At 32.9% G+C, this 120,307-nt stretch overlaps 14 protein-coding genes and 1 pseudogene across 14 annotated transcripts; 9 read left to right on the top strand and 6 right to left on the bottom strand.

Moving 5' to 3' along the window:
* The first annotated feature begins 275 nt into the window (after positions 1–275).
* Positions 276–3,394, top strand: LOC115724551 (receptor like protein 22-like). Its single transcript, XM_030653856.2, has one exon. It carries the CDS (start codon positions 276–278, stop codon positions 3,306–3,308), a length of 3,033 nt encoding a protein of 1,010 aa, XP_030509716.2. The 3' UTR covers positions 3,309–3,394.
* A 1,786-nt stretch (positions 3,395–5,180) lies between these two features.
* LOC115725380 (homogentisate phytyltransferase 1, chloroplastic) lies at positions 5,181–9,262 on the top strand. Its single transcript, XM_030654880.2, has 13 exons — positions 5,181–5,498; positions 5,824–5,871; positions 6,303–6,571; positions 6,683–6,766; positions 6,851–6,925; positions 7,082–7,165; positions 7,258–7,347; positions 7,469–7,570; positions 7,756–7,851; positions 7,973–8,044; positions 8,117–8,212; positions 8,806–8,910; positions 9,032–9,262. The coding sequence occupies exons 1-13, from the start codon at positions 5,441–5,443 to the stop codon at positions 9,071–9,073; spliced, it is 1,221 nt and encodes a 406-aa protein (XP_030510740.2). The 5' UTR covers positions 5,181–5,440; the 3' UTR covers positions 9,074–9,262.
* A 247-nt stretch (positions 9,263–9,509) lies between these two features.
* On the bottom strand, positions 9,510–12,781 carry LOC115725234 (receptor-like protein 7). The gene has a single exon (XM_061116856.1). The coding sequence runs from the start codon at positions 12,718–12,720 to the stop codon at positions 9,706–9,708; it is 3,015 nt and encodes a 1,004-aa protein (XP_060972839.1). The 5' UTR covers positions 12,721–12,781; the 3' UTR covers positions 9,510–9,705.
* A 3,027-nt stretch (positions 12,782–15,808) lies between these two features.
* On the top strand, positions 15,809–18,743 carry LOC115725624 (pentatricopeptide repeat-containing protein At2g18940, chloroplastic). Its single transcript, XM_030655206.2, has one exon. It carries the CDS (start codon positions 15,988–15,990, stop codon positions 18,502–18,504), a length of 2,517 nt encoding a protein of 838 aa, XP_030511066.2. The 5' UTR covers positions 15,809–15,987; the 3' UTR covers positions 18,505–18,743.
* Positions 18,744–26,164: 7,421 nt separating this feature from the next.
* LOC115724732 (shikimate O-hydroxycinnamoyltransferase) lies at positions 26,165–29,652 on the bottom strand. The gene is made up of 2 exons (XM_030654067.2): positions 28,996–29,652; positions 26,165–27,109 (listed from the first exon to the last, which is right to left on the bottom strand). The coding sequence occupies exons 1-2, from the start codon at positions 29,425–29,427 to the stop codon at positions 26,237–26,239; spliced, it is 1,305 nt and encodes a 434-aa protein (XP_030509927.2). The 5' UTR covers positions 29,428–29,652; the 3' UTR covers positions 26,165–26,236.
* A 7,308-nt stretch (positions 29,653–36,960) lies between these two features.
* Positions 36,961–37,896, top strand: LOC115725236 (uncharacterized). The gene has a single exon (XM_030654681.2). It carries the CDS (start codon positions 36,961–36,963, stop codon positions 37,894–37,896), a length of 936 nt encoding a protein of 311 aa, XP_030510541.2.
* A 10,740-nt stretch (positions 37,897–48,636) lies between these two features.
* LOC115725719 (shikimate O-hydroxycinnamoyltransferase) lies at positions 48,637–51,149 on the top strand. Its single transcript, XM_030655315.2, has 2 exons — positions 48,637–49,173; positions 50,122–51,149. Exons 1-2 carry the CDS (start codon positions 48,745–48,747, stop codon positions 51,007–51,009), a joined length of 1,317 nt encoding a protein of 438 aa, XP_030511175.2. The 5' UTR covers positions 48,637–48,744; the 3' UTR covers positions 51,010–51,149.
* Positions 51,150–56,969: 5,820 nt separating this feature from the next.
* LOC115725111 (F-box protein SKIP19) lies at positions 56,970–60,087 on the top strand. The gene is made up of 3 exons (XM_030654540.2): positions 56,970–57,729; positions 57,831–58,194; positions 59,242–60,087. The coding sequence occupies exons 1-3, from the start codon at positions 57,150–57,152 to the stop codon at positions 59,930–59,932; spliced, it is 1,635 nt and encodes a 544-aa protein (XP_030510400.2). The 5' UTR covers positions 56,970–57,149; the 3' UTR covers positions 59,933–60,087.
* Positions 60,088–60,907: 820 nt separating this feature from the next.
* Positions 60,908–63,452, top strand: LOC115725112 (F-box protein SKIP19). The gene is made up of 3 exons (XM_030654542.2): positions 60,908–61,656; positions 61,733–62,102; positions 62,660–63,452. The coding sequence occupies exons 1-3, from the start codon at positions 61,161–61,163 to the stop codon at positions 63,180–63,182; spliced, it is 1,389 nt and encodes a 462-aa protein (XP_030510402.2). The 5' UTR covers positions 60,908–61,160; the 3' UTR covers positions 63,183–63,452.
* A 471-nt stretch (positions 63,453–63,923) lies between these two features.
* LOC115717572 (uncharacterized) lies at positions 63,924–65,405 on the bottom strand. The gene has a single exon (XM_061117718.1). It carries the CDS (start codon positions 65,403–65,405, stop codon positions 63,924–63,926), a length of 1,482 nt encoding a protein of 493 aa, XP_060973701.1.
* A 10,950-nt stretch (positions 65,406–76,355) lies between these two features.
* LOC133038696 (extensin-2-like) lies at positions 76,356–81,851 on the top strand (annotated as a pseudogene).
* A 5,795-nt stretch (positions 81,852–87,646) lies between these two features.
* Positions 87,647–90,580, bottom strand: LOC115695726 (shikimate O-hydroxycinnamoyltransferase). Its single transcript, XM_030622797.2, has 2 exons — positions 90,034–90,580; positions 87,647–88,718 (listed from the first exon to the last, which is right to left on the bottom strand). Exons 1-2 carry the CDS (start codon positions 90,475–90,477, stop codon positions 87,789–87,791), a joined length of 1,374 nt encoding a protein of 457 aa, XP_030478657.2. The 5' UTR covers positions 90,478–90,580; the 3' UTR covers positions 87,647–87,788.
* An 857-nt stretch (positions 90,581–91,437) lies between these two features.
* LOC115725243 (extensin-2-like) lies at positions 91,438–92,208 on the top strand. Its single transcript, XM_061117719.1, has one exon. It carries the CDS (start codon positions 91,438–91,440, stop codon positions 92,206–92,208), a length of 771 nt encoding a protein of 256 aa, XP_060973702.1.
* Positions 92,209–107,041: 14,833 nt separating this feature from the next.
* On the bottom strand, positions 107,042–110,007 carry LOC115695727 (shikimate O-hydroxycinnamoyltransferase). Its single transcript, XM_030622798.2, has 2 exons — positions 109,501–110,007; positions 107,042–108,099 (listed from the first exon to the last, which is right to left on the bottom strand). Exons 1-2 carry the CDS (start codon positions 109,942–109,944, stop codon positions 107,182–107,184), a joined length of 1,362 nt encoding a protein of 453 aa, XP_030478658.2. The 5' UTR covers positions 109,945–110,007; the 3' UTR covers positions 107,042–107,181.
* Positions 110,008–111,970: 1,963 nt separating this feature from the next.
* Positions 111,971–115,678, bottom strand: LOC115725244 (uncharacterized). The gene has a single exon (XM_061117720.1). The coding sequence runs from the start codon at positions 115,676–115,678 to the stop codon at positions 111,971–111,973; it is 3,708 nt and encodes a 1,235-aa protein (XP_060973703.1).
* Between the last annotated feature and the right edge of the window lie 4,629 nt (positions 115,679–120,307).

Genomic DNA, 120,307 nt, shown 5'->3' on the forward strand with positions numbered 1-120,307 from the left:
TTAAATATGTGCAGGGACATAATTGGATGAGTAAACTTAGATACCAATCTCAAATAAAGTAGTATGGAAAAGAAAACCATTATAATTTTTTATTGTATATTCATGGGTCATCAGTAAAAGGAATTAATATTTACACTGTTTAGTTAATTTATTATTATTTTATAAACTAATTAATTAACTCTGTATATTCATAGAAAAGCTCAGTGCCTATAAATATAAATATAAACAAGGATAAACCAATAGCACACACACACATATATATATATTGATATATGATGGGTCTGTTTCCATGCCTCTATTCTCTAATCTTCATTCTTACTTCTTCTTCTTCTTCTCTTTCCATGTCTTCTTCTCCATTGTGCCATACCCATGAAACCTCTGCTTTGCTCCACTTTAAAAACTCTTTCACTAACATCAGTGACACTACCTACTGTAGTCGTTATTATGATCTTGAAATTACTAATCCTAATAATACAATTTCATGGGATATAAAGAGCAAGGATTGCTGCAGATGGAGTGGAGTCACGTGCGATGACGTCACAGGCCACGTGATACGTCTTGACCTCAAATGCAGTGGGCTTCAAGGCATTCTTCACTCCAACAACACTCTTTTCTCTCTCTCTCATCTCCAATCTCTTATTCTCTCTGGGAATGATTTTTCTCATTCCAAAATTTCATCTGAATTTGGTAAGTTTTCAAATATGGTTCACCTTGACCTTTCTCTCTCTGGTTTCAGTGGCCAAGTCCCTCACCAATTGTCTTACTTGTCCAACTTGCTTACACTTGACTTGACTGGGAATTCTGGTTTGAAACTAGAGACATCTAGTTGGAAAACCATTGTTGCAAATCTAACAAATCTTAGAGAGTTGTTTCTTAGTGGTGTTGATATGTCTTCTACTTCAACTGATTCCTTTATGAATCTCTCAACTTCTTTGACATCTCTTGATCTTAGTTGGACTAATTTGCAGGGGAAACTTCCAGAAAATGTTCTCAGTTTGCCAAACCTTCAACAACTCTATTTGAGTAATAATTTGAATCTCAATGGTTCTTTTCCACAATATAATTGGAGTAGCCCACTTAAAGTGATGGATCTTTCTGGATCTGGAGTCATAATAGATCCTTACCTTTGTAGAAAGTTCAAGTATTTACAAGTTATATCTCTTTCTCTATCCAAATTCAATTCCGTACAACTATCATCCACATTTTTTGACAATTGCACACAAATCACCTCCTTAGACCTTTTGGGTAATAGTTTAGGTGGTTTCTTCCCATGGTCATCCATTTTTAATCTACATCAGCTAACCCGTTTAGATCTTTCAGAGAATAATTTCATTGGTGAAATTCCAGAAATTTGTAGTAACTCAACAAAAAATCCATTCTCGTGTATCTCTTCAAAACATCACTTAGTGGGTTCTCCTCCATTGCATTTAACATCCCTGGATTTAAGTTTTAATCAGCTTAATGGGACAATACCTTCTTGGATATATTCCCTTCCATCTTTACAATATTTAAATCTACGTTGGAATAAATTCAGTGGTAGCATTCAGGAATTCCAACACAATTGCTTGGTATCTCTATATTTAGCTTATAATAACTTACAAGGCTTCTTTCCAACATCAATTTTTCAGCAAGTCAATCTTTCTGATTTGCATCTTCTCTCAAATAATATGAGTGGTGTCGTGCAATTAGACCAATTTTTAAAACTGAAAAAGCTCAAATATCTTAATCTTTCTAATAATAGTTTTTCATGTATATCTAATAATTATAATAATGATACTTTTCCCAATACTCTTTCTTCATTGTATTTGTCTTCATGTGGTATAAGTGAGTTCCCCTACTTCCTAAGAAGCTTGAAAAATTTAGCAGAATTGGATCTCTCCAACAATCAAATTGAAGGCAGTGTTCCCCAATGGTTATGGAATGTGGGTAAGGATTCATTGTATTACCTAGATATTTCTCACAACTCTTTGACACAAATAGATCAGATTCCATGGAAAAATTTACAATTCATTAATCTTGCCTTCAACCGACTTCAAGGTCATCTTCCAGTCCTACCACCTTCTACAAGGTTTATTTCAATCTCAAACAATTCATTTGTTGGGGAAATATCACCATCCATTTGCAATCTCACTTGGCTCCAAGGCCTTGATTTGTCCATTAACAAATTGAGTGGGAACATTCCTCCATGTCTAGGAAATTCAAGCTCTCTCGAAGTGCTAGATTTGAGGAAGAATAAGTTTCATGGAATCATTCCTCCAGCTTTGGCCAAGGGAAACAGTCTAAGAGTTTTGAATGTTAATGAAAATCAATTGGAAGGGTCATTGCCAAAATCATTGCTCAATTGTAAATATTTGGAGCTTTTAGATATTGGAAACAACAAAATAAATGGATCATTTCCCAGGTGGTTGGAATCTCTTCCATACCTTCAAGTTCTTATCTTAAGATCTAATAGATTTCAAGGTCCAATAGGCAATCCCAAGGTCAGACATCCCTTTCAAAATTTGAGAATCGTGGATTTTAGTGGCAATCAATTCACTGGCCATTTCCCACATAAATATTTTAATAATTTTGTGGGAATGATGGATGCTTATTCTGATGGGTTGAACTACATGGAGGTATTTCAAAGTTATTCTATCTATTATGATATCAGCTCATTGACAATAAAAGGAAATTATATTGAGTTACCGAAAATCCAATCAATGATTATCACAATTGATTTCTCAAGAAACAACTTTATAGGAGAGATTCCAAAGTTGATTGGTAAGCTCAACTCACTCAAAGGGCTTAATTTTTCTCATAACAAGCTTGTTGGTAATATCCCTTCATCATTGGGAAATTTGACCAATCTAGAATGGTTAGATCTCTCCTCAAATGAGCTTAACGGAATGATTCCATGGCAATTGGCTGCAAATTTGAATCAACTTGGATTTTTAAATCTTTCGGTGAACAAATTGGAGGGACCAATTCCTCATGGCCCACAATTCGATACATTCAAAGAAGATTCATATAGTGGGAATTCGGGCTTATGTGGATTTCCACTTAAATCATGCGACGAGGACAAAACATCATCAACAACTTCTGAACAAGAAGAGGAGGAGGAGCATGCGAATGGATTATTTGATTGGAAAATTGTGTTGATGGGATATGCAAGTGGAATGGTTATTGGAATTTCATTGGGATACATGCTCCTTTCCGATAAAATCATTGATGGAGTGGTCGAAACGGTGAACGGAGAACAATGGCATAATTTGGTGAAAAGATCAAAGCGGAATGCTCGTCAAAGTCGTAGAATTGGAAGAAGACATTAGTTTACATATTTTTTGTATTTTGTTGAAATGTCTGTAATAACTTTTGTGTGTATTCTTAATAAATCATGTTGTTGTTTGCAAAAAAATATGTTGTCTATTCTAAGTAGTGATCTATTATTATATAAGTTTTTGTTTTAATAGACTTTAATCAACTTTGTAATTCCATTTATATAGCTAGCATTAACTTTATATTTATACTTTCAACATTGCTTTAACATGAATGAAAAATAAAAGGAAAGAAATTATGTGCTTTAAAATGAGATGGAGAATTAGACTGTTATTTGTTTGGGAAGAAATTAATATATCAAAGCATGAATATCGTACATAAAAGAAAAAATGCAATAATAATTGCTTGATACATATATTTGGTCTATGTTCTTGTTGTTCATCATATTTAGAGAGCATATGGTTGTGTTTATTGAAATTTTATTTTTACTAAACAGAAATGGAAATACAATTGGCAGCCATAAATCTCTTTTTATTGATCTAAAATGTAGCTACTTCTAAAAGCATCCTCAGCTCATTTAAAATAGCAAATAGCTAAAAAAAAATAGCTTAAGTACTTAAATTGACCATTTACCGCATCTCATTAAGCTCTCATATATATTTTTTATATATATTATTTCAAGCTGTCATAAATTTCTATAATCAACACAAAATATGAGCACTTAAAAGTATTTGATTATGTGACTTATGCTCACATCAAGCAAGGAGAGCTTGAACCCCGAGCAAGAAAGTGCATTTTTTTTTTTTTGAGAGGAAAGAAAGTGCATTTTTAATCTCAACTCAGATAATAAATTTGTTTGAAGTGGAGTTGCAAGACAATGGAGTCATGGAGATGTTAGGTTTAGTTTATGCATTTTTAGATTCAGTTTTAGTGTGTATTTTTAGTAATTTTGTGATTTGTTCAAATTTATGCTTGATATTTACTTTTATTTGATTCTCAGGTGAAAGATGAAGAGTTCTTTGTTTTTGGTCAGTTATGTTGTTTTTTAAGTCTTTTCATGATGAAATCAATCAACTATCGAAGGAGAGAATTTTGGGATTCAAAGCTATGATTAGTTGCAGTTCTCGGTGCTTAAAAATTCAGAGTTCAAAATTTTTTGCTTCAAAAGTCGTGGCCCTTAGACTTTTAGGAAGAAAAAAGGAAGAAGATGAAAAAATCAAGAAACTTAATGAATGCCCTAACTTTGAAGGCTATGCCACGACATTCACTATTTAGTGAAAAAAAAGGTCGTTTTTGGAAACAACGGGAAAGTCGCGACATTAGCGAGAGTCGAGAAACTTTCTTACTTGTGGTCTATAAAAGTCCTTGGATCTAGGTTTTCATGAATTCAAACTTATAGATTAATTTAGAGCATAGAAAGACAGCTAGAAGCAAAAGACACCATTGGAGGACTCCAATTCATGATCTTTTTCATTTATCTTTCACCCGAAATTCCTAAACCCAAAACTCAGTCAATCCACCCGAAGTTCAGCCCTAACCATGACCATGCCACCTAGCTCACACACTTCTTCTATGTCATACTCATATCCATGAGAATGAAACATAAATTTTTGAGAAATACTAAAAGATACCCATAGTGCCTAATATCTTTGTGAAATGCAATATCGTTAGTACAATTTAATATCAGGTCTCACTATCACTTATAAGGCACCACTTCATAATTATAATTTTTCTAAATTTTTAAAATAAAAATAAAAACTATTTTTTTTATGTAAATTATGATTAATTATTTAATTAATAAAATTGATATTTTTGAATATTTATTTTTTATCTTTCAATCTCAGCCATTGGATTTATTTTTATTTATTTATTAAAATCTAATATGGAAAAATGAATATTTAATTAATAAAAGGACTAAACAAACAAAAGAATTGGGTGAGTGAATGACTGTGTCTAAACACAGTAGAGATGCTCAGTGAGTCATTCAGGAGAGAAGCCACACACACTCTATAACTCCGCTCTTTTCAAACACATTCCCTCCATTTCTTCCAAAATTCAATCTTTGAGAAAACCCACAACTCAGATTTACCAAACCAGCCTCACAATCACAATCCCCATCACCATCACCATCTTTTTCTCTTTTTGGGTGTAAATGAACTGAGGAAGTTTTTCTGGTTCATGCAAAATGCCAATGGATTCTTTGCTTCTGGGCTCCTTTACCACTCCTTCTATACTAACAAAAGGTTTGTTTTTTCCACTTCACTCCATTTTTTGATGCATTTCTCTATTTGGGTTTAGACTCTTTATATTTATTATTCTTGGATTAATTTTTATTTGTGGGGTTTGGATTGTGACTCTATTACACACACATTGTTAATGTCAGAAACTTGAATTAGTTTGTATGTTTTCATATGCTATTTTTTCTCTATTATTGAGCATTTGACTAAGGGACATTGAAATTTTAGTCTGTTATAATGCACGAATATGGGCTTTTCAGATTAAGATTCAAAGGTCTGCTTCTTTGGTATGGTATGTTTTAGTATAATGTAATATTGTATATATTCACAGGTGGGAATAATTGGAGAAGGTGCAATCTCAGGAACGTTGACTTTTCAGGTAGTATTTTCTTAGCCTTGTATTTTCATTGCTTATAAGTATGTAAAGTCATTTGGCTAAAAGATTATGAATGAAAATTAGGAATTTTCCTATTGAAGATTGGTACTGTCTCGAAGAGTACACCGAATACAATGTTTTTGTGTAGTTAGTTTCTTTTATAAGAGAATGTCATATATGTGTCCTTTTGTTCCTTTTTTCTTTACCCTCTTTCTTGTAAATTTTGATGAGTTCCTCTGTTTACTGCTCATATAGGTTTCTTAGCAGAGGGGTTGAAAAATTTTTGTGCTGAAATGTAACAGATGAATAAACTAACTTGTATACACTTTTTAAAAAGGTTTCTTACCATTGCCCTTGAAAGAAAAGTTTGTTTATGGGAATACCTGTAAAGTCCATAGTGATCATAATCTTCGTATCTGTTTTTGAGAATACAGGTTCATATGGGGCATACCGCGTGTCAAAGTTTAGAGGCTGGAATGTTAAAGAAACACATTGTTGTTCTGGATTCCAACCCTGTTCCTTGAAGCATTGCACGAAAAGTACTGAGACATCTGTCTTTCACTATAGAAAAAATAACAGATTCCTTGTTAATGCTGCTGCTGAACAACCTCTTGAATCGGAGCCAAAAAATGTTTTGAACTCTGCTAAAGATGCCTTAGATGCTTTTTATAGGTTTTCTCGACCGCATACAGTCATAGGCACGGTATGTTTAAATTTAATGCAATCAATCCCACTTAGCCATTTTATTAATCTCATACATTTGGGCATCAATTTAATGATAATATTGTTTTGCATTTCTTTTTCATGGAAGCAGGCATTGAGTATAGTCTCTGTTTCCCTACTTGCAGTCGAGAAGCTTTCAGACTTTTCTCCATTATTTTTTGCTGGGATGTTGGAGGTGACACTTGAAGTATTTTCAACTGCTTTTTTTAATTCTCATCATGACTTTTATTCTTATGCATTTGATATTCTCTCAATTCAGGCTGTCGTGGCTGCTCTCTTAATGAACATTTACATTGTTGGTTTGAATCAGCTGTATGACATTGACATAGACAAGGTAGCTCTTACTATCTTGCTTGTAATATTGTCTTAATTTTGAGTGAAGAAAGCGCAAAGATTTTGATTAACATGTCTCGTTTTTCGTCTTATCAAATTGTTTTCAAAAGAGGGACTGTATAACTAGTCTAGATATCTCTTGCATGTTTTATCTCAGGTTAACAAGCCCTATCTTCCGTTGGCCTCGGGAGAATATTCAGTTCAAACTGGTGTCATGATTGTTGCATCCTTTGCTATCCTGGTATGGGAAGCATCTTTACAAACGAATTTCTCATTTGTGTATTTGGAGCCTATTATATTACATTCTAATCTAGCCATCACTTTGTTTTTCAGAGTTTCGGTCTTGGATGGATCGTTGGGTCATGGCCATTATTTTGGGCCCTCTTCATCAGTTTTATATTAGGAACTGCATATTCAATCGACGTGAGTTTATTTAGTCTCTCATATGAATTTCCATACATAATCAAATAGATTTTTCAAAACGTTAAGATGAAAACTTTACAGACTGTTTCTTATGTCCTAGCTTTGACACCTTTCATGTTAGGTGCCCCTTTTGAGATGGAAGAGATTTGCTTTAGTTGCAGCAATGTGCATCCTTGCTGTTCGAGCAGTCATTGTTCAACTAGCTTTCTTTCTTCATATGCAGGTTATCATTTATCTATTCCTCTTGTCTTACAGTTAAACTTTTGATAAATAAATCAACATATCTAAAAATGTAAATGATTAATGAACATATAGCATAGAAACAGAAAGTGAAAAGAAGAATGCTTTACAGATTTCAATGGTTTTTCTTTTAGTACCGAAATATGTAAATATGCATTGATTTTTCAGACCCATGTCTTCAAAAGACCAGCTTCCTTCTCAAGGCCTCTCATCTTTGCAACTGCATTTATGAGCTTCTTCTCAGTTGTTATAGCATTATTTAAGGTATATCAACTTCTTTCTCTTTATTGAACTTTTTAGTTTTGCTTTTGGTCAAGCACATGCCACATGCAACTTGGTCAGAAATAAATTAGCTTAATTTTATATGTTGGTGAAAAATGTATAGGATATACCTGATATTGATGGAGACAGGATATTTGGTATTCGATCATTTACAGTACGCTTGGGTCAAAAGCGGGTTAGTCTTAAATATTCAATCTATTTTGTTCTTGCTTTTCGAAAACGTTACTAAATTAACGACATTGTGCAGGTGTTTTGGATATGCATTTCGCTACTTGAAATCGCTTATACAGTTGCACTTTTAGTGGGAGCATCATCCGGCTTCCTGTGGAGCAAAGTTGTTACGGTAATGTTTGAGTGTTGCTAATTCTGTAGGAACTATTGCTCTTTATTCTTATTGGATATAATGATACAAATAGTACTATGAATATGAATGCTAACTTAGTATGAGCGGTGAATAGAATATCCACTTAACAATGCTAACGGTGTGGTGTGTTGATGGTTAAATTTTTTACTACAGTTGCGGTGCGATGCAGTTTAGCAAAACAAATGTTAAAAAAACCGCAATATCCGCACTGCACCACATGTATATAATATTAATATTGTACTTATTATTATAGATTAACAAAAATTGTTTAATGTAAAAAAGATACATGTTTCATGTTGACAATGATGACGATGCTTTTCTTTTGATCCTTAAAAACTTTTATGAATATGTTTATTGAGTTTTTTCCTATTTTTCTTTAATATATAAAACTAGTAACTTAATTGTGGCTAACCACATCATTTCGCACTGCACGGTTAAAGAATATGAAATTAACCGTGCAGTTAAGATTTTCACTTAACCACACCTTGCGGGTTGGTTAAGTTTTTCATCAATTTACCGCTCATCCCACACTATGTTTACCCCTGCTTATTATATTTTTTTCCCTTGATTAGGTATTGGGACACACAATTTTGGCTTCAATACTTTGGTCTAATGCCAAGTCAGTTGATTTGAGCAGCAAAGCTGCAATAACATCTTTCTATATGTTCATATGGAAGGTAAGTAACTAAGGTTCTTGAATTTAAATTACAGTTGATGAAGCGAGTTTGTCACGTATTTATTTGATGAATAACGAGTTCGTTTATTCACTTGTATTTGTTTGTTTGTTTTTCTTTACAGTTATTTTATGCCGAGTATTTACTTATACCGCTCGTGAGATGATCATGGAGATGAAAATACAGCACAAGGTATAGCTTTTTTCTTAGAAAGAGATAGAAAAATTGTTTCTTGGTGATACAAATTGGATGATCAATAAAATGATGTATGAAGAAACCTTGTTTTTTGATAAGTCATTTGGGATTCTTACATATCATACATTCAATAAAAAGAGATCTATGGTCTTTCATTGTATTTCTAATTTTGTCAAATAAACATAATCATTTACTTAAACATATCTAAAAGAAGAAAACATGTCTTCAAAAAATATTTGTATCATTGTTGAATGATTTCGAATGAATCAAACAGCTATAATTACATTATTTTTCTTCTTATCTATGAAATTCATGTCTTCATGATATATTACTTTTCTCATTTAATTTAAAGTGTTAATATTGAAGATGAAAAAAGACAATTGTATTGCAGTTGGAAAACATGCATCTCATCAAACCATATATTAATATTGAGATTGTATTAGAGTTGTTTGTTTTCATTTAAGACTTTATTATAGAATAGAAACAAAATAAAAGAAGAAGAAAAAGAAAGAGCAAAAAAAGAAGTGTTGTGGGCTGACATTATACTCATGTTGTCTAGCACCTTTATGAGGTATTATATCGCTGAAAAGCGGAAAATGTAAACTAACTTCTTCCAATTCTACAATTTTGACGAGCATTTCGCTTTGATCTTTTTGCCAATTGAAGCCATTGTTCTCCTTTTACTCTTTCGACAATCCCATCAATGATTTTATGTGTAAGGACCATGTATCCCACAGAAATACCAATAACCATTCCACTTCCATATCCCATCAACACACTTTTCCAATTAAATAATCCATTCCCATGCTCCTCATTCTCTTCTTCTTGAGAGGTTGGTGATGATGGTTTGTCCTCGTTGCATGATTTAGAGAGTGGAAATCCACATAAACCCGAATTCCCATTATATGAATTTTCATTGAATGTATCGAATTGTCGGCTATGAGGTATTGGTCCCTCCAATTTGTTCACAGAAAGATTCAAAAATCCGAGTTGATTCAGATTTGCAGCCAGTTGCCATGGAATCTTCCCGCTGAGCTCGTTTGAGGAGAGATCCAACCATTCTAGATTGCTCAAATTTCCCAATGATGACGGGATATTACCAATTAGCTTGTTATGAGAAAAATTGAGACCTTTGAGTGAATTGAGTTTACTAATTGAGTTTGGGATCATTCCAATGAAGTTGTTTCTTGAGAAGTCAATGGCTATAAGCATGGTTTGGATTTTCAGTAACCCAACATAATTTCCTTTTATAGTCAATGAACTGATTTGATAATAGCCCATTTGGTAGGAATTTGTTGCCATGTAGTTCAAGCCATCAGAAGTAGCATCAATCATTCCCACAAAATTCTCAAAATATTTTAGTGGCAAATGGCCAGTGAATTCATTGCCACTGAGATCTATAATTCTCAAAGTTTGAAAGGGATTTCTTATCTTGGGATTGCCTATTGGACCTTGAAATCTATTATTTCTCAAGGTAAGAACTTGAAGTTTTGGAAGAGATTCCAACCACCATGGAAAGGATCCATTTATCTTGTTGTTTCCAATATCTAAAAGTTCCAACTCTTTACAATTGAGCAAAGAATTTGGCAATGACCCTTCTAATTGATTTTCATTAAGATTCAAAGCCCTTAGGCTGTTTCCCTTTGCGAAAGCTAGAGGAATGATTCCTTGAAACTTATTCTTTTGCAAATCTAACACTCTGAGAGAACTTGAATTTCCTAGGCATGAAGGAATGTTCCCGCTCAAATTGTTATTCGAAAAATCAAGGACATCAAGGCTACTGAGATCACAAATCACGGGTGATATTTCTCCTACGAATAAATTGTTGGAAATTGAAAAGAATGATGTATGAGGTGGGAGGATTGGAAGATAACCTTGAAGTTGGTTGAAGCGAAGATCAATGAATTGTAGAGTCTTCCATGGAATTTGATCTATTTGGGTCAAAGAGTTGTGAGAAAGATCTAAGACAAGCAATGAATCCTTACCCATATTCCATAACCATTGAGGAACACTACCTTCAATTTGATTGTTGGATAGGTCCAAGTGTTCTAAATTTTTCAAGCTTTTTAGGAAGTATGGAAACTCACTCATACCACATGAAGACATATACAATCTAGAAAGAGTATTGGGAAAAGTATTGTTATTATTATTGTTATTATTATTAGATACAAATGAAAAATTATTATTAGAAATTTGAATGACTTTGAGATTTTTCAACCTTAAAAACTGGTCTAATTGCAAGACACCACTCAAGTTATTTGATAAAAGATTCAAAGAAGTGAGATTTACTTGCTGAAAAATTGATTTTGGAAACAGGCCTTGTAAGCTATTAAAATTTAGACCAAGATATACCAATGAATTATGTTGAAACTCCTGAATGTTACCACTGAAATTATTGGAACTTAGACCTATATATTGTAATGAAGGAAGGGAATATATCCAAGAAGGTATTGTCCCATTAAGCTTATTTACAGATAAATCCAGGGTTGTTAAAAACAAGAGAGGAGAGACACACAATGATGAATTTTCGTTTAAATAGTTACTACAAAACTTCGGAATTTGACCTATGAAATTATTCCTTGAAAAATCTAAATATGTTAGCTTTTGTAGATTTAAAATTGATGACCATGGAATATAACCTTCAAAATCATTAGAAGAAAAGTCTAAGGAAGTGATTTGTGTGCAATTGTCAAGCAATGTGGGAGATAGTCTTAAGAATTTGTAATCACTAAGAGACAAAGCATGTAAGTACTTCAACTTTCGACAAAGATAAGGTATATTATCTATCACAATTCCAGAGCTAGAAAGATTCAACACTCTAAGTGGGCTGCTCCAATTGTATTTTGGAAAAGAGCCATTGAGATTGATATTTTGACTCAAATCGAGTCGCTGAAGATTTGGCAAATTGAGAACATTTTTTGGAAATTTACCTTGCAAACGACTTAAACTAAGATCAAGAGATGTTAAAGAAGTTGAAAGATTCATAAAGGAATGAGGTGAAGTAGAAGACATATCAACATAACTAAGAAACAATTCTCTAAGATTTGTTAGATTTGCAACAATGGTTTTCCAACTATATGTCTCTAGTTTCACATCATAATTCTCAGTCAAATCAAGTGTAACTAATTTGGACAAGTAAGACAATTGAATAGGAAGTTGACCAATGAAGCCAGAGTAAGAAAGGTCAAGGTGAACCATACTTGAAAACTTACCAAATTGAGATGAAATTGTGGAGCCATAAAAATCATTCCCGGAGAGAATAAGAGATTGGAGATGAGATAGAGAGAAAAGAGTGTTGTTTGAGTGAAGAATGCCTTGAAGACCACTGCATTTGAGGTCAAGACGTATCACGTGACCTGTGATGTCATCACACGTGACTCCACTCCATTTGCAGCAATCATTGGTTGTTATGTCCCATGAAATTGTTTCATTTGGATTGACATATGTTTTAAGTTTATAATGAGAGGTGCAATAGTTGAAGATGGTGAAAGAGTTTTTGAAGTGGAGCAAAGCAGAGCTTTCATTGGGATGACACAAAGGAGAAGAAGAAGAAGAAGAAGTAATAACAAAGAGAAGAAGAATGGTGAGAGAATGGAGCCATGGAAACAAACCCATCATTATTAGTTTCACCTAATAAGTATTGGATGTTTATTACATGGTATTGGATCATCTATCTTTATAGGTCGGATTTAAACCAACCCTCTTAAATAACATAATAAATTCAATTGACTGATATTAATTTCCTATGGAGAAAAAGTCATAAAATAATAAAAGAATGGAAATTTCTTTCGGTTTGTTCCCATCTTTTTCTTTAGGTGATCATATTTTTCTTTTGTTTGGTTTGAAAATTTATTGCTTTTTGACTTTTGATTTTGACTATGACTTTGCACATAATCTGCATAGTGTATATACTTGTAGAAAAACAGTAACAAAATGGGGCTAAAGCATAAATAATAACCTGAGATGATATATAAATTGTGAATTGAGTTAATCACAATAATTATTATATGAATATATATATAATGACATGCATACATGAAAGATACGTAATATACTTTGAAAACGAAAACGAGGGAAAGTCAGCCACGGCGTCTAAAGATTCATCATTAATCTAACTTTTCTCCAAAATTTAATTCAGTTGCAAACTGCAAAGGTGAAATGAGCTTTGAAATAACAACACCTCTGAGATAAATATATACGAGTTTTTTTGGAGTTGAATCCTACCAATTATCGATTTCAATTGTATTCGCTACCAATTCTCATATTATGATATTGTTTATTTTGGATTAATTCTCATAGTTTTATTTTTGGTACTTTTAATTTCCAAAAAGTATTATACTAATGAAGTAGGTAAAACACTTATAGTCAAAACAATTCATGTCTATTCTTTCAATTGTGGGACTTGGGTTAATACCCCAATAAAAGTGTCATCCGTCTAACTGCTTATGCTACCATAGATTACTTATGTGTATACTCTTATACACATAGCACGTTTATATTACACTTACTATTATTATTTCAAAATTTATTTATTTATTTATTTATTTATTTTTTTGAAAGGATTTCAAAATTTATTTTAAAATTAAATAAAACTATAAAAATAAAAAAAAAAATATTAAAAATTTTAAAATATAAAATGTAAATAAAATAATAGTTGAGAGGGTTTAATCGAAAAAGAACTGAATATATATATAAGAAGAATGCCAACTAAGAAGAGTAACAAACTCTGCCTCACCACTCTGTTGTTTACTAACTAACTAATTAACTGTCGTGTAATGCTTCACTAACACCCCCTCCCCTCAAGCTATATTTAGAATGTTCTAAGTGTAGCTTAGACAAAGAAATTGAAATCGTGGGGAAGACAAGGGTTTAGTAAACATATCAGTTGTGGGAAGACAAGGGTTTAGTAAACTTTAAGTTTGTTAGCAAAAATTTGATCTCGAATGTAGTGAATATCAAGTTCAATGTGCTTGGTTCCTGAGTGGAAAATTAGGTTCTGAGCAAGAACTTGAGCACTCTAATTATCACACCACAACACTGGTGGATGTTTGTGTAATGATATGCAAATTTCTCCAAGTAAAGAGCTTATCCAAACTACTTCCATTGCAACTGAGGCAAGAGCTCGATACTCAAACTCTGTACTTGATCGAGCCACAACTCTCTGCTTCCGAGAACTCCAATTTACTAAGTTACCACCCAAAAGCATACAGAAGCCACTGGTGGATCTTTTGTCATTAGAAGCCTAGTCTGTATCAGAGTATGTTTCAAGATCAAGAACTATTTTTAGTTTTAAGTGAAGTCCAAAATGTGGAGTGCCTTTAATGTATCTTAGAACACGTTTGCAGGTATTCCAGTAATTGATAGTTGGAGCTTTTAAGAATTGACTCAATTTATTTATTGAGTATGCAAGATCAAGTCTTATAAAAGTCAGATATTCATGAAGTGTCCCTATGGTGCTATCATACAACTCTGGTTGGTTAAAAAGAGTATTTTCATCTAAGGCAAGTTTATTTGCCAAAATCATTGGTGTATCACAAGGTTTGGCATCTTCAAAACTAGTTTTGGCAAGAAGATAAGATGCATATTTGGATTGAGTAAGATATAAACCAGAGGCATTGCGATATGCTTCGAATCGAAGAAAATTCAAGAGACTTAAAGGAAAAATATGTATGCAAATTCTTTATAAGATGATGGATATCATCTAAATTTCTCCTTGCAATCAACAAGTCATCTACATAAACCAGAACTAGAAGAACAGCCATACTTGTGAGTGTAAAACAAGGATGTATCTGAACAGATTGTTTGAATCCTCAACTTATGAGAACAAGTTTTGAGCTTGTCAAACCATGCTCAAGGTACTTGCCTTAATCTATATAAGGATTTGTGAAGTTTGCATACATAATGAAGCTTAGTTTCATATACATAGCCAACATCATGTTGACTTGTTCTTGCAAGTCTCCATTAGTTTCATATACATAGCCAATTGATTTCATCATGTGCACATTATTTATTATTAGTGACTATTATACAAAAACACAACTTAAAAAATTATAAAAACAACACTAATATATTGAAAAATACAAATACGTATATAAAATATAAAATATCAATAAAAAAATATTGATAACTTAAATGGATTCCCGTCGGGGTGGGAGTGTCATCTCCATTCCCACCTTGTAAAATATTCAAGAACAAAAACTAATCTCAGTCCTCGTCCCATGCGAATCCGTATAGGGTCATCCCCATAAAAAAGAGTAAATACTATTTGGACCCAGTGTTTTACAAAAGTTATTAATTGGATCCTTTATTTTGTTAAATGACAAAATAGACCATGTATTTTCTAAAATGTAAAAATAAGATCATGAGCTTAATTTTTGACAATTTTTTTTTTTAATATAACCAACTTGAAGATAATTTCTAACATGAATAGATTCAGAAAATATAAACAGTTTTGTCATAACACCTTTGGATCGAATTATTATAAAATTTTATTTTGACAAAAAATCAATTCATGGTACTATTTGTAATAATTTGGAAAATATAATATTAATTTTGTCATTTAATAAAAGAAAAAATCCAATTAATAACTTTCACAATTTATAAGGTCTAAAATGCTATTTACCCGTGCATCCCTAACCCTTACACAAATATCTTCTAATTATTTGTATATTATATTTCTAAAATTTAATAAAAATAAAACTACCATTTGCAATACACTTGTCTCTTACTAGTCTTTACCAAAGAAAATAAAAAACCAATCTTTCTATCCAAAATTCCATCTTTGAATCACCACCACCAATAATCTTTATCTCATTCTCAATAAAAATTCAATCTTTCTTCTACAGCTCACTCTTCCCATAACCAGAGCTTCAAACACTCTCATCAATGGAGGGTTCCATCTTCCCCTCAAGGCCAGTATATCCCACCCCATCAAATAAACCAACTCAACCAAACTTCCCGCCATGGAAGCTCAACCCAACAACAGCCCAACCACCACACACTCCTCCAACCCCATCTCCTTCTTCATTCCCCATTGACTCTCTCCTCCAACACCTTCTACACCTTTCTTCATCTCCAAACACAACTCACACTGTTAAATCAGTAAAGCCACATCATTTCAGCCATGCCCATTTGCGCTCTTCTCTTAAACAGCTTGAAAATGGCGGTAAGGAAAAACCCACTTCGGTTTTAGTATTGGATGAGGAAGAAGAAAGTGGTTTGGAAACTGGGTTCCTTGAGTTTCTCACAACAAAGGGTAAAATGCTTTTTAATTCGATTGTGGAGTTTTCTTTGGATGATTTGAATGGTTATTTTGATTCTGTTAAGGTTGAATTAGTTGAGGTTGATTTGATTAGTCTTTTGAAAGCTTTGGATCTTTCTGGGAATTGGGAAAGATCAGTTCTTTTGTTTGAATGGATTTTATCTAATTTATGGCCTGAAAGAGTGAAACTCAATAGTCAAGTTATTGAATTAATGGTTAGAATTCTTGGTAGAGAATCACAACATACAATTGCATCTAAACTGTTTGATGAAATTTCTCTAGAGGAATTCTCACTTGATATTAGAGCTTACACTACTATTATTCATGCTTATTCTCGTACTGGTAAATACCAAAGAGCAATTACAATGTTTGAGAAAATGAAGGAAACTGGACTCTCACCAACTTTGGTTACTTACAATGTTATGCTTGATGTTTATGGAAAGATGGGAAGGTCTTGGAATAAAATTTTAGATCTTTTGGATGAGATAAAGAGTGAAGGGCTTCAGTTTGATGATTTCACTTGTAGTACTGTGATATCTGCTTGCGGTAGAGAGGGTTTGTTTAAGGAGGCAAAGGAGTTTTTTGCTGAGATAAAGTTGCAGGGGTTTGTTCCTGGAACTGTTACTTATAATTCTTTGATACAAGTTTTTGGGAAAGCTGGGATTTTTTCAGAGGCTTTGAGTATTTTGACAGAAATGGAGGATAGTAATTGTCCACCTGACTCGGTTACTTACAACGAACTTGTTGCAGCGTATGTGAGAGCGGGGTTTTATGATGATGGTGCTGCTGTAATTGAGACAATGGCGAAGAAGGGTGTTATGCCTAATGCTGTTACTTATACTACTGTGATAAATGCTTATGGCAAAGCTGGAAAAGAGGATGAAGCTTTGAAGTTGTTTAATAAGATGAAGGAGTCGGGTTGTGTTCCTAATGTATGTACTTACAATGCTGTGCTCGGGATGTTGGGAAAGAAGTCGCGGTCTGGGGAGATGATTCAAGTACTCAGTGATATGAAATTGAGTGGTTGTGGCCCTAATCGTGTTACTTGGAATATTATGCTTGCTATGTGTGGTGATAAGGGTAAGCACATGTTTGTGAATCGTGTGTTTCGGGAAATGAAGAACTGCGGTTTTGATCCTGATAGAGACACATTCAATACTTTGATCAGTGCATATGGAAGGTGTGGTGCAGAAATTGATGCCACACTAATGTATGATCAGATGATCAATGCAGGGTTCAGTCCTTGTATTACAACTTACAACGCGCTTCTTAATGCTCTGGCTCGACGAGGAGACTGGAAAGCAGCTGAATCTGTTTTTCTAGACATGAAAAACAAAGGGTTTAAGCCTAATGAAACATCCTACTCATTGATGCTCCAATGCCATGGAAAGGCAGGGAATTTAAAAGGGATACAAAAGATCGAAAGGGAAATATACGACGGTCAAATTTTCCCGAGCTGGGTTCTATTGAGAACACTTATTCTTGTGAACTTCAAGTGTAAAGCCCTTAAGGGAATGGAAAAGGCCTTTCAGCAACTGCATAAGAACGGTTTTAAACCCGATTTGGTGTTGTTTAACTCTATGCTTTCAATTTATGCTCGAAACAACATGCAAGATAAAGCTCACGAGATGCTGCAATCAATTCGCGAAGCTGGTCTTGAGCCTGATCTTGTTACCTACAACGGGTTGATGGACATGTACGCTAGACGAGGAGAATGTTGGAGAGCAGAGGAAATCCTCAAGAGACTACACGAGACGGGCGGGAAACCTGATCTCGTTTCCTATAACATTGTTGTCAAAGGATTTTGCAGACGCGGGCTAATGCAGGAGGCCGTAAGGATTCTTTCAGAGATGACAGCTAGAGGGATTAAGCCATGTATCTTCACATACAACACATTTGTGACAGGGTATGCAGCAAAGGCAATGTTTTCGGAGGCAAATGAAGTGATTAGCTATATGATTCAGAACAATTGTAGACCCAATGAGCTAACATACAAGATTGTGGTAGATGGTTATTGTAGAGGAAAAAGGCATGAAGAAGCCATGGAATTTGTGTCAAATATTACAAAGATAGACAGTTGCTTTGATGATCAATCTGTACAGAGACTTGCTTCTCGGATAAGGCAAAATTTTGAGTTCTGAATTTGTTTTGTTTCTTTGTTTTAGGGAATGTGTGTATATGGTGGCAAGGCAAGGCAAGCCAGTCAATGATAGTTTGTATTGCTTTTTTACTTTCTTTGGCGAATGACTGTCACAAACCAGATTTTACTCACTTGAAATAGAAGTATAAGGATATGTATAAATATTTATTTATTTATTTACTTACATATGTGTGTATTTTTAATGGATATAATTAGAAAAAAAAAAAAATTAAGTTTCTATATTTAATTTTGTTATCTAATTAAAAATAAAAATTTGTAGTAAAAGTCTTATAAAAGTTCACTATGATGGAGATTAATCTCTAACTTTTAAAAATAGCAACAATAGTCTTTAAGTTTATTTTTCTTGTAAGTCTGTTTGTTCTTATTTTAACTAGTCTGTTAACTTATTTAAAATTATCACGAGCTGAAGCGTTATATAAAATTATTTTTTATTCTTATTTTCAAAAGAGAAATGCTGAAGGGCACTATTGGTGCTTAGTATTTTTCTACGTGTCAATATTGCTATTGGTCCAAGTAATAAGTATCGAATTTCATATAGTTTGATGTAAAAAATTCTAAAAAATATCGCTAGCCAATTACAAGACGATACATCCATAAAGTGTTAAGCACTACTTATAAATATAATTTTAAAAATTGACAACAATATAAAAGATGCATCTGCTACCCAATCATTAGAAGGCAATTATCACTTGTTAAATCATAGCAAAGCTTTCAATATAGTTTCATGGCTTTGAAATCTATCTAATATATATTTATATAGTTATCTAACAAGACATACAACTACCTTTCAAAAAGAAAAAAAAACATATACAACTTATTTTTACTTATAGGTACCTATCTTATTATTTCAAAAATATATTTCATTCAATAACTGATCAGAATAAGGTATAAAAACAATCAAACTAAAATTCCTTAAAAAAAAAACAGTATTTTTCTTTGACTTTTTCTTTTTCATTATTTTGTGGTTGAGCCAGACGGGAGGTCCCTAAAAAACAATTAATTAATATTTTAATTTAAAATATTTGCAACAGCATAAGTATTTAAAATTTTAAAGAGGCTTAAATTTGTAGAAGCTAAACCAGCAAAACAGAAATGGTAGAAACCAGGAATGGTAGAAACCAGAGAAAAGAAACTCAGGGAGAAAATAAAATAAAAAACAGAGAGAATTGCTGAAAAGCTTGACTCTGAAAAGAGCCTCTAACCATTTATTTATACCAAAATGTTACAAGGCAAAACAAGAGTTAGTTGAATAACTAACTGTAAAAACTAACTATTACAAACAGTAAAAACCAGGACAAGTTAGTTAATATCCCCCCTCAAACGAAAAGGGGTTTCAGCCATGTTGACTTTGCCTCGAAGATATAAGAACCGATCAGTGGACAGAGGTTTGGTTAGAGAATCAGCAACTTGATCAATTGCTGGAACATATCTGACAGATATCTCTTTGGCCATGATTTGATCTCTGATGAAGTGGAGATCTATTTCGATGTGCTTACTCCGAGCATGGAAAACTGGGTTGGCTGCAAGAGCAGCTGCGCCTTGGTTATCAACCCAAATAACTGGTGAGAAGGCTGGTTTAATATGTAATTCAGACAATAAGTTGACCAGCCATTTGATTTCAGCAGAGGTGTTAGCAAGACTTCGAAATTCACTTTCAGTACTAGACCGAGCAACAACATTTTGCTTCTTTGCAGACCAGGAAACTAGATTGCCCCCAAGAAACACCACATAACCCCCTGTTGATCTTCTATCATCAATACAACTAGCCCAATCGGCATCGGAGTAAGCACTAATTTCCATAGAAGCTGCTGGTCTGAGTAGGAGACCGAGAGAAAGAGTGCCCTTGAGATACCGAAGAAGGCGCTTGCATGCTTCCCAATGATTAACAGTTGGGGCATGAATAAACTGACTTAGTTTATTTATGATAAACGCAACATCGGGCCGTGTCAATGTGAGATATTGAAGAGCACCAAGTGTGCTTCTATAAAGAGTTATGTCCTGAAAAGGTTCCCCATCAGCCAAAAATAATTTTTGAGTTGAACTTGTTGGACTGGGGCAGCTTTTGGCACCATCAAGCTGAAGTCGAACAAGCAGGTCAGTCACATATTTAGATTGAGAGAGATACATGCCTGCAGCATCTCTAAAAATCTCAATGCCAAGAAAATAGTGTAAAGGGCCGAGATCTTTCAAGGCAAAGGAGGTATTTAGATCAGCAATTAGTTTGGAGATGAGACAAGAATCAGGTCCAGTAACGAGGATGTCATCAACATACACTAAGAGAATAATCAGACTAGTACCAGATCCATAAACAAAGAGAGATGTGTCTGATTTTGAAGCATGAAAACCCCACTGCAACAAAGTGTTCCTCAATTTCTCATTCCAAGCCCGCGGGGCTTGCTTCAAACCATAGAGAGCTTTATGTAATTTACAGACATGAGTCGGTTTGGTGGGATCCTCAAAGCCTCTTGGTTGTCTCATATACACAGTTTCATGCAAATCTCCATTTAAAAAAGCATTGCTAACATCCAATTGTCGAACATCCCATGCTGAAGTGACAGCTAGAGTGAGAACAGTTCGAACGGTAACCGGTTTAACCACAGGGCTAAAGGTGTCTTCATAATCAATACCAGGTGTTTGTAAATATCCTTTTGCAACAAGTCTGGATTTGTAAGTGTTGAGAGAGCCATCTGCATTAAGTTTAATCCGATACACCCATTTATTATCAATAACATGCATATGAGACTCATAAGGTACAAGAGTCCAAGTATGAGATCGAATCAAGGCAGTATTTTCTTTTTGCATTGATTGAAACCATTTGGGGTCTTTAAGAGCTTGCTGAACAGTCCTTGGTTCAGTAGGAACAAGAGATTCAGGCAAAGGATGTCTAGTAGATAAGTAGGCCTTAGGTTTGTAGATTCCACTTTGAGACCTTGTTTTCATTTGATGAACTCGAGATATCATGCTGGAGTCATGTGTAGGTGGCTGCTGTGTTAATGGTTGCTGGTGGGAAGTTGGGAGCTGCTGGTTATGAGGTTCAGGCTGTTGGTTTGAAGGTTCAGGAGGCTGAGAGGAATAATCGGGCTGCTGGTTTGTTGATAAAGGTTGCTGGTTTGTGGGTTGAGGTGGCTGGATTGGAGATGGAGGTTGAGGGTGAGTGGTATTTAGAGGTGCTTGGTTGGGCAGGTTGTGAGAAGGAACAGCAGCATTACCAAACAATTGATTAGAATTAGAAGTAACAGTAGGAAAATTAAAAACAGCAGCAGGTAAAGGTATGGAAGATTGTACCTGAGAGTGAGAGGAGACTTCAAAAGCAGGAAAATGGCTTTCATGAAACACCACATTTCTTGCAATATAGAGTCGGCCATTAGAATTTTCACACAAGTACCCTTTGTGATGAGAAGAGTAACCAAGAAAAATGCATTGGGCTGATCTGAACTCAAGTTTATGATTGTTGTAAGGTCTCAAATGTGGAAAACAAGCGCAACCAAAAGGTTTGAGAATCTTATAATCAGGTAGACTGCCAAACAAACTCTCATAAGGACTTTTGAAATCAAGAACAGCTGTAGGAAGTCTATTAATTGTGAACACGGCACATTGAAACGCATACCACCAATAAGATAAAGAGAGACCAGACTGAGCAAGTAAAACCAAACCAGTTTCAGTAATATGTCTATGCTTTCTCTCAGCTCTTCCATTTTGCTCATGATCATGAGGACAAGGATGTTGAAAGTGAATTCCTTGATCATGTAGAAACTTTGCAAATGGTCTGTATTCCCCACCCCAATCAGACTGAACACTTTTAATAGGCAAATTAAATTGTTTCTCTACCATGCTTTTAAATTTTAAAAAAATATCAAAGGCTTGGGATTTGAGAGTCAAAGGATAAATCCAAGTGTACCTAGTGTGATCATCTATAAAATGCATATAATATTGATATCCTTCTCGAGATGAGACATGAGAAGGGCCCCATAAATCAGTGTGAATTAATTGAAGGGGTTGAGAAGCATGACTAGAGGACAAAGAGTAGGGTTGCTTGTGACTCTTGCCTTTTTGACATGCAATACAAAATTGTAAATCTTTGACACTGCCAGAATGTTGTATATTTTGTAAAATTCTGCTTAAAATAGCAGGTGAAGGATGCCCCAATTTTTGATGCCAAGTATTGATATCTTGTTTAAAATTTGTGAAAGAAACAGAAGGGGAAAATTGAGAAGAATGCTGAGAATGAGTTTCTTTATTGATATATGAGTCATTACAAGGCTGCACTGTGTCAACAGTGAGTTTATTACAAGAACAATGACAAGATTTACATTCTGGTACAGTGATAGGCTGAGAAAAATTGGTAAGATTACACTGAAGTGTGGGAGAATGTTGACTTGAGTCACCAAGCACATAGAGGCCATCCTTAAGTGGTCCTTTGAGAAGAACAGCTCCAGTGAGTTTGTCCTTGACAAAACAACAATTTTTGTGAAATTCAAGATACACATGATTGTCATGAGTGAGCTTAGACACACTAATTAAATTCTTTTTCATAGCAGGCACATTTAAAACAGAATTTAAGTTTAAAGCATGAGAATGAGGGGCAGACAAGGAAGTGGACCCTATGTGAGTTATGAGAAGAGTCTTACCATCTCCTACAGAAAGTGTCTCAGTACCAGTATAGGGAGTGGGGGATTCAAGAGATTCTGAGCCATTTGTAACATGAACATTTGCCCATGTATCAACAAACCATAGGTTGTCATCTCCAAAATCAGGTAAAATAGTTGGTTGATGTACCTGGGAGTCATTTTCAGCTTCAAGTTCAGTGAGATATGCTCGGGGAGGGGCTGATTTAGGAGGGACAAAGTTCTTGTCAAAACGATAGTGGCACACAGCAGCAGTGTGTCCACTTTTGAGGCATAACTGACATATGAGTCTGGTTTGAAATCCAAAGGAACCACGAGATGAACTCTTCACAGCATTTCTTGAAGAGTTGTCAGAGTAATTTCCACGAGCAGGTGGTGGGATGTATCTCCCTGGGTTGGATCTGTTATTGCCAACCGTGAGATTGGCTTGAAGTTTCATTGAGAGATCTGTCAGGGAACTGTGATGCTCCAATCGGCTTTCATGAGACAATAGTAAGGCTTGAACCTCATCAAGTGTCAAAGAATCACTTCTTGAAGTAATTCCAGAGACAACGGGATCAAATTCAGCACCTAATCCATTCAAGATCTGAAGCACAATGTCTTGTTCACTTATATTAGACCCAGCAATTAACAAAGAATCAGCAAGAGACTGAACTTTATCAACATAATCCGATATGGACAGATTTCCCTTATGAATATTGGAAAACTGACCTTTTAATTGGAGTAATCTTGCCCTAGATTGACTAGCAAATCTTTGTTCAAGCGCACGCCAGACTGCAGAGGAGGTGTGGTGATTAGCAACTGAGGCAAGAACTCCTTCAGTCATAGAGGAGCGAATCCAAGACAGAAGCAGCTGATCGCGTTTCTTCCATTGATGATAGGCAGGGTTGATAGAGCCATTGATCAAGAACTGAGGAGGAGAGATGCCACTGAACAGGATATCATCTAAATCATGACCAATTACCGTAGGAACCACTTGAGACTTCCAAGAAAGGAAGTTGGTACGATCAAGCTTGATCGTCAAAGATGTAGAGAGAGAACTAGAAAAGGGATTCCAAACTGAAGGGGCAGAATCAAAGGATTGAGCAGACTGGTCTGGTGCAGTAGCGGTGACCGTCTGAGGAGGATCGGAAGGAGGAGGAATCGATGACTCCATTGAAGGCGACTGATACCATGTAGAAGCTAAACCAGCAAAACAGAAATGGTAGAAACCAGGAATGGTAGAAACCAGAGAAAAGAAACTCAGGGAGAAAATAAAATAAAAAACAGAGAGAATTGCTGAAAAGCTTGACTCTGAAAAGAGCCTCTAACCATTTATTTATACCAAAATTTTACAAGGCAAAACAAGAGTTAGTTGAATAACTAACTGTAAAAACTAACTATTACAAACAGTAAAAACCAGGACAAGTTAGTTAATAAAATTCAATAATTTTTTTTGGGAATTACTTCATATTTTATTTTTTAACTTTTTTTAAAAATTTTATAGTTTAGATTGTTCCGGTGATTTCTATGTGGGTTGCTATACGGATTTTAGTTACAATTTAAGTTGTTCCGTTAGTTACTATAAGTGATTCTGTGTGAAATTTCGTAAAAATGTATAAAAAAAACCCTAAATTTTTTAAGAGTAAAAATATCTAATATTTATAAAATTAAAATTTTCCTTAAATTCTATTAGTATCTTAAATTTGTAACTAAATTTATTTTTTAAAATTTATTGAAAGCAACTTTGAAAGTAATCAATACTACACACACCTGCATAGATCCAATAATTTAAAATTTAAGTCTTATATGTGTCTTATTTTTTCTAACGTATCCTCCTGTTTAAGATACTAACAGAAATTGTAATGTTCCAGTCATTTAAGCCCTTAAATTTGTAGGAGTTTTTACACCATATACTAAAATTTCAATTTTTTTTTTCTTTTTCACTGTGGGATGAATTTTTTTTCAAAAATACTGTGTAAGTTTCATATTGTGTACTATTTTAAGTTTTTACTATTATTTTATGGTTGTTTTTTAGCTGTTCAACAGTTATTCTTAATTGTCATGTTTTGTTGTTTTACGGTTGTTTTAATTTGTTTTATAAAAAGACATTATTTTTTTTTTGTAAAAAAATTTCGTGTGGCGGTAAAATTGTAAACTTTGATCCAAAATCCAATATTTTTGTAAAAATCTCAAATTTTAAACATTATGATGTGTGGAAAGGTTAGATTAGAATTTTGTTAGTGAATTTTAATAGGCATCTTAAATTTGTTAATACTATCTTTGTTTGGTAAGTTTTGACACCAAAATTTTAGACTGGATGGATACTTTATTTTTAGAAAAAGACTTATAATTTGGAAAATTTGTACAATACACCGAAAAATAATTTTTTTTACATTTTTACGAATTTTTTTTATTTACATTTTTACAGATTTTTTTTTAATTAGTTGTTCACTTGTTTTTTTCAAGAAAAATATTACTTTCACTTTGTTTTTCTATAGCAGTAACGTCAAAACAATATTGTTTTGAAATAATAGAAAAATAATACTCTATATTGTTGTAAAATAAATCATGTTACTATCTCGTAACAGCATAGTCAAAATAATATTTCTTTCGAAATTAATAATCTGTATTTTGTATATATAAAAAGAATCTATAAAAATAAAAAACAATTGTTATTTTTATATATTTGTAAAATAATCCCTCTCAATTTTGCGCAAATTAAGTTACCAAGTGGCTTGATCGACACATATCCTACTAATTACAACATTTGAAGTATTTTTTTTGTTTTGCAACCTAATTATTTATTAGTTAAACATTTTTTTTGACAAAATTAGTTAAACAAATTTAATTAATTAATTATTTAATCATATTGTAAGAAACTATTCTAATATATTTACAGACTAAATCAATATACAAATATTCAACAAGACATAATTCAAACCTTCTTCAACTTATAGAAAAATAGCCAAGCACATGCACACCAAACATTGAAAAACTTATAAAAACAAAAGCCAAAACATTACCATTACAAAATTTTAAAGCTCTCAAAAAACTAAAATCATTATATGCTTCAAAACACTTAATTCACACACAACATGTTAATAATCATATGTCATATAACAACCTCTCAAATTCTTTCATGTGTTCATGTTGGAGACCGATTGCGACCGACAAACTCCCATCATCATCATTCGGATTATTCATAATGTAAACCAAACCATCAAAAAGAATCGCAGCGGGACCCACAAAAATCGGTCTACCCCATCCAAAATCAGCATCATAAAAGGGTAACTTAGTCCAGCTAACAATCCCAAGATTAGGGCTTCCGAAAGTATGTGCCCCTCTAGTTAGGGCAGATATATCAGGCTGAAGTTCCAAATAATCAATTGCTGATTTCAAATAAGAATCATCAGCTCTCTTTATTGTACTCTGAATCTGGTTCACAACGTACCATAATTTCGATTCCATCAATTCACCAACCCTGATTATCGGCGTAGTAGAGAAAATTACATTACCAAAGTAACCAATAGGAAGAGGTGGTTGAAGCCTAGATCTTCCATCAACCACAACATGCAATTTTGTCTCTTGATCATGACCAAGTTTTCTTGCTTTACATGCACATTTCCAAACATGACTTGCCAATATCTCAAAAGTGCTATAACTAAGTTTGTTACCACAACATTTAGCTTTCAATGTCTTCACTTGCTCATTGGTTAACTTGTAAAGAGAAACATCAATAATGTTGTTAGTTAAAGATTGAGGAGTTGTAGTGGGTTTGTATTCAATGTGATCATATGTAGGTTTAGGTGGGTTACGAGGAGATAGTATAGTTCTATCTATATATGGTAATGTTTTGAGATCAATACCACGAGCCATTTCTGACCATGAATTGAAAAAATGAAGGGCTGAGAAACCATCAACTACATGGTGATCCATGGCTACACCAATGGATACTCCTCCACATTTGAAGTAGGTGACCTGCAAATTATAATGACAATAAATATATTGGGCTACATTTATTTTCCTTTATAGCTAAACCAATAAATTTTCCTAAATTTTAATGTAAAATGACATGAATAAATTCATACTAGTTTATTATTGATTGCAACTAAAGATATTCACTTTATAGCTTTTGTCAGAAAAGGAAAATACAACTTTTTGCAGTTATAAAAGTTTGATTTGATATTTTAAGAGAAAATAATTAAGGTGGGGTATATGGACACATGTACTGGTCGATTTTCAAATATTACATTTTATGTAGGGGAAATTATAATTTTGAGGAGTATTAATTACAACTTCTTATTACAATCTCTTAGTCAACCTTCACGTTCATCACATGCCGAAATATTTTTAAAATTTTTTTTTCATAGCGGTATTCGTTATAGTTACAATATCATCCTTGTAAATTTTTGAAAAATTCTGAAGAGTTTACAGTACCGAAAACAGTGTTCTTGATATTCCAGTTTACCACACGCGTTCAAAAAACTTCAAACGTATTTTCGGTATTGTAAACTATTCGAAATTTTTCAAAATTTTACAGGAATGATGTTGCAAGCATAACGAACACTCTTGTGAAAAAAAAATTAAAAAAAAATATTCGGACATATGTTTTCGGGCGTAGAGGTTGACTAAGAAATTGTAACAGGAGGTTGAGGGTAGCACTCCTCTATAATTTGTATAGATTTTTAAAAAAAATATAATTTTTTTTATTATTTTTTTAAAAAAATATTTTATGGAAAAAAATTAAGAAAATTTAAAAAAAAAAATATATGATAAAATGAATTAAGAGTAACTAGAGGAATAATCAGTTATTTTATAATATTTTTTTGGGTGATTCTACAATACACCCCCTTAAAAGGGATGTACTGATAGACCCTTGACTTGTTTCGGCATCCAGAAAAAAAATTTAGTCTAATTTGTTTTCATATTTATGTACGTTATAACTATTTAAGATAATCTACAAAATTTTGAGAAATTTTGAATAATTTACAATATAGAAAACAATGTTCAAACAGTTTATTTTACACGCGTATAAAATAAAATAGTCACGCGTGCAATACACAGTTGGAACGTAGTTTTCGGCGTGTTAAACTTTTCCAAATTTCTTAAAATTTTGTAGGATGTCTTAAATAACTATAACATACATGACCATGAAAAAAAAATTGACTAAAAAATTATTTCGGGTGCTAAAACAGATAAGGGTACATCAATATATTAATTTTAAAGGGGTGCATTGTAGAATTTTTCTTTTTTTTTGTTATATTTTTTAACTTTTTTTTAAATTTTCCTATAAAATAACTAATTTTTTGAGAAAAATTATTTTATATATCAAAAATTTCTCTTTTATATATTTTTGAAAACTTATACTATAAAAACCCTACAAGAGAAATTTCTCTTTTATATATCAAAAATTATTTTGCCATTTGTTTTAAAAATTATGTTTTAGCATAATATATGCTACTATCAAAACACAAAACATTCAAAGCACTAATATATAAATACATAATTAGAATTTACGTAGGGTTGTATATGCCAGAAAAAAAAAAAAGAAAAAAAAAGACAAATTAATATGTATGTTTACAAATTAGCTTTAATTTTTTTAGGCTAATTTCTCATATTTTTTATATTTAATTATATTACACTTAACAACTACCAAAACCTAATAACACAATAAATATTAGTAATTAGGTTTGGATAACACATTGGGTTTTTGATACTGATTAATCTATCAAAAAATGTGTATTCTATCGTACATTAATTGCTCAAAAAAAAATTTCTCATAAATTTTAGATAATATTTAGGACCATAGCTAGTTCATTAAATAAATAAATAACCATATTGAAAAATAAGTTTATTAATATTACCTGCACTAGAAGGAGAGGATAAGAAGACAATCCATTAGAGTAATCAACAGAAGGAACCAACAAAGATCTTAGCTTAGGCGACGGAACAAAATCGCCGAAATCATCGAGCACAAAGCTAGTCTCAGCTTCAATAAATAGGACACCTTCGCCGTTACAATCAATATCGATACGCCCATTTTTAGAGGTAATTAAGCGACCGGCCACGGGGTAAAATGGGACTAAAACCTTACTTAGAGCATCTTTGAGTATGTTGGAATCAAAGAATTGGTCATCAAGAGACAATGTAGACATTATTGGTGGTTTGTAGATATAAATTGTTGCGACATGAATGTGTCTAGGCACCATTTGGTCTAAAATCGAGTTTCTTAAGACGTGATGAGGTGTTTCGGCTGATGGCTTCACCATTGTTGTCTTCCTTAATTTCATCACCATTGTTGTCTTCCTCACAATGAAAAATATTTAGTATTTGACTATAGAGTATAGAGTGTAAAGAATGTTAGTATTTTTATACATGTTACATAAGTATAGGATTATATATAAGGTTTGTAAAAAGTGGTGTGTGGAGAATGAGGATACGTGGTCAATTTTGGAGCACAAAAACCAAGTTGATGACGGGACATTCAAGAAGGTGTCACGTGCTCAATTTTGGTGCACAGCCACAAATGTCTTATATTTTCACTAAAAATATAAGTACATTTATACCTACGAGAAAAGACTCACAAAATTAGGATAAGTTTTTCTATAATTAATGTTTTAAATTTTGTACACTTAAATATTTTATTTTTATTTTTTTAAGGTAAAAATACTTAATGTTACGATTCTCTTACATTTATTACTACTACTTTCATTAACTCATAATATACACACGTGGAGGGTCCAGATGCATTACATTTTTTTTCATTTTTTTTTTTAATTTAAAACTTAATATTCTTAATATTAGAAACTTAATGATACTTGTTTTAAAAAAAAAATCAGTTCTCAAAATAATTTTAACATAGTATTAGCACTTCAATTCGATAATCGTGTTCCATATATTGCATTGGTTCACATAACTATGGTAATTTGGTATTGCATCTCTCTCATTTTTTTAAACAAGTAGAACATTTAGTTTCTACTCTAATATTAAGAATATGAGGTTTTAAAATAAAATAAATAAATATAATGTATTTGGGACCTCCACATGTTCATATTTATAAGTTAATAGAAGTGGTAGTAACAGGTGTAAGAGAATTGTAACATTAGGTATTTTTGCCTCCAAAAATAAAGATAAAGTATTTAAATGTATAAAATATAAAACATTAAGTATTTATGCTACAATTCACATGTAATATTATTTTGAATGATGTGTGTTTTTTGTAAAAGTTATTAGTTAAATTATTTATTTTGTTAAATGAGAAAATAAATTTATATTTTTAAAAAGGGATATTGGCGGCTAAACCACCTGAATTTTACGGTTTGTAACATTTAACCACAAAAATCGAAATTTTGGCAGCTAAACTACCTAAATCCTGATTCCGTTTTACACTGCACACCTCCGCCCAAAAATCACAGTTAAGTGTCACGGTGGACTGTCCACGTGTACACACTTGTACACGTGGCAAGTTTTTAGTAGTCCACGTAATATTAACTTTTAAAAATAATTATAAATATTAAAAAAAATTAAAAAATCAGAAAAAAAATTCTTTTTTTATTTTTTTTAACTTTTTTTTTCTTTTTCTTCTTCTTTCTTCTTCTTCTTCTTCTTTTTCTTCTTTCTTCTTTCTTCTTCTTTTTCTGCAGAAAAAAAAATTGTCGACTAGAAATTGTTCAGAATTCACTCTATCTCTAGAACCAAATCAATTCATTAAGATCCCTAAAATCCCTAAAAATCAAAAATTTTGAAACCCTAGAAAAACCAAATCATATCAGATTCAGATCCCAAACCTTTGATCTGAATTTGAAAGCTCTCAATGTCGTGCTTAGCCCTCTCTCTTCAACCCGCTAATGGCTCCGACATCCTTCTCCAGACCTGAGAGTGGTTTCCTCCGGCACGAGCCCTAGTCGCACTCTCCGCCTTCTGCCAGACTCTTCTCGCTTTCGGCTCCAGCAAGAACAACAACAGCAGCAACAACCAGTCTCAGTTCACCGATTCTGATCCCTCCGTTGATTCCATTGGCGACGATCCACTCGCAGCTTCCAATGGCCAGCTCATCATCAGAGTCGAGAGTCGATACCAAGTCGTGTACAGACTCGTCAAGAGCATTTATGTTCTCGGAATCACTACGGCCGATCACGACAACGCAATCAACGTCTTTGAATGCATCCACCACCACCAGTCGGCTGCCCAGCAAATGATCAACTATGACGCTAGGAGGAGGAGAAGGAGAGCAAGAGGGATGGGAGAGTTTCTGCGCCAAAAATTAAACTTAAATATTTATCTGCAATCAGGAGTCAAACTTAAATATTTATGCTACAAATTATTCTTTTGATTAATTGATAAAAAAAAAAATATATTTCTTAACTTATTCCAAAAAAATATTAAAAAATATAATGTATATTAATTATATTTTTATTAGATTTTTTGTGTTTAATTTGTAACACTTAATTATTTTGTGTATTTATTTTTATGATGTTTTGTTCTATTTTATTAATTACTTCAAAATTTTAGTTGCATTACATGTTGTAATGATTGTATGTTATCAAACTTAAATAAATGGTAATATTTAGTTTATACATATTTTTCTTCATATTTTTAAGTTAATATTAAAATTTAAGTGTGTAATTGGATTTTTAATTAAAAAATCGATCCATTTCAATTAGTAATTAGATTGGATTCGATTTTACGATTTAATTAAATTAGATCGGATGACAAGAGAAAAATTAGATTGAATCAGATTTCAATTAATTAAGCAAATTCATGACTCCCTACTACTACTACAAAAAAAAAAAGAAAAAAAACATTCATGGTTGAAATATCAATTTTTTTTATAGAATCGTCACTATTAAAATAAAGTGTCCATTATGGGCCAACGTTGTACGGCACTTATTAAAGTCGGTTTATAATAGATACTAGACATTAGCGTCACTCTATAACCACATACTAAGTTAAAATTTATTATGAGTTGGACTTACAAATTTTATCGGAATATTTTAGTGTGAAATTCTTTTAATATTTATAATTGTTATATGATTTTAAGAGTAATTTGTGGCATAAAATATTTAAATTTAACTTTCAATTACAAATAAATATCTAAGTTTAATTTTTAGTCGCAATAATACTTAAGTTATAATTTTAGAACTTTTGTAGGTTGTCTGTTAAGTGTTAAGTAAATTGTAATTTTTGATTGGTCCAAGTCATTAAATTTTTAAAAAATTAATTTAAATATACCAATAAAAAAATAACACGTAGATAATGACTTAATATTTAATGGTTATACTTAAAGAGTTTCAAAAATATAACTTAGTTATTATTATTAATGCCAAAAATTAAACTTAAGTATCTGTTTGCAATTGGATATTTATACCACAAATTAGCCATGATTCTAATAAAAAAAATGTGCCAAAAGTACCTTATCTTACGATTTTATTACAATCGTACCATTTTTTGGCCGTTAAATGTCAACTCAAAAATACGTGGCGATATATTATTAGAATACGTATTAAATTAGAAATATATATCGCCATGTGTTTTTGAGCTAGTACTAATCAGATTTAATTAACACTTAACAACCAAAAAAGAATACGACTGTAATAAAATCATACGATAAAATACTTATCGTCACTTTTTTAATTAGAATCATATCTATTATATACAACAATTATAAATATTAAAAGAATTTTGGCAGCAAATTACAATAGTTATTATGGCATGCATGTGAGTTCGATGGCGTAGAGAGTGATTTTACATAGATGATGTTTATTAATTATATGGTAGCTATTAATAACTGATAAGATAAACAAGAATAAATTCCTTCCCAAAAATAGGGGAAAAAAATTAATGGCAGAGGAAGAGTGCACGTATTCTATGTTAGTTTCACTTATCTTTTTCCTTCATTAATTTTTCTTTCGTACCACCAATTAAGAAAAATCAATTTATCTATATATAAATTGTAATAATAACAATCCTTTTCAAAAAAAAAAAATAGTAATAAAAACAATAATATATAAGGTATTTTTATAGTTTTTGATTTTAAATATGATATCAGTAATTTATTTAATTATGATAGGGTATCTTTACTGATAATCTTACACCAGTTACCCACACATCTGTGTACCAGTCCAGCCTGGAAACTCATATCGCACCAGTAATTGGAAACAAGAGTAATATCACTGGCGAAGACTCTCCTAACCATTCTGAACTAGATATGGTTACTGATCTCTAGACATATATATGCCACTTACAGGGCTTGGAATCAACTCTAACACATTTGCCACTTACCCACCTATTGACCAAAACTCTATGAACCATAACAAAGGTACCTTGACTGCATCATTCACCAACTCTACAACATCTTCATCGGTTGTTGTTTCAACTCGGGCAGAGAGAGATGATAAGGAAAATTACTCTCCAAACCGTAGTGTCAAAAGACATCCAGAGAGAGGATCACTTCGAGACACTCTTAAGAGGTGCAGAGGCAATCAACCAAGTGTGTTCACACCAACCTTGTCAGTTGCAGATGAACGAAACCAGCATGTTTCTATTATTGACATGGATTCTACTGGTTATCCCGACAACGCTGCGGAGGCTGTGTTCCAGCCCCGCAAACAGCCATGAAACTCCTTAGTTGGAATGCGCGTGGTTTGGGGAATCCTAGCGCACTTCGTCATCTCCGTCTGCTTGTAAAAGAGCAATCCCTACATGTACTTTTTTTAATGGAAACTAAGTTAGGTCCAAATGTTGTTTCTCGCTTTCGTAATGTATTACATTTTAATAATAGACTTGAAGTCCCTAGAGTAGGTTTGGGGGGTGGGTTAATGTTGCTTTGGAAAGATGATGTAAATGTATCCCTTTTGAATTTTAATACAAATGTATTTGACTGTTACATCAGCTTCACTAATCAACCTCGGTTGCATTTTACTGCATTTTATGGATCTCCTTCAGTCCAGTTACGACCACAAACTTGGACTCTCTTGGAAAGACTAAAAGATGTTGCACCTTTATCACCATGGCTGGTAATTGGTGATTTCAACGAGATCTTATCTAATGAAAACAAACTGGGAGGGGCTTTACGTAATGAAGTGCAAATGGATGATTTCAGACGAACATTGGATAGCTGCCACCTACATGAACAACCTTTTGAGGGTGACCCATACACATGGATTAAAGGAAGACATTCTGTGGACACAATTAAAGAGCGATTGGACTGGTGTTTCGTGAATGACTTTTGGACAAACGCATTTGATCCCATTATGACACACCATTTGGATTATTAAAACTCCGATCACAGAGCTATTGCAGTCCATGTTAACCCGATTCTTAGTGAAGCACACCAGCAACAAAGACATACACGGTTCAGGTTTGAGCAACTTTGGCTTAAACATGAAGAAGCCTCCAACATCATTCAGCAACAATGGCTCTCTTCAAACTCGGGTACTGCCATGGAAAATTTTTTGAACAAAATTGGAGCTTGTGCTAGTTCTTTACAAAAATGGCATGTCTCTAAGTTTGGAAACTTTAAGAAGAATATTGCTAAAGCACAACAGCAAGTTTCAAACTTGAATAATGCTGTCACTAGAACATCTTCTACAATGGATGAATTGAAGAAATCTGAGAGTGTTCTTGATGAATTATTGGCACAAGAAGAAGAGTATTGGCAACAACGATCTAGAGTCGACTGGCTACAAAGTGGAGACCAAAACACAAAGTTTTTTCACGCTCATGCCTCATCGCGTAAAGCAGGAAATAAAATCTCTTCTCTCATGGACTGCAATGGAAATAAAATAACATCAAAGGCTGGAATGACCACTATAATACAAGATTATTTCAATGATCTCTTCTCAGCCTCAGCGATTGATCTTCAAGCCTTGGATCTTGTGACAGCCACCATTCCAACAACAATTAATGCAGAAATTAATGACTCACTCACTCAGCCTTTCACTGTAGCCGATGTTACAAATGCTCTAAAGACAATGAGTCCTGATAAGAGCCCGGGAAGCGATGGTATGTCAGCAATGTTCTATCAAAATTATTGGCACATTGTGGGTAATTCCGTCACTGATGTTGTTTTAGGGATACTCAATGAGGGACAAAGCATGGAATCGATTAATAATGCCATTATCACACTGATTCCAAAGACCAACTCACCTGCTGCTATGACGGATTATCGCCCTATAAGCTTATGTAATGTCATTTACAAGCTTGTATCTAAAATGATAGTGCTGCGTTTGAAGGATGCTTTACCGCTTGTAATCTCAAAAACTCAAAGCGCCTTTCTCTCCAATAGGCTTATAACAGATAACATTTTGGTTGCTTTTGAACTCGTGCACCATATCCAACACAGAACAAGAGGTGGTAAAAGTTACTCAGCACTCAAATTAGACATGAGCAAAGCGTTTGATAGGGTAGAGTGGCCTTTTCTTTGGGCAGTCATGAAGAAAATGGGCTTTGATAGTAACTGGATTGCATTGATACAGAATTGCTTGACCTCATCAAGCTTATCATTCTCCCTTAATGGGGAAGTTGCAGGCTATGTCAAACCGTCAAGAGGTCTACGCCAGGGCGATCCCCTTTCACCATATCTTTTTCTGATCTGCTCAGAAGGACTCTCAAGACTACTGCATCATGAAGAAGCTATTGGTAACCTCCAAGGACTACGCCTTACTAGGAGAGCACCTTCTGTTTCTCATCTCCTTTTTGCGGATGATAGCTTGCTTTTTTGTGAAACAACAAATAGTTCTGCATTGGCAATTGAGAGAACACTAAACTTATATCATCGTGCTTCGGGTCAGATGCTTAACAATCAAAAATCGGTAATGTCCTTCTCTCCAAACACTCCAGTAGCTTCGAAAACTTTTTTCCAACAAACACTGAACATGCCGATTAGCGAGTGTCATGAGCGTTATCTTGGACTCCCTTCGTACTCTGGTCGGGACAAAAAAGAGCTCTTTAGTCATATTAAAGAACGAGTTTGGAAGTTAATGCATGCTTGGAATGATAAATTGTTTTCAGTTGGGGGAAAAGAGGTTTTGCTCAAAGCCGTTGTTCAATCAATTCCAACCTATGCAATGAGTTGCTTTCGCTTAACGAAAACTTTTTGTCAACAATTGGAAAGCATGATGGCTAATTTCTGGTGGGGTTCGAACAAAGATGGATCCAAAATTCATTGGAAAAGATGGAAATTGCTTTGTAAGTCGAAATTTGAAGGAGGGATGGGTTTTCGATCTTTCGTTCATTATAACCAGGCGCTCTTGGCCAAGCAAGCATGGAGAATTTTCGAAATGCCTACATCATTGTTAAGTCGGCTTCTAAAATGCAGATATTTCTCCAACAATTCTTTTTTGGAAGCTAACCTAGGCCATTCTCCTTCGCTTACATGGCAAAGCATCCATTGGGGTCGTGAACTTCTTCTCAAAGGGCTTAGATTCAAAGTTGGAAATGGTTTTAATATTCAGTGTGGACAAGACAAATGGATACCTGGTTTTACTGAGTTTAAACCCATCACTTACACAGGACCTACCTCTATGTTGGTTGCTAATTTCATAACAGAAGAAAGGGAGTGGAATATAGAAATTTCTTTGGAAAATTATTTTGGTCAGTTAGATGTGGAAAAAATTGTCTCAATCCCGCTGAGTTTCTTCCCTACTTCAGACAGATTAATATGGCATCACACAACCTCGGGCATATATACAGTAAAGTCAGGCTTCCACTTAGCTGCTGCCTTAGATGAACAACCAGAAGCCTCGGCTTCAGATTTAAATAGTAAATGGTGGAAATCCTTTTGGCACTTGAAACTCCCATCCAAGATCAAAATTTTTGCTTGAAAGGTCATGCACAATGCCATCCCAACTGCTGCTACTTTACATCACAGAAAAGTACTTGACTCGGCTGCATGTTCCATGTGCTCTAATGCTTGGGAATCCATAGGGCATGCTCTATTCACTTGCTCACATGCCAAATCGACATGGAAACACTTGGGTTTCTCTATGGACTTCAGGAAAGCACAAATCATGCATGATGGTGATTTTATTTTTCACCTCTCCACTATACACTCACAACCAGATTTTGAGCTTATCATTTGCACTATGTGGGCAATATGGTCGCATCGAAATAAAGTGCTACATGGAGGAGTTTTTAAAGAAGGGCAGATTACAGCAAGATTTGCCAAAGACTACCTAGGGAAGTATCATGCTTCTACAACGCAAGCCCATACAACACCAGCTGTAACAAGTGTTTCACCTACTGCTGCACACACCAGTAAAAAACCAGCAAGCAGAGACACTCCATGGCAGCCCCCTCCTGCATCAGGCTTGAAGCTGAATGTTGATGCAGCCGTCAATGCTACCTCGAAAACCTTGGGAGTAGGTGCCATTGTACGGGATCATAAAGGCCTTGTTGTTGCTGCCATCTCAAAGCCTGTCCAAGGGTGCTTCCGTTCCGATGAAATGGAAGCTAAAGCTCTATTTCATAGTCTCAATTGGGCAATCCAGCAGCAGCTACAAGTCACACATATTGAGACCGATGCGCTAAGAGTCTTTAATGCTTTAATTCATACATCTACAGATTTATCTTGTTTTTCAGATTTAATAATAGATGTTCGTTGTCTTTTGTCCTTTTTCCCTGAAGCTACTATTTCTCATGCGATGAGAAATGCTAATCATGCCGCTCATGGTTTAGCAAAGCATGCTTTAGAGTTGGACCAAGACATTTGTTGGGTAGGAGAAATTCCCTATCCCATTTTCACTACTGTTGTAAATGATTGTTAATTTATAATAATAGTGAAACTTTCTCAAAAAAAAAAATAACTTATTTTGACACCTCATTTAAAATAGCAAAAATACATTTAAAATATATAAAAGGTTCGTTTGTTCTTCTTCATATTTTTAATTTTTTTAATTAAAAAATCTCTCTACCTATTTTTTCTTTTTTTTTTTTGTTCAAAACCAAAAATCTCCATCTATTACTCTATTTTCAGTGAATAAAAACATCTATTCTTTATTAAAACAAGAAAATATTCCATTTTTTTTTATAAATTAATGATATGTATTGCACAAACTAACTTTACAATCTAAGAGCACCCCAAAAAAGAGGCCTCAATCTATACAATTTCTTTTTACTGCTGTGTGTTTTTTTTCCTCAATTTGCTTTACATCAGAATTCTATGATGTCTATAGAGCACAAAACCACTCTCTATCGACAGTTGAAAGTTTTTTGCCACCCGAGTCCTTAGACTCCATTTCACCTCTTCAACCAACCGAATAGTGTCAGCTTGCACCCCCTGCCACAACACAGCATTTCTCATTTTCCAGGCAGTATACACCATTGCTGCAACCGCAGCACTGTAGACAGCTTTCTTGAATCTTGATACTTTTGCCCTCCCAATCCACTTAACTAGATGCTGAATGTTGTAAGTGACAGCATTCCAGTTCAGCCATGACTTGATCTCAATCAAGCATTGATTGGTGATCCTGCATTCAAAAAACAGATGGTGTATAGTTTCATTACAGTCAGCACACAGATTGCATGTCTCTTGGAGCTTTATGCCCATTTTGAGTAGTCGGTTAAATCTCTATAAATATCATCAGTTCATTGTTTTTGATTAAATACAAAAAATTATAAAGAAAAAATATAAAATATTAAAGGGAATATTTTATTTTTCGAATAATATAAATGATTAAAAAAATAGTTACAACTACAAATAGAAATTCTCAATCAAAAAATAATAGAATCAAGGAAAAACAACAAAGAAATTACAAAAATACGCTTTCACGGAATTTTAAACATTTTTACGATTTTTTTATTTTATTTACAGAAAATATGGTCTTTTATGTTGTACTCTTGTTAATTTATTGTTGATTTTTTATTATATGTATGTTATTTTTTGTTGTTGTTTTAATGTTATTTAAAGGCTAATTAGTAATTCCCCTCCCCCGAACTTTGACATGTACCAAATCATGCTCTCTAAACGTTTTTAGCCATTAAAAATTCCCCCTGAACTATTGAGATTGTTAAATTTAAAGATTTTTGTCTAATTTTAGTAAAAAAATTCTAACACGGATGAAAGTTCAAGGGCCATGATTTAGTACATATCAAAGTTTGAGGGGCATGATTTGGTGGATATCAAAGTCTGGAGAGCATGGTTTAGTACATAAACAATCATTGAAATAGTAAACTTGAATGAAATTAGACAAAAATCTTTAAATCTAACAATCTCAATAGTTCGGGGGGAATTTTTAATGGCCAAAAAAGTTCAGGGGGCATGATTTGGTACATGTCAAAATTCAAGGGGAAGAATTACTAATTAGTCTTATTTAAATGTTATTTTCATGTTGTTATCATGTTGTTTTTGTGGAAAACCGTAAAGATGTAAAAAAAAAATCTTTAAACGTAAAAATATAATTCTTTTGTAAAAAATCGTACCTTATGTAATTATCTCAAATTTTAATTGGGTCAAGCATGCAACACTAATTACCTCCATTAATGATGCTTTTATAAGCTTGTATATCTCACTGGTTTCACCAATCAATTGTCAAAACAAATATTATCATGAGAGTAAATATTAAGCTTTCACCTAAAAAAAAATCAAATATATATTTATATATATATACTAGTAAAAAGTTACGTGCGAGGCACGTATACTAATTTTATGTTAGGTATTTTTTATTTTATTTAAAAGATATAATTAACAATTAGATTATTATTATGTATATCTAAATAATGTAATTTATAATTTTGACAACTAAAAATAAATACTGGATGTAATATATTATAGTGTTTAAGAAAACTTGATAATTTAAGTGTAATATGTTCTTAAGATAATTCAAAAATAAACTAAAAATTCATGTTCAAATACTAAAGAAAACACAACTTAAATGTGTGTGAAATAAAAAAGAAAATTAAAAATCAATCTCTAAATTATTGATAATTGAAGATAATATCTATCTAAAAGTTGTAGATAAAAAATCTCTTTTTCACAAATTATAATGTGAAATGTTTTAGTTAAATACTTTATATATCTAGAACACTTTTAAATGGTTAATACCGATTGATGGGTACTAAAAAAATTAATAAGATAACAATCTAATAACCTTTTATGGCAAGTTTCTAATAATTATTTTTTTTTTAAAAAAAATATATTTATTTTGTATAAAATTGAAAATAATAATTATAACAATACTTTGAAAAAATTATAAATTATTTTTAAAAATTAAATGAAATTACTACTTTATAATTTTATGAAATTGTGAGTTTATTAATAATTTATTATTGTAAAACTAAGAATCATTTACATGTATATTAATGTGTTTTTTTTTTAATAGGAGAATAAGAGCTTGATTGTGGAATCCAATTGTCTTAATATTATTCATGCTCTAAAAAAAACGTTACAATACTTCTTAGTTCTTACTTAGGGTATCATTGTTAGAGAAATATTATTATCATCTAATGATTTTTTTTTTTTGACATTACCATGCATCATTCTCCTAGAATAACTAATGAGGTGTTGTTCATTATTTATATTCTTAAGATTGGAAGATGATAATCTTGTCTAAGGGTCAAGTATAATTTTTTGTGCTGAAATTCTTGTGTTGGCAATTGCTATTATTCAATAATGTTTATGACACTTTTTTTCTTTGTTCATTTTTTTTTGTTAAAATTTTCTTCATTGGTTTTGTTCTTATAGGTTTTGGTAAGCTCAAGTATTTTTAAAAAAATAAAAACATATAAATGATTGTTAATTATTATGAAATTAAAGATTTTAAGTTTAGAAAAAATCTTATACATTTTATATGTATTACAGCTTAAAGCTTAAAATTATTTTTTTTTGTTCTGAGTAATGCAATTTAGTATTCTAGTTTGAAGAAATTTTAATAAAAAGATAAATAACATCAGTTCAAATATTAATGGCTATATATTCAAAACTTACCTATATATTACTCTCGAATAAAGAAAGAAAGAGGATATAATTAGCATCAAATATCAGTTCAAATATTAATGAGATTTATTTTATTTTTATTTCATTATTTTATTATATATAAATAATATTTTATTATTTTATTAAATATAAATAAAAAGTAACCCATGAATTTTTCATAAACCAAGAATTCAGTTATATAGGCACACTTTATATAGAATAGATATTTATATATATATCAGGATTGGGCTTGAACTAAGGTGAATTAGGACGCACCTACGGCCCATTGGCCAACCCAGGGGCACAAAAAAATATTTTCTTTTTAAATATATACATATTTTAATAATTTTAAAAAAAATATCACATATATTTTAATTTTTAAATAAAAAGCTCAATAATTTTTATTATCCTAAGGCTTACCTAATTTTATGGTCGGCCTTAATATTTAGGGGTAAGTTGAAAAATACCACTTTTATTAATCAATTAATCAAATTTACCTCTAATTTTATATTTAATTGAAACATACCTCTTTTTATATGTATCATACCTAAAATACTTTGACATAAGAGCATCACATGGTCAGTATTTTGAAGTGATAGGGGCAAAATTGGTACAATGTTTAAAAAAAAAGAGATAAAAAATGATAGAGTTTAAAAAAGAGAGTAAAAATAAAAGAAAATAATATAAAAAGAGTATAGAGTGTAATTTCCTCTAATATTTATATATATAATAAAAGTATGGGTTTTTTTTTATAAATATGGCTTTTTTGTAAGTTGTTTAGAAAAATATGGAGGAATAAAGAAATTTTATAAAAACTGGAAAAATGAATAAAAAATTTAAAATATGGAAATAACTGATTAGTATATATAATCTCTCTCAACTAATGATTTGGGAAGTTGAGAACTCCCATTTTTTCCAGTGTTTTGCTCAAGCCAAGATTTTCTCCTTTGTTTTTTTTTTCCTCATGCAACAATCAAAATCTTTTTTATTGAAAAAATTAGTAATAGTTTAATTTTTTGTTTGACACCCAATAACAAATTTCTAAAGTTTTTTTTATAACTTTTAATATTCTACACAAATATTTATGATGTTTTGTCACTGATCTTAACTTGTTTGAATATTGTTATTTTTAAATTTAGATTTTAAGTTTGCTAGTAGTGCCACACATAATGAAATAACATATATATTTAGCTATTTACCCTAATTAATATGAAGTGAAAAATAAAATGTTAATTTTCAATGTATAAAGATAAAAAAAAATAATAAAAAATAACCTAGTAGTCATTAGTGATACTTTAACACCATAGAAGTAATTTGGAACTTTAAAAAAAGCAATAACAAAAAATAACATAGTAAAAAAAAATGATTATCATGATACTTTCTGGACACTATAGAAGTAACTATAAAAATAACCCAGAACAATTAATAAAGATAATGATAAAAGGAACCTACTTATTTTAACATTATTAAAGTAACTTGAATAATTACATGCATAACAAATAGTAACCTAGTACTTTTAAATGCCATAAAAACTAACATATGCTAGAGACAACATCACAAAGTAACTCGATACATTTTTAATACCACTACCATTACACATATAGTCTATTGGCAACATCAAAAAGTAACATAATATTTTTTTTAACACCACTACCATTTCACATGCAACTTATTGGCAACATCAAAAAGTAACTCGATGATTCTAAAGTAACATGGTACCTAGAATATTGAATTTAGTTGTGTGCTACATTTTGACTAATCTTTATGCAAACGTAACATATTTTTTTTTTCATTTTTGTCTTTTATTATATTTTTGAAAGTAACTTGATACTTAAAATATTAATTTTTTTTTTGTTATTCTATAATTTTTTACACATGTAACTTATTAATAACATCAAAAAGTAACTAATATTTTCTAAAGTAACTTGGTACCTGGACTGTTGAATTTTGTTAGTAACATATATAATTTTCCATCTTTTGTCTTTTATTTTGCTTTCTAGAGTAATTTGGTATCTAAAATATGAAATTTTGTTGATGTGCTACATTTTTACACATATGTAACCTATTCACAACATCAAAAAGTAATCTAATATTTTCTAAAATAATTTGATACATGAAATATTAAATTTGGTTGATGTGTTATATTTCTTACACATGTAACCTATTGACAAATCAAAAGTTACCTGATGTTTGCTAAAGTAACCTGGTACCTGAAATATTAAATTTGGTTTAGTGTGTTATATTTTGACTGGTTTTAATGCAAAAGTAACATGTTTTTTTGTTTTTATCTTTTTATCTTTTATCTTGCTTTCTAAAGTAATTTAGTACCTAGAATATAAATTTGGCTAATGTGCTATATTTTTTCTGTGTTTAATGCAAAAGTAACCTGTTCATATTGAAAAGTAACATGTATTTTTATATTTTTGCTTTTTATCCTCTTTTCTAATGTAACGTGGTACATTGCGAATTTTTTGCTATGTTGCAAGATTGAATTTCATTAATGGTTCTTGCAACCTAAATAAAATTCTACCAAATGACAATGCACACAAACTAAGAAAAGTAAAATAATAAAAAAGTCATTCCAATACTTTAAATGCAACCAAACAAAAAAAATAAAATAAAAGAGTTGTTTTATTTTTATTCCATTTCATTAATTTAACCAAACGCCACCTAAAATACAATCAAATAAAAATAAAAATAATTTTTTTTCCATTACATTACCTCTAACCAAATGGTAACTTAAAGTTTCAAATAAATCAAGTATTGATATTAAATTAGAAACATATGCTTGTATAGTTGTATTAATGTACTCTGCATTTGGTTTGCACCATATATTGTAATTTGGATTAGAGTAATTCTTCTTCATAACTAGAGAAAATTACATCACGGAAAATCATAAGGGCAATTTGGTCTTTTAGATGCTAAAAAGACCTTCGAAGATATTATATTACTGAGAAATGCTAAAGGGCACCAGTAGTGCCTAGCACCTTCCTATGTGTCAATATCGCTATTGGTCCAACTAAGTATTGGGTCTCATATAATTTAATATAAAAACTTTAGGGAGTATCGCTAGCCAATCGCGATGCAACATGTCGAAAAAAGTGTTAGACACCACTGGTGCCTAATAGCAATGCTCTATATTACTAATAGTAGAATTAAGTATATTGGATTCCACACAATTTAATTTAATAATATGATAAGATATCGCTAATCATTCAAAGTGCGTTACTTTACGGTATTACTAGGTACCACTAATACTTAATAAAAATACTTTTGGTAATAATATCTCAAAAGTAGCCGAGTTATAATATTTGACTTTAAATGTTTTGACTTGTTTCATTATAAAAAAAATTACTTTTAATCATAATAAAATTTGTGGTTAAAATTAAAAAAATTGTGACTAATTAATTATAAATCAATATTTTTATATTATCATTAAAAATTCTGTGACTAATTAAGGTATTGGTCACAAAAATTATAATTTGTGTTATAACTAAATGTGTTTTACTAGTCACAATACTTGTTGTGACTAAAATTAAATTAGTGACAACTTGTATCTAAATATTATGTTTTAGTCATCGCTTTTAAAAAAATACTACACTTTAGTTATAAGTAATTTTTTGTTGTGACTAAAAGTCACATTTAGTCACAAAAATTTTATATTATGACTAAAAAACTATCACTAAAAGTAGTTATTTTTTTGTAGTGTTAGTCAATTTGTAATTCACACGTCAAGCCTACCATCGAGTTGAAGATCCGACCCTTGACCCTCAGATCTGCGCATTGTCCCCAATTGGAGAAGGACTACCAACCCTAAGAAGAAGGTCCCTATAGCACTATAGCCATCCCGAACCTCCCCTCGGCCAGGAGTGCCACTCGCACGGCTAGGGTTGGCATTGGTAAGTCGAGAGAAGGTGAGAAAGAAAAGATAAAAACCCTAACTTTCTAGAAAGAAAAAGGAGAGAAAGTGTCTAAATTTTACTAGTTGGACAACTCCATTGTATTAATTTCAACACGTGTAAAATTAGTTTCTATAGAGTATTCAGCAAGCATTATTGTTTATTTGTAAAAAAAATGAAAACATCATTGTTTATTGTTTTATCAAATGAGAAAATTAAGCTGTTGAATAGTCAAGTTATGAAGTTTTAACGTGGGAACTATAAACTAGTGGTAGAGAATCAATAGTCCTAAGTATAATGTTGGAACATAGTACATTTTTATTTCTCCATTTGAATAAATACATTAATTAGTTTTGTCTTGCAGTTTACATATTCTAGAAATAATTGAATAATTTGTTTTTCTTCTTAGAAATAAATCTCTTTTAATTTGTTAATTTATTGAATACATTTTGTCGTTTTATTATTATTTGTATACAAATTGGAATTCACTTTTGAATTGTTGTATGTATACAAATTGGAATTTCATCTAGATGCTATACATACACTTTTGATAATTATTCATGATACTATGATATAGTCTTATAAATGTTGGGGTATATTTATTTTAAATTTTATTTACAAAATATTTTAAATAATTATTTTCATATTAAAATAAAAATTTATTTTCATCATTTTTTTAAAAAATTTAATTGTTTGAGTGTGGTCTCTAAATTTATATCCATGACACGTGCACACATAATTTATATACAAATTTAACACATTTATGTGACAAGTCATTTTTGATAAGTGAAATTTATCTTAAATAAAAATAATTGTTACAATTAATTGTCACATAAATGTGCGTTGAATTTGTGTGTTTATTTATGTACATATTATTACTCCTAAATGATTTTAGACATATAACTTCTCTTTTTCTCATTTTCTTTTTTCTAAAAAATGACCTCATTAAATATGAATAGAGTAATTAGTTTTACCAACAATATTATTAACAATCTTATGATAATACATGAAAGAAAAAACAAAAAAAGTGATTATAATAAACAAAAATATCTCTAACAATACACTATATAAAAATAATTAATTGTATAATTAAGAACAGAATGGATAACAGTATTACATAAACTCATTTTGGGTGATTATTAACTAATGAATATTGAACCCTTTATTGGTTTATGTATGTGACATCTAACAAGAGAGGCCTCAAACACATAAAAGCAATATTAAATGCAATTTCATGTCAAATTTTGAGTACTTCTTTTGCATGAAAAATGCAAATGTTATGTACACAACAATAGTTAATAATGTCATTGAACTTAAACCTTTTTTTGTTTGTGGTCCCTTATGGGTGTTAGTGATGAGTTGTTAATTTTATCTTGCGTGTAGTCTTTATAGACTTAGAATATAGGGGATTGTTATCGGACATCAGTGGTATCTAGCATTTTTAAATTTGTCGCCTTGCGATTAGTTGGCGATACTCCTTAAAATTTATTATATTAAATTATATGGAACTTGATACTTAATTGGACCAATAGCGATAATGACACATAGAAGGGTACTAGGCACCATTAGTGCCTTTTAATATTTTTGTATAATATAATATTCTTGAACCAATACGATAAAAGTAAGAGAATTGTTAAAAAGTATTATTGGTACTCTTCTCGATGTTATATTTTTATTGGTATAATTAAATATTAAGTTTCATATAATTTTAAAAAATAATTTTTAGAAAATATAATTAACCAATCGTAAAATTAATGTTAACTATAAAAAGTATTGAATATTACCAATGCCAAATAAGAATGTTGTAAAAGTAATTGTTCTTATTACTCTATTTCACTACCCTTTTACTTGGAAGTTGTGTTTGGGACTTTTCTAAAATAAATGTATCACCTTAATATTTTATATTTTAATTTTTTATATTAGAAAAGAGGAAAAATCTTTCAAATATAGGTTTAGTTTTTTTTTGTTGTTTTTCTTTTTTTCTCTAAAAAAAAAGAACAAAAAGACAATGGTAATAATTTGTAATTAATTTGGTACCCATATAATATATGCTGACACGGCTGCCTTGTACATGTTCCAACAAAGTTCGTAAAGTATCCTTTCTTAATAAGTATTGATATTGGATATTAATAATATCTAGCAACTTTATATATATCGTTAGTCTTGTAATTGGTTAATGATATTTTTTTAAAAATTATTATATTAAACTATACTTGATACTTAATTAGAATAATAATAATATTAATACATAAGAATATATTTAATAGAAATATAAATAAGTGATGCAAATGCAAAATATACTTCACTTTGTTAAAAGTTTACTCCAATAATGTGCTAAATTATGATGCAAAAATTTCACATAATCAAAAGTGATCTAAATTTACATCACAATAAATACTATGCTTTTATATTTATTATTATGTCATTTTTAATATTTTATTATTAAATTTTAGTTAACATACTCATTTGTATTAAATGACTTGCATTATTATTATTTTATAATTAAATTTTACATTTAACTTTGCATTATTATTATTTTATATTTTTAATAAATTATTAAATAGGCATTAAATAACATATTAAATTTTACATCAAGATTTAAAATTATTCATTGGAGCACAATATTAAAAGTTGATATAAAAGTATCACAAATTAAACTACTTTTTGTACAATATATAACTCAACTTTTACATCTCCCATTGAAAAGTACTAGTACAGTACACTATTAGTGCATTATAGCATTTCGCTTTCTTAATTCTCGGTCCAAAACACTTTCAATACACTTTTATTGATGTTATTGATGATTTTTTTTTTAATATTGGCTACCACATATTTTAATATAAAGAATAGCTAAAAGTCACTATTAGTATCTAGCACCTTCTTCGGTATCATATTGTTATTAATGTTATTAAGTATTGGGTCTCATATTACTCAAGAAATTAACTTTCAAGAAATATCATTAACCAGTCGTGAAGCGTCACCTGTAGAAGATGTTGGGTACCACTAGTGCCCAATAAGAATACTCTTTAATATAATAAAGAGAAATATTAAAGGGCACCTATGGTATTTAATACTTAATATCGTTATTGAGTATAATTTAATATCATATCATATTATTTTACTTTAATAATAATTATAGAAAACCGTTAATCAATTATAAAATGTCACTCTATAGTTATGCTAGGGACATCGGTGCCCCGTAATATAATTTTAATGAATGATGTAAAAAATTATTAAGTAATTATAGAGAAATGCTAAAGGGCACTAGTGGTACCTAGCACTCTCCTATATGTCAATATCGCTATTGGTCCAACTAAATATCGGGTCCCATATAATTTAATATAATAGTTTTTAGTAAATATCCTAGCTAATTGTAACTCGACATGTTGAAAAAAATACTAAATACTACTGTTACCTAATAGTAATACTCTTAATTATAAGATATCACATCAATAGTATTAAACAAGTTAAAAGCATCTTCAACGAAATAATTATTTAATATATATTAAATAATAATATAATATTATTTTAATAATTTTTCGAAATACTATTTACCATCGAAATAATTTAAAATAAAAATTGTCCAAAAGTAGGTAGAATTAGACATTTTTGATGACACCTTTCAAAAATGTCACTATTTAAGATGTTTGAGGTATCAAATATTATTATTATTATTATTATGATTATTATTATAGTACTATAAATATACATAATATACATATACATACATGCAATAGAAGAAACACAAACATAAATATATTGATATATCGTACTAGTGGCTATAGTGAGGATATTAATTAAAGATGGAGCTAACGATAGAAGTGAAGAAGACAACAATGGTGAAACCAGCGGCGGCGACACCTCGACATGTGCTGTGGAATTCCAACGTGGACCAATTGGTGCCAAGATTCCTTCATGTCTCAACCGTTTATTTCTACAAACCAAAACAAACTCATCATCATAACTTTTTTGATTCCAACATACTTAAGGAAGCCCTAAGTAAGGTTTTGGTACCCTTCTACCCGGTCGCCGGTCGCTTAGTGGCTTCCTCCACCGAGAGCGGCCGTGTCGATATCGATTGTAACGGTGAGGGTGTTCTCTTTGTGGAGGCTGAAACCAACTCTTTGGTTGATGATTTTGGTGACTTTAAGCCTTCACCAAAGCTTAAGTCTTTGGTTCCTTCTGTTGAATATTCTAAGGGCATATCTTCATATCCCCTTCTCCTCGTTCAGGTAATAATTTTATGAGAGTTTTTTATTTTTACACTTTAAAATAATTTTTTTTTTTTTTTGTATTTTTACGAAATTTTACAAAAAAATCCTAAAAAATAGTATATAAAATAATTCTCTTAATTTTATTAATTAATATACTATAAATAGCTTATGAGTTTTTATAATTATTATTAACGCAATATAAGTAAGATGCTGTAAAATAACTTAACTATTATATACCAAAACTTATATTATAACTTAATAACGGGACTTTCGCCGCTAATAGCCTATTGCGGCCGAATCTAGGATTATTAGTGGCGGAGTGGTCCGCCGCTAGTGAGGAGATATGTTGTAGTGTTAACGATTCATTGATGTGTTCAGTTTGTAGCTCAAATAACTATTATTTTAAGTAAAGTATTGTTATCAGCCACCAGTAATGTCCAATAACTTTTAGGTGGCATCTCACGATTGATTAGCGATATTTTTAAAAAATTATTTTCATAAGAACAAGGGTAACACTAGTTGTCAAAAATGAATATTTTTATTTTTATTTTGATAGTTATAGAAAAATTACATTTTAATTTTTTTAAATTCTGATACTTTACAGAAAAATTATATTTTAATTTTTTTTTTTTATATTATGGAGCTTTTTATGTACCCAAATTAAATAAAAAAATATGAGTTTTTTTATTTTTACATTTTAAAATAATTTTTTTTTTTTGTATTTTTACAAAATTTTACATAAAAATCTTCATAACAACTAACGGAACACCTTAAATCACAACTAAAGTCCACATAACATCTCACATAGATTCTATTAGAGAAACTACTGGAGCAACTCAAATTGTAAATTAAAAAAAAAGGTTAAAAAATAATATATGAAGTAATTTTCTTAAAAAAAATATCCTTTACCAAAAAAAATTCAAACTTCTAAATTATGTTATATTAATTATTTTAACATTTTTGCAGATAACTTATTTTAAATGTGGAGGAGTATCAATTGGTGTTGCGATAGAACACCATGTGATAGATGGTGTATCTGCTATTCATTTTCTAAATTCATGGTCTGACATAGCAAGTGGTATTGAACAACTCAAAACTCCACCATTTCTAGATAGAACTATACTTTGTGCACATAACCCACCTACACCTATATTTGATCATGTTGAATATGAATCTCCACTCACTAAGAAAACTACTACAAATGACAACATTGACATTGCTATTTATAAGTTGAGCAATGAACAATTGAAAACATTGAAAGCCAATTGTGTTAACAATGAAGAAGAAGATAACAAAATCAAGTATAGTTCCTATGAGATATTGGCTGGTCATATTTGGAGATGTGCGTGCAAAGCTCGTAAACTTAGTCATGATCAAGAGACTAAGTTGTATGTTGTGGTCGATGGAAGATCGAGGCTGCAACCACCGCTTCCTCCTGGTTACTTTGGTAACGCAATTTTTACTACTACAACGAAAGTTAAGGCTGGTGATTTAGTACAATCGAAATCGTGGTATGCTGCAAAGCAAATTCGTAGTACATTAAAGCGAATAGATGACAGTTATTTGAGATCAGCGTTGGATTACTTAGAACTTCAGCCTGATTTATCAGCCCTAAGTAGGGGTTCACATACGTTTAGAAGTCCTAATCTTGGAATCAATAGTTGGATTAGGTTACCTTTTTATGAGGCTGATTTTGGATGGGGTAGACCAATTTATGTAAGACCTGCTACGATTCTCTATGATGGTATAACTTATTTGCTATCTAGTCCAGATGATGATGGGAGTGTTTTTGTGGCAATTGGTCTTCAACATGATCACATGAAGGATTTTGTGAAGTTTCTATATGACATATGATGTATGGATGTATGACTTAGTTAATTGATGATTTTCTAATAAGGAGGGGCTTTGTGTGTTTTTCACCCTTATATATTGATGAATGTTCTTTTTTTCTTTTTTCTTTTTTTTTGAAGCTATTAATGAATGTTTTGGTGGTAGGTAGTGTTGTTGATAATAAATGTCATAATAAATTCATGGTTTTTTTTTTTTGTTGAGATTTTATAAAAATATTAGATTTTGGGGGCAATTTTATAAATTTAATTACTGTTACACAAATTTTTTTTACAAAAATACTCTCCACGCCTTAATTTTTTTATACTCTACACACTCCAAAACACATACAAAGTTTTCATTTTCAATACTTACGGACCGAACAACCAGAGCAACACCAGAACAACCAAAAAATAATTATTTTTCCAGTCAAAACTTAAGTATTTAAAATTTCAATCTTGAAAAATAACATAAAAAATCATCACTAAAACATGTAAACAAGAGTAAAACTACAAAATAAAATAATCAATCACAAAAGACAAAGGCTAATTAGTAATTTTTCCCCTCGAACTTTGACATGTACTAAATCATGCCCCCTGAACTTTTTTGGCCGCTAAAATTTCCCCCTAAACTATTAAGATTGTTAAATTTAAGGACTTTTGTCTAATTTTAGTAAAAAAATTATAACATGGATGAAAATTCAGGGGCATGATTTGGTATATGCATACAATCAATCCATTTAAGCTATCTTCAACTATGTAGTCTCATACCTACACAGCCTCAGAATCATCACACTTGACCTTCCCCAGGCGATGTGAAATTACACACCTTACTCAGTATTTCTCCTTACGAATCGTGAGACTACTGACTGTCACAAAAGCTGACCAATTGGATAGACCCAATACTTACATCTTGGGAACATGATACTACAATTGAGTGGGAGCGCTAATCATAGATATAAAATCTATAGCTTTTATAACTATATAGAAGTGAAATGATGATTTCCTTTGAGTTTGGCTTAACAGACATAAATGGAAGAGCTCTTATTGCAGTAATTATATTAGTTTACTGAGATATCATTTATAGAAAGCTAAGTATTTTAAGGATAAATACTTTGAGGGGTAGAACGATTAATTTGTCCCTACTCAATGTAAATTATCTATAGAGGATCTTTGATTATTTGGATTAAAATAATAGATAATTCATAGTGTATCTATTCTTGATGAATAGAGCATTCTATGTAATCAAGAATGCAATTCTGAATCTATAATGAAGTTAGGAGGAATTAATAAGATAGGAAATTTACTTGGTAAATTATAAAACTACTTATTAGGAGCTTGATTATATAGGTACATGGTACCATGGTCCCAACACTAGTTGAGATCATATTGTCTTGTAGACTCAATTAATTAGTTTTAATTAATCAATTAGAATTCTGAATATATAAGGCTTTGTCTTGTTTGTGAATTTTCACTAAGCAAGTGTTTATTTGAGAAGAAAAGTAGAAGATTTAGGGTTTGTTTATTAATTAAGAGACTTTGTAAGGTCTTATTAATAAATAAGTTAAATGACCACGTCAAAAAGAAGTTAAATGACAATTTTATTTGATAATTAATTATAATTATCAAATAGATAAATTTGACATTTATAGAGTTAGAATTAAAATATGGTATTTGTGAAAAAAAATTTAAATAAAATGGCAAAAATTAAAATCTTGTAGGGCCCACAATAGGTTCGACCACTTAATGATTAATAAAGCCACCAATTTTTTATTTTTTTAATTCTATTTTAATTCTAAACCTAACCCTAGAAACTATCCTATAAATAGAATAAGATGCTCTTATTTTCTAAGCTAATACCTTATAACAGTCTCTCTTTATCAGAAAAATTAAAAATAGAAAAGAGCCTCTTGTATTTTGAAATTCTCTTCTCTCCTTTATATTTTTGAACCTTATAGTAAATTGAGGAGTTGTCCATACAATTCAAGACAATACTCAAGATAGTGTAGAAAATTATGTAGAAATCTGCCACTGAAGAAGATCCAAGTTCAGATATTGATCATACTTGTAACACTCCGATTTCCTGAGATGTCACGCACGATAGTCTATATAAAATAATTAATAAAATCAAAACAATAAAATACTTTTTTATTGAAAAATAACTAAGCATGAGATCTCATTGTTTAAAACAAAATATTTTAGAATCCGCAAACTTAAATAAGAACTAGTTAAATCAAAATACTGGGTCCACAATGTTCAACAACTAAAAAAACACATTAAAACTAAAATACTGTAGCATCCTAACATGTAGTTTACGCCTCGAGCTCTTCATACTCACTGCTTAGCCTTACCCTTACCTGCACACAGAGTACCCGTGAGCTAACGCCTAGTAAAAAGAGCTACGTAGGACATAACTCTCCTAACTAGATACTTAACATTAGTTACTCACAATATAAATCAACAATAATGCACATTCCATAAAATATAATCACAATGCATGTTGTTCCCACATGCATAAATCAAAGTCTCATACCGCACATTATACTATCACATACGATAATAAACTATACACTCATATTGATCACACATGAGGTATAACCTGCCCTGCCTTGTGTTATTGTCACACTTGGCATCCAACAGGACAATCACTTACCATAAGTTGTACTTACTCATGATAAAGTTATAACCTGCAAGTGTTATGCTCGCACAAACAGTTTGACCCTAGCACTATTCTCATGCTAATGATACTGATTATGTAAGGAAATCATTACAACACATCATCAAGTTAAATAGCAAACCAAACCAAGTTGTATGCATAGACATATACACCTTGTGCACCGATGTCCACTCTTCTTACCTCAGTTGCTAAGACCACACTTTCTACCTCGAGCACCTCAAAGAATTTCCTAGTTGAGGACAAGATCTTAGACATTCATTAACACAATAATACACTCAAAATACATTCAAGTATGAATCTCTAGACTCATACGAAAACTTACGTAAAAATACATAACACATAAGCCAATTTTACTTGCATGACACACCATACATAATCATTTATTATTTCAATTCACACAAACACATTGCATGTACTCAAATAAAATTTTTTAACGTAAAACATGAATTCATACAAACACTGGAAATGTCGTTTTCTGTCCAAAGTAGGGAAAGAGACTCTCCTCAAAACAGTAGCACAAGCCTTCCCAAGCTATGCTATGTCTGTATTCTTGCTACCATTGGAAACTTGTCGAAGTCTTGAAAGCATTATGAGTAATTTTTGGTGGCAATCTTTTAAAAACAAGCATGGAGTTATCTAGATCAGTTGGAAAAAAAAAACTCTGGAAGCATAAAACAGTTGGTGATTTAGGTTTTAGAGATTTTAGGGAGTATAACTTAGCATTACTAGGGGGCACAAGCCTGGAGGTTATTAACAGAAGATTCTTCCCTAGTTTGCAAAGTTTACAAGGCAAGATATTTTTCTGATGGTTCTTTTCTCTCGGCCTCCCTTAGAAATAACCCATCATTCATCTGGAAGAGCATATTTGAAATAAAGAATTTAATTAGTGCTAGTGTGAGAATTCAAATTGGTAATGACCTGAGTACACAGATTGCCACTGATCCCTAGCTGCCAGACATACATCAACCCTATGTTAGCTCTTCACATCCAACTTTGGCTGGAAGTCGTGTCGCTAGTTTAATGCAAATCGACCAGAACAGATGGGAAGCTGAAATAGTTGTTGATCTATTCAATGACAGGGATTATGCTCTTATCTTGGGATCCCTCTCCCTAATTCAAATACAACTGATCGGTGGAGTTGGATATATGAAACTTCAGGACACTACTCAGTCTAGAGTGCCTATAGATTTATGCAGCAGAATGAAGATGATGTTCGATTACATGGTAATTTTTGGAAGAATTATTGGAAGATAAGGTACCACCGAAAGTGCTGCATTTTGGTTGGAGAGCTACTACAGGCTGCTTACCAACTCGAACCCAACTCCAAACAAAGCATATACATGTCACTAGTTCATGTCCTGTTTGTTCTAATGCAGCAGAATCAATTCTTCATGTTCTAGTCCTCTGCCCATTTGCTCTTTCATGTTGGCATAGATCAGCCGTTAATTTCAATCCAGCAACAACAGGTGTGGTCAAAGACTCGTTTGAGGATGTTACTCGCGGCAATACTGCCAATACTTCTATAGAAATCTTAATGGTAGCTTGGAAAATTTAGAATGCACGGAATGATGTCCTTTGGAAAGGAAGAAACAAAACAACAGCTAGTGTAGTTCTAGAAGCAAGATTGCATCTTAACCAATGGTTGTGTGCTCAAAAAAAATTAAATGGAACCTATTCTTGTTCAAAATGATCAAGGATTGGACATAGAGCACTGGACTAAACCCGTGGCTAACATGGTTAAGGTTAATGTTGATGGGGCTATATTTGCAGCAACTAGCTCTTTTGGTGTTGGTTTCATAGCTAGAGATTGTGATGGCAAAATTTTGGAAGTTGTCTAAAAATGCAGCATTGGCCATGTCTCTCCTGAGGTAGCTGAAGCTTGTGGTATCAAAAAAGCCCTTAGTTGGTTAAAAAGCAAAACTTGGCAAATTGTGTTGATTGAAACCGACTGTTTAGTGGCAGTACAAGGCATATATAGTAATGTGCAAATGTCATCTGCATTTGGGACGATTGTATGGGACTGTAAACAACTTATTGTTGAGTTGAAAAATATTTCTTTAAAATTTGTTAAGTATTCTGCTAACAAGGTTGCGCACTTCCTTGCACATAGTGCTTGTTATTCATGCAAGTTCGTATTTTTTATCATCATAATTCTCCTTTAAAATTATTAGACATTGTAAAGGCTGATTTTCTTTATATTTCCATTAAAAAAAATTACATATAAATATAAATTAATAACTATATAGAAAAAATAACATTAACTATATAGAAAAAATAACATTAATTATCTAAAACTACACCCAATTCTCGGTTGGAAATTGTGATTGTGATCCTTCAATTAACTTCATTTACATGATTAGTGCATAATTATCTAATTAAATAAATATGTCAAATCTTATAATTACTCCAAACTACATTTAATTTTTATCATACAATGACTTTTTATAGGAACCTTCAATATTTTTATTTTTATAATTTTAAAGGTATAAGTTTGTTATAAGATTTTTTTTTTGAAACAAAGTTAAAAAAATATTAGAAAAAACACTATAAGGTAACTGCCTAACTGGTTATCATGGTTATTCTAAAAGTACTTGGTTACTTTAATCTAATTTTTCCATATTTTTCAACTTTTTTTTGTAAAATAATTTTTTGAAAAAAATAACTATATTTTTATTCAAAAATTATAAAAAAAAAACAAACAAAAAAAATATTATAATATCTTCATCTTTTCTCTATGTATAAACTTTTGAGTATTTTCAATAAAATTTCATTGTTCAAAAAAAAAAAAAAATAATAATCCTTCAAAAAAAAAAAAACAATAATAAAATCAGTTTAAAAAAATCTACAACGCTGCCTATTTTTTTTTTTATAATTATATATATTTTAATTATTTAAAATATTCTGTAAAATTTTAAAAATTTTTAATAAACTGAAAATAAAGTTCAAAAAATTGATTACACACATTAGTTTTTTTGTTTGTATATACATGTAAAATAAACGATTTAAACATTAAATTTTATTTTATTTTATGTGTTTTTTTGAGAAAATTAAATTTTATTTTTTTAAAACATAATGTTTACAACATTAAATTCTATGCTATAAATTATTTTAAATTTTTTAAAATTTTAGAGAATATCTTTATTAATTATTTCATATACCACAATAAAAAAGCTAAACTAAATAATTCCTCAAAATACCAAAACCATATTACTATTTTAATGAAGTGCATCCTAAAATCACTCAAGTATGTGAGAGAAAATCTTTCCTAGTTATATGGATATATGTATGACTAGGCATTAGAAAACTGAAATGGAAGTTCTTTTAGAAATCTTAATGTTTAAATGAGCCAGCTGGCTCTTCTTTATTGGAGGGCCACTAATTGGAACGCATAAAACGCGGAACACCTGATTCCACTCCCCCTCTAACCCACACAAATTCTGTTTTGCTCTTTTTTATATGATTTTTCCTTTTTTTTTTTTTTTTGGTTAAAAATGGCGAACAACAACGAAAGATTGTTAGGAACGGTGAAATGGTTCGATTCTCAGAAGGGTTACGGCTTCATAATCCCTTCCAATGGCGGCCAAGACTTGTTCCTTCACCGCTCCGGAATCCGATCCCGCCGCGCCGACGGTCGTGGTGGTGGTTTTCGAACCCTCGTTCACGGTGAGACTGTAGAGTTTCTGATTCGTCCACATAAAAAAAATCGTACCAAGGCCGTAGATGTTACCGGACCTAACCAGGGACCTCTTCAGGGACGACCTTCTCGTGGCGGCGGTGATAGAGGAGGACGACGATCTCGCGGCTGTTATGGTCAAGGCGGTAGAGGAAGAGGAGGAGGAGGATATCGAGGCGGTTATGGCGAAGGCAGTAGTGGCGGTTGTATTCATTGCGGTGATGTTGATTGTATGGCCTTAGATTGGTTCCAGAGATGCTATGGTGGTAGAGGAGGAGGAGGAGGAGGATTTCGCGGCGGTTATGTAAGTGGTCGCATGGCTAGAGATTTGTTCGAGAGAAGTAGCGGTTATGGCGGAGGAAGGTACGGTGGCCGCGGAAACTGCTTCAACAATGGAGGTGATTATCTCGGATTGTTTTTTTTTTGGTATTTTCTTGTCAATTTTTCGTATGGAAACTGGAAAATTATGTTACTCTTTCGTTAATTTCTCTGAACCTAGGTCGTAGCAAACGAAGTAATCGTCGGGAAATGGCGGCTTCTTCGTCATCGACTAAGCCAACTCCGCCTGGAGAAATACGGAACTGGCTGGACTTGCCGCGAGATGTGACGGCGTCGATTCTCTCTCGTCTTGGAGCGATTGAGATAATGACGAGTGCTCAGATGGTTTGCAAGATGTGGCTTGATATCTGTAAGGATCCTCTCATGTGGCGAACCATTGATATGAGGAACCTCGGCGATCCTGGCTATGGGTTGGACTTTATAAAGATGTGCAGTAATGTCATCGACCGAAGCTGCGGCCAACTCGTTGATCTCAACATTGAGTACTTTGGAACTGATGGACTGCTTCTCCATGCCGTTACTAGGTATTTTTCTTACTCTTCTATATCTCATCTCTTGGTATAATTAGGGGCAGAAATGAAATGATTAAACTGGCTCTAATTGTGTTTCAATTTGATAATTTGGAATGTTTGTTCTTCATGATTATTTAATTATTGTAAATATTATCGAATTTCAACTGTTGAATTTGCTATGAGTTTAGTAATTCATATTGGAGAGAGTAAATCCATTCATTACTTTGAATAGAAAGAAATTGAGATCAATTTGATGACCCTTTCACCTGATTAATTCAATGATTAAACTTGTCTCTAATTGAAGTTGTTGGCTACTGTGTTTCAATTCAATTATTTGGGTTTTTGTTGTGGATTTTTTTTCTTTCTTTTCGGCCTTAAAGAGAATGTTTGTTCTGTTAATTTCAACTGTCGAATTTGCTATGACTTTCTTAATTCATAATGGACAGAGAAAAATCATATATTACTTTGAATAGAATGAAATTTTGAGACCAATTTGATGACCCTTACCTTAGCTTGATTAGTTCAATGAAAAAGTTCTGTCATGTTGTGATGGTTGTAGTTAGATTGGTCACAACTTTTCTTTTTCTGTTATGATTCCTTTTATTCTTTTCCATATGTGATAAGAACTTAGTACTCGAAGCTCAGGAAAACCAATAAAACATTATAAATTATAGGCAACGGATATTGAAACAGAGAAATAAGGTTACAAACTATGGGAGCCCTTAGGCCCCTATGATGCAAAGAGTATTATATACCCTTTTCATTTAATCTCTTATTCTATATTCTACTAACTTGCGGCCTAACATTGTGATGGTTGTAGTTAAATTGGTCACTAACTGTTCTTTTTCTGTTATTATCCTTTTATTATTTTTTCATATGTTTGGATATAAATTGTTTAATCATAGTGACCTGCAGATTCTAGAAACATTTGTTGCTCCATTGAAGCTTCCATCTCTAACTTTGAATGTTACACAAGTTTCTGTTAATCCGAAATTTTCTCAGTTTCCTTGTCTACATTGTTGCTGCTAACTTTTATTTTCTTTGCAACCTTTGAAACAGTTCCAAACTGATCAAACGCCTTCGATTTGCTTGTTGCTATGATGTTTCTGATGAGGGATTGATTGAGGCTATTGAAAATCTTCCACTGCTGGAGGAGCTTGATCTGACACTATGCTCATTATCAGAAACTTTTATCGAAGCATTGGGACGCTGTTGCCCTCAATTTAAAACCTTGAAACTGAACCACCAAGCTTATAAATACCCAGACATGGATTCTGATGAGGAGAATGAGTTCAATGCATATGAGATTGAAATTGGTAAAAACTTGCCGGGGTTACGCCACTTGCAACTTATTGGAAGCAGTATGACTAACATGGGCTTACAAGCCATTCTTGATGGTTGCCGCAACCTCGAATCACTTGACTTGCGCCGATGTCTGAATATCGACTTGAAGGGAAATTTGGGGAAAAGGTGTGGTGAGCAAATTAAACTTGTTAAACTACCTCATGATTCACTCAAGGGCTATGGATTTATTGCTGATCCTTATATGGCTGATCCTAATGTGTTCTTTGGAAGGGAAGACTTTGATTTTCCGGGTGGTGCTAATTCTGCTTGGCTTTTCAGGGATTACTTTGGTTATGGATACTCAAGTGAAGAATTGGATTATGATGATTTTACTAGGATTAATTACTATGAAGAATTAGAATTAGATGATATCTTTAATGATGATGATGATGGTTTCTTCTTTTGAAATCATGATCATCATATGGGGGGAGAGATGACTATACGAGGATATACTATCTGTGTTTAGCCTTTCGTTCTGGTCAGTTTATCTCTTTTGTTAGTACATATTTGAAGGTAGTTTGGAATTTGACAAATGAGTTAGTAATTACATAGTTTCACAAATGAGTTAGTAACTACGTTTAGTAGCATTAATTTTTATTGTGAAGTTCTTTTTTAATAGATTTAATCACACTAAAATAGAATTTAAATAATTTTTTATGTGTACCAATAAAATTGTGCCACGTGTACACTGAGTCTAGTCTAACATGACACTTAACACTTAAAATGGAGACACTTAACACTTAAAATGGACAGAAATATTAAATTGCTAATGGGTTCTTAGTTTGGGGTGTTGTAATGCCCAAATTTGGGTTTTGAGTTAAGTGAAATTAAAATAAAAGTTTTGGCAGTTTTGACGCCATTCCTACAATATATAAGGGAATTCCTATTAGAAAAGCTATGTAATGATGATTACATTACAAAAGACTAAATAAAATAAAGCTAAAATGACTTTAATACTTTTTTTTATCAATTTATCATTTATTCTAATATTCTTTCTAATAACGAACCAAATATTTTAATTAATTTTCATTACTATTCTTATTCCATTACTATTACCATTATTATTACTTTCTACCAAACTAAATGTCACCTAAAATCATCCCATCAAGAAAAGATTGTGTTTCTTTTCTTTTGAACAATGAATAAAATTACATTGAAAAAAATCAGCGTTAAGTACATCGAAAAGGAAAGAAGAAAAATCTTCTATTTAAATTAGCTTACTATTCATTCTAAGTGCGTGCACAGCTAATTCGTGAACAATTATATCAACGGATCGACGAACATGAATTAGAATGCCTCAAAAAAATTAGATAGTAAATTAAAAATATCATCTAAAAGAAAACCAAAATCATTACAAAGACAAAATCTTTTAAAAAAAGCAGAGATTACAGCTAAATAATCAGACTCAATAAAATAGAGAAAGAGATCAATTCCAAGCGACCAATCCAACGCCACCATAATAACTACAATCTCAGCTTGAATAACTGTAAAATTCCCTGAAAAACCAACATAATAAGATTGTTATTCGCATCTCATTCCCCATTTAGACGGGTCCCATTGAAAGCGGGTCCCGCAGGGCCCATCCAAATGTGCATCCCTTTGTCCAACACAATTTTTTCTTTTTTTGGTTAAAAATGGCGAACAACAACGAAAGATTGTTAGGAACGGTGAAATGGTTCGATCCCCGGAAGGGTTACGGCTTCATAATCCCTTCCAATGGCGCCCAAGAGTTGTTCCTTCACCGCTCCGGCATCCGATCCCGCTGCCCCGACGGTCGTGGCGGTGGTTTCCGAACCCTCGCTCACGGTGAGACCGTAGAGTTTCTCATTCGTCCAGATAAAAAAAATCGTACCAAGGCCGTAGATGTCACCGGACCTAACCAGAGACCTCTTCAGGGACTACCTCCACCTGGCGGCCGAGGCCGTGCTAGAGGAGGAGGAGGCAGTAGTGGCGGTAATTTCGGAGGCGTTTGTTTTCATTGTGGTGATGTTGATTGTATGGCCTTAGATTGGTTCCAGAGATGCTACGGTGGTTATGGAAGCAGTTACATGACTAGAGATTGGTTAGAGAGAGGTAGCGGTTATGGCGGAGGAAGGTATGGTGGCCGTGGAAACTGCTTCAACAATGGAGGTGATTTTCACCGATTTTTTTGGTATTTTCTTGTCAATTTTTCGTATGGAAACTGAAAAACTATGTTCTGATTCAGGTCGCAGGAAACGAGGTAATCATCTGGCGTCTTCTTCTTCTTCTTCTTCGTCATCGAGTAAGCTAACTCCGTCAGGAGAAGTACGGAACTGGCTGGACTTGCCGCGCGATGTAATGGCGTCGATTCTTTCTCGTCTTGGAGTGATCGAAATAATGATGAGTGCTCAGATGGTTTGCAAGGTGTGGTTTGATATCTGTAAGGATCCTCACATGTGGCGAACCATTGATATGCAGAACATCGGCGATCCTGACTTAGGCTTGGACTTGAGAAGTATCTGCCGCAAAGTCATCAACCGGAGCTCTGGCCAACTCGTTGATCTCAACATTGGGTACTTTGGAACCGATGAACTGCTTCGCCATGCCGTTGCTAGGTATTCTTTTAATTCTTCTATTATCTCATCTTTTGGTTAAATTTGGGGCTTTTTAGATCTGAAATGATTAAAGAGAATGTTTGTTCTTCATGATTATTTAATAATTATATTTTGTAAATTAAAAAATTATCGAATTTTAACTGTGGAATGTGCTATGAGTTTAGTAACTCATAATGGAGACAGAAAATTCATTCTTTACTTTGGATAGAAAGAAATTTTGAGACAATTTGTTGGCTTGGCTACTATTAAATTGAATGTTTGTTCTTCAAATTTCGACTGTCGAATTTGTTTTGATTTTATTAATTTATAGTGTACAGAGAAAATTCACTCATTACTTTGAATTGAAAGAAAATTTGATGACCCTTCGCTTGATTAATTCAATGAAATAAGTTCTGGCATAGTGACATGAAGATTCTTACAATATTCTATAAGCATTTCTTGCTCCATTGAAGCTTCCATCTCTAATTTTGAATGTTGCTCAAGTTTCCATTTATCCGATTTTTTCTCAGGTTCCTTGTCTACAATATTGCTGCTTACTTTTATTTTCTTTGAAACAGTTCCAAACAGATCAAACGCCTTCGATTGGCTTGTTGCTATGATGTTTCTGATGAGGGATTGATTGAAACTATTGAAATGCTTCCACTGTTGGAGGAGCTTGATCTGACACTATGCTCGTTTTCAGAAACTTTTATCGAACCATTGGGACACTGTTGCCCTCATTTTAAAACATTGAAACTGAACCACCATGCTCATAAATACCCGGGCATGGATCCTGATGAGGAGAATGTTTTCAATGCATTTGAGATTGAAATTGGTAAAAACTTGCCGGGATTACGCCACTTGCAACTTATGGGAAGCGTGATGACTAACATGGGGTTACAAGCCATTCTTGATGGTTGTCGTAATCTCGAATCACTTGACCTACGCCAATGTCTGAATATCGATTTGAAGGGTAATTTGGGGAAAAGGTGTGCTGAACAAATCAAACTTGTTAAACTACCTCATGATTCTCTCAAGGATATTCAAGTAAGGAATTGGACTATGATGATTTTACAAGGATTAGTTACTATGAAGACTTAGAATTAGATGATTTCTTTAATGATGATGATGATGATGGTTTCTTAATTTGAAATTGTGATCATCATATGGGAGAGGGGTGACAATACCAGGATGAACTATCTGTGTTTAGCCTTTCGTTTCTGGTCAGTTTCTATTTGTTAAATACAATTTAAAAGTAGTTTGAAATTTGAGATTGACCAAATCTCTCTCTTTTTGTCAGACCAAATGAAAATTTGTTGATACATATTTCCTTCAACAAATATCCTAATGATTACATTTTTACATGTTAAACATAATTAATGAGATTTAATGGAGATTAATTGAGGAAAATTTACTGTGGGGGTTATAAAATACAGAAAAAAAGAAAAAAAAAAAGAGAAGGATTTTCGACAAAAGATAATTTAGTGAGATTTTTATGTTTTTTTTTTTTTACAAAAATGTTTTCTAGTTGGGTCAGGGTCTAGGGTTTGAGGTTTGAGTTAGGGCTTCAGGTCTCAGGATCCAAAGTCTAGGTCAGGGTCTAGGGCTTGAGGTTTAGGTTAGGGTCTAGGGTTTTATGTCCAAATTGGTGTCGGGGTCCGGAACGGTGGTTTGTGTCCAGGTCCAGGGTTCAGGTCAGGATTCTAGTTCAGGTTGAGGTTTGGGTTTGTGGTCAAGGTTTGGGTCGTGGTCTGGGTTCTAGGTTTAGGTTGGGGTAGGAGTCAAAAATATGAATAAAAAATTTGAAAGTGATTTTTTTTTTTTTGAATAAGTGTTCTTTTATTAAAATGAGTAATCGCTCTCCATAATAGACATAAAGTTCAAAGGAACACTGTTAATGGGAAACATACGTTCAGCTAAAGTAACAGAGTGCCGGGCAACATAGTGCGCAGCACGGTTCGCAGAACGCTTAACAAATGAAATCGAAACATTGAACAAATTTTTAAGAATATTTTTGCAATCATCAACCACCAATCCAAACGTAGAGGCTAGAGTTTCTTCACTCCGAATAGCTTCAACACAAACAAGACTATTCGTCTTGATGATAGCCCGTGTGTAAGCATTGTCTTTGAGCCAACTTAAAGCCTCCCTGATACCTATACTTTCGGCCAGTTTAGGGGCCACCGAGCCATCTTTAATCCCTGCAAAAGCAGAGATCAATCCACCATCTGAGTTTCTCACCACAAATCCGAAGCCATGCTTGAAAGAGGAGGCAAAAATGGCCGCATCTACATTGAGTTTGATACCTGAAGACGGTTTTATCCACTGCTCCGCACCATCTCCCTCTTTAAGAGGAGACAACAAGGGTAGATTACCCTTTCCTTGAGCTTTTATCCATTGGTCAAGACTCAAATTTGCAAAATCCACCACATCACTCACCCTTCTCACCCGCTGCTTCCACACCAGATCGTTTCTCGCTGCCCATAAAGCCCAACACAACATTATTACTCGCCCCAACATCTCACTGGTAACACAACTAGCAGTAGCCTCAAGCCACGACAACAAAGAAGAGAAAGAATCTCTTGCTACAGTAGCCAAACCAGCAACATTGAAGCAAGACCAAGCAAAATCGCAGGCCACCAGTAAGTGCCATTCAGTTTCAGCAAAGACATCGCACATAGGACAATTACTTTCCACCAAAACCTTTTTGATACACAGGTTTCTTTTTGTTGCAAGGCAATTTGAGGCCGCTCTCCAAACGAGATCTTTGGCTTTAGGAGGCACTTTGAAAGTCCACAAAATCTTCCAAAACTTATTGCTCACTGTGTTGGCCGAATGATGTTTTTGATCCTGGAGTAAATTATATGCACTGCGAACAGAGTAGAACTCGTTCTTCTCAGCAACCCAATACCAGGAGTCGACTTCACCAGATTGATCAATGGGAATTCCAAGAATGATAGCCGCATCTGTGGGGGAGAAGAAATCCTTCACAACATCACTATCCCAGCAGCGATTGTGGACTTGGAACAGGCTGTTAACAGTAAAATTCTCAAGGTCTTGAACCATGGGAACAGGGACAGAGTGATCCAAGCTAGGAAGCCAAGGATCGTTAGTAATTTGTACTGAAGTACCAGGGCCGATTCTCTTCCTTAGGCCTAGCTTCACTGTATCTTTTGCAGCAAAAATACTGCTCCAAATGAAGCTTGGATTCGATCCTAACTCAGCCGAGAGATAGTCACCATGGGGAAAGTATCTAGCTTTGAACACTTTGCTAGCAAGGGAGTCTATGTTAAATAGGAGCCGCCAGCCTTGTTTGCCAAGCATGGCTAGATTAAAGTCCCTCAAACTTCAAAACTCCATGCCACCATCATGTTTATGTTTTGTCATTCTATCCCAACTCATCCAAGTGATACCACTGCCATTACCATTAGAGTTGTTTGATTTCTACCAAAAGCTCGCCATCATCCGCTCTATTTCGTTACATGTGCCAATCAGAAAAAGAAAGACGTTCATAGCATACGAAGGAAGAGATTGGACCACGGTCTTGATAAGAATCTCTTTTCCAGCCCGAGACAAGAAGCGACCCTCCCAACTATTGATCCGCTTCCTCATTCTTTCTTTAAGGAACCCCAGAACAGCGTTCTTGTTTCGGCCCACTATACTTGGAAGCCCCAGGTACATACTGTCCTCCCCCGCTTCCTGGATATGCATCAAATTACAAATGCTATTTCTGGTATTGGCCGTGGTATTGGAGCTAAAAAAAGCACATGATTTGTGGAGGTTAACTTTTTGACCAGATGCGCCTTCAAAAGTTTGGAGGAGTTGTAAAACATGGCTGGCTTCTTCTTCCGAAGCTTGACAATACACATAGCTGTCATCCGCAAACAGTAAGTGGGAAATGGTAGGGGCACTTCTAGCAACTTTGCAACCCGTTATAAGTCTTGTGGCCTCATAGTGTCTAACTAAGGATGAGAATCCCTCCGCACAAACAATGAACAGGTAAGGTGATAGCGGACAACCTTGGCGGATGCCTCGAGTAGGAACAATCGGTCCCATCTTTTGACCGCTATTAATACCATGGTAACGAACAGAATTCACACAACTAAGAGTCAAGTCTATCCACCGATCGCTGAACCCCATTACTCGAAGAATAGAATCTAGGAACCTCCATTCAACACGATCATAAGCTTTACTCATGTCGAGCTTGAGTGCCATATAACCTTTTTTGCCATTAGTCTTCCTTTTCAGGTAATGCATTGCTTCAAACGCCACCATAACATTATCTGATATTAATCTTCCAGCAACAAACGCACTCTGGGTTTCAGAGATAGTTTGGTTCAACACACCTTTCATTCTATTAGCCACCACCTTTGAGGCAATTTTGTAAAGGACGTTGCAAAGTGAAATCGGCCTCATGTCACTCATATGTGATGGGTTCTTTTTCTTGGGAATTAGAACAATATGAGTATCGTTAATAGAGTCTGGGAACTTGCCTGTGTCAAAAAAGTCACGAACAAATTGGACTACATCCGCCCCAACAATGCTCCAATGATTCTGGTAAAAAGCCGGGGTCATACCGTCAGGCCCCGGAGACTTATCCGGATGCATTTGGAAGAGAGCCTTCCTAACTTCATCCTCCGAAATAGGCTCCAGCAGTTCATTGTTCTGATCACAAGTAATAGTTGGACGAACACCATTCAAAACCGAACCCAAGTTAATATTAAAAGACTGAAACAAGTCCTGAAAGTACCCAGTGATAACATGTTGAAGACCCGTTTCCCAATCCACCCAAACACCATTATTATCCATTAGTTGACTAAGACTATTACTCCTCTTTCTTGAACTAGCAACTGAATGGAAATACTTACTGTTTCTATCGCCCGAGTTAAGCCAAAACTGTTTTGATCTTTGCTTCCAAAAAGTTTCTCGTTGGGCAAGCACTTCGTCTAGTTTCTCCTTTCCTTCCTTGTGTTGTTGAACTGATACCGGATCACGACCCCATTTTGAGTTACGAATTTGGCTTTTACACTGGTTGATTCGTTGGCAAAAATTTCCGGTAATATCTCTGCCCCACTTCCCAAGCATCTCCCCACATTTAAAATTTTTTCTTGAATATTGGTGCAACCCGACCCTGTCCAGCAGCTTTCTATAATCTGCTTGCATAAAGGTTCACGGATCCATGCGTTTTCAAAGCGGAAAGAATGATGAGTAGTTGTTAGAAAATTACCTTTAAGGATTAAAAGTAATGGGCAGTGGTCAGAAGAAGAGAACTCCAAGCTGTACAAGATAGATTGGGGAAATAAAGACAGCCATTCGTTGGTGACCAATGCTTTGTCCAAACGTTCTTCAATCCAATCAGTGGTGTTTCTTCCTTTTTCCCAAGTGAACGGGTAACCCTCTAGAGCCATATCGATCAAATTACAGTCCCCCAAAGCATTGTTGAAGCCGGTTATCAGCTGGTCTAGGTAGTTCCTTCCACCTTTCTTTTCCATTTGGGAACCCAGATTATTCATGTCTCCCATAAGGCACCAAGGAAGATCACTATCTTCTTTTAAAGATCGAAAGAGATTCCAAGTCTGGAATCGCATCTCTCTTCTCGGCTCTCCATAGATGCCAAGTGTACGTATCGTTATAAGTAGTAAACTCACCAGGAGTGAGGTCGATCCCACAGGGAGTGTAGTTAAGTACGTTAAAATTAAACTTTTACTTCTATTTGGTTAAATAAAAAAAATAAAGAAAGAATTAAGAATAAAAAAACTAGTAAGAAACAATTATTCAAGAAAATTGAAAGTTAATAAAAACTAGGGCTTCGATTTCAATTGTATCTATTGAATATGGCATAATATGATTATTTTCCTAATATTAATTTCTATGCAATAGCAGGTTTACTAAGGTAATTTATAGTCTTCTCAGATATATAAATCTCAATTACATGCAAACTTTCTACTCTCGTGATAAATTTAACATGCAACAGGCATTAAACACATAAACCTTATAAGCTATCTAAACCATATAGGTACTCTCGTCCTATATCGAAATTCAGTTCTATTTTACTATAGCATAATTGACACTCACTTCTCAGATCTCGCATCAAAATCATAGACAGATAATTGGTGATCATGCAATTAAAAGTAATTAAGCACAAATAAAATAGAATACATAGAAATTAGGGGGAAAATTAATCATATTAAAACCATAAACAATGTCAAACAATATCCATCTAACCCTAATTAAAGTGTTTAGTTACTCATGTTCAATGTAGCACAATTACACATATTAACTTTAAGAAAAGAGATAAAAATAGAGAAGAGAAGAAGAGAAGAATGCTGAAAACCCTGAGAAGTATGCCTCCAATTTTGTAGTTGATCTCTCCACTCTGTATCTGAATTCTCTCCTTTTTTTTTCTCTCTAAAATTGCTTGCTGAAATCAACTCTCTTCTTCCCTTTATATAGGCATTGAAGTCCTAAAAATATGGAAAAAACGCAATATTTAAATTTCCACTCGAATTTAAATTTTTGGGAAACCTCAAACGAGATATTTTTTTCTGCTGCGTCGACTGATAGTATTTTGGCCATAACTCTCTCAATATTGCTCGGAATTGGACAATTCAAGATGTTCCGGAAAGATAAAAGAGAGATCTAGAACTTTCATGTTTTTACTTTTTCCAAAATCCAATCAGAACACCGTCGAATTCAGGCTTGAAGTTTCGGCTTCCACAATTTTCTCTATTTTAAATATCATGATATTTTTTTATCTTTTTCCCATCTTTTTCTCTGATATTTTTCTTATCTTCTTCTATTTTAAATCTGTAAAAATAAAAGATAACAAGCGTAAAAATGCTCCAAGCACGATTAAAACTTAATTAAAAATATACTAAACTTAATCTAAAATTAATACTAAAAATAACCTAACAAATTCCCCCAAACTAAGCTTTTACTCGTCCTCGAGTAAAACACTAAATAAACATTAAACAAGTCAATCTCCAAAACATGAGTAATTTTCAAGTAGGTTCAATAATATGATTATGAAAAAATTCACTTATACATACAATCCAGAATTTCAGTTCAATTACACCCTTGACATATTTCAATTTATTTTCATTTAGCTCATCAAACCATAGAATGCAATTAACTAACAATTAAACCACTTTATGTATGCCAATTACAATCATCAATCCACTAACCAAAAATTTCATATGCTTGCAATACTTACTATTCTCCACTAATATAGATTAATGCACAACCAAGAATCAGAAGGTCTTTCTAGGCTTGTAATGTTAGGCTTAGAGTAAAGGTAGTTGAAATGGTCATTTAGGCTTTACTATACCATAAGCTTCTCCAATCATGTCACCCAAAATATTTTTCACACAATCCCAATACCTCTTTTTCTAATTGTATGAAAGAATTCTTTTTTTTCTTGCTTTTTTTTTTTTCAACAAGATTGCAACAGCTTTATATTTATTTTTTTTTTTTTTTGAATTTGACACTAGTTGTCGGCTTTTTTTTTTTTTTTTTTCAAGTTGCTGCCAATCTAAATTTTATCACATTCTCTCAATTTTCACACTTTTTCTCACACACATACAATAAATTTCCCATCCAAATTCCCCCAAACTAAAGATCTACTTATGGTATGACTAGGTTTGAAATTTTGGATATTCATGGGTTTATCTTTTTAGGCTCAATATGTGTAGAACAAAGAATAGGTTAAGGCTCAAAAAGGGTAACTAGGATAAAATTACAAGGATGGCTTGAAAGGTACAATCGATCCAAAAAATTGCCTAAATCACTTTCCTAATCATGCATAATTTATTATTTCGCCTCAAATAGCAAGCAAGCAAGTTCTAGAATTTTCCAAACAACTTTCCACATTCCACAATCAACATGCATAAAACAATTCAATTACTAGCAAATTACCTAATATGATTCCATGCTCAAAATTGAAATTAGTCAAGAATGTAATATCACCAAGCACACGGATTTTTCGAAAATAAGTGAACTTTTCAAATCATGCTATCTACCTACTTTTAAATTGGCTCACATTAAGAAAATTGACTCAAAACAATAAAAACTAAAAACTAAAAATTAAAAGACATAAAACTTAAAAAAAAACTCAAAATAAAAATTAAGTCACTGCTCCCCCCAAACTAAAGTGACACATTGTCCCCAATGTGACATTAAAGAAAAAGGAAAGGAAACTTACCTGGGTGCCACATCAATAAGCGGTTGACGCCCATAATAAGCGTCATGCAAGACAACTTGAAAATTGTTGTTGTACTTGCCTTCAAGCTTGGCAAGCGATGAGTTTGAATCAAAGTCAATACCAACAACATAAGACTTTGGATGATGAGCTTGGGGAGAAGCCTTTCGTAGCTCGCAGAGGATGTAATATGGTGTTGATGAAATATATGGATTCATTGGTGGTTTATTAGTCAATATCATTGATGAAGTCGAATTAATGATGTCATGTGCTTTCTCATCTTCCAATGTCACAGTATCTACTCTTTCATCTAACAAACCTTCTTCTTGTTGCTCACTCTCCACATGGCTATTCATACCCTCACTTGTGATTTCATATTCAATGAGTTCCTCTTCACAAGAATCTTGATCTTCAATTGTAGGCTCATTATCTTCCTTGTACTCAACTAATGACCCTTCTTCATTGTAGCAATAACTCTCATAACTTTCAGTATTGGAGTTATTACATTCTGAATCATGAGCCACTAAATTATCACATAAGGACCTCACCATGTCTGTTAAGCGATTAATCTCTCCTGGAAGTGATTGTAAAAGTGCTAGTAGTAGCTCCTCTTTTTCAGATTGTTGAGATGAATTTGGGCAATAAGGTGGGTATTGGTGACTCCAACCCTGAAGTGATGGATCCCAATGCCAGTCGTAATCAAAATCTCCCATGTTATTCAACAGATTTATTACATCATAGCCTCTCATTAATAGAGGTGCTCCGGTTGTCTCTGCTCCATAATCAACCCAGCTTCTTGTTTCATTATTAAGTCCATTATAAAAGAGCCACGTAAAACACCCACTTGAGAAGGTGGGATAACATCTCTCTCCATACTCTTTAAATCTCCTCCAAGCAGAATAGAATGGTTCATTGTGTTGTTGGGCAAAATCCTCAAGGTATAGCATCTGGATTTACCTTGCAGGTCAAGCTCATCAATAAAACATTAGTAAAATTAAAAAAATAAAACTAAATTAGTACTAAAAAGATAAAAATTTGAAACAACAAAATTAATACTAAAACTAAAAAGAAAAACCAAATTAGAACAAAATTTAATTTTTAATAATATTAACTAACACTCCCCGGCAACGGCGCCAAAAACTTGTTGCGATATTTTGCACACGCAAGTGTACGTATCGTTATAAGTAGTAAACTCACCAGGAGTGAGGTCGATCCCACAGGGAGTGTAGTTAAGTACGTTAAAATTAAACTTTTACTTCTATTTGGTTAAATAAAAAAAATAAAGAAAGAATTAAGAATAAAAAAACTAGTAAGAAACAATTATTCAAGAAAATTGAAAGTTAATAAAAACTAGGGCTTCGATTTCAATTGTATCTATTGAATATGGCATAATATGATTATTTTCCTAATATTAATTTCTATGCAATAGCAGGTTTACTAAGGTAATTTATAGTCTTCTCAGATATATAAATCTCAATTACATGCAAACTTTCTACTCTCGTGATAAATTTAACATGCAACAGGCATTAAACACATAAACCCTATAAGCTATCTAAACCATATAGGTACTCTCGTCCTATATCGAAATTCAGTTCTATTTTACTATAGCATAATTGACACTCACTTCTCAGATCTCGCATCAAAATCATAGACAGATAATTGGTGATCATGCAATTAAAAGTAATTAAGCACAAATAAAATAGAATACATAGAAATTAGGGGGAAAATTAATCATATTAAAACCATAAACAATGTCAAACAATATCCATCTAACCCTAATTAAAGTGTTTAGTTACTCATGTTCAATGTAGCACAATTACACATATTAACTTTAAGAAAAGAGATAAAAATAGAGAAGAGAAGAAGAGAAGAATGCTGAAAACCCTGAGAAGTATGCCTCCAATTTTGTAGTTGATCTCTCCACTCTGTATCTGAATTCTCTCCTTTTTTTTTCTCTCTAAAATTGCTTGCTGAAATCAACTCTCTTCTTCCCTTTATATAGGCATTGAAGTCCTAAAAATATGGAAAAAACGCAATATTTAAATTTCCACTCGAATTTAAATTTTTGGGAAACCTCAAACGAGATATTTTTTTCTGCTGCGTCGACTGATAGTATTTTGGCCATAACTCTCTCAATATTGCTCGGAATTGGACAATTCAAGATGTTCCGGAAAGATAAAAGAGAGATCTAGAACTTTCATGTTTTTACTTTTTCCAAAATCCAATCAGAACACCGTCGAATTCAGGCTTGAAGTTTCGGCTTCCACAATTTTCTCTATTTTAAATATCATGATATTTTTTTTATCTTTTTCCCATCTTTTTCTCTGATATTTTTCTTATCTTCTTCTATTTTAAATCTGTAAAAATAAAAGATAACAAGCGTAAAAATGCTCCAAACACGATTAAAACTTAATTAAAAATATACTAAACTTAATCTAAAATTAATACTAAAAATAACCTAACAAAAGGTTCACGGATCCATGCGTTTTCAAAGCGGAAAGAATGATGAGTAGTTGTTAGAAAATTACCTTTAAGGATTAAAAGTAATGGGCAGTGGTCAGAAGAAGAGAACTCCAAGTTGTACAAGATAGATTGGGGAAATAAAGACAGCCATTCGTTGGTGACCAATGCTTTGTCCAAACGTTCTTCAATCCAATCAGTGGTGTTTCTTCCTTTTTCCCAAGTGAACGGGTAACCCTCTAGAGCCATATCGATCAAATTACAGTCCCCCAAAGCATTGTTGAAGCCGGTTATCAGCTGGTCTAGGTAGTTCCTTCCACCTTTCTTTTCCATTTGGGAACCCAGATTATTCATGTCTCCCATAAGGCACCAAGGAAGATCACTATCTTCTTTTAAAGATCGAAAGAGATTCCAAGTCTGGAATCGCATCTCTCTTCTCGGCTCTCCATAAATCCCAGTGAAACGCCAAGAGGGAGACCCCACCTTCTGTATCATGGCGTCAATGTGATTAGCAGAGAATCCCTGAATCGCCACTTCATTTTCTTCTTTCCACAACAGAGCCAAACCCCCACTATGCCCATGGGCTTCTACTACAAAACAACCTTCATAACCCAAATGGGCTCTAATACTTTCCATCCTTAACTTATTGCATAAAGTTTCACAAAGAAAAAGCAAATTGGGCTTCTTTTAGAATACAAGGTCCGATAAGAATTGTTTGGCCCGCGGGTTCCCAAGCCCACGGCAATTCCAACTCAAGCAACTCATATTTCTGGGCGGGCCTGGAAACCAGAACCCGCCAAAGGCCCATTTTTTGAAAACCCCACACGATCTTGCTCCATCTCATCTACACTTCCAGAAGAAACCTTAACTTGTGGGCCCATGGACACACCCACATTAGAATCAAGTCTTCTTCTTTTTGAATCAATGATTGTAGTAATTGTGGAATCAAAAAAATTCCCATTATTATTGACATTTAAAGTCAAATCTTCTTCATTGACCCCCATGACATTTTCCCCATATTGATGCCTCTCATTCAACAAATTATTATTAATACCATATCCAAGAATCTTGCCAGCCGATCCCACTGATTGCTCCAGAATCATAGGAGTCAAGTTAGCTCCTCGTTCACCGCTTCCACCGTGGGAAACATGGCTCGACTCACCCCTTGCAGCCACCCCTGATCGGAGCCACTGTGCCCCAAAGGTAGAATGTCTTCTCTGCATCGACGCCCGCAGCTCCAAGCTATAAGGCTTCTCTTGTAAATGCAATGGTTTCAAGAAAAGCCTAGGACATAACTTCTCTGCATGGCCTATTTTTCCACATATGAAACAAAATATTGGAAGCTTCTCACATTTAAAATTAACCCAGTACCAAGAGGAATCATCATTGCTCACTTTCATTCTTCTCTTTATTGGTTTGTCGACATTGACCCGAACTCGAACTCTGAGGAAATCTCTCCAAACACCCACAAAATTATTAGGATCCGACTCTATGAATGTACCAATAAAATTCCCGAGCGCCGTAACAACACTAAGGGTCATATTACCCGATTGTAGATTGTGGAGTTGAACCCACATATCCATATGATTGATCTCCACCAGCCGTGGGTTGTCACCCTCCTTCAATCTTGTAAATATGAGAGGTTTGCGATCATATGTCCAAGGGCTCCCGTCTATAACTCTTTGTATGTCGATCTCATGGTAGAATTGAAAAAGAAAAAGATTCGGGTTGAGTTCTTTCACATACATTCCCATCCCCGGCTACCACAGGAATGCCATCATATTCTGAAAAACGTTAAAATCTGAGACCCTCCCCGTCAATAGTTTACCCACCAAGCACCACCTAGTATCGATCACAATCTCTTCGGTCCTACTCACCGGAAGCCTTAACACCTCTTCCTCTTCCTCATCCAACCTAACAACTCCTACTGTAACCTCCATATCCCTCTCTAGACTGCTATTCGAAGCCATAATAAACTCACAAAAACAGAACAACAACTCTCAAAACCGAGAGACAGCAAAACGTATCAACAAATACGACTTAATAAATGAGATACATGAAAGTGATTTTTTAAAAATTGAAAAATGGAAACAGTTTTATAAAAATGATTTTGGTTGTTAAAAAACATGATTTTAGAAAATATTTTCCATTTTTTTAATTTAAAAATAAAAAAAACTGATTAAAAATTAGGCTAATTAAGAATTTTGCTTTCGAACTTTGATATGTATCGAATTATTCCCATTGAACTTTTAAGGCCGTTAAAATGCCCCTTGAACTATTGAGATTGTTGAATTTAAGGATTTTTGTCTAATTTTAGTAAAAAAAAAGTCTAACATGGATGAAAGTTCACGGGGCATGATTTAATACATGTTAAAGTTCAAGGAGCATGATTTGATAGATATCAAAGTCTGAGGAGCATGATTTAGTACATAAACAATCACTTAAATAGTAAAATTATATGAAATTTGACAAAAGTCTTTAAATTTAACAATCTCAATAGTTCAGAAAAAATTTTCAACGGCCAGAAAAGTTTTGAGAACATGATTTAGTACATGTTAAAATTTTGGAAGCATGATTTACTTTTATTTTTGTAATAAAAATATTTAAAAACAAAAATATTACTAAACACTACCAAAAAGCAAGCTTTGTTCAGAGATTTTATTTTATCTTTTTTTTTTGTCATAGTAAAAGACCTCTTTAGAAAAGGAGAATGAAAAAGTTTTTACTAAGAATGATTATCTGATATTCAATACTTATGTTTTGTGTTATCTTTTTAATAGTAATCTCTTATGTTTATAGATAAAAATTGTTTATCTTATTAAATGTAAACTATGATTAAACATTTCAAGATGGTTTCTCTTGTCACTTTTTCTTTTTTAACGAAAAATGGGTAGTCTCTTCTAAAAATAATTGTAAAGTGTCTTAAAAAAACTACCTTTGACGAATTATGTGGTGGTGGTTAAGGGTGCACATTGGGTAGGTTTTACAGTTTCAAGTTTTTGGGTTTGAGTTTGTGTGACCAGGTTTTCGGGTTTTCAGGTGCGGTGGGTCGAGTTTGGGTTAAATCGGATCCACGTGAGTTTTGATCGGGTTAGGGTTAGGTTAGCCTTTTTTTTTTGAAAAATATTATTTTTTTATACATTTTTCATTTAAAAAACAAAAAAAAAAATAAATAAAAAGAAAATAAAAGAAGAAGAAAATAAAAATAATATATCATTCTAATATATATGTCCAAATACGGTGAATATATATATGTTAGACCAAGTTATCTCCACGATTTTCTTAACATAGAAATTAAGAACTTCTAAATAAGAATCCTTCATGATATTAGAAATCCATTAATATTGGTATGGTCTAATTTCTCCAATATAAATATAATAATTAGACTGTTTCAACGTGCACTGCACATATATGCATGAATAAGAATCATAGTAGACTAAATGGCTTCCCATTACATATATATTTATATATATGTTTAATTTTCTCAAGTGGGAAAGCTCAATTGAAAGGTTCAAATATATAATAATAGGTGAGAGTTGGAGGTTTGTGGAAAGTTTCATATATTAATAAACAAAACATTTCACTCGTTTTAACAATACCTATATAAACATCCAATACATCCTCTTCAATACTATACTCACAACAAACATCCCTCTTCAAACCCTTTGAGGAGGTCTTAAATATCTCTAAAATATTACAAGTGTTTTGGTGTTCTTTTTCAAGTACTAAAAAATGGTCAATTTTTGGCCTCATTTAGTATGTGCTTTAGCACTATGCTTTATTATAGCTACCACCAATGTGGGTGCAAGTGATGACTATAAGCCTTATACTACATCTCCATCACACTACAAGTCTCCACATAAACCTAAATATCACTACAAGTCACCACCTCCTCCTTCTCCATCACCACCGCCACCCTATGTTTACAACTCTCCACCGCCACCATCACCATCGCCACCTCCTCCTTATGTGTACAAGTCTCCTCCCCCACCTTCTCCATCCCCGCCACCACCTTATGTGTACAAATCACCCCCTCCACCTTCACCATCACCGCCACCTCCTTATGTATACAAGTCTCCACCCCCTCCTTCCCCATCACCTCCACCACCATATATTTACAAGTCCCCACCACCGCCATCACCTTCTCCACCACCACCATATGTTTATAAATCCCCACCCCCACCTTCTCCATCACCACCACCTCCTTACATTTACAAGTCTCCTCCACCACCTTCACCGTCCCCACCACCACCATATGTCTACAAATCTCCACCACCACCTTCACCGTCTCCACCACCTCCATATGTTTACAAATCACCACCGCCACCTTCTCCATCACCACCACCACCATATTTTTACAAGTCTCCTCCACCACCCTCACCGTCACCTCCACCACCATATATTTACAAATCTCCTCCACCACCCTCACCATCACCACCACCTCCTTACATCTACAAATCCCCTCCACCACCTTCACCATCACCACCACCGCCATATGTCTATAAGTCACCACCACCACCGCCATATGTTTATAAGTCACCACCACCACCCTCACCATCACCTCCACCACCATATGTCTATAAGTCACCACCACCACCTTCACCGTCACCTCCACCACCATATGTTTACATGTCACCTCCACCTCCTTCACCGTCACCTCCACCACCATATGTGTACAAATCTCCACCCCCACCTTCTCCATCCCCGCCACCACCATATGTGTACAAGTCACCTCCTCCTCCACACTCTCCTCCGCCTTACTACTACAGGTCTCCACCACCACCAAGGGGGTACTAATAATCAAACCATTACGAGAGAATATCCAACTACTCCAAGTTACCACAATAAGAGGATCCAAAACTCAATACATTCAAATTACATCAATTGATTTGTTTTAATTTTCTTTTTCAATTAGTTGAATTAATGCTGCTGATTCATATTAATTGACGTCTATTAATAAAAGACGTAATATTATGTAATAAATTATATATAATACTTCATCAATAAAATCAATTTTACACAAGAAATTATTGTCCATCTCTATCTTTAATATACAAACTTTCTACTCTCGTGATAAATTTAACATGTAACAGGCATTAAACACAAAAACCGTATAAGCTATCTAAACCATACAGGTACTCTCGTCCTGTATCGAAATTCAGTTCTATTTCACTATAGCATAATCAACACTTACTTCTCAGACCTCGCATCGAAATCATAAAACAATTAATTGATGGCTATACAATTAAAAGTAATTAAGTACGAATAAAATAGAATACATAGAAATTAAGGGAAAAATAAATCATATTAAAACCATAAAACAATGTTAAACAATCTCCATCTAAACCCTAATTAAATATTTAGCTACTCATGTTTATGAAAGCACAATTACACATATTAACTTTGAGAAAAGAATGTTGAAAACCCTCTGAAGAATGCCTCCAATATTGCAGTTGATCTCTCCAATTCGTACTCTATATTCTCTGTTTATTTCCCTCTGAAATTGCTTCCTTATAGGCGTTGAGGGCATCAAAAGATAGATAAAACACACATGTTTAAATTCCTATTCGGATTTGAATTTGGAAAACCTCTAGAACCCACGATATTTTTGCTGCAGAAATAGAGGCGGGCCACGACATGCTATAGCTGTGCCGCGGCCCGTGTGGCCTTCCTGAGATAATTATTTTGATTTTCCACGTAAGCGGGCCGCGACACACTAAAGTTGGGCCGCGGCCCGTGTGCTCCACTGCTCCATATTCCACGTGATTTATCTTTTTCTGGGCTTGAATTTGATTTTTTTCCACTTTGATATTTGTTATGCGATATTCTATCTTTTATTAATTAATATTTTCCAACTCTTTATCTATTTTAAATCTGCAAAATTAAAAGATAAAAAACGTAAAAATGCTTCAAACATGATTTAAACTAAATAAAAAATATGCTAAAATTAATCTAAATTTAATACTAAAAATAACCTAACAAATGTATTGCTATATTTTAGCCCATTTTTTTTTTAAAAAAAAACTAAACTTCAATAGTATCCTAAATTTGGCATAAAAATTAGCATAGATTAAATTTACACCACAAGTAATGTTATACCTTTTTTATAATCTCAGTTGCCACTAATTGGTACTTTTTACTAATTAAATTCATTTAATATTTTATCTAGAGGTTTTTTTTTTATTATTATTTTTATACTTTAAAGTAATTTTTATATATTTTTAAGAAAATTTACATTGCAACACACGTAACAACTAACAAAATAACTTAAATTGCAACCAAAATTTACATAGCAATACACATAGAAACCACTAGAGCAACCTAAATTGTAAATTTAAAAAAAAAAAAAAATAGTATATAGAGTAATTTTCTTTATTTATTAATTTAAATAATATTTTATATAGTTTCAATAAAAAATTAATGACTATGTTGACTTTGAGAGTTAATATATATCTTGTGCATTGGAGCATAGTACAAAATTTAAACCAAATATAATATTGAGCAATTTTTGAGTTAAATTTACAATTAAATTTTTACTTCTCTCCACGACCACTGACCCAAGGACCCACGGACGTAATGACCACTGCAAACCTAGCGACTTCTCTATCAATCACAATTTCACCATCGGCAATGTTGTCAAAGGAATAAATTGTATGATTAATGTTGTTATCTGTGAGTAGATGTTAGATTTAGGGTCGAAAATGACCAAATCTAAGTTTTAGGCAAAAAACTGGTGGCCAGATCTAAGCTTCGGGAAAGAAACTGGTTTTTTTGTCAGGCCCGATGGTGGTACGATAGTGGTCTGATGCCTTCCTGTTGTTAAAATAAATAAAGGTTGAAGATGAAGGTCCGATGGTAGTCTGATGATAACACGATGATATGGTCCGATGGTAGCTCAATGGTGGTCTGATGGTAACTCAATGCCTTCCTGACGAGCTTAATAAATGGAGTTTAACATATATAAATGTAATATGGTCCGATGATAATCCGATTGTGGTCTAATGGTTGCCTGATGCTACTTTTTTCATGTACAAAAACATAAAAAAAAAATGGGTAGTATCAAACCACTATCGGACTCCCATCGAACCACCATCAGTAATGGAGAGTGTAGACAGTAAAGTTAGAAGAAAAAAGCAAAGAGAATGGTATAATGTGTATGAATATAAAGTGTGCTTATTTTTATAATTTTAATAAGCTTGTATTCAAAAATTTAATATACACAAAATACATATAATTCAAATTTCTCATTATATATATTACGTGTGTTGGACCAAGTTTTCTCCATGATTTTCTTAAACATAGAAATTAAGAACTACTAAATAAGAATCCTTCATGATATAAGTAATCCATTAATAATATTATTATTCTCTAATTTCTCTAATATATATAAATATATTTATTAGACTCTTTCAACGTGCACTACACATATATCATATATGCATGAATGAGAATCATAATAGACCAAATGGCTTCCCATTACATTTACATATATATGTGTGTTTTAATTTCCTCAAGTGGGCAAGCTCAATTGAAAGGTTCAATAATAATAGGTGAGAGTTGGTGATTCGTGGAAACTTCCATGTATTAATAAACAAAACATTTCAGTCGTTTTAACATACCTATATAAATATAAAATACCTCCTCTTCAATACTCAATACTCACAACAGAAATCCCTCTTCAAACCCTTTGAGGATCTCAAATATCTCTAAAAAACCAAGTGTTTTGGTGTTCCTTTCAAGTACTAAAAAATGGCCAATTTTTGGCCTCATTTAGTATGTGCTTTAGCACTATGCTTTATAATAGCTACCACCGATGTGGCTGCAAGTGATGATTATAAGCCTTATACTACATCTCCTCCATCACACTACAACTCTCCACATCAACCTAAATATCACTACAAGTCACCATATGCCTACAAGTCACCACCTCCTCCTTCTCCATCACCACCGCCACCCTATGTTTACAACTCTCCACCGCCACCATCACCATCGCCACCTCCTCCTTATGTCTACAAGTCTCCTCCCCCACCTTCTCCATCCCCGCCACCACCTTATGTGTACAAATCACCCCCTCCACCTTCACCATCACCACCACCACCATATGTCTACAAGTCTCCACCCCCTCCTTCCCCATCACCACCACCGCCTTATGTCTACAAGTCTCCTCCACCACCTTCACCGTCCCCACCACCACCATATGTCTACAAATCTCCACCACCACCCTCACCGTCCCCACCACCACCATATGTTTACAAATCACCACCTCCACCTTCTCCCTCACCACTGCCTCCTTACATCTACAAATCTCCTCCACCACCTTCACCATCACCACCACCGCCATATGTCTATAAGTCACCACCTCCTCCTTCACCGTCACCACCACCACCATACGTTTACAAGTCACCTCCACCACCCTCACCGTCCCCACCACCACCATATGTCTATAAGTCACCACCTCCTCCTTCACCGTCACCACCACCACCATACGTTTACAAGTCACCTCCACCACCCTCACCATCACCACCACCACCATATGTCTATAAGTCACCACCTCCTCCTTCACCGTCACCACCACCACCATACGTTTACAAGTCACCTCCACCACCCTCACCATCACCACCACCACCATATGTCTATAAGTCACCACCTCCTCCTTCACCATCACCTCCACCACCGTACGTTTACAAGTCACCTCCACCGCCATCACCATCACCACCACCACCGTATGTTTACAAATTCCCACCACCACCTTCTCCATCACCGCCACCTTATTACATCTACAAGTCTTCTTCACCCCTGCTCCACGTTACTACTACAGGTCTCCACCACCACCAAAGGGCTACTAATAATCAAATCATTACGAGATAGAATATCCAACTACTCAAAGTTATACTACAATAAGAGGATCCAGAAGTACTCATACTCAATACATTCAAATTACATCAATTGATTTGTTTTAATTTTCTTTTTAAATTAGTTGAATTAATGCTGCTGATTCATATTAATTGACGTCTATTATAAAAGACGTAATATTATGTAATAAATTATATATAATACTTCATCAATAAACTCAATTTTACACAAGAAATTATTGTCCATCTCTATCTTTATATTTTTTTTTTTTTTTATAGATACATGTCAAGTATAATCTTTTTATTAATAATTATGAGCCACCAAAGTTGAATAATAATATAGGATGTATGTTCCATATATTTTGATGTAGTCAAATATAAGGGCCCAACAAATGAAGCCATATTATAATTTATATTACATTAATTAATTAATAGAGTTTTTATATCACATATTAATATTTTTTATTTTTTTTTTTATCGTGGGACAATTTTTTTTTTTAAATAATGTGTATTGTATTAAGTTTTCACTGTTATTCCACGGTTATTTTTTAGTTATTCCACTGTTGTTTTGATTGTTATGTTTTGTTATTTTACGGTTGTTTTGTAAAAAGAAAGTTTTTTATAAAAAATTATGTGTGATAATAAAATTGTAAACTTTTGTCCAAAATCTAATATTTTTGTAAAAACTCCTTAATTAATTATTTTGTAATTAATTAAGTCTCTCTCCATGGTCCAAAAAGAAGAACTAATCCTACCATAATTTTTTTTTACCAAAAGGGACCTGCCGGTAAAAATTAATAAAAGAGGATTGACAATTAATTGGATTAATAATAAATTAAAACACCAAATAATTTATAAATATATAGATTTCATTTTCCTTCAATTCGAAATAACTCGAGATTTAATCTCATAGAATATATCGAATGGATTAAAATTAATATTAAAATAGATCTAATATATATTGGACTTAAAATATATTGAATGGATTGGATATAAAAAATATTGGATTTAAAATATTGAATAAACTCAAATTAAACCAATAAATATATATGAAATACACTCAATAAAATTGATCTAATCTAACATATATCTGATAGATGTTGAATCGATTGGATGACTGAAATTAATTATATCGGATCGGATGATAAATTTAACATCCAATATATAATTGGATCGAATTTAAATAAGTCTAAAAACATTAAATGTGGTCCAATAAATACCCCTACTTATACAATTACGATTCATATACTTTGAAAATACTTCCCTCTATTCAAAATGTACCAACCAAACTAGATTCATTACTTTTAACATTTCTTTGGACTACCAAATATTCCAATTCCGCAAACTCGAGATCAAACCAAAAAACTTAGTTAATTACTAATTAGAATTAGATGATTTCTTTAATGATGATGATGATGGTTTCTTCTTTTGAATAATGATCATCATATGGAGAGAGATTATAATACAAGGATTAACAATCTATTGATAATTTTATGATGGTAGATTATGTGTGTATTATATTCTTATCTTAAATGAGTGTTTATAAATTGACTTTACAATATTTTCTAATTGCATTGCTCATATAGCTTGATCAAGTTTTAATTTTTTGAATTTTTCGGTTTCCTTTCTATGAACAACAATAACGTTTCCATCCAAATTCTGAATACGTCTAAATTTAAGGCATTGAAACGAGATGTTAAATTTACTTTAGGCATAATGAATTTAGACTTATGCTTGCGAGAAGAAAAACATGTTGATCGTACTGATACCAGTATGGTTGCCCAGAAAAATCTTCATGCACAATGAGAAAAATCAAATCATCTTAGTCTCAAAGCTATGAAAAGTTCAATTCCTAAATATTTATTCAGTGGCTTATGAGACACTGCAAATGCCAAAGAATTTTTTAATGTTATAGAAAAACTATATGACACTGGTGAAATGTCGAAGCTGGACATTGGATGAAATGACAACCATTAAGTATGATGAATCAAAAGGAGTAAGAGATTTTATTATGAAAATTGTGAATGTTCAGTCTAAGTTGACAAATCATAATATTTCTCTTCCTCACTCTTGCATTATTTATTGTGTTCTTCATGCACTTCCTGTCTTTTCTTTTATCCTTATCAAAACAACCTACAATATTTATAATAAAATATGGAATGTCAGTAACTTAATTTCTCAGTGTGTAGCTGAGAAAAAAAAATTGTAAATGGAGAAGCACAAATCTTCTCACTATGTTTCTCAATTCAAGCCCAACATAAGATAGAAAAAATTATGAAAAGAAGCAAGCACAATCAGGGGCTAAGGGATCTCATGAAACCAAGTGACAGGGAGTCAAAGTTTAAAGTGGACACTTATGTTGTAGTTGACGTAGTCATATAAGGGATTTTTTTTCCTATGTCTTTTTCAAGAGATGATAATAACAGTAGTCTAATTCCTACTTCAGTTGATAATGTTCACATTGTTGATAAATGTATTACTCCTAATAACAAAGATGGTGAGGATCCTATTATTGATGAAGTGTCTATTATTGATGAGGGGCTTATTATTGAAGAATTTCTCGTTGTTAATGAGGGTGTCATTAAAGAAATTTCAGTTGTGGAAGCTGTCATTCAAAATGATGATCAACAAATAGAGGTTATTCCAGAAGTACCTCCTCTAAGAAGATCTCAGAGACAAAAGACATCAACAAGGTGTGATGATAATTTTGTTTACCTTAGAAAATGAGAATATGGTATTGATCATTTTGTAGATCTTCTCACTTATAGTAAAGTACTTAATAGTACACATTCTTCAGAATGGATAAAAGCGATGGATGATGAGATTGAGTCCATGGAAAAAATGATGTATGAGAGTTAATTCTATTTACCTGATGATTTTAAACTAATAGGTTGCAAGTGGATTTTTAAGAACTAAAAAAGATAATAAGGGACAGATTGAAGGTATAAAGAACGTTTTGTGGAAAAAGCTTTACCAAGGAGATGGTATTGATTATACCATAAATTTCTCGCTTGTTTCCACTAAAGGTTTATTTAGAATTATTATGGCTTTAGTTGTACATTTTGATTTAGAGCTGCATAAAATGGATGTTAAAATCGTTTTTCTAAATAGAGTATTGGGAGAGAAAGTCTATATGTCACAACCTGAAGACGTCAAGGATAATGGAAATGAAAATTTAGTTTACAAATTGAAATTATCCATTGATGGTCTCAAACAGGCATCTCACTAATGGTACTTGAAGTTTGATAAGATTGTGATATCGTTTGGTTTTTATAGAGAACAAGTTTAACCAGTATATTTATATGAAGATTTGTGGGAGTCGTTATATTTTTCTTGTCCTTTATGTGGATGACATTTTACTTGCCAGTAGTGATTTATCATTACTAAATGAGACAAAAAAAATTCTGTCTACCAATTTTGATATAAAAGATCTTCGAGAGGTATATTTTGTTTTGGGGATTGAGATTCATCATGACAAGAATCAAAAAATATTCTTGGCTTATTTCAAGAAGCTTACATTATTCGTGTGCTCAAAAAGTTCAATATGAATTCGTGTAAGGCTATTTCTGTTCCTATTTTGAAAGAGGATGAATTTACTAAACAAAAATGTCCTAAGAACGACTTGAAAAGAAAAGCAATTGAGAACATCTCATATGCAAGTGTAGTAGGGAGTTTGATGTATGCTCAGGTTTGCACTCGACCTGACATTGCTTTCATAGTCAATGTTCTTGGGAGATATTTATCTAATCTTGGACATGATTATTGGGTTGAAGCCAAGAAACTCATGAGATATTTGCAAAGAACAAAAAGCATGTCGACAATCTTTGAGTTGTTGGTTATTCATATTTTGGAGGTTGTGTAGATGATTTAAAGTCAACTTCTGACTATTTTTTTACTTTGGCTAGTGCAACTATTTCATGTGTTAAGCAGATTTTAATCACATCATCTACTATTTATGCAGAGTTTGTTACATGATATGGGGCATCTTTGCAAGCTTTGTGGTTAAAGAATTTGATTTTAAAGATACAACTAGTTGATTCTATTTCCTCTCCTATACTAATCTATTGTGATAATAGTACTGATTTTTTGACATAGTATAATACTATTGTTTTCTTTTCAAAGAATAATGAGATTAGTAGTGCTTCAGAACATATAAAAATATAGCATCTTGTTGTTAGAGACTTGGTCAAAAAATGAGACATTATGACAGAATATTACAAGACCAAGTCGATGTTAGAAGATACTTTAAGCAAAGGATTAAGTGTTGTGTTGTTTAACAAACATGTTATTGATATTTGCATTTTATAATCTTTTGTTCCTTTGGGTTAATGGGAGTTACGTATTCTATTGATTTAGATTACATTTATATATAATTTTCTTATTGATGTTATGAACTACTTAGTTTGTTTTGTGGGCCAATAATTTTTTGTTATTGGATGTTTATGATTTTAATTATATTTTGTTATATCCTTGAGAATGATATTGAATTAAAAACATGCATGTAGTTTATATCTTGTAGTGATTATTGTCTTTTAAGTTTAATTGCTTAATGACAATAATATTTTATTGGCTTATTTTTTAAAATTAAACATGTTTAGTGACACTAACTTATTATTAAGTAGTGTAAGGTTAATTTCACTAGCTTAATTATTAAGCATTGCGGTATCAGCGAAGTTGAGGACTTATGTTATTTAATTAATCACATGATGAACATAGTTTCTTACCACACTACTAGACTTGTTGACCATGTCGATTTAATACTTTAGTATTTGTAATTATAAATATCTTTTGATGATTAAAAACAATATGATTGTCATAGTTCAATATTAAAGGTTAAATTAGACCGACATATTGACATGCTATCAAAGAAAAATTATTTTTAAAGGGGCCACAAATATTTTTATGTTGTTCAACCCATGAGTCGTTTTTAAATAAAATTATTTTGATATATAATATATATGTATTAAAATTAATGTAACCCAAGTGGGAGAATATTATATTTTTATTTGGGTTTACATTAACTTTTATTGGTTTTATTAAAACTTGGGTTGATTGGATAGTTCTTTGTTGTGTTAGCGCATATTATTAGTGATCAATAGTTAATCGGCTTAGCTTCTGTGAGTATAAAGTCTAGTTGAAGGAGAATTGTGAGCTTTTCTAGTTAACTGAAGTCTTTGATAAGCAGACTCAATCCAACTAGGCTTATGTAGCTAAGTTTCCTTCCTAACTCTATAAATACATATTGTCTCATCACAATTGTATACACTTTTGATAATCAGATAAATAAAAATTGCTTCTGATTTAGAGATCTAGGGAGAAAAACTTACTTGATAGTATTGCACGTGGATCAATCATGTAGGCATACCTAATTATTATATATTATTATTGTGTTCTAAATTATATAAAAATTAGTATCTTGAGTTTATTAATTTTTCTAATATATTAAACATGTCATTAATATATTAATGGATTGGTATGTTCAAACAAAATTTACATATAAACGGGCTATATGGGTCATGTCATATCAACCCATTTGTAAACGATTGTGTTTGGGTTTAATTTTTTGGCACGATTATTAAATAAGTCATATTCATGTCAAGCATATATTTATATTACATGAGTCTTGACACAACATGAACACGACCTGCTATCTTCCTTGGATGTGATAGGTGTTTCTCAAGCTCCTCCAAAATCAAACTTTAATTCTTTGTCACAAATAATCGCCATATAGTTATTGAATTATCTAGTTATAAAAAATCATTAGTCATCAACCCGCATTAATTTATTATCTAATAAATACATCTCTTCTAAAAGTACGTACATTAGCTCTAAAATTACTTCAATTATTTGAGTATCAAATAAATACCATCAAACAAACTATAATTAATTTGATAAATTATTTGAAGTTTCATTATTTAAATTAGCTCATACTTACATATGCATTGCTTAATCTTAAGAAAAACATGCCTGAATCAACCTAGTAGCATTCGTTATGGACAATTCATAGAAATAACCAAACAAAAGATTTATTCCCATAATAAATTCAATTCTCTCTCTTTTTTTTTTTATGAAAAATGAAGTTTTATTAAACATTAAAATCCAATACCAAACAAAATTAATTCCCATAATAAATTCAAATCTCTTCAAATCAACATAAACTCAAACTTCTTTCTCATCATCATCAATGGATGGAATTGATTATATGTCATATAAAAACTTCTCAAATGCTTTCATGTGTTCATGTTGGAGACCAATCGCCACTAACAAACTCCCATCCTCATCATAAGATGGACTAGATAGCAAATAAATTAAACCATCAAAGAGAATTGTAGTAGGTCCCACAAAAATTGGTCTACCCCACCCAAAATCAAGATCATAAAAGGGTAATCTAATCCAACTTGTTATCCCAAGATTAGGGCTTCTAAATGTATGTGGCCCTCTACTAAGAGCTGATAAATTAGGCTGAAGTTCTAGATAATCCAGCGCTGATCTCAAATAACAGTCATCTATTCGCTTCAAAGTACTATGAATTTGGTTCACAGCATACCATATATTATCATTCGATTCGAGTAATTCTCCTGCTTTAACTATTGGCGTGGCTGAGAAAATTGCGTTACCAAGAAAATCTGGGGGAAGTGGTGGTTGCAGCCTCGATCTTCCATCAACAATAGTGTACAATTTAGTCTCTTGATCGTTACTAAGTTTACGAGCTTTGCATACACATCTCCAAACATGTCCCGCCAATATCTCATATGTTGTATACCTAGGTTTGTTCTTGTCATCGAAATTAGTATGATCATCATTGTTATAACTAACACACTTGGCTTTTAGGGTTTTGAGTTGTTCCTTGGTCAACTTATAAATAGCAACATCAACTTGACTCTCACAAGAAGAAGTAGTAGTTTCGATCATGGGGGGAGGGGGTTTGTATTCAATGTGATCAAATATAGGTTTAGGTGGGTTTCTTGCACAAAGCATAGTTCTATCTATAAATGGTGGAGATTTGAGATCAACACCACGAGCAATATCAGACCATGAATTTAGAAAATGAACGGCTGATATACCATCTACCACATGGTGGTCCATGGCAACACCAAGTGATACTCCTCCACATTTGAAGTATGTGACCTACATATTTTATCATATAAATTAATTCAAAAAAATTATTTTCATAATATACAATATTATTAGAATCGCATGCATATATGATTAAGTTTTGATGTAAAGTAGATTAGAATTGGAATTATTTCAAAAAAAATGCAAACAAAAAAGATGCAAAAATACAATTGTACGGAATTTTAAATACTTTTACGGTATTTTTATATTGTTGGTTTTTGTTATTTGTGTATTATTTTATTGGTTTGAATGTTGTTTTCTTATTATTTTCGTCTAATTTTTTTGTTATTTTGGTGTTATTTTTTATAAACGTTGTAAAAATGTTAAAAAAAATTAAATGTAAATGTTTAAAAAAATTGTCAAAGTTAGTAGTTTATGTAAATTTCCAATTAGAAGGGATTTGTGATTTTATAAAATTTTAAAAAATAATTATTTAACATATTAAAAAGAAAAAACAATTAAGAGATTTTTTTATTTATACACTTCAAGATATATTTTTTTTTTTTTGTATTTTATACGAAAATACACGGGAGCAACCTAAATCACAATAGAAATCCACATTGCAACTCACACAGTAACTAACGAAGCAAGCCTAATCGTAAAATAAAAAAAAAAAATTAAAAAATAATATATAGGTGATACCCCCAATTAATTTCCTTAAACTCATAAAAGTGTTACATTAGATATTACAAAAATAATAATATATGTCTAAAAGTTTGACACACTTATGTAATTTTTCTCGACCAGCTAGCTTAAGTGAAGATCGAAAAATTATTTTGTAAATAATTATCAAAACTTGGAAAAAATACAAAACAATTTTAACAATAATGTAAAAAAAAAACTCCATCTTTTCTATATTTTTCTTCTTTATTGTTGCAAAATGGTCTTATAAAATCCTTTTTAATTTAAAAGACAATCTTACTTTGTCTTTTCTTGCAAAATAACCCCATCAAGAATTTTATAATATCAAGTGCGTGTGCTTGGAAGATTATTTTACAAATTATTAATTAAAAAATTACTATTATACAAAATAATATAGATAATCCCTTATTAAAGAACCTTTAACGCATGCCAAAAATTCAAAAAAAAAAAAAAAAAAAGAAAAAATCTTTTAGGGCAATTATGTCTTTGCTATTTGAGTATTTGTATATCGAGAAATGATGAAAGATATTATGGTCTTTAGTATTTTTTTTATTATATCGTTATTAGTATAATTAAGTTTATTAGATCTAATGTAATTTAATTTAATAATTTTTAAGTGCTAAATAACAATCCTTTTATATATATAGTGTGAAAGTGAATAATATTTATTATAATATATATTTACCTGTAAAAGCAAAAGGGGATGTGAAGAAATATCAATAGAGTATTCAACAATGGGAACCAAAGCCCTAAGCTTTGGTGAAGGCTTAAAGTCACCAAAATCATCAACCATAGAGTTGGTTTGAGCCACCACAAAGAGGACACCCTCACCATTACAATCGATCTCAATACGATAGCCATTAGGGTTGGAGGAATCCACTAAGCGACCGGCCACAGGATAAAACGGGACTAAGACTTTACTTAGGGCATCTTTCAGTTTGACAGGATCAAAAAAGCCCTTATCATCAGTCGCTGATGATAAGGGCTTATAAAAATGAATAGTTGGGATGTGAATATATTTCGGAACCATTTGGTCCAAATTAGAGGTCCATAGCACGTGCCGTGGAGTCTCTGTTGCTGGCTTCACCATTGTCTTCTCCTTTATCTCCATCTTCATAACCATTTCCATGCTTTTGTGATGAGCTTATTATTGTTATATTTCTCTACATTTAATAGGAAAGATGAAGCATTAATGTACAAATTAAGGATGAAATTAATTGGTCGAAAAAAGTTGGACACGTGGCTAGATTGGTTACACATATAATATATACGAATAGTAAATGTGACAGCTGGCAAGAGTACTACTATGCAGGTCAACATGACATGACAATTAGTATTAATTAATGTGAAAAATTCTAAAAAATTTAATGCCTAAGTATTTTTTTATTTTTATTTTATAAGTGTTAAAATAAATTATTTAGATCTTATATTTTATTGAAGAATTATTTCATATATTATTTTTTTTAACTTTTTTTTTTTTAAATTTACGGTTTGAGTTTCTAAAGTAGTTGCAGCGCTAGTTGCAATAGGAGTTTCTATACGATTTTTTGTTGCAATTTAGATTGCAGCGTTAGTTGCAATAGAAATTTTTATGTAGAATTCCGTAAAAATATAAAAGAAAAAAAAAATTGTTTTGAAGTGTAAAAATAAAAAAGCTCCTATTTTATTTTATAAATTATTTTAAAATTTTTAAATAAATACAATATATGAAAAAAATTAATATTATAATTATTTGTAATATATTTATCTGCAATGCATATATAGTGAATTGTTTAATTTTGTGTTTGATTTTTTCTTTTAAGTTTTGATTTTGTTTTAATTTGTTTAGATCTCAGTCGGATCTCTAGTAATGGTTTTTTATCTGTTATCGGCATAAATTTACCCTCCCCGCGAGAAAGACTTGTCTATAAAGAACTCCTTGAATTGAAAGTGGCATTTCAGTTGTTTAAACATACCTATATAAATATAAAATACCTCCTCTTCAATACTCAATACTCACAACAAAAATCCCTCTTCAAACCCTTTGAGGATCTCAAATATCTCTAAAAAACCAATTAGTGATTTGGGTGTTCCTTTCAAGTACTAAAAAATGGCCAATTTTTGGCCTCATTTAGGATGTGCTTTAGCACTATGCTTTATAATAGCTACCACCGATGTGGCTGCAAGTGATGATTATAAGCCTTATACTACATCTCCTCCATCACACTACAACTCTCCACATCAACCTAAATATCACTACAAGTCACCACCTCCTCCTTCTCCATCACCACCGCCACCCTATGTTTACAACTCTCCACCGCCACCATCACCATCGCCACCTCCTCCTTATGTCTACAAGTCTCCTCCCCCACCTTCTTCATCCCCACCACCACCTTATGTGTACAAATCACCCCCTCCACCTTCACCATCACCACCACCACCATATGTCTACAAGTCTCCACCCCCTCCTTCCCCATCCCCACCACCGCCTTATGTCTACAAGTCTCCTCCACCACCTTCACCGTCCCCACCACCACCATATGTCTACAAATCTCCACCGCCACCCTCACCGTCCCCACCACCACCATATGTTTACAAATCACCACCTCCACCTTCTCTCTCACCACCACCTCCTTACATTTACAAGTCTCCTCCACCACCTTCACCATCACCACCACCGCCATATGTCTATAAGTCACCACCTCCTCCTTCACCGTCACCACCACCACCATACGTTTACAAGTCACCTCCACCACCCTCACCGTCCCCACCACCACCATATGTCCATAAGTCACCACCACCTCCTTCACCGTCACCTCCACCACCATACGTTTACAAGTTAACACGAAAACACATTTGGGTAAAAATGAGTTCTTATTGATTAGAGAAGAAGGATACAGAGGTATATATACAAAGCTCAAACAGAGCAAGAAACAAATCAACAACTCAGCTTGTAATTACTAAACTGCCCTTAACTAAATTAACTACCTAACTAACTTAATAACAGACTTCAACTGAATATAAACAGGAGGCAAAAATAGAGGAAGGTAAATCTTGTTACCCCCCCCCCCCCCCTCAAGGTGGACTGTATAGGTTCTGTACAGCCATCTTGCTAGTGTGAGCCGATAGTGTTGAAGCGGGTAAGGGCTTTGTGAAAGCATCAGCAAGTTGGAGAGTGCTTGGAACAGGTATGAGCCGAATGGTGGATTGGTTGATTTTGTCACGAACGAAGTGGCAATCTAACTCGATATGCTTGGTTCGTTCGTGGAATGTCGGGTTGTTGGCAATGTGAATTGCGGACTGATTGTCGCAGTAGATGAAGGCAGGGTTTGGTTGCTGAATGTGTAGGTCGTGAAGAAGGTATTGCAGCCAAGTTATCTCACTTGTTGTAGCAGCAAGTGCCCTGTATTCAGCCTCTGCTGAACTGCGTGATATCGTTGGCTGTTTCTTGGTTTTCCAGGAGATGAGACAATCTCCCAAGAAGATGCAGAACCCTGTCGTTGAGCGTCTCGTGATGGGGCAAGATGCCCAATCTGAATCCGAAAAACCTCTGAGATGAAGTGAGGAGTTTGCAGTGTATAAAATACCTTGACCAGGGCTGCCTTTAAGGTATCGAATGAGGTGTTGTAGTGCTTGTAAGTGAGGAGTTCGTGGAGAGGCCATGAATTGACTTAGAACATTGACAGCATATGTTATATCTGGCCTTGACAGTGTTAAATAAAGCAGTTTGCCTATGAGTTGTCTGTAGGTTGATGGATTGGTCAATAGTTCTCCTTGTTGATCATCAAGCTTATGTCTAGGATCCATGGGAGCCTTGGCGGGCTTGCTGCCTATGTAACCACTGTCCTCAAGTAACTGTAATGTGTATTTGCGTTGTGAAAGAAATAAACTGTCTTTTGTCCTTGCGATCTCAAAGCCAAGGAAATATCTTAGTTTACCAAGGGCTTTGAGTTTAAATTTGTCATGTAGAGAGTCTTGAATTTGTTGGAGAATGGTAATGTTGGGACCAGTAATGACTATATCGTCCACGTAAACAAGTAAAGCGATGAAGTTGTTATCTTTTCCTCTAGTGAATAAAGTGTAATCCGCTTGTGATTGATGAAAACCTTCTTGAATGAGAGCTTCAGTGAGTTTCTTGTACCACTGCATGGAGGATTGCCGCAAGCCATATATAGATTTTTGAAGCTTGCATACGAGATTGGTACCTGTGGAATCAGAAGCAGATAAAGTTAGACCAGGAGGTAAAGTCATGTAGACCTCTTCATTGAGATCCCCGTTTAGGAAGGCATTATTAATGTCGATTTGAAGCATATGCCATTGCTTGATAGTAGAAATGGCAAGTAACAATTTAAATGTGACCATTTTGGCCACTGGAGAAAAAGTATCGAAGAAATCAAGGCCTTCTTGTTGTGTGTATCCTTGAGCCACTAATCTTGCTTTGAACCTTTCCACAGAGCCGTCACTATTTAATTTTATCTTATAAACCCAACGACATCCAATGGCTCGTTTGTTGGGGGGAAGAGGTACGACAATCCACGTTTTGTTATTGCGTAAAGCTGCCAATTCAGAGTTCATAGCATCCAACCAATGCTGAAATTGTATAGCTTGTTGATATGTTTGTGGTTCCTTAAGAGAGGTGACTGCAAGAATAAATGATTTGTATGATTCAGTTAGTTTATGATAAGACATGTATTTATCAAGAGAATGGGGAGTGGTATGTTTATCCTGTAATATCGAGTAACATTCAAAGTCCCTGAGGTAGGCAGGGGCTTTGTAATTCTGCTAGTTCTTCTAGGTGCCACGGTTGATGCGTTGTTAGGAATTTCTGGTGTGTTGATCACATCAGCAGGTTCCATTTCTGTATCTGGTGCACCAGAATTCTCTTCCTGTAAAGGAATATTATCACTAGGAACGACATTGTTAGTAGGAGGATAATCATTTATAGGAGTATTGGAAACATCTGCAGTAGGTAAGATAGTAGTAATGAAGGGATCAATATGACTAGTGTCCTCATTTAGTTTTGAAAATGGGAAAATATGTTCATGAAATACCACGTTTCTAGACAGATTAATTTGTTTAGTGTTTATATCATATAATCTATATCCCTTTACACCTTGTGGATAGCCAAGAAAAACACAAGCTTTAGCTCTTGGGGCAAACTTAGTTCTATTTGCAGTAAGAGTAGTAGCAAAGGCAAGACACCCAAATGTTTTAAGATGAGTGTAATCTGGCTCTTTTTGAAACAATAATTCATAAGGTGTTTTATTGTTCAAGTTAAAAGAAGGAACACGATTGACAAGGTAAGCAGCTGTCATAATGCATTCAGACCAATACTTGAGAGGTGTGTGTGCTTGAAAACAAAGAGCACGAGCAACATTCAATAAATGTTGGTGTTTTCTTTCAGCTATAGCGTTTTGCTCAGGTGTTTCAACGCAAGTAAAATCATGCAATATTCCATAATTTGAGAAGAGATCTTTAAAGAAAAGCTCAGGTGCATTATCGGACCTAAACTTTTTGATCTTACAATTGAATTGAGTCTTTACATAAGCCAAGAACTGAGGAATAACAGTATGAACATCAGACTTATGTTTCAAGAGATATATCCAAGTAAACCTAGATTTGTCATCAACAATAGTAAGAAAGAATCTAAAACCCGAGTGAGATTGAACATGATAGGGTCCCCATATGTCACAATGAATCAAATCAAAAATATTATCAGCAAAAGTAATGTTGTTTTTGAAAGGTAATTTCCTTTGTTTAGCCAAAGGACAAATGTAGCAAGGAGTATCTTTATGTAATTTTGAGGTATTACAATTTATTTTGCTATCTAAGAGTTTTAAGCACTTATTTGAGGGATGTCCAAGCCTTGAGTGCCAGACATCAGCTTTGACAACAAGAATAGGAGATGCATGAGGGTGAGAATCCAAAATGTACAGCCCATTGTTGGATTCACCTCTGCCAATCTTCTTCTTGTTGGCAAGATCCTGTATAACAAACTGATTAGAAGAAAATAATATATCAAGATTACTGTCATTAGTAAGGCAGCTTACTGATATTATATTATATCTAAAATTGGGCACATATAAAACATTATTTAAGATTAAATCTTTGGAAAGAGCTATAGTGCCACTATGATTAACAGTGAGGCTTTCGTTATAAGGTAGAATCAACCTAGTTGGACCAACATAACATATGCTTTGAAAAAGGTTTTTATCATAACATATATGTCGAGTAGCCCCAGAATCGAGTATCCACGATTCATTTAGATGAAAATTGGACATACTCGAAAGCACTATACCTGGTTTACCTGCATTGTTGCCAACCTCAGAATTAGTATTAGTTGATTGTTGTCCAGCCAAAAGATTCAATAACTGTTGATATTGGGCTGCTGTTAGTTGTGGCAGTATAGCTTGTCCATCGTTTCCAGTTGCAGGTTCAACAGCAGTCTGAACTTGGTTTGCAGATGCCTCTTTCCCTTTGTCATTTTTGTGAAAACCAGGAGGGTATCCGTGGATTTTATAACACTTCTCAACAGTGTGTCCAAGGATGTTGCAGTGAGTACAAAAAGGTCTGTTTCTTTTAGGTTGATTAGATTTGTTCCCTTGAGAGTTGTTCTTGTTGCTGTTGCTTTTGTCTCCTTGGAAGGCAAATGCCATGTTCGAATTCGGATCAGCAGTGGAATCAATGTTCCCTTTCTGATTTTCTTCTTGTGTGACCAAGTGAAATACTCTATTCACTTCAGGCAGGGGGTCCATGATGAGAATGTTGCTTCGAACCTGTGAAAAAGAATCTGACAGACCCATCAAGAAGGACATTATGTATTCCATATGATGGTGTTCTTGTAATTTCTTAACACCCCCACATGTACAACCATTGCAGACACAATTTGGCCTGTAATTAGACAATTGTTCCCAAACTGTTTTGAGCTTAGTGAAGTACATGCTCACAGTTTGGTTTTCCTGTTTTAAGTTCATCAGATTTCTTCTTAAGTTGTATATGTGTGGCCCATTTTTCTGGTGAAATCTCACCTTAAGGTCAGTCCAGATAGCAGCTGCAGATTCATCATATAAGAGACTAGAAGAAATTTCTTTAGATACTGAGTTTAGAATCCAAGAAATAACAATGTTATTGTTTCTATACCAAGCATTGTACATAACCGAATTAGAAGAATGAGGCTTAGGAATGGTACCATCCAAGAATCCAATCTTGTTCTTGACAGAAATAGCCAATTGCATGGCTCTACTCCAAGACATATAGTTGTCTTGCCCAGTAAGAGGTTGAGACACAAGTATGTTACCTGGGTTGTCTCCATGGTGCAAATAGTATGGATTCGAAGGATCTTCTAGTGGATTCCTTTGCTGCGTATGATTGCTTTGATTGTGTGGTCCAGTAACTTCTTCGATAGTGGCGGAAACACCATCGTTATCAGCTCCTTGGATCTCTGCTTGATTATGAGTTTCCATGGCAGAAACGAAACAGATCAGGAAGAAACACTGATCGAGGAATAGAAGTGAAATTCAGAACAGAACTTCAGGAAAGAAGACAGAACTCTTGCTGGAGAAGACGACACAGCGAAGAGAAGAAAGACAATTCAAGATCGAGGGGAAGCTTCTCTTCCCCGCTCTGATACCATAACACGAAAACACATTTGGGTAAAAATGAGTTCTTATTGATTAGAGAAGAAGGATACAGAGGTATATATACAAAGCTCAAACAGAGCAAGAAACAAATCAACAACTCAGCCTGTAATTACTAAACTGCCCTTAACTAAATTAACTACCTAACTAACTTAATAAAAGACTTCAACTGAATATAAACAGGAGGCAAAAATAGAGGAAGGTAAATCTTGTTACAAGTCACCTCCACCGCCATCACCATCACCACCACCACCGTATGTTTACAAATCCCCACCACCACCTTCTCCATCACCTCCACCTTATTACATCTACAAGTCTTCTTCACCCCCTGCTCCACGTTACTACTACAGGTCTCCACCACCACCAAAGGGCTACTAATAATCAAATCATCACGAGAGAATATCCAACTACTCCAAGTTATACTACAATAAGAGGATCCAGAAGTACTCATACTATACATTCAAATTACATATATTGATTTGTTTTAATTTTCTTTTTCAATTAGTTGAATTAATGCATGCTGATTCATATTAATAATTGACGTCTATTATAAAAGACGTAATATTATGTAATAAATTATATATAATACTTCATCAATAAACTCAATTATACACAAGAAATTATTGTCCATCTCTATCTTTATATTTTTTTTATAGATACATGTCAAGTATAATCTCTTTATTATTAATTATGAGCCACCAAAGTTGAATAATAATATAGGATGTATGTTCCATATATTTTGATGTAGTCAAATATAAGGGCCCAATAAATGAAGCCATATTATAATTTATATTACATTAATTAATTAATTAATTAATTAATTGATGGAGTTTTTACATCACATATTAATGTTTTTAACTTTTTTATTTTTTTTATCGTGGGACAGAAATTTTTTCAAAAATACTGTAATTTTTTTTTAAAATATTGTGTAAGTTTTATACTGTATACTGTGTTAAGTTTCACAGTTATTCCACGGTTATTTTGTAGTTGTCCCACTGTTGTTTTAATTGTTATGTTTTGTAATTTTACGGTTGTTTTATAAAAAGAAAGTATTTTTATAAAAAATTATGTATGATAATAAAATTGTAAAATTTTATCCAAAATCCAATATTTTTGTAAAAACTCCTTAATTAATTTTGTAATTAGTTAAGTCTCTCCATGGTCCAAAAAGAAGAACTAATCCAACCATAATTTTTTTTTTCAACCGATAGGGACCTGGTAAAAATTAATAATAGGGGATTGACAATTAATTGGATTAACAATAAATTCAAACACCAAATAATTTATAAATATATAGATTTCTTTTTCTTTTAATTCAAAATAACTCGAGATTTAACCTCATAAAAATGATATTTTTTTTGTGTGTAAATTTAATATGTATGTATTTATTAAAATGGATATAATATATATTGGACTTAAAATATATTGAATGGATTGGATCTAAAAAATATTAAGTTTAAAATATTGAATAAATTCAAATTAAACCAATAAATACATATGAAATACATCCAATAAAACTGATACAATATAACATATATCTAATAGATGTTAGATCGATTGGATGACTGAAATTAATTGGATCGGATTGGATGATAAATCTAACATCCAATATATAATTGAATTGAATTTAAATAAATCTAAAAACATTAAATGTGGTCCAATAAATACCCCTAATACAATTACGATTCATATACTTTGAAAATACTTCCCTCTATTCAAAATGTACAACCAAACTAGATTCATGTACTTTTAACATTTCTTTGGACTAGCAAATATTCCCATTCCGCAAACTCGAGATCAAACCAAAAAACTTAGTTAATTACTAATTAGAATTAGATGATTTCTTTAATGATGATGATGGTTTCTTCTTTTGAATAATGATCATCATATGGAGAGAGATTATAATACAAGCATTAACTATTTATTGTGTGTGTTATATTCTTATCTTAAATGAGTGTTTATAATTACCAATTAACTTTATAATATTTTCTAATTGCATTGCTCATATAGTTTGATCAAGTTTTAATTTTTTGAATTTTTCGGTCTCCTTTCTGTGAACAACAATAACGTTTCCATCCAAATTCTGAATACGTCCAAATTTAAGGCATGGAAACGAGATGTGGAATTTACTTTAGGCATAATGAATTTAGACTTATGCTTGCGAGAAGAAAAACATGTTGATCGTACGGATACCAGTATGGTTGCCCAGAAAAATCTTCATGCACAATGGGAAAAATCAAATCATCTTAATCTCAACGCTATGAAAACAGTGGCTTATGAGACACTACAAATGTCAAAGAGTTTTTTAATTTTGTAGAATATGACACTGGTGAAATGTCGAAACTGGACATTTTATGGATGAAATGACAACCATTAAGTATGATGAATCAAAAGGAGTAAGAGATTTTATTCTAAAAATTGTGAATGTTCAGTCGAAGTTGACAGATCATAATATTTCTCTTCCTCACTCTTGCATTATTTATTGTGCTCTTCATGCACTTCCTGTCTTTTCTTTTATCCTTATCAAAACAACCTACAATATTTATAATAAAACATGGAATGTCAGTAACTTAATTTCTCAGTGTGTAGCTGAGAAAAAAAAAATTATAAATGGAGAAGCACAAATCTTCTCACTATGTTTCTCAATTCAAGCCCAACATAAGATAGAGAAAATTATGAAAAGAAGCAAGCACAATCTGGGGCTAAGGGATCTCATGAAACCAAGTGACAGGGAGTCAAAGCTTAAAGTGGACACTTATGTTGTAGTTGACGTAATCTAAATTGGCAAATTTATTCTTGAATTACAGTTTAGAGTGAAGATTCTCTTGAACAATAGCTTCTATGTTCCTACTTCTAAGAAGAATTTAGTTTCTCTTCCGCTTTTAGTTAAACAAGGATATTCTTTTATTTTTTCTAATGATAATGTTGATATTATGTTTGACTCAAAATTATTAGAAACTTTTATTTTGATGGTCTTTAAAAATTGGCATTGGCTCTCTTAGCTTCCCCTCTTATATTAAGGAAACATCCTTATTGTTATGACACAATTGATTGTCTCATATTTCCAAAAAAAAAAAATTGATCGATTACTTCGAGCTATAATTCTTTCTCCTCTTGATGATTCAGGTTGGGATACTTGTGTTGATTGCACTCGTAGAAAATTAACTAAAACAAGAAAGAAGACTGCCAACCGTAGTCTATCTTTATTAGAGACTATCCACGCTGACATTAGTAAATTTTATTCCACTATATTGTGCAAAAATAAGTATTTTATCACCTTCATAAATAATTTTTCTCGATATTGCTTCACTTAATTGCTTAAAGAAAAATCTGACACTCTTGATAAACTCAAAATCTTTCAAAATGTGCTTGAAAAATAATTAAGAAGAGTCATTAAAATTTTTCATTCGGATAGTGGAGGAGGATATTATGGTCATTATTTAGAATCTGGACAACACATGAGACCTTTTGTTAAAAATTTATAAGAAAATGATATAGTTGCTCAAGACACTATGCATGTTTCATCTGAGCAAAATGGCATTGCTGAAATGATAAATCACACTTTAATGGACATGATTAGAAGCATTATGAATAGATCAAATCTACCAGAGTTCTTATGGAGTGAAGCACTCATGACTGTTACTTATACTTTAAATCGTGTTCCAAGTAAATCTGTTCCCAAAACTCCTTTTGAGTCGTGGACTAGGAAAAAGCCTAGTTTGAATCATGTACGTGTATGGGGTCTCCAATTAAAGTAAGAATTTATGATCACAATTTGAAAAAGTTAGATCTAAGAACAGTTTAATATTTTTTCATTGGTTACCCAAAGCAATCTAAGGGCTATCGCTTACTATCCTACTTGAGTATTATTGAATCTCAGACTGCTAAATTTTTGGAATTTGATGTTACAAAAAAATTCCTTTAACATCTCTTGAAACAAGGGAGTCATCTAAGGGAATTTTTATTCCTATGTCTTTTTTAAGAGATGATAATAACAGTAGTCTTATTCCTACTTCAGTTGATAATGTTCACATTGTTGATAAATGTATTACTCCTAATATCAAAGATGACGAGGATCCTATTATTGATGAAGTGCCTATTATTGATGAGGGACTTATTATTGAAGAATGTCCCGTTGTTAATGAGGGTCTTGTTATTGAAGAAATTTCAGTTGTGGAAGCTGTCATTCAAAATGATGATCAACAAATATAGGATATTCCAGAAGTACCTCCTCTAAGAAGATCTCAGAGACAAAAGACATCAACAAGGTGTGATGATAATTTTGTTTACCATGGAGATGAGAATATGGTATTGGTCATTTTGTAGATCCTCTCACTTATAGTAAAGTACTTAATAGTACACATTCTTCAAAATGGATAAAAGCTATGGATGATGAGATTGAGCCCATAGAGAAAAATGATGTATGGGAGTTAATTCTATTTACCTGATAGTTTTAAACTAATAGGTTGCAAGTGGATTTGTAAGAACTAAAAAAGATAATAAGGGACAAATTGAAAGGTATAAAGAACGTTTTGTGGCAAAAGCTTTACCCAAGGAGATGGTATTGATTATACCATAACTTTCTCGCTTGTTTCCACTAAAGATTTATTCAGAATTATTATGGCTTCAGTTGTACATTTTGATTTAGAGCTGCATAAAATGGATGTTAAAACTGCTTTTCTAAATATAGTATTGGGAGAGAAAGTCTATATGTCACAGCCTGAAGACGTCAAGGAAAATGAAAACGAAAATTTAGTTTACAAATTGAAATTATCCATTTATGGTCTCAAACAGCATCTCGCCAATGGTACTAGAAGTTTGATAAGATTGTGATATCGTTTGGTTTTTATAGAGAACAAGTTTAACCAGTATATTTATATGAAGATTTGTGGGAGTTTTTATATTTTTCTTGTCCTTTATGTGGATGACATTTTACTTGCCAGTAGTGATTTTTCATTACTAAATGCGACAAAAAAAATTATGTCTACCAATTTTGATATAAAATATCTTCGAGAGGTATATTTTGTTTTGGGGATTGAGATTCATCATGACAAGAATCAAAAAATATTCTAAGCTTATTTCAAGAAGCTTACATTAATCGTGTGCTCAGAAAGTTCAATATGAATTCGTGTAAGGCTATTTATGTTCCTATTCTGAAAGAGGATGAATTTACTAAACAACAATGTCCTAATAACGACTTGAAAAGAAAAGCAATTGAGAACATCTCATATGCAATTGTAGTAGGGAGTTTGTGCCCTAAATAAAACCCATTACAATCTGATTAGTTATCAATTTTAGAATTTTGAAGTGATTTATGTTAACATGTATTTTACATGTTTATGGTTTAATATACATATTTAATATATATATATGCACAAAATCAGTTAAATCCAGAACATATATTCATTCACAATTACAGTATTGTCAATACAGTGGAATGTGATTGTGATTATATGATTCAAAAGACTTAGTCCCTGTTTATCAGTGTTTTGGATTTACACTGATGTGATAATCAGCGATGAAGTATACTTACACTTGGAGTAAGTGTTATGTTCTTTCCAGGACATTGGTAAAGTATACTAGTTTCGGATGTATGGAGTATATATTGGACTAGACCGATATTGAACTTAGACAAGATATTATAAACTTACCGTTGTATCTTTCCAAGTCAATATCAGAAGTTGATCTTAGATTAAAAGAATCTAAATCCTGATATGCTTAGGCTCAATCTCAGGAGTGTTATTCATGTTCTTTGATTTATTAGTTAAGCCTACTTTTGGGTCAGGGTGATACGTATATTTTGGGAACATGATAGCATAACTGAGTGGGAGTGCTGAACATAAATATGGAATCTATAGCTTCTACTGGTGTATAGAATTCAAGTGATGATTCCCTTCGAGCTTAGTTAAATAGAAGTAAATGGATGAGCTCTTGTTTCAGTGACTATACATTAGATCACTAAAACATCATTTACAGGTAACTAAGTGTTTTAAGGGGCAAAATACATTGAGGGGTGGAAACGGTAAATTTATCCTATCTCGATGTAAATCATCTATATAGAGGATCTTTAATCACATTAAGATTATAACAATGGTTAAATGAGATAGCATATGTATATTGTGAAACATATAGTATGCTCTATATAAGTCTGAGAGTGCAATTCCAAGTTCTAAGAGTTGATTCAACAAGGAATTAATAAGTTAGGGATTTACTTGGTAAATTCGGTTCAACTTATTGGAAGCTCAGCAATATAGATCCATGGTCCCCATTCTAGTTGAGACCATACTGTTTGTAAGACTCTATAATTGATTTATGATTAATCAATTATAATTCTAAAAGTTAGACTATGTCTAATTTAAGAATTCTCACTAAGTAAGGATGAAATCGTAAATAAAAGAGTTTCTAAGTTTAATTACTAATTAAGAGACTTCTTATGTCTAATTAATAATTATATTAAATGACAATATTATTTGATAATCTATTTTAGTTATTAAATAATTAGTTTTGGCATTTAAATGGTTAGAATTGGAAAAATGACATTTTTGGAGAAACAGAAATAAAATTGAGGAAACTGCAAAACTCTAGTGAGGCCCAAGTCACACCTATGGCCAACCACTATATTGTGTTTCCCAATTATTATTTTCAATTTTTTAATTGCCAAGTAATTGCTAACCTAATCCTAGTAGCTATTTATAAATGGGAAGTGGTGGATCACACCAAATAAGACAGTTAATTGATTACACAGTAATTAAGGAAACTGTTTGATTTGGAAATTTCAGCTCTCCTTTTCCCTATATATAGCAGCCCTTGTTCTCTTCTCTTATATGCATCATAACTCACGAATTCAAGAGAGAAAAGAGAGAGAAATTTTGAAATTCCTTGTGAGAGAGAAGTGCCCACACACAGCAAACAGTACCTCAATCATAGATTGGAAGACTATAAAGGATCACATCCATCTGAAGGACATTCGGGCTCAAATCTTGATTATACTCTGCTACAGACAGGAATCAAGGGTTAGAGATCTGAGTGGAAGGAGACATATAATTCCGCTGCCATCACTGTAAGGTTTCTTAACTTTTTATGTGTTTTATTTATCGTTTTAGAAGTTCATATTTAGGTTGTTAAATCAACATACTTGTGAGTAGATCTAAGTTCCTGGTAAAATAAATATTCCAACAGTTTGATGTATGCTCAGGTTTGCACTCGATTTGACATTGCTTTCATAGTCAATGTTCTTGGGAGATATTTATCTAATCCTGGACATGATCATTGGGTTGAAGCCAAGAAACTCATGAGATATTTGCAAAGAACAAAGAATTCTATGCTTCTGTATAAGCATGTCGACAATCTTTGAGTTGTTGGTTATTCATATTTTAATGGTTATGTAGATGATTTAAAGTCAACTTTTGACTATTTTTTTACTTTGGCTGGTGCAACTATTTCCTGTATTAAGCAGATTTTAATCACATCATCTACTATATATGCAAAGTTTGTCACATGATATGGGGCATCTTTGCAAGCTTTGTAGTTAAAGAATTTGATTTTAAAGATACGACTAGTTTATTCTATTTCCTCTCCTATACTAATCTATTGTAAGTACTGATTTTTTGACATAGTATAATACTATTGTTTTCTTTTCAAAGAATAATGAGATTAGTAGTGCTTCGGAACATATGGAAATAAAGCACCTTGTTGTTAGAGACTTGGTCAAAAAATGAGACATTATGATAGAATATTACAAGACCAAGTCGATGTTAGAAGATCCTCTAACCAAAGGATTAAGTGTCGTGTAGTTATTTAACAAACATGTTGTTGATATGTACATTTTATAATCTTTTGTTCCTTTGGGTTAATGGGAGTTACATGTTCTATTATTTTAGATTACATTTATATATAATTTTTTTATTGATGTTATGAACTACTTGGTTTGTTTTGTGGGCCAATAATTTTTTGTTATTGGATGTTTATGATTTTAATTATATTTTGTTATATTTTGGAGAATGATTGAATTAAAAACATGTAGTTTATTTGTAGTGATTATTGTCTTTTAAGTTTAATTGCTTAATGATAATGATATTTTATTGGCTTATCTTTTTAAGCATGTTTAGTGACACTAACTTATTATTAAGTAGTATAAGGTTAATTTCACTAGCTTAATTATTAAGCATTGCGGTATCAGTGAAGTTGAGGACTTATGTTATTTAATTGATCACATGTTGAACATAGTTCCTTACCACACTACTAGACTTATTGACCATGTCGATTTAATACTTTGGTATTTGTAATTATAAATGTCTTTTATTGATTTAAAAATAATATGATTGTTATAGTTCAATATTAAAGGTTAAATTAGACCGACATATTGACATGCTATCAAAGAAAAATTATTTTTAAAGGGGCCACAAATATTTTTTGTTGTTCAACCCATGAGTCATTTTTAAATAAAACTATTTTGATATATAATATATATGTATTAAAATTAATGTAGCTCAAGTGGGAGAATATTAGATTTTTATTTGGGTTTACATTAACTTTTATTGGTTTTATTAAAACTTTAGTTGATCGGATAGTTCTTTGTTGTGTTAGCACATATTATTAGTGATCAATAGTTAATCGGCTTAGCTTTTGTGAGTATAAAGTCTAGTTGAAGCAGAATTGTGAGCTTTTTTAGTTAACTAAAGTCTTTGATAAGCAGACCCAATCCAACTATGATTATGTAGCTAAGTTCCCTCCCTAACTTTATAAATACATATTGTCTCATCACAATTGTATACCCTTTTGATAATCAGATAAATAAAAACTGCTTCTGATCGAGGGAGGAAGACTTACTTAATAATCAGAGATCGAGGGAGGAAGACTTACTTGATAGTATTGCACATAGATCAATCATGTAGGCATACCTAATTATTATATATTATTATTGTGTTCTAAATTATATAAAAATTAGTATCTTTAGTTTATTAATTCTTCTAACATATTAAACATGTCATTATTAATATATTAATGGATTAGTATGTTTAAACAAAATTTACTTATAAACGAGCTATATATATAGGTCATGTAGTATCAATCCATTTGTAAACGATTGTGTTTGGGTTTGATTTTTCGGAACGATTATTAAATGAGTCGTATTCATGTCAAGTTTATACTTATAATACATATATGAACACCACCTGCTATCTCCCTTGGATGTGATAGGTGTTTCTCAAGCTCCTCCAAAATCAAACTTTAATTCTTTGTCAAGCATATAGTCATTGAATTGTCTAGTTATCAAAAATCATTAGTCATCAACCTGCATTAATTTTTTATCTAATAAATACATCCCTTCTAAAAGTACGTACATTAGTTTCAAAATTACTTTAGTTATTCAAGTATCAAATAAATACCATCAAACAAATTATAATTAATTTGATAAATTATTTGAAGTTTCATTATCTAAATTAGCTCATATTTACACATGCATTGCTTAATCTTTAAGAAAAACATATGACTACTGCCTGGATCAACCTAGTAGCATTCGTTACGGACGCCGCAAGACGCAATTCATACAACTTTTAATTGGTCTAAATAAATCTTATTATTCAATAAGTTGAGATTCTATTATTATATAAATACTATTATTCATGATAAATTTTATGAAGTATTGTCTTAAATATTTTACCATGATGTAATTTGAATGTATCGTAATATACACCAAGCAATATAAATAAATTAACTATATTATAAATTGACATAAATAGAAACCTCGGAAAATGTAATTTTTTTTTTTTTTTTTGAGAATAAGGATTTCATTAAACAACACTACCGATTACAAGGAAATGGCAAGTCACGCTCAATTACGTGACGAGCACAAGGGGGAGAAACCCCGATCCACATAGCACTAACTTTGTTTCTCAAAGCATAATTGGCTAATACATGAACTACCACATTAGCTTCTCGAAATACAAACCGCAAACCAGAACGATACCAAAAATACGAAAAATATAATTCAATAATTAATAACAACCACCAAAACTTCATCATCAAAAGAAACCAAAAATAACAAAAATTTATTCCCATAATAAATTCAATTCTCTCTTTTTTTTTTATGAAAATGAAATTTTATTAACCATTAAAATCCCATACCAAACAAAATTTATTCCCATAATAAATTCAAATCTCTTCAAATCAACATAAATTTAAACTTCTTTCTCATCATCATCAATGGATGTAATTGATCATATGTCATATAAGAACTTCTCAAATGCTTTCATGTGTTCATGTTGGAGACCAATAGCCACTAACAAACTCCCATCCTCATCATAAGATGGACTAGATAGCAAATAAGTTAAACCATCATAGAGAATTGTAGAAGGTCCCACAAAAATTGGTCTACCCCACCCAAAATCAAGATCATAGAAGGGTAATCTAATCCAACTTATTATCCCAAGATTAGGGCTTCTAAATGTATGTGACCCTCTACTAAGAGCTGATAAATTAGGCTGAAGTTCTAGATAATCCAACGCTGATCTCAAATAACAGTCATCTATTCGCTTTAAAGTACTATGAATTTGGTTCACAGCATACCATGTATTTTCATTCGATTCGAGTAATTCTCCTGCTTTAACTATTGGTGTGGCTGAGAAAATCGTGTTACCAAAAAAACCCGGGGGAAGTGGTGGTTGCAGCCTCGATCTTCCATCAACAAGAGTGTACAATTTAGTCTCTTGATCGTTACTAAGTTTACGAGCTTTGCATACACATCTCCAAACATGTCCCGCCAATATCTCATATGTTGTATACCTAGGTTTGTTCTTGTCATCGCCATTAGTATAACTTACACACTTGGCTTTTAGGGTTTTGAGTTGTTCATTGGTCAACTTATAAATAGCAACATCAACTTGACTCTCACAAGAAGAAGAAGTAGTAGTTTTGATCATGGGGAGAGGGGGTTTGTATTCAATGTGATCAAATATAGGTTTAGGTGGGTTTCTTGCACAAAGCATAGTTCTATCTATAAATGGTGGAGATTTGAGATCAACACCACGAGCAATATCAGACCATGAATTTAGAAAATGAACGGCTGATATACCATCTACCACATGGTGGTCCATGGCAACACCAAGTGATACTCCTCCACATTTGAAGTATGTGACCTACATATTTTATCATATAAATTAATTCAAGAAAATTATTTTCATAATATACAATATTATTAGAATCACATGCATATATATATAATTAAGTTTTGATGTAAAGTAGATTAGAATTGGGATTATTTCAAAAAATTACAAAAATACGGTTGTACGGAATTTTAAATATTTTTTATGAATTTTAAGATTTTATTTACATAAAATACAGTATTTTTATATTGTATTTTTTATTATTTGGCTATTAGTTTAATTTTGTTATTTGTGTATTATTTTAATGGTGTTATTAATTTGAATGTTGTTTTCTGTTACTTTCATATGGTTTTCTTGTTGTTTTAGTGTTATTTTTTATATAAACGTCGTAAAAATGTAAAAAAAAATATCTTTAAATATAAATGTGAAAAAAAAAATTGTCAAAGGTAGTAGTTTATGTAAATTTCCAATCAGAAGGAATTTGTAATTTTATAAAATTTTAAAAAATAATTATTTAACATATTAAAAAGAAAAAACAATTAAGAGATTTTTTAATTTATACACTTATTTTTTTTTTTTTGTATTTATACAGAAATACACGAAACAACTTAAATCGCAATACAAATCTACATTGCAACCTCACGAAGCAACCCAACAGTAAATTGAAAAAATAAATAAATAAATAATATATAGAATAATTCTTCCAATTAATTCTTTTAAACTCATAATAGTGTTACAGTTGATATTACAAAAATAATAATATTGTCTAAAAATTTGACACTCATGTAATTTTTATCGACCAGCTAACTAAAGTGAAGATCGAAAAATAATTTTGTAAATAATTATCAAAACTAGGAAAAATTACAAAATAATTTTAACAATATAATGTAAAAAAAATTCCATCTTTTATATATTTTTCTTCTTTATTGTTGCAAAATGGTCTAATAAAATCCTTTTAATTTAAAATACAATCTTACTTTGTTTTTTCTTGCAAAATAACCCCATCAAGAATTTTATAATATCAAGTGCATGTGCTTGGAAGATTATTTTACAAATTATTATTTAAAAAATTACTATTATACAAAATAATAAATATAGATATTCCCTTATCAAAGAACCTTTTAACGCATGCCAAAAAAAAATTTCTAAAAAAAAATCCTTTAGGGCAACTATGTCTTTTGCTATTTGAGTATTTCTATATAGAGAAATAATGAAAAATATTATTGGTGTCTAGTATTCTCTTAGGTGTTATATCGTTATTAGTGTAATTAAGTCCATCGGATCTCATATAATTTAGGTTTAATAATTTTTAAAAAATATTATTAACCAATCGTAATACACGTGGTAGTAGGTAGTACTAGTGCTGAATAACAATTTTTTTATATATATAGTATGAAAGTGAATAAAATTATCTATGTATTATAATATATTTACCTGTAAAAGCAAAAGGGGATATGAAGAAATATCAATAGAGTAGTCAACAATGGGAGCCAAAGCCCTAAGCTTTGGTGAAGGCTTAAAGTCACCAAAATCATCAACCATAGAGTTGGTTTGAGCCACCACAAAGAGGACACCCTCACCATTACAATCGATCTCAATACGACCGCCATTAGGGTTGGAGGAATCTACTAAGCGGCCAGCTACAGGATAAAACGGGACTAAGACTTTACTTAGGGCATCCTTTAGTTTGACAGGATCAAAAAAGTCCTTATCATCCGTCGCTGATGATAAGGGCTTATAAAAATAAATAGTTGGGATGTGAATATGTTTCGGAACCAATTGGTCCAAATTAGAGGTCCATAGCACGTGTCGTGGCGTCTCTGTTGCTGGCTTCACCATTGTCTTCTCCTTTATCTCCATCTTCATAACCATTTCCATGCTTTTGTGATGAGCTTATTATTGTTATATTTCTCTATATATAATTGGAAAGATGAAGCATTGTTCAAATCAAGGATGAAATTAATTGGTTGGGAAATGTTGGACACGTGGCTAGATTTGTTACATATATAATAATGGATATACAAATATAATAAATGTGACAGCTGGCAAGAGTACTACTATTCAGGTCAACGACAATTAGAATTAATGTGAATATTCAAAAAAAAAAAATTAATGCCTTGAAAATGTTCAAATAAAGTATTTTTTTTTTTATTTTATAAGTGTATAAAATAAATTTTTTAAAACTTATATTTTATATTATAAATTATTTTAATTTTTTTTTAAATAAATACAATATATAAAAAAATTAATATTATAACTATTCAAAAATTATTTGTAATATATTTATCTGCAATGCATATATCACTACAAAAAATCTTACTTTTTGTGACTAAAAATGAAAAAATTGTGACTAATTATAAATTATTATTTCTATGTTGTGACTAAAAGGTCCGTTGATAAAAGTATTAGTTACAAAAATTACAATTTGTTGTTAAATGTATTTTTAGTCACAATACTTATTGTCACTAAATTAAATTAGTAACAACTTGTAACTAAATATTATGTTTTAGTCACAAGTAATATTTTGTTGTGACTAAAAGTCATATTTAGTCACAAAAAAATTATGTTGTGACTAAAAAGTTGTCACCAAAAGTAGCAGTTTTTTTGTAGTGTATATAGTGAATTGTTAATTTTGTGTTTGATTTTTTCTTTTATTATATTGATTTAATAGTTTTGATTTTGTTTTAATTTGTTTAGATCTCAGTCGGATCTCTATTAAGTGATGGTATTTTATCATTTGAATTCATCTAAAATCTCCATCCAATTTTTATTTCTTCAATATCTTTAGCAAAGCATATGAAAGAGGTTATATTATTATTATTTTGAAATAATAGTTATTGGATGGATTCACTTATGGCGCGTTTATCAAACTTTAGCTAGAATTATAATAATTAATAGGACAAATGAATTGATTTAAAATAGAAAATAATCGGAAACAATATTTTATTATACTATTTACTAAACTGTCTAGAAAAAAAAACCTAAAATCATATTATTTTGTTTACATAACTAAGAAAGTAATCATAATGTTTTAATTTGACAAAAATTGTCATTATTAGAACATGTAAACAAGAATCATATTATTTCTGTTTATAGATTTTTAAAGGATAAATTTATCTTTTTTATTTTTAATTAATAAAATTAAAATTAAAATAAACTAAGACAGAAAAGAAAAAATATTCCCTGAGAACTTTTTTTTTTGTTTTCTCCCTAATTTGTGTGGGCCACACTACCTTTTTCGTTTCTAAAATTTTATAAACAATTGTTTGAATCAATACCATATCATTAATTCCCATTTCCTTTAATTAAACATGCCATTAATTATGGCATTGAAGCATCATTTGGTTCACCATTATATATGAACATTGCTATTAGGCACCAGTGGTACCTAGTACCTTCTCGACATGTCGCTAGCGGTTAGCTAGCGATATTCCCTAAAAACTATTATATTAAATATGGGACATGATACTTAGTTGGACCAATAACGATATTAACATGTAGGAAGGTGCTAGGCACCACTGGTGCCCTTTAGCATTTCTCATTATATATTTGTTAATTATTTACTAGGTTGTTGATTTCTTACATATATTAGACACTTTATGATAGGTTTTTTTTGAAAGAACAGATTGTTCATTAAGCGAAAAAGGTGATGGGAATCACAGGGGGATTGCCCTCCCCTTGATACAAAACAGCCATCTCGCTAGAAATTCTAGCTTTTTTTGGCTAGACCATCAGCCAAAGAGTTCAAAGAGCGACTAATAAAATAAAAATTACAAGCAATGAAATTCTTAGGAACATTAATTATAGAAAAATAAACATTAGAAAGTCTCCAATCAGGGCAGGAATTTGAAGAAGATAATGCGTTGATCGCCACCTTTGAATCCGATAGGATAACCACATCTCTCTAGCCTTGCTCAATCGCCCAGGACATGGCTAGATAAATGGCTCTGAACTCACCTTCAAGAGCTGATTGAGTCTGCATTCGTTGAGTCTTGACAAACCAATTCCCAGCAGCCATATCCACTGCAATTGCTGCAATACCTGTGTCCCCTCCTTTCCATGAAGCAACCGTAATTAGGCAATGTCTCGCAGAAGAAATGATTGTGGGGTAAGACTCTTCCCTAGTCAGTCCTCCCTCGGATTGAATTCCCATCTCCTGACCTCCCTTGTTAAGCCGAGACACCAACTTCATCTCCAAAAACTCCTTTTCAGCCTTTGCCAAGGCCATCTCAGGATTGACAACCACATTTTGAATGTAGAAATTGTTCCGCTGATGCCAAATTGCAGAGAAAATACAACCAGTATAATTAAGTATCTCAACTCTATTCCTTCCATCTGGTAAATCTTTGCAGTGGAGCATCAGATTTTCCAAGACTTCCGATAATGTTTCTCCAAGGATATCCCCTATCCTAATGTGCTTACTGCCTCCAAACCATATGGACCTAGAGAAATTACACCTACAAAACAGGTGCAAAGGGTTCTCAATACCAGCATCACACAAGTCGCAAACTTTGTCAGGCAAGAAGTGCAGTCGACTTTTTGTTGGTATCGCATCATTTAGAATCCTCCAAAGCAGAACTGAATTTCTAGGATGAATACCACTCCCCCAAATCCATTTCCAAATTTCTTTGACAGGTTCGAACCTCCAAGATTGATCCACATTATAAGCTGTCTTTACAGAGAAGTGGCCATTCTGAGATTGTTTCCAAAACACCTGGTCTTTAAATGGGGAAGGAATTCTTGGTATAGATAAGATACGATTACCCATTTCTGTGCCAAAGATTTGTAAAATCAACTCCGGATTCCACTCGTTGCCCAAGGAAACATCTGCAACAGTTCTGATGGTGTATCCTCTACTCCTTAAATCATGCATTAGAGTCATAAATTCTTGTAATTCCATCCATGGGATCCATGGTTGATGCCAAAAGTTAATTGAAGCCCCAGTTGCAGCAACCGAAATTGAACCCTTAGAGATTGTTGGCCTTGTATCCAAAATACATTTCCAAAGATAAGAATCACTAGACTTGCTCTTCACCTCCCAAAAGGATTCAAATTTGCAATATTTCTTTAACAGACAAGTGACCCATGGCTTATCTTCTTTTGTTGCCAAACTCCACGCCAATTTGGTTAGCAATGCTTTATTCATATTTTCACACCTTCTTAAGCCCAAACCACCAGCTGCTTTAGGTTGACAGATCTTCTCCCAAGCCTTTAAAGCAAGAAACCGATCCTTTTCCACCCCTCCAGACCACCAAAACTTCCTCATCAATGCATCAAATTCACGGCAGCTAGCTAAAGGAACTTTGGATGTAGACATAGCATATACAGGCATGGCTGAAGTTACTGACTTGATCAACGTTAGCCTTCCAGCATAAGACATAAGTTTCATCTTCCATCCTTCTAATTTCTTCAACATACTTTCCTTTAATCGCAAATAATCCTCTTTTTTCCTTCTCTTAAACACAAACGGATTGCCTAAATGTCTTTCCTCTCCCCTTACTTGCTCAATGTTGAGAATACCAAGGATAATGTTCTTCATGCCATTGCTTAAGTTCTTTGAAAAGAGAACACCCGATTTCGGTTTGCTACACGATTGCCCTGACCAACCTTCATAAATTGAAAGACAATCCATCAATTTCTTTGCTTCGGAAGGATTTGCACGAGAGAAGAGAATAGTATCATCTGCAAACATAAGATGAGAGACCGGGGCTGCAGATTGTGCAATCTTGATGCCGTGGACGGAACCTTGAACCTCAGTCTTTGATATAAGTTTCGAAAGGACCTCTTGGCAAAGAAGAAACAGAAAAGGAGAGAGTGGATCTCCTTGACGAAGACGTCTCTGAGGATACAATTTCTTAAGAGGACATCCATTGAGAAGCACCGCATAAGAGACGCTTGTAACACATGCCATCAAGAGCTTGCAACTTCTGTCATTAAAACCATTTGCCACAAGAACTTTCTCCAAGAAAGTCCACTCCATCTTATCATAGGCTTTATGCATGTCTAGCTTTAAAGCCATGAGCCCTCCGTTGCCTCTCTTGTGCCGAATCTTGTGAATGATCTCCTGTGTGAGAATTGAAGACTCTGCTATCCATCTACCAGGGATGAAGGCTGATTGAAGAGGGGATATTAAGTCGTTCATAAAAGGTCTGAGCCTATTTGATAAGATCTTTGCAATGACTTTATAAGAGAAGTTGCATAAGCTGATCGGACGGAACTGATCCACACTAAGGGGAAAATCTACTTTCGGTATAAGGCATATGAATGTATTATTAAGAATAGGATCCATTACACCTGTCTGGAAGAATTCCTTGACTGTAGCACACAGACTTGTTCCCACAACTTCCCAATATTTTCGGAAGAAACAACCCGAAAAACCATCTGGCCCCGGTGCCTTTAGAAGGTGTAAGCTGAAGACCGCTTCCTTGATTTCCTCATCTGTAGGAATTTTGGAGATAAACTCATTGGACTGATCATCAATCCGGTTAACAAACAAACTTCCCAGAGAATCATCAATGCTAGGACGAGAGGAAGAAAATAGTTCCTGAAAGTAATTATTGATGATACCACCAATGTATTTCCTCTCCCTCCAAATCCTTCCTTCTTTGTCTTTGATCGCCCAAATGCTATTCCGTCTTTTCCTTATGACAGTCGCTGCATGGAAAAATCTTGTGTTTCTATCCCCCAATGATAGCCATAATTCTCTTGATCTTTGTCTCCACATACACTCTAGCTTTGACCAAGCAATTTGAATTTGCAAGAGAACACTGGCTTCTTCAGCTTTTAAGGTTTCGGAGATAGGCTGACGTTGAATCCACTCCAGTCTTTTTTCCAACTTTTGGATGTCATGTTCATTAGTGATTTGTCCAGTCTTCTTCCACCTTTGAAGAGCCTTCTTAGAACTGTTTATATTGCGGATGAATGAGGCCGTTGCATTACTATCAGCACAACCCCAAGCTTTTATAATCTCCATTTTACAAGACTCCTCCCAAGACCAAGCTTCGAAGAATCGAAAAGGAATATCGCCTCTCACTGCAAACAGATGAGAATCGAAGATGATAGGAGCATGGTTTGAGATGGATATAGGAAGATTGCGAGTTCCAGCATTCTCGTACGACAAAATCCATTCAGAAGAGCAAACTGCTCTATCTAATCTTTCCCTAATGAGACTTCCATTGAATCTTTTATTTTCCCACGTATATTTATTTCCAATAAAGCGCAGATCGATCCCACCAATATTGAGCATAAAATTATTCAGCCATTTAGTTTCAGCACGAGTCACTAAACGACCACCAGCCTTTTCTTCTTGACCACGAATACAATTCAAATCCCCCAAAAGGACCCACGGCAAGTTACAGTGAGAACATTCCTCTTCCAAAGACTTCTTAAAGACCTCCTTTGCACTGGAATAAGGAGTGCCATATACCGCAAACAATTTCCAGTGAGATTGAGTTTGATAGTCCCAGATAGTAGCATCATAGAAACCATCAGCAAAGTAATTAATCGCCAAATCAATATTGGTATTCCACATTAAACAAGAGCCCCCTGCCAAACCAGATGCATCTACACAAACAACTTTTGAGAAGCCTAAAATTCGGGCTAGAGACTCCATCTTACTGCTGTTCACTTTTGTTTCCATCAAAAAAATACAATCAACCTTGTATTTTTTCACCCAAGCCGCCAGAGCTCGGGGTGTCGGGTCTCTTGCGAGGCCCCGACAGTTCCATGAGAGGCACTTCATGGGGCGGGTGGGGGCTTGATAAGGACCGCCTCCTCGCCCAAAAGAAAATGTTGAGAACTCTCAACTTGCACTTCCACCAAATTCAGAGAGTTGATTAGATTCCTGTAAGTCTCTCCTTCACCAGAGGACCCTATCGGTTTCTTGCCTTTGTTGGATGATGATAACTTGGATCTCGATCCTTTCTTTCTTCTTTTATCATTCTTCAGAGATGATGTAGAAGCACCCAAACCCATTTTGAAAGAAGAATCAGGAGAAGGGGAAAAGGCAGGGAGTTCAGGAGGTTCAGTGTTGAAGTCACCAGAATTCTCGGGTAAGTGTTGAACATATGGTATTAAGGTTAGGCTTGCTTTTCTTTTCCTGGGTTGTGGGCAATGGTGCACTAATTCAGATACATCACTTGGGTCATGGAACAAAGTAGGGATTGGTTCAAACTTGTCTACTTGGGCCGGCCCCATAAGTTCTTCAGCCAGCCCAATTTCCTCATCATAAATGGGTCATGGAAAATGAGTGGGCTCAGGGTGTTTGTGGGGTTGTCTAGATTGACACAATTCAGCATGAGGCTTTTCCACCATTTGGTTATAAGTGGGCCCAATATTGGCCATAATGGTTGTGATAACGCCATTATCAACCTCATTGGGAGGAGGTCTAGATGAAAAGCTATTTAATAAGTCATTGTCTGAGGTTGTACGAGAATTACCTTGTTGGTGATTACGCAAGGCTCTAGGTGAAATTGATCTGGCCTTTCTTCCTCTTCCATCCTGTCTTGAAGCCCGTGGAACTATATTAGAGCATCCAGGTCTTTTATCCAACGGGTTAGGGGCATCTTTGTTTACAACTTTCAAATATTTGCCTAGAGAAGAACCTGCTTCATTGCTCCTGATCCTGACTACTTTCCTTGGAGGTTTAGAGCAAGGAGATTGGTGCAGACACTGCTTTCTGGGGCTATCTTGGACTGGTCTCTTTCCCATAGCTTTGGGATTCGAAGTAACAGTCGGAGGAACCTTTGCCGGAGAAGAAGATCGGCCATTACTTTCTCTGAAATAGTCCAGTTGATTCCTCGTGTTGAAGCAACTATAGACGGCCATTTCAGCCTTCATCCAAGGCCCATAGGCTGGAACAGCAGCTCCTATGGGAGGATACGCCATAGCTATCGATCGAAAACATATTTTCTTGTCATGACCAAGATAACCGCAGTTGTAACATAACTTTGGTAGTTTAAAATAACGGAATTGAATCCATTCTTTCCTTCATCTTTTTATTAGGGCTGTACATATATTTTCGTAAACTGCCTAAACCGAATAACCTGCCTAAACCAAACCGAAAAAACTGCCAAAAAAAAAAAAAAACCGAAAAAACCGACGAAAAAAAAACCGCCCAATCTGTATATTGGGCGGGTTGAAAATAAAGTAACCCGCCCAATTAAACCGACCTAACCCGACCTAACCCGACCTACCACTATTAATTTTTTATTTTTTATTTTTTAAAAAATATTATTTATTTTATCCTATTAAAAAAACTAAAGTGGCAGGTTTTTTAAAAATAATTATCAGATATTTATTAAAGGTAAAAGTTTAATAAAAAAACCCCAAATCTAAGACTCACTCACGACTCACTCGTCTCTCTCATCCTCATCCGCTCTCGCTTCGCCGTCACCATCTCAGGCGGTCTGAGATTCTCGCTCACGTCTTCACGCAGCCACTCCAGCAATTGGTAATCTCTCTCTCTAGGTTTAGAAATTTTATGGTGCAAATTCTCAAGCAAGTAAGATGTAGACTGTACTTAATCACATTTTCTTACTATTTTCTCTCGTAAACCTTGGATCTATGTAATTTTAATGAAACCGAGATCCTCTGGTTACTTAAAAATTGTTGAGCGGATATATAAATTTACCTATATAGCAAGTTGTCTTATGTATTATATAAATACTATATAGTATGCGTGAATATATACTCAATCCTAGATACAATTGCTCAAACCATAAGCAAAAAATCTACAGATCTATTTTTTAGAAAAAGAAAAGGTTTGGCCGGTTTGGGCGGGTTAACCCGACCAAACCGACCAAACCGTTAGTCGGTTTGTAGTTTTTTTTTTTAAATTGGGCGGGTTGCACTTAAATTTTAGCAACCCGAACTTTAAATTGGGTTAGAAAATATATAGGATAAACCGCCCAACCCGACCGACGTACAGCCCTACTTTTTATGTCAAGGAAAAACCCAGAGACTAACTGGTGGGAAGTGTCTACTTCAACTTGGAACTTCAAGAAACCTCTTCTGATAACAGTTCTCTGGTCTGCTAAATCACTCCGAATGAAACGACCCGCCTTTGCTGCCAGAGTACGAGAGTTGACACCATTAAGATATGGAGTTGGTAACCCGGATACCATAACCCAGAAAATGGCTTTACGCATGTCCGCATTGTACCAATCCCCATCCTCTGGCCATTCTTTGATGATAAGTAGCTTCCCATTTATGATCCACGGTCTGTTCCGAAGCACCTTCGCGCAATCTTCCTCTTTGTCAAAGAATATACCCCAAACACCGGGTTTCAAGGTCTTGAACTTCCAATATCCTTTAAGCTTCCATATCTGACTTAGGATTTCTTTAAGTCTAGAACGTGAAACTCCTTTTCCATCAAAAAAAAAACTGACAAGCACCCCGTGCGGACAATCTCCTCAGTGAGTTCAAAAGCCGGCTCCAAATCAATGGTCATTGACTGCAAGAAGTTGTTACGCAAGGTTTCAAGATCCTCATTGGTTTTGGCATTAATGTCTTTGGGGTCCGGCTCAACAAACCCTTCCTTAGCCTCATCAGCATTAACTCCCTCATTGACATCGTTGGAAGGTTGTTGGGAGTCATCAATGTTCATAATGACTTCAGGATTTTCAAGAGAATGTTCTATGCCAATCGAAGTTGAACCACTTGAATCATCAATATTGTCCCCCATAATAGCAAGCACAAGAGACAACAAAAGGAACAAATAAAAGAAACAGAGGAATCAGGAATAGGAAAGGCTGGAATCAAGAAAGAACTTTTAACTTGAAAAAATACCAAAGACTGCAGACGGGTTTGATATAGATAAGAGTAAATAGAGTCAACTCTTAAAAAAATAGCAACACTGAAATGGATTCTGGTTAAAAGACATGATTTTCAAGTTGGATTTTCCAACACTCTCATACAGAGAGAAAAAAAAAAACCGATTATAGAAAATATCACTTTATGATAGGTTATTTGTTTCTTTGTTATGATAAATGTTTAACACTTTATCATGTTAATTTTATATTTTAGCAGTTATTAATTTTTTAAAGTATAGTTTCATTGCCACAAAAATTTACAAATATTGTGAGTTTTCAAAATATCTAAACTAACATTATATTTATTTGAGCAACTCCTTCCTTTGATGTGATTGTTTATGTTGCTATTTTTATGAGTTCTTTTTTTAAAATAAATTATTATTTTTATTATTGTCAATTTAATATTATTTTTTTAAAATATTATTATTTATTTATTTATAATTATTAGTGTTTTCTAGTAATTGATTATTAGAATAATAAAATTATTGAGTTATTGAAGTTATAGAGTTATTGAAATGAAAAATTTCGAGTTTTAGCAACTTCAAATGATATGCTTACTTTACTATAGAATAATATTTTTAGCAGATAAGTTTCTTATTTATTTTATTATTATTTTACTTTAAGTTCCATTAGAAATGGATTATAGTGATTTTATTAGTTGCTAATTTTCTTTATTTTTTATGCAATTTAGTACATTTGGAGGAGTAGAACAAGCGGTTGTTAACTTAGGAGTGAAAGATGGAGATTATCAGTATTTCAAGCACATTGTTTGATATTAGATAGTTTTTTCTTCAAATTTCGTTAAATTTGTTAATTATGACCCCTTTGCAATTGTGTTTGCCTTTGTTAGGCGGGAGACATTCTTTTTCCAATGATCTAGGATCATTGTTAGACAATGTAACAAGTATGTTATATATATCTAGATTTCTCAGAGCAGGGACGGAGGTAGAAGTTAAGAATAAAGGGGGCCAAAAAATAAAAAAATAAAAAACATAATTAAGGGGGGCCAAATGCATAATTTTTTGAAAAAATAAAATTTTTAACATTAAATTACTTTATAATTTTTTTTTTGTCCAAAATTTAGGGAGGGGTCATGGCCCCTTTTGGAGCTAAAGTAGCTTCGTCCCTGTCTCAGAGTGTCTGTGATCCATATACATCGGTCGGCCATGTGACTACATACGAATTAAGTGTGCATGCTTTTCGGATGGATAAACAATTTATTTGGCTAGAGACTGCCTATTTTGTTATTATTTAGAATGTATAATCATTTAACCTATACGATATTTATTGAATTATCAATAATATTGATCATTGCTTGAAATTATAAGAATACGAAAAAATTACATTGATTCACTTCTTTTTGAGAATGCATGCACCGTAAAAGCACTTAACTCCTCATCTTGCTCTTAAGGGACATGGAGATGTAAAAA

The sequence above is a fragment of the Cannabis sativa genome, chromosome 6 (genome assembly GCF_029168945.1).
Source record: "Cannabis sativa cultivar Pink pepper isolate KNU-18-1 chromosome 6, ASM2916894v1, whole genome shotgun sequence".
NCBI classification, from domain to species: Eukaryota; Viridiplantae; Streptophyta; class Magnoliopsida; order Rosales; family Cannabaceae; genus Cannabis; species Cannabis sativa.

Bases quoted from the DNA above. Each gene is read 5' to 3' on its own strand.
- LOC115724551 (XM_030653856.2), top strand. From the start codon at position 276: ATGGGTCTGTTTCCATGCCTCTATTCTCTAATCTTCATTCTTACTTCT.
- LOC115725380 (XM_030654880.2), top strand. From the start codon at position 5,441: ATGCCAATGGATTCTTTGCTTCTGGGCTCCTTTACCACTCCTTCTATA. The intron at 7,348-7,468 runs GTGAGTTTATTT...CTTTCATGTTAG, and splicing joins GAACTGCATATTCAATCGAC to GTGCCCCTTTTGAGATGGAA. The intron at 7,571-7,755 runs GTTATCATTTAT...TTGATTTTTCAG, and splicing joins CTTTCTTTCTTCATATGCAG to ACCCATGTCTTCAAAAGACC.
- LOC115725234 (XM_061116856.1), bottom strand. From the start codon at position 12,720: ATGATGGGTTTGTTTCCATGGCTCCATTCTCTCACCATTCTTCTTCTC.
- LOC115725624 (XM_030655206.2), top strand. From the start codon at position 15,988: ATGGAGGGTTCCATCTTCCCCTCAAGGCCAGTATATCCCACCCCATCA.
- LOC115724732 (XM_030654067.2), bottom strand. From the start codon at position 29,427: ATGGTGATGAAATTAAGGAAGACAACAATGGTGAAGCCATCAGCCGAA. The intron at 27,110-28,995 runs GTAATATTAATA...TATAATTTGCAG, and splicing joins ATCCTCTCCTTCTAGTGCAG to GTCACCTACTTCAAATGTGG.
- LOC115725236 (XM_030654681.2), top strand. From the start codon at position 36,961: ATGCACAATGCCATCCCAACTGCTGCTACTTTACATCACAGAAAAGTA.
- LOC115725719 (XM_030655315.2), top strand. From the start codon at position 48,745: ATGGAGCTAACGATAGAAGTGAAGAAGACAACAATGGTGAAACCAGCG. The intron at 49,174-50,121 runs GTAATAATTTTA...ACATTTTTGCAG, and splicing joins ATCCCCTTCTCCTCGTTCAG to ATAACTTATTTTAAATGTGG.
- LOC115725111 (XM_030654540.2), top strand. From the start codon at position 57,150: ATGGCGAACAACAACGAAAGATTGTTAGGAACGGTGAAATGGTTCGAT. The intron at 57,730-57,830 runs GTGATTATCTCG...CTCTGAACCTAG, and splicing joins AAACTGCTTCAACAATGGAG to GTCGTAGCAAACGAAGTAAT. The intron at 58,195-59,241 runs GTATTTTTCTTA...CCTTTGAAACAG, and splicing joins CTTCTCCATGCCGTTACTAG to TTCCAAACTGATCAAACGCC.
- LOC115725112 (XM_030654542.2), top strand. From the start codon at position 61,161: ATGGCGAACAACAACGAAAGATTGTTAGGAACGGTGAAATGGTTCGAT. The intron at 61,657-61,732 runs GTGATTTTCACC...GTTCTGATTCAG, and splicing joins AAACTGCTTCAACAATGGAG to GTCGCAGGAAACGAGGTAAT. The intron at 62,103-62,659 runs GTATTCTTTTAA...TCTTTGAAACAG, and splicing joins CTTCGCCATGCCGTTGCTAG to TTCCAAACAGATCAAACGCC.
- LOC115717572 (XM_061117718.1), bottom strand. From the start codon at position 65,405: ATGCTTGGCAAACAAGGCTGGCGGCTCCTATTTAACATAGACTCCCTT.
- LOC115695726 (XM_030622797.2), bottom strand. From the start codon at position 90,477: ATGGAAATGGTTATGAAGATGGAGATAAAGGAGAAGACAATGGTGAAG. The intron at 88,719-90,033 runs GTAAATATATAT...TAAAATATGTAG, and splicing joins ATCCCCTTTTGCTTTTACAG to GTCACATACTTCAAATGTGG.
- LOC115725243 (XM_061117719.1), top strand. From the start codon at position 91,438: ATGGCCAATTTTTGGCCTCATTTAGGATGTGCTTTAGCACTATGCTTT.
- LOC115695727 (XM_030622798.2), bottom strand. From the start codon at position 109,944: ATGGAAATGGTTATGAAGATGGAGATAAAGGAGAAGACAATGGTGAAG. The intron at 108,100-109,500 runs GTAAATATATTA...TAAAATATGTAG, and splicing joins ATCCCCTTTTGCTTTTACAG to GTCACATACTTCAAATGTGG.
- LOC115725244 (XM_061117720.1), bottom strand. From the start codon at position 115,678: ATGGAGTCTCTAGCCCGAATTTTAGGCTTCTCAAAAGTTGTTTGTGTA.